The following is a 121,896-nucleotide window of genomic DNA, read 5'->3' on the forward strand; positions in this document are numbered from 1 at the left end:
ACAAATCACAAGAGAACAATAAGTTGTCTCAAAACCACCTCACCTCAGCGTGGATGTATGCAGGAAGCCATCACAGAGACTTTCAGAGGAGAGCACTTTCTTGGCATTCTGTTGGGCATTTGCACCATTTATGATAAAAAACATGACATCATTATTTACATTTACAATAAAAGAAGCCACACGTCATCCGGCCGCCTCAGCCATGATGTAAAGCATTTCAAAAGAATACATAAAACCTGAGAATGTTGTGCGTCATGTCCCATTCAGACATAAAGATCTGTAAGGTGTTTACCTCCAGGCTGTAGAATGATTGGACGTTCCTCAGGGCTCGCTCTAAGGAACTGACTTGGTTGGAGAGCTTCAGGGTTCGATCCTGAAGTTGTCTGTTTTCCATTTCTAAGACGTTGACCCTTGAACACAGATTAGTGTTCACACTCACTCACAAAAACAATTCACCCAATGTGGCTTTTATGTCCTCACCAGCACATGTAGGTTACTGACAGTTTTGGTTGACAATGAAAAGTTTTTTTTTTTTTGTGGTGCAGTTCATAAGGCATCCAGAAAAACTTTAGGAGATAGACTTAGAATGAAACCAATGAATCTTTGGCCTTTGCTTTGCTTTAGTAGTTTTCCTTTACATTAATCTTTTAAGTCTTGGTTGAGAAAGGTCCCAATCAATAACCAATAAAACAATTCAGTCAAGTTAACATACATTCTGAAATCTAATCATAACACTTCATTTGCCACCTCAAAAGAAACAGCGGTATGCATGCGTGTAAAAAGTAATTAATTGGTGGGATTCATTAAGATACCTGTGCTGGACAGTGGAGGCGGTCCTCATGCCTTTGCTGCCCATTTCCTCTGCCTCGCTCATCTTCCGCAACAGTTCTCTTTTCTCCTCCAAAAGCTTCTCATTTTCTTCAGTCACTGTATGGATCCTGTCCTTCTCCTGAAGCCACCAGGGAGAAAAAAACAAAAACAGGGATAATTTAGAAAATATTTCTCTGGCATCTATTGTGGGATATTTCGTGGAAAGTCAGACCGTGTTCTGCGTCATGCGTGTGTGTGACCTTGTGTGAGAGGCTGGTGGCCATCACCAGGTCGTTCTCCAGTTTCTGGATGATGCGATCCCTCTGAGCAGTCTCCTTGAGATACACCTGCTTGGCATGACGCAGCTTGATCTTGTGATGACTCTGCTTTTCATTGTACTTTCTGGTTGGTGAAGCAGAAGAAATTGACATTAGGAAAAAAAAAAACTACTTCTCCAAGTGTTTTAATTACGGATTATGCTATAACCTTGTTCCGCTGATCAGAAAATACATGGCCATTTGTTCGCCAGAGTACCAGAGTTAATTTTATTTCAATGTAAATACCATTATTCATACCTGTGTGGGTGTCTCACCTGATGTGTGTGTCCAGTTGGAGGAGAACCTGCTGCAGCTCTCCCTGCTGTCTGTCACACTCCAGCTGACTGGCCATCAAGTCCTCCTGCAGTCTGTGGTTTGACTTCTGGCTGTCTCTTGCCTGAGGGAATTGTATACATAAATGCACACACACACACACACACACACACACACACACACACACACACACACACACACACACACACACACACACACACACACAGATGAATTTACTGGGTTTACTGAGTAAAATATTGAGACTGCTCAAGATTTGAAGTGGAGATAAAGCAACAGGGCTGTACAGACATTGTTTTGGTATTAGCTGTCAGCACAACACCTTTGAAAAAAACAAGTCACTTTATAAAAGCTCAAACTTTATATTACACTCCTTTTAATTGATTTGAACTTGTGCTTAGGAAATACAGAAAGGAAAACCTTTCAAGTCAATGAGTCACACAAAAAAGAGATGAGTAACACAAATTTGAATCCCACATTGAAAAGCTGTGTACAGGCAAAGAAAAACAATGGACACACATTGTGAGTCACGTTTGATCAAAATGTTTTAAATGATGTGAAACAGACATTAAGACTGGTGTCCAAAACCCTGCAGTACCAACAACATCTGAGGAGCTGTTGTACACCGTTCCTTACCTCCTCTCTGGCCTTGCTAAGCTCAGCCTCCAGGATGGCCAGACGGGTGTCCAGCTGCTGGGCACGGAGGCTGAGCTCTGCATGGGTCCTCGTCATGGAGGCCTCTTTCAGCCTCAGGGAGCGCACCTGCTGCTGCAGCTCCTCCTCACGCTGCTTTAACAGCTTCCTGAGATCCAAATGGAAGAAAAGATGAATACAAAGATTACCAACAAAAAGGGTGCCTTGCAATGTTGGTACTGGCACTATTACTGCCATTGGGACAAAGTCAAACTGGGCAGTGTCAGCAGCACTGCAATGTGTGCAACCTGGTGATGTGCTCCTCCTGCTGCTGAGCTCTCAGAGCCGACAATGTGTCAGACAGATCCCTGCTGTCCCTCTCCAGGCGACTGCTTTCTCCGGCCCGGGCTTCCTCCACACGCAGCTGGTGCTGGGCACTCTTAAGCTGCAGCTGCAGCTCCAACACCTGTCATTCCAACAGAGCCAAAGGCGTCACTCAGTGTGACAAACCGATAACATGAGCTACCAACCTCCCACCATTTCCAGAGTATCCCTGGATTTCCTGAAGGTGTTTGACACAAATAGTCTATAATGTTGGTGAATAACCCTGAGAAAGAGCTACGCCAAGTGAAGCACAACACATTTTACTCTCTATATCTCTACAAAATGTCCCATGGAATCTTTACAAGGGGCAACCGCTTCTTCTGCACACTCATTAGGATAAGGATACATTTGATTAGGAATCAAGGGCAAACTAGGTCACATAATTGATACTGCGTGCTTTGTATGTAATGATGTGTATGAAAATATATATATTCAAATTGGCCATTTGCAGAATCACATCTTCCAAAGGATGGGAAACCATATTCCATTAAGCGTTAAGAATGCAGCTTTCAGTCGGGATTTCACTGATGAGCAGAACCTCAACAAGAGAGGAAAAACTAAGGCATAAAATCCTCTGTGGTCTCTGTCACAAAGCCTGACCAGGGATAACCAGTGTTGCAAAGCTGGTTACCAAATAGCCCTGTTAACGCTGGGTTAACCAACCAAACTAGTTGGGATTTGTAAGAGGGCATCAGATGAGATGACAGGGCTGACCTTCTTGTCAGCAGCAATGAGCCGCGCCCTCTCGGCCTGCAGGTCCTCCTGCAGACTGGTAGTGGTGCTGTGGTTTGTAGAGTTGCGTGCCAGTTCCAACTCCAGTTCCTTGATCTTCTGCTGCTGACGTTCACACTCAGCAGCCTGAGTGTGGAGGCTCTGCTCCACCTGGACTAGCTTGGTCTGGACCTGCTTCAGCTCTACAGAAAGCTGAAGGAAGCATGTAAAACCACAAAGCAGGAGCACAAAACACAGAGAGCGATTAAGATTATGATTATGTAATAAATGTCAGAGGCATTCAGGAAATTCCAACTGTGCTGTAATGAAATACCAACTTTGAGTTTTTCATTGTCCAGCAGGGTGTTATGTCTCTTCAGGTCCATGTTTTTCTCCTTCTCGTAGCGCAGCTCTCGCTCTGCCGAGGTGAACAGGCTCTGGGCCCTATGCAGGTCCTGCTTCATCTGTTTAGCCTCCTCTTCCTTCTGGATCAGCACCGAGTGCTGGGACTGAAGAGGGAAATGTTGGGAGGTGTTTAACTGAAGGGGAGTACAGATAAATACAGGTAGCTCAGCTTAGCTTTTATTGTGGCTTCTGTGAAGTGCCCTAGATTTAAAGAAATGAAAAGTTAAATTCTGTAAAAAGCTTGGCATAGCACTGGAATTGGGAGACCTGAAGTTTTTGTTTTTAAAATCATTAGCATTTATTATTAATATTAAAGAGAGGAAGAATGCCAGCAATGCTCAAATTGCTGCTGCTTAGGCCAAAGTAAAGCAATACAAAGAGAGTAATAAACTGAAATCCTGAATACAATTAGACCGAGATTATTAGAGATTTTGAATTGAACTGCAGAAACAGCATGGCTATCTGGACATGATACAGGCGAGTTATGATCATGCATACCATGATGCGAGCCTGGTCTTCCTTGACCTGAGCTTGCAGGGCCAGTTGGTGCCGAGAGGCCAGCTGCCGCTCCTGCCCCAGCATGGTCTGCAGATCATTCAGCTCCTGCTTCACACATGAAAGCCACTTAGAAAACACACACGTATGTAGTATGAATAATACATGATTCTGGCAGAGGAAATTCCTTGTCTGCTCGCCTTCCTCTACAAGCAGGTCAAAGGTTACGGTCAGCTTCAGTACCCAACCTGGTGGAAAACTAGTGCCTTACTTAAGGACATAAAATCGGACAGCGGCACATTAAACCAGGGCTGTAATGTTGAAGGATATTGTTGAGGGACATCCTTTCTACTCCAACCCGTTCCCCCGATTTCTGAGCTTCTGAACAATGAATCAGTCTTACTAGATGATTTTACATATGGAGCCTTTTACAAACCAATTTAAAACTACCAGAGGACATGTAATCCAGTAACCTCCAGCTGGTACAAAACGCAGCTGCTCAGGTTTTAACAAATACTAGAAGACAAGATCAAATCAGCCCTGTTTTACCCGCTCTTCACTAGTTACCTGTCAGTTTTAGAATTGACTGATCACCTTTAAAGCACTTCATGGTTCAGCTCCCAGCTAGATTGCTCAATTGCTGCTCCTCTATGAGCCTGACGCAGCCTCAAATCCTCAGGCAGGACTCTGCTGGTTGTTCCCGAATCCCCGCTCAAGACTAACGGTGACCGGGCTTTTGCGGTCAAGGACCCTCAGCTCTGGAACTACATGCATGAGTGTCTGAGGCTTGCAGAATCATTGGCATTGACTTCCCTAAACTTATCTTTAAAAAAATGTCTTTTCATAATTTTAGCACACCGTTTTATCTTCAACACGTCATATTTGTTTATTTGACAGATTTTTGTCCTGAAATGTTTTCATCCTGGTTCAACCATGTCAAGCACCTCTTTTTGAAAAGCACATGAAGCATACTTTAAATGTATATTATTATCATTATTATTACCTGACACTCCCCCTTTGTCCTCTCTACTGGACTAAGCCTAGATTCTATATGAGCTGTGTGCTGTTCAGGCTTCTGGCTGCTCGTGAGTGCTTCCTTTGTTGAGGAGCGTTGCTCTTGATGCCACTTGAGCTGTTCTTTGAGGCGCTGTATCTCCAGCTCCAGTTTCTCTCTTTGCCCCTCAGCGGTCAGCTTCTCATGGACACTAGAGCTCAGCTTGGCCTGGAGCTCGGCAGTCTGCAGCCGCTCAGAAACCATCTCATCCCTGGAACATATGCAAAGTTATGCAAAACAAGTAAGCTCCGGTGTATCATGGCCAGTCACAGGATGACTGGCCATGATAGATCAGTGTTGGGTGATCAGTGATAGCACTGATCACCAACACTGATCTATTTTTGAAAATACAACTGCATGAACTGAGTGAACTGACAACCACCTCAAGGCATTGTGGGTTGTCTGGAGGCTGCTGAGCTCAGCAGTTAGTTGGTCAGCCTGCTCCTGCAGCTGGTCAACCTGAAGCCGGTTCTCACTCATGTTCTCCTGGGTTTGGCTACTGTCCTTGTAGCGTTCCAACTCGTTCTCCAGCCGGCTGCGGGCACGCTCCATCTGGGCCACCTGTCAGGCAGAGAAGCAAAGACAGGAAAGTAGTTAGAAACTCATCTCAGTGCTGTAAATTCACGTTGACATAATTAAATGTTTTCAAGTAAATTTATTTGCTGTATTCAATCATTCATCCCCATGATTTAATAAAAAAGCAGCAGGCAGACTTGTAAATCAACAAACCTTTTCCTCCAGAACTGCTTTTTCCCCCTTGACTTGGGTTAGGCTCTTGATGAGTGTTTTCCCTTGTTGGCATTCTGTCTGAAGGCTGTTGACCTCAAGTCTCAGCTTCTTCAGCTCTCGCTCACCTATCTGCAAAGCCTTTCATGGAGAGAATGAGAGATTTTGATAACGTATCTGTGTGGTTTATAACTCTATTGTTGTACTTCAGGATTACATCTCCTAAACTGAAAATATAAATTCAAATATGTGTGAAGCTGTGGGGTTATTGCTTTCTGCCAGACAAAGTATTGATTATATGGTTTTTTTTACCTCCTTGTCTTTTTTTAGGGCGACCTGGGCTGCATTGAGGTCCACCTCCAGCTGTTTCCTCCAGTCTTTCTCCTGAGTCAGACGAGCCTCGAGATGAGCCAGTCTCTCCTGGCTGCTGTCCCTTATGTGCTTCATGGTGTCAGGGGAACACAAAGCATTTATAGGCTGCACTGAGTCATAGCTGAGATACTGTAAAAATATTTCATGAATGACTACCGGTATACCTGTCTAAATAGCATCTATTATTCTGTTGCTGCTTATATTGCCCAAAAAAAAATATATATAAAAATAACTTAAGTTTACATTTTAAGCACCTTATTACACCGCTTCGTGCTATATTCAAATGTGTGCTCATCACAAGCTGTAGTGCTTTTGCTGTGTAAACAAACTACTGTGAAATGAGCACAGAGTAAACATATACGATATATATAACAAATATATATGATATTCAAAAGTGAGTAATGTCTTACCAATTGTAAGTAGGACTCAGTAGTTTTGACCTCCTCACCGTTCTTCAACATGTTTTCATTGACCTCCGGCTTCTTCAACTCTGCCTCCAGGCCTTTGATCTGCAATTGACCAGTTACGATTATTACTCAGACATTAGGGAGACGACCATTTCCAAGACAGGTCCGGGACTAAATTATACTGTATGAGTCCTTATAGTCAAGGACTGACATTAATGAATGTCTGAGACACTAGCTTCATTCAACATGCCAGGCGAAATGTTTTTATTTAGTAAATAATCCATCAATACTTTGTTCGGTTAAGAAAATGTTTATTTTCAGCGCTGCTCATTACCCTCCTGTGTAGTCCCTCAAGTTCTCCATCGTGGCGATACCTCTCCGACTTGCTGGTATTCTGGGCCTCCCCTAGCAGAGCCTCCAGCTCCTCATTCCTCTCCTCCAGCTCTTCCTGTTCCTTGCGTAGCCTCTGGAGTTGCCGTTGCAGCTCCCTCATCTGTATAAACTTGTCTTCTGCCGCCTCATGGCACCTAACAGAGAATGATGATGATTTAAGTCAGAAAAAGCAGGTGGGATCGTCTTAAAGAATCTTAGCAGTCATGTATAACACGACCAACCACTTTCGAGATGCTGTAACAACTGAGTTTGCCTGCTGTGGGACAAAAAAAGTTATTTTCTGATTTTATCTGATGCAATTAATGTATTTACCGTTTGTGAATGTAATCCCCGTCTTGGATTGAAGAGCCAGGCAAATTGTTTTGTTGTCCGCTGCTAATGCATTTGTCCTTTTGATCCTCTTTGGTCACAACACCTTGGTCTGCGTCTTTTATTGCCAACTGGACAAACACAACACAAAACAATGCCAAGCTGCTGCAACAACAGTATACTTTTTCAATTAAAAAAAAGACTGAGTAAAATAAAATAGCAACCTGGTCCAGGATTTTTTTCTTTTCAGACTCTAAAGTACAAACTCTCTCCCTCAGAGCCGTGTTCTCAACGTCTAGTGTGTCATTTTGCTCTTTGGCTCGCTGCAGCTTCATCATGTCTGTAAAAAAACAAACCCAAGGCCATGAATATCTAAAGACATGAAACATTTTGGTTTTCATCTTGTTTTGCCTTTTTAAACCATATTATACAATGTTGCACATATACGGTATGAAGTAACGATGATGATAATACTTATAGCTATAAAGGGTAGGTGATCAATTTGTTAAGAGAGTTGTTTAAAAATGTGCTTATTCAGTCTAATCAGAATCAGAACCATTTATTGCATGTACGTTTTCACATACAAGGAATTTGTCCTGGCGGGAGGTGCATAACATTTAACAATAAACAGAGTACAATAAATAGGAGCATGAATATTTACAATTAAATCTACAGTAGAATATAAAAATAAAGTCAAAATAAAGTGCAAAGACAACAGATAACAGTACTTTAAGGTGAACTGTAAGTGTAATGTGAAGGTGACGGCATTAAGCATTTTAACTAACAAATGCAGCTTTCGGTTGGGACTAGTGACTTTGTGCATCTGTCTGGTTATGCAAGATTGTTTACTTGCCAAATGTTGTGCCAAACCACGGATGCATTTGGCAGCTGCTATGAGATTTGACTCAGAAGACTAAAATATGCAGTCAAACCACAACAGTATGGAGGAAATGGACACGAACATAATCAAATCTTTTTCTCCAGAATAATATGAATATAAAAAGGGAATAATAGAATAAACCATTCTTAAAGTGAGCAAACCAATGCAGATGGATATACAGTATACAAGTAATAGTAAGTAAATATATCTCAATCAGGTAGGGTTTCTACTAGTAACCTGTATACAAATTAATTACATTTAAAAGAATAAATATATATAAAAAGTAAATAAATTAACCAAAATAGGAAAAATGAAAAAAGCTTGTTGAAGCATTATATATTTTCCTAACTACAAACAGAACATTAATATCCAAATATTATCCAACCCTAACTCTTCAACCCACCAGAATAGTAAAATAAAACCTCCAAACAATGTGGCTGGCATTAACATCACACCACAGTCTGTCTCACCACAGTGTTTCAGTTTGTCCACTTCCTTCCTTAGGTTCTCTACTTCTTGGACCGTTCCTTGAAGCTCAGATCCTGAGATTATAAGCATATTTTTGTATTCCATAAAGCCAAATATATGGGTTATTCATGACTTTGCATGACTTTTATAACATTTCATTTTTTTAATCACATGTTGTGAATGAAGTCCTGCACATTTCTAGAACACACCAGTTCCACATTACACATTTACAGCTGAGAAAAATGATATGGTTATATTGCCAAAAAAAAGCCTGAAAACAAATAATATTGGCATACGAGTGGGGCAAGAAATTGAAGCTACTTTATGTGGAGATAAAATGGTTTTAAAAGGCCAGCAGTAGCCAGCTGGATAGACCAGAGATGCCAGAGAGCATCTGTATATTATTTCTTTCAACCACTTAATTAAGCAACAATGTGCAAAACAAAATACAAAACTTTATTGTGTCGTCTTTAGAAACATTGTATCAAAGTCTAACCCAGACTCACAATTAGTTGAGGGATACATACTGTAAGTCTAGCAACATACCATTTAGGTCCAAGTTGTGGTTTTTGGCAGCATCCAGCTCATTGGTGAGTCTGCGAATATCCTGATGAGCCATTGCCAGCCTCCTAGACGCCTCTTCAAGGTCCTGCTCAAGCCGCTGGCGCTCGTTTCGCTCCTGGGATATCTGCACACCGTGGGCCTGATGTAATAGAACAAAGCATGGATGGTAAGAGTGGGAGGAATGCAACAGGAAAGAATATTGGCAGTTAGACTGGAGATACAAGTGTCCCAGCATGCTGTTGTAAGAGACATGCATTCAGAGGTTGAGATTCCCCATCACCACAGGCCTGGAAAGGAGTGAGGGCAATGAGTTATTATCTTATAGTTAAACATTCTCCTGCACAGAGAGGCCAGTGGGACAAAAAATACACATGCTGTTACCCGTGACATGCCATTACTGTTCCACCCATTCCGAGCACTCATCAGTTGTTAGAAAATTACAGTCACAGATGTGTTACTGCAGTGATTTTCAACCACTGTGCCGTGGCACACCAGTGTGCCGTGAGAGATCGTCAGGTGTGCTGTGGGAAAATGTCCAATTTCACTTAATCGGTCCAAGGAAATATTATTTAGTTGCCGCAAATACTTTTCCATTGTTGAGCGTCTGAGCCTGCAGTATAGTGGCTGGCCTAGTAATTAAATACTCTTCCATGCCAGTAGGTAGCGCAATAATTATCTACCAATATATGCTGTATTGTGCTACAATGTGACATTTTGTAACTTTTTGGGTTGTTTGTGTGCTACGGGATTTTTTTATTGTAGAAAATGTGCCGCGGCTCAAAAAAGGTTGAAAAACACTGGGTTACTGGGACAAGCAAGGTCGTCTGCATCACATTGGTCATGCAGATATCAAAGCACATTGTCAGCGTGGAATGTAATTCAAAAAGTAGTAACACTTTGCAACAAGTCTGCGACGCCCTCTTTATCACAACATCAGTGTTAGTTACTTAGTATGCTGTGAGGTGGAAACCTACAGGGGTGATATTGTGCTTGCTCTGACCAGACCTGCGCAGCCCAAAGAGCTTCTTCCATGGACTCTGGGATGAACACTGCTGAGAGGAGAGACCCAGGTGCGCAGAATGACAACAGACACTACATATCATGCTGTATCCCTGTCCATACTGTTCTTCTCTTCACAAATTTAATTCAACCTAAAGTTATACAGACTGTAACACAGTCAAGGCACAATGACAGTCACCTCACCTTCTTTAGGTTATCTATGGTTTTCTGCATATCCTCCCTCTGCTGCCTGAGCTCTTCGCTGATCGTGTGGCGAATATGCTCCTATCCAAGAGTCACCGAAAGACAGAGACTCACTTCACCACGTTTTTATGATCTCTGTACCTGCCTTAGATATTCTAACTATTACATTCAAAACTATGAGGACTGTACATTCTTTGTTTTAAAATTGTACACCCGAAAACTCTCATGTACAGTTGAAATGAAAATGAACCACACCACTGTAAATCCAATACTAGGTGTTAAAACATTTAAAAGTTGACTTTTGTGTGTGGTTCGTTTCCTGTGAAGAATTGATATTCTGAGGAAACTGAACAGTTCTGATAACACTACTGTACGTAGGTCAGTCCTTTACCTGGTGGTGGACTTCCCTAAAGTTGACAGTGAGGCTCTGACTTTCCAGTCTCCTCTCAGCATCCTCCAGTCTCTCCAGAAGTGTGGCCCTCTCCACCAGCAAGTAAGCCACCTGCTCACTCTGACTGCTCAAGCCCATCTCCCCGAGGTCCCCCTGAGCCAACAGCTCTGCCAGCTCAGCCAGCTCCTTGCTCTGACTCTCTGGAAGAAAGGGTTTTTTTTTCACTGGTCAGAGGTTTGTCCAGCAGGACTGTTAAATAACATTGAAGACAAGACAGAGAAACCAGAAAATAGTGCACAAGTTTGCTATATGTCAGAATATTTAACATAAACACAAGTAAAAAATCCAACTTAGACAGCAAAAAACGATTTTCAAAATTGTAAACGATGGTGTGCTTGAAATATCCTGCTCAGGCGCTCTGGAGAGTCAGGCAAGGCAACAACTCAAAAGGAAAGAATGCCAACGTTGTACTATATTTACATTGAATTCACCTTGGTGTTGTCTGATCTGGTGAAGCTCTTGTCGCAAGTGTTCATTGTCTTTCTCATAGTCTCGCTCTTCCAGCAGCCCTCGAACATGTGCAACATAGTTTTCCACCTGACAGACAAAAATCAAACTGCTGAAAGGGACTGACATACTGGTCGAGCAATTGACAATGTCCTGTACCAATATTAAAAATGTATCTTAGACAGGAAGCCTTTGAGCTTTATATCACACACAATCAGGTCAAGAAGACTATGGCAGTGGTACAGATGGTGAAGTAAAACAAAAAAAATAAACCAAAGTGTTCACCTCCTTCATTTCACTGGCTTGCTGGCTATGTAAGGTCTGCAGCTCTTGGGTGGCTGACTGAAGCGTTGCCTCTCGAGCAAGCAGCTGCCGCCACAAGTGGCGCTGCTGCTCCTCATTACTGGCCCCTGGAGGCAAGCCATCCTCCTGAAGCCGCATAGAAATCTGGTCCAGCTCTGTCCTCACCTGAAAACCCAGAGGAGGAGCTGAACATTCCGTGACCAGATATCGTATTTATCACATAAGTGTTTAACTGTTATGTAAAGATGCAGCTTTTAAAATGTCATAGAATTAATGGAATCCCTCTCAGTACTGTGGTAAATCAATAAGCATCCACAAACGAGGCTCATCAGTGGATGAGAGGCATTGAGTAGCCTGCATGTCAGAGCAGTTATAGGATAATAAACTTCAACTCAAGTGGCATTAAGCTAAAGGCTGACACAATTTCAAACTACATGTGCAAAAATGTCCTTAACTTTTATGATTTATGTGGTTGTATACTGCGGTAGGTTGCTTTTCAATATGTGACATGCTATGACAACTGCAGCACAATGAGCTAAACAGTCATACTTTAACTTACTTTTGCCAAACAATTATCCAGCAAACTACCCTGCAAGCAATAGCATGAACAAAAGTGTTCAACATCAAGGCGGTCAGTCTCGCTGAAAGCTGACCCTGTGTAACACACAGGAGGAGGACATCACAACATCAAAGTGGCATGTCAGCACGAAACACCTGTTGCTGAATTCAATACTGTACTTTGTAGGGCTTGTAACCCGAGCATACCCCCCATGCAGCATTCAGACTACTCCTTGAGCGGCCACTGCTCCCAACAACATGCAACACATTGCTACGTATCAGGTCTCATGTGTCTGTTGTACTTAAACATCACAGAAGCTGACATATGATCTTGCATTTGTGGAACAAATGGCTTGAGGAGCAGACATTAACTACAACCACCATCTGTATGGGCTGAATGTTGCTGTGGGTGCAAGGTGTGTTGACTGCAACAGCCGCTTTTGCAAGTAACTTATTCTTGTTAAATTGACAAACAGTGTCGCAAGTTGTGTAGATTGAAATGCTCAACACAAGTGCAATCACATAATGTCTGGTGTCGAACACGGGAATAAAGCTACTCAACAGTGACTGCCGCTGTGTTTATCTGTAAGCAAATGAACAGAGCTATGAATGTTACCTCTTCATGATCCATGGTCAGACATCAACTTTGATGAGGCAGCATCTGTGAATGACGAACTTGTTCCTCAAAAGTGAAAGTTCTGATCCCAAACAACACTTTAGCCTATACATATATAGATGGTATCCACCAGAACACAAGGCAGTTTGCAGTGATCCTGCAAAGAACAGCAACTCTTCAAACTTCATCACTTCCATTGTTGTCGCAATTCATCCATGACAGCGTCTCTTGTCCTCGGGTTCCCCTGCAACATATGAGATACTTTTTTAACAATGCTTTCCAGTCGTGTTGAGACTTGCAGCCACACGTTTAGAGATGAGACAATATTTCAGTTCAGGCAGGCACACTTCAGTTAAACAGTAGCATTGCATCACCTGAGGCTATGCAAAGCTTCGAGATGATTAGGTATACGTTTTAACTACTGCTGCATGTAATCAGGAGGAATCCAACAACCGCACAGCAACATAGGAAACGTCTCAGTCATCGAAGCTTGCGCGTGCAGTTGGGAGCGTTGCATTTAGCGACACAATCTTTCCTCCTACCAGTAACGTTACTTCCTTGCAAACGTGCACAGCGTCGCCGCAGTACTCACCGAGAGCCCCCCCTTATGTGGCGTTAAAACACATTTGCTTTCCAGCGAACCATTCTTCCTAAAATGTCTGACGAGGAGGAGCAAAGGAGGGTTTGTGTCGAACAACAGCCACTTGCATTCCTTTTGGCCGCGCGCTCACTTGTCAGAGAGCCGTGGTGAACTAACGTGCTGACCACGTTGTGCTAGAGGAAGCTGCTAAATAACCGGGACCGACGCCCGTTATCACCCGCAGCCCCGGCGGGATTAACTAGTGAAGTTTGTTTCAAAGTTACCGTCAGTGTAGTTCACGTCCAGCTAGCGCGAGCTCGCTGGCGGTCGCCATGGCTTTCTCGAGTGACCGCTCGGCAGCGACGGGGGAGCGTGTCGTTGAGATGACTGAGGGCTCCTGCTTCAAAACGTGAACTTGTTTACTGCGCTGGAGGAACCTGAGTGAGCAACGTGTCTGCTTGTACTCACCTTTCAAGAGGTAAACGGGGTCAGAAAACCAAGCTCAGGAGGACAGGCGTGGCGAAGGGAATTGGCTTCTAGTAGCGCCTAGGCAACGGACCCTACCATTAAAATTATGCAGGGGGACGGTCGATCGGGAAAAGTTGCAAGCAACCAAGTGGTGGTGTTTGTTTTGCCTTTATAAATAAATATCCTGGGAATATTGTCGTTGTAGATGGCAGTTTTGCAATTTGCCGCGAGTCTGAACACTAACGATTTCTAACCGGGATAGGGTCGACCCGGGTCTTGACCTGGACCCTCTGCATGGACCAGCATAATGGGAATTAGACAATCTTCAAGAATGGTTTCGTCCTTGGCACCAAGGGAGTAATCCAAAAGAGATCAGTCTTTATCAATATCATGCGTTATTCACTGTTCTCGGTGAGTTAATTGGCATCGCTTTTGATGAAGCATGTCCATAGAGCCATATGAATCTATGGGTGTAAACACCAGGGGGCGACGAATAAACATGAGTCTTTTTCTACGGGGAGGGGAAATATCAGAATTAACGTTTGTGTAATGAATGTTGTCAATGATTTTACTTCCAATCACCCAATGCTATTTATAAGTTATTTAGATAGATAGATAGATATAAACTGTATTAATCCCACATTAATCCCTATATTCGCTACAGCAGCATTTATACATACACAATATAAAATTAAATGTATAGACTCAATTGAGGGATAATAGCGTTCACATTAACCTTTTCAAGTACATGATTCCTTCAAAAATGTATACTTGGTGTTTTGAAACTTCATGATTTGTTGTTTTGCTTTGGCCTCCACTGGCCTGAGTACATTAACTCAGGCATGTGTACATGGTCTCCCCCACCCAGATGTTTTGTGTGTGCACTCTCAGTTAATACTCATTATGTTCTGGTGTAGAAATGTGTTATGTTGAAGCTGTGTGTTTATTTTTCATGTGCCCTACCAAGACTGAAATCATGAATGGACGTGAGATGGCGGAATGATCATCATGCCAAAAAGACTGCCAAAGTGGACTGTTTACAGAGGAGGCTTTTCCCTGTGGTTTTATGTGCCTCCACAGCCCATGGGTGGGTCCCATTTGAGTCTTTTTTGAGGGTGATGTTGACCTGAGCAATTACAACGCACAGTAAAAGAGAGCTCTGTTCTGCACAGAGGAAATGGGCGTTCTTGGAAAGTTTGGATGAAGTGACTGAAAAAATAAGGGGGTGTGGTATGGCTGGAAAGGGTAGGACCACCAAGAGGGACAAAACGTTGTAGAGTGGTGAAGCTGCTTCTACGCAGCTCCTGAGACCTGAAAGACAAGCAATACCCAGGGTAAGTAGATGGACGCTCGACTTTTTATATGATTTTAGCAAACACCTTGTTAAATCTGGTTCCAGTTGATTGTAAAACAAAGATGTTGTTATAGTGATTATTCACATCTTCTAAAATCACAAGTTCTGAAAGTAACAGGAAGCAAGAAAATCATGCCGTCAAAAGACATATGTTTTCACTATCACACATTTTGTGTGCCATAGCCTTTTTTTTATAATTCTGCCACAGAAAAAAGTATGTTACTCATTCAATCTGTGGTATTGGTCTATTTTTATTTGATTCTTGCATTTTTTGTTTAACCATTGGCTTTGTTTTTAACCCATTTTCACTTCATGTTTACCTTTCATTGACTTTCATGTGATGGAAGAAATCTAGTGTAATGACATCATTTGACCATATTGTGACCACCGCCCACCCAAATGGACCTCTCCTACAGATAAAGATCTACTAATTCTAATTTCTGTCTTTTTTTCCTCCTGTTTCTCTCTCGCTGCATGTCTCCTTATTGTGAACTGCAATTATTGTCACTACAGCTTTGATAGCCTCTTAGACGTTTGATTATGCACTAGGCTTACTGTATAGGTGCAATTTCAAATAGCTTTGTAAAGTCACAGGCTTTCCTCAAACTATAATTCCCAGCTTTAATGAAATCCAAATGTAAGTTGAATTACAGACTGTATACCTTATACCCAATTTAGAAACCAGCCATTCAGAAGGGGATTAATGGGGTAAATATTTTGGTACCGTTTAGATTTCAAGTCCCTCCCAAGTTCTCTGTGGTTTGCTGTACGATGGCGACACACAGCCCAGTCAAAGAGGAGTTTCAGAAATAACTCATTGCACTCTGTTTGGAAGCGTGGTGTTATATAACAGAGTATACTCTGTTCAGCTTCTCAGATTTTCCATTTTATGTGTCAAGGCAAAAGCAAGAACGTTCCCTCACACTGATTTTCACTGTGGAACCTGCAAACATAATAAATTGGTTGCATGCTCTTTCCTTGCTCACAGTTATGTTGGATGCAGTTGCACAGGAAGCCTACGTTTAAACAGTTTTGTTTGTTTTTGGCAGGGTGTTGAAAATGGCATACCTGCTTATGTTTGTGACCCTGCTGCATCTCATCACACTGGCAATTATGTTCATTGCAACTATGGAAAAGGTAGTAGTCATATTAAGGACAGCGAACAATCGTGCACAACACATTCAGCTGTATGTGTAACTTATCAGCTGTATGTACCATGTCTCGTCTCTCTTTAAAGTCCTGGTGGGTGTGGGATGGCATGGAGAACTCTGACCTATGGTACAACTGCAGGTTTGACAACTTCACAGGAACCTGGTTGTGTGCATCCTCCAAAGAAACTGGTGAGCAACAATGTATTTTTCATTATCTCTACAAACAGACATTTCCCTCCCAAAGGTAATATCTTCGAACTATGACAGTTTTTTAGATGTCGGAATGTTTTCCTTTTCTCAGATTGGCTTAAGGCAGTGCAGGTCCTGATGGTTCTCTCAGTGGTCTTCTCCTCTGTGTCCTTCTTGGTGTTCCTGGGTCAACTATTCACCATGTCTAAGGGTGGACTCTTCTACTTCACTGGGATGTGTCAAGTCTTTGCAGGTAACAGTGGAGTGAAACAATGTCCCGCCGACATGTCTCAGTATGATGATACCATTTGAAAAGGCTATCGCTTGCTTGGATTTAGCAAATACGCTACATTTTAGGTTTAGATTCATTTATATCATGGTATAATCCTTAAGTACAGTCGCTGTATTTTTAGATTACTTTTCGTGATGGCTAAATTGGTTCAAACCTGTGTAATATGGTGGATAAGGTATACATCTGAGGCTCATTATGATCTCCAATGTGCCTGTTATGGCAAACCATGCAATTAAATATGCCTCTATTTTTTAGTCTAAATGGAATGAGTTACGCAAAAACCTCCACAGATGCGTCGCTTGCAGATATCATTGTTTCTGGGAAATATCAGAAATACAAGTTAGTATGTTCATGTTGTTTTGCCCAACAGTACAGGTGAGCAGAGGGTTGCTACCACTCTATTCTGCTCCTAAAACCAACATCTACTTGGTTCTTTTTTTTCTAGGGCTGTCCGCCTTTTCTGCAGCTCTCATTTACACATTACACAAAAAGGAAATCCTTCAGGACTCCAGAGAACTGACATCCGGACACTTTGGCTACTGCTTCATCCTGGCCTGGGTGTGTGTCCCCTTGTTGCTGTGTAGCGGGGTCATATACATCCACTTGCGTAAGAAAGAATGACCAGAAAATGGAAAACAACTATGTTTTTTTGGGTTGTTTATTTGTTATGGAAAAAATAAATAAATTGACTTGTTGTTAATCAGAAATGTTTTATTGCACGAGTCACGAATGCCTACGCCATGATCATTAGGCTTTGTTTCATGTGCACACACCCCATGAAGCTTGATCTGTAGTACGAAGTCAATTCTCAGTCCCGAGTCTGTTGCAAATGGAACTTATGGACTTGCAACAGTGATCTAAAAGCTAAACCAGACATGATGGACCATTTCTGAGAGAATTGCCTGCATCCTTCCCTGAGCAGACAAAAGTGATCAGTCGGGTAATGTACCTTTTTGGAAGCACATATCTGTGAAAAAACTTTCTTCACTATGAACTTTAATAAATGCAAGTACAGGTCCAGGCTTAGTGATGCCTATCATGAAGCTGTTCTCAGGGTTTCTACTGTGACCTGGATCAGGGTTTCACTGTGACCTGGATCAGGGTTTCTATACTGTGACCTGGATCAGGGTTTCACTGTGACCTGGATCAGGGTTTCTATACTTTGACCTGGATCAGGGTTTCACTGTGACCTGGATCAGGGTTTCACTGTGACCTTGATTCTGAATGTAAAAAAAAAAAGTGCGCTTTCTGTGTGGCCCTCCGATGAGATCGCAATACCAGCGGTGGCCCCAAGCAAAATTGAGTTTGAGACCCCTGCTATAGAGCAAGCTGAAAATGTATATATGTTTGTACCTAAAGCTATTAAGAATATATCCAGTAGCTGCTTTAAATAAATATCACACAAATAAACAGAATGTGTGTGTTATCTACAGTATCCACTGTTGTTTTCATTTGTGATAATACATTAATTAAAATGCACATGTGATACCAGATAAAGCTGTAAATAAGACATGTATCCTCCTTTATATGCACCATATAGACTACAGTGTTTATTGTGTCTGTGCGCGCACGTGTCTCCCACCTTTAGTAACGTAGAAAAAGAATAGTTGCCATAGCGACCGTAAACTGTGAGTTTCCCCAACAGGTGGCATTCGCTTCATTTGCTTCATTAGCTTCATTAGCTAATCCTGTTGAACAACTAGCATAACACTGGACGCGTGCTGGCCCACTTCGAGCAGGCTGACTTGTGACAATGCAAGCCGAGGCTCGTGCTTGTGAGGCGGCCTTAGAGGTGGTTCCTCTCGCCCTGCCCAGAGGAAAGGACACGTCGTGTGAACTTTGTCAAGGAGCGGCGCGCCTGCAATGCGCCGGGTGTCGGGTCACCTTCTACTGGTAAGCTAAGCTCGGGTTGGGCTGTTCGTAGCCCTAAGGTTAGTTTGTGAGAGCATACTTTTCAAAATACCACAAGGTCTTTTTGTGTGCGCTTGTTGAAACCACAAGTCTGCGGTGTGGACGTTAGGGGGCAGTGTTGGCCACGTTGTTTCACGGCACAAACCCCACGCACGTAACACGTCGGCGTGAAGAACGATCACGTGACAGTGTCGTCAGGAGGGAGCGGAACAGCTGGAAATATAATTACCAAAAACGTTTTTTTGTTCACTTGACTGGAAGGCCGTACATTACGTCTGTTCGATCATTTTAATTATGTTCACATCAACTTTTTGAAAGAATCAACAACACCTTATGACAGAGGTGGGCATCTCTTCAGAGTCAATTACAGACCATAAGATGGTGCTCGTGAAACCCTTATTGGCGCGGCATGGGGAGTGAGGAGGAGCACGTGGTGACGTCCCTCCCTGCAGGGATTTATGTGGAGGGATGATACTCTTCTAAACCCAGTCTCCTTAGAGGAGATTACAGACACGCCTTGTGCTCGCTTCCCTCTCAGCCATCAAAATTAACTACACGTCTGGCACATTTCTTGAGTTAGATTAAACATGTTATACCTCGAAACAAGACATAAACGGGAGAAACCCTGAGTATTTATAAGAACTGAAGCAAATACGATAGCTTTGCTAGTTAAGAACTATACTGCCATATCATATTATCAGGCTGCTGGTTTTCTAGTATTTAGACTAATATGTCTGTGCTGACGAGAGAGAGAGAGAGAGAGAGAGAGAGAGAGAGAGAGAGAGAGAAAGAGAGAGAGAGAGAGCAGCGGAGACAAGAAAATAAAATATACTTGCCCCACGACCTGAGAAGAACCCTTTATTTGTGTGTCTGTGCACTCCCATGCACACACGCGCATACACTGTTGATGTGATGTGGCCAGATCACAGCCTGCTCGCTGCCTCTGTCTCAAGGCCAGAAACATAAATACACTGGCGCGAACCCACATTCTCTTCAGTAGAAAAAAAACTGCAAGGAAAACCAAGACAGTTTCCACAGAAGTGTGCTGGAGAGGAGTCAGTTAGGGAAAACACGACTTGAAGTTGCAGTCATTTAAAACACATCTTGTGTATTCCTCAGTAATGCAGAGCACCAGCAGGCGGACTGGGTGGGGATCCATGAGAGAATCTGTCAGTTGCTTGTTCCCATTCGCACCTCAACACTCGTTAGCCTCCACCAGACAGGCCACAATGAAACAGAGCTTGCTAAGGTGAGGATCTCTGTGATGCATTGGGAGCACATGCACACACACACAGACATCTTGTGTTGAGTCTGAGTCTAGTATATACGTCTCTCACTGTCAAGGAAAATCCAAAGAATAACATGGAGTCTAAAAACTCCAGGACCTTTTTTTAATTTTCTAAGTCTGTTTCCGATCCATCATATCTTTTCAAATGTCCTTGTGTTTCACTTCCAGGTTTTTAGTTTTAGCTGTCATAATATTATTTTATTAAAATACAAAATCCAAACCTGGATCATACAATGAAATGGTATAATTAACTTTAATTTAATAGTTTAATAACAACAACAAAACAGCATTGATTCTCACAATTTCTGACGCAGACTGTGTTATCTCTCAGGAAACAGTAATGGTAAAACACAAGAACCTTGGATCTTTGCTAGTACTTTATAAGCTGTGTGAAAATGTCATGAAACACAGAAAAGATAAGGGTAGAGGGATAACAAGGTTTTAGTTGACGAGGAGGAAGAAGAGAGAGGACCTTCCTGCACTTGACACTTTTTTACTCTCAGTTCTACCCCTTTGAGTCTTTTATCTAAGCAGGAGTTTGTGCTGTGACTAACACAAGTGCAGGCAACTACTAAAAAAAATGTTTTGCTTCTTAGTTTGGTTGTTACTGTTTCCAGAGCGGGTACCATCTTCAGTGATCAATGTCTGGATGTTATAAGAGTGATATTCAAGCTTATATGGAATATTCCTGTGATTGCTGTCAGTAAAAAGAGTGGTTTACAAATGAATGAAGGGTAAAAACAACCTGACGAGTACTTTGGTTTTGGTTTGGTGCTTAGTTGGAGCTGATTGAGATTTGTAGGTCGGTGGCTCAGAGCAAGCTGTCTGAGGGGAAACACCAGGAGGCTCTGCCTGCCGCCCAGTTCTGCATGCGCTGCTCCAAGGATGTCTATGGCCCCAGTACGGTCCAAATGGTCCCCGCCTATCTGCTACTGGCTGAGGCCAACATGGGTGAGGAAAGAGCACAAAATGGTCTCTCGACTCAGATTGTTTCCTTTCTCCTTCCCCAATATGATATTTAATGTGTGTATTTGTACTTTCCAGGTTTGAGTAATCTCTCCCAAGTAGCAGAGCTCCTGTCACTGGCAGAGTGGGCGGGGCTGAAGAGCCCAGAACACTCAGTCCACCACCAGCTGCACAGGAGCATGGGCCGCCTCCACACAGCGACTGGAAACCTGGAAGCAGCTCTGTTTCACTTTGCAAATGATGTATGTGTCATAAGTAACTCACTCGCCAGAAATGGCTTGAGTACATTAAGTATTTTCAACTGTTCAGTTACTTTTTATTGTATTGTGAGAAGTAAAATTATAGCCACAACTCTGCACAATTTCCTGTGCTCTGTCCATCATATCAACTTGTGTCTTGCAGCGTGTAAATATTTCTTAAATCTGAGTGAGATCAGAACAGCATCATGGTGGACATTGTTGATCACTCAGGATGTGCACTATTTTGTTCCTTTTGTTTCATGTACGCCACACCAACATTAGAAATCTATATGAAAACTCCATATAATAATAATACAGCGTAAAAAAACTATTTCTCCGATTTCTTTTCAGATATACTTTGCCAGTGAGGAATATGGTCTCGATAGCACAGTCACCTGTGGTGGCTATTTTCTCATGGCGGATGTGTTTGACAAACGGGGGGAGATGCCCACTGCTCGTTCCATGTACTCTCAGGTAAAATAAAACTGATGGGATGAGGCATCAGGCAATTTGACCAAATCTGTTATTTGTTAATGTGTCGCATGGCTTATCTTATATTGTTCATATTATAGGTGGCACAAACTTGGCACCGCCGTTTGACCAAACTCCTCGAAGCCCATGTCCAAAATCCTGACATGGTGTTGGAGCCCTCTTTTGGTGCGTCTTGTCATCAAATATCCACACTTTAAATGAAATATAGAACCCCAACAAAATACACACATTTTCGGATTGGTCTATCCATCCAATTCTTCCGCACTATTAAAACAGAAAGAATCATACAATTACATCACCAATCCATAGTTTGCTCTACTTGCAGGGATCTCCATTTGCATATATAAAAAAAAAACAAGGTCAATAGTGCCTATATTTATCTGAGCTGTCTTGCTGTGCAATCCGAAAGCTAAACCCCAGATTTACACTAGCATGCTTAGGGCTGACTAGAGACCAGTGCTGACACATCTCTGGCTGGCCAGCATCCGCACCACTACCCTCTATCGCAGCTGCTGCCCTACATATGATTCTAAGCCTGTTAGCTGCCATGCAATTTCCAAGGCTTTCTGGGATGTTTCCCAAGGAAAAGTGGACGTGGAAGCTTGAACAAACTATACAGAAGATGCAGACAGACCAGAGTTTTATGTTGATCACTATTAAATTAATTAGGTGTTTCAATCTTCAAATGTACAGTGCACTTATGCCCGGGGTAGTATACTGTAAAAGCTAACGAACAAATGCATCTTTGTTTTTATCCTTGACTTTCAATCAGACGAAGCCCAGAGAATGTTAAAAGCCATCTTGGAGTTTGAGCAAAACTGCTCCAGAAAAGACTCAGCTCAGATTGCCCTGGTGGCCCAATGCCTGGCCATGCTGTGGTTCCTCAAAGGAGACTCCCTAAAGGTGAGTCACCTGATGAGGTGTGGCACTAAAGGTTTGGTTTGACACAGTGACACAGTTCCCAATTTCCCCTTCATGCACGCACTTTGGAAGGCCGTCCTCAAAATGGGATTATCTCTAATTGGTAAAGCCGTAAAGATGAGGCGGGAATTAGCAGGAGTTGATTTGACTGTCTCGATTATCTGACTTCCTCCAGTCTCTGTAATACTTGGGAAGCCTTGTGTGTGAAAACTGCACCTCTATAGATGTGGGATGAATGTATGTGTGTGTGTGTGTGTGTGTGTGTGTGTGTGTGTGTGTGTGTGTGTGTGTGTGTGTGTGTGTGTGTGTGTCCAGACTACTGATTGAATAAGACATCCTGTCCCAGTGAGGTGACTGCCACAGCCACTTAAGACCTTGTTGGGGTCTAAGTTCAGTGGGTCTCGGGTAGGTGGAGATTGAAAGATTGGATAAGATCTTATGGCAAAGTGCAAGTAGCTTCATTCCAGCAAACATAGAAACAGACACCAGACAGGTAGACTACTAGTTCATGTGTTCTATTGTTTCACAGTCATGTTTCTATCTGGTGGTTTGGAGTTTTTTTTGTGTTTCACCCACACCCACAGAGTTCCAAAACTCTTTTAAAATGGGGACTTTTCTCCAGGGTTAAAATGTTTAGCAACATAGCACAGTTAGTTACCCCCGCTTTGAGTGGCAAACTGGCAGCTGTAGGAATAAGGACAAGGGCTCACCATGCCAGGGCGGTGCCAAGGTACCTAACTAACCCTGAGGGCCTTATTGAACTGTATCTTTCATCTCCACAGTCATATTCAATATTTGCTCGCCTTTATCAATATGAAGGGTGTTGTCGGCTATAACATTTCAATCAGGAGATACTTTATTAGAATTTAACCATAATTTATTACACATGCATACAAATTAAACAGTGCAAAGTCTTTGGTGATTGGACTCTGTCCTGAAGTAGGATAATAGAGGGGCAGTGATGCTGAGGTCAGATAAGGCTAATCCCCCTGCAGTCTACATTCTGGTGGTGGTGGAGATGAGCGTGACTGTGAAGCTGACTGGAGGTGACTGTAGTCGAGGAGGGTCACATCCGATTGTGCTGAAATGACAACTGACAGCAGCATAGGAGGAGAACATTTTAAAAGTTTGACAGCAACGATGTGATTGGCTTCAGGAAACTGTACAGAACCTGGTTGGTTAATATAAAGTAAACGCCCACAGTCAGCTGATAGAGGAATCTCAGGGAGAGGGAGACTGAGAGATTATGAATGAAAAGGAGTGTAAAGAGAGTATTTGTGACTGAATGTCATTTGCTCAACCTCTGTGCCACCCAGCCACAAGTCTGCTGTTCCGTCTAATTGTCTTTACTACAAATCAGATGAGATTTATTGAACTACAAGTTAACAAAAGAACAACAACAAGAACGCACAGGAGCCTGGGTAGTCACTACTGAGAGAGCTCTGGGTGGATATAACACAAAACACAAACAATTGAGTAACACGTACACAATGCATAGCTGTTTACAAATGGCAGGAATTTCACGGATGCCACTGCAAACCTCAACTAATTCCACATTGTGTCTGGCATGTTTCCATCTATGGTCATGGTTTTATCAACAGTATAAATCAGTGCTTTTATATCCTCGGTTGTTAGCTGTTACAACCGACCACATCAGGTTAAGTGGGATAAATTAAGCCGACCAGGTTGCAATCCAATTTTCAGTGATATTATTATATAAGTCAGCTTTACTCTCCCCGGAGAGTCTAACAGCTGCAGCTGCTGTGTTTGTTTCCGTATGTGTTTGTGTGGCAGGCACTGGGATTTGGCAGCACAGCCCTGCAGGCCAGCCAGCTGATACCGAACCATGACCTGACGGAGCCTATCCAGGGCCTGCTGCAGCTGGTGCAGTCTACAGGAAGAACAACACCCTGATTCTGACTAGTCCTCGTACCTGCCCTGCCGATCCCTCTGCTTACAGATCTGCTTCCCCGGGACATCTGTTCAGCCCTACAATGATTTACTCATGTACATGTAGAAACCAATGAATTGAAAACGAATAAAAGAGTACAGAGCTTTTGGAAGAAGAACAGATGTTGGGATTTTGTATTGTAAGCGGATAATGAAAAAAAACATTCACATTGGCACTCGGTTACTTATCTTTAACAAGCAAGTCAAAACATATTGATGCTGACATAAGGAGAAGGAGACTCATTTGCATTGGTTTTGAATGACTCATCTTTATTTGAATCTAAAAAAAGAAGTATATATATTTACATCATTATGCACATTTGTAAATGACATGATTTTGGGATCATTTTGTAACACTGTCAGAATGATACAGAACATAAAAATGGTTAGGGCATTTGCTAAAACCATTTTTTTTTGCGCAATGTTTTTGCGTACCTCATACTCAGCTGTCCAGAAACTCATTATCAATTCACCGTGTTATGCAAATATAATCTAATGTCTATAAATCATCAACACAGAGTTCTACATTGCATTTTCATTCTGCAAATCAAAGCGTATTGTAAACCTAATCAAACCTCAGGTTCGTTTTAAAACACATCGACATAAAATGAACCCGATGATTGCAGTGAAATTCTTCATATTATATACAATTCTGAAACATTTATTCATTATATCAAAACAAATATTCACCTTTAAAATCATCCCACTGAATTGTACAACAAAATGTTTGTTTTTTTGGCATTCAGATTCATTTTTACATGTCGAGAGGCAGCAAAAGATGGAAACCCTGGGATTTCCACACATTCCCTTTTTAATTTTGGAGCCAAATATACATTAGCAGCAGTTAGAATTAAATGGTAACCTTGTGCTCTGTTGTGTGTTGTTGTACACAGTGACCAGTCCAAAGGTCCTTACATGTTTGTTCCAGGCTTCCCAGGCACCACACAGGACAACACACTTTCAATCATTTCATGATTTACACATGGTTCTTCTTCCTTCCCTGTGTTACGAGCAGGCAGTACTCGTTTCTTTCAGTAGCATCCAGGTCTCGTGTCCACTTTATCACGGCCCCTGATGTATAAACACCAAGCCGAAAGAAGCCCACCTGAACGGGGATCATGACTCAACTATGATCCTCAAGTCATTGCTCCCAGAGGAAGCCAGACAAAGAAAAGGCATTGTGAACGTTGTCGGGGCACAGCGCTAACCTGAAAGGGCTAGATGTGCTCTGTGTGCATATGGATGCTGTGTAAACTACAGATTTAAATGACAGGGCTGTCAGAATGATATGAACATTTTCACTCTTTCCTATGGCTGGCTTGTCAATGTTAAGGATATGTGATCTTTGATCTACATTTAAGGACACAATGTAGAGTGACACAGGCATCAATATAAAGACAAAGACTTTAAAAAACAGGGGGAAACCACATCTGGAGATACAGTAGTTCGCTCATATCAGCTTCTATGTTGGGATGCGACTCGATGATGATCAAGGCCACCAGCCCTTGCATGTCAGGATAGTGGACATCAGCGGATTTCACAGTTTGTTTGTCAGATACTTTCATTGTGTAGATATGGGACAACATCACACTCGTGTAAATGCTGTTATCTTCTCAGTGGAGCCACTGTGATCACTTGACAGCAGACTTGAAATAAAATCTGCAATTCCTGTTGTTTCCTGTTCAGATTTGGCACCCTCAAGCAGGCCCCTGTTAGATTCCAGGTCCAGTTAGTAAATTTGGCCCACAAAAAAAGGAAAAATTAAATCAAGCTTCACAGCGGTTTCACTTTATTGAGACAATATTAGTGCACAAAACCCACTTATTTTTCTTTAAAAAATACTATAAATTAGGAAGAAAACAAGGAACAATATAAAACAAGCAAGGAAAAAAAGTGAATGTTAACCATGGTATACACCACATTGTCTTATACCTTTTTTTTCGTTGTTTGTGTATCTTTTTGTCTGCCTGTAGGTATGTGTCATGTTTTTGACATGTCTCTAGCTCGAATGGATATGTCGTGCTTTTGGGGGTCAGGGGTGAGATCCAGGCTGCTTCCCTGAGTAGTGTTCAACAGAAAGGGTCCGGACTGTAAAAACATAGACGTCACAACGTAGAACTGAAGAATTTGTGCTTTTGATCAGAGCTGTAAATTATTCTTCTGACTGTATGACCTTTACACCAGAATACCCTACCTCTATGTTGATAGTTATCTCCGCAGGTGTAAATCAACTGGAACAAAAAACAAAAGCAATAAGCTCTTGGCCACTGAAATCCCTGGATTTGTTTTTCTTTCTTTAATAAGAAAAGAAAACGTAAGATTCTAATCAAAGAGACTGCAAAAATATAGTTCCCATTTTTTTTATTTGTACATCATGCCAACAGATTTTGTGGGTTAGGTACTTCATTGTTATCAAAAAATAAAGTGAAAACAACAAAAGTCAAATCTACAAATCATGTGACTATGAAAACACATCTGACCAAATCCAGCACCAATTTTCAGTTTAAACCTTTCGATATTGCAGGTACAAACAAGTTTGTCCACATTAGCTTTAGAAATTTTCAATGTTGGCAGTTGTGTCAGCCTTTCCAGTTTCATCCGCTGGATACTAGTATGCGCTGAAGCTAATTCACTACCTAAATATTTACAAAAAAACTAAAAATAATAATAACACTACTACCGTTTTAGCTCTTGGACATAAAGAGAAGGAACACCTGGTATATCAAGGGCCACTTGAAAACCACGAGCATCCTGGCTGATATGTACTGTATGTTTGAATATCTATGTCGTTATGGCAGTGACACGTCACTGTTTTGAGGTATATTTTGTTCGCATGTATAGACGCAGTTTTCACACTCTGTCTTGTGTCTCCTAAATATGCCATCTGAGCGACAAAAAAACAAAACAAAAAAAAAGCATCTGTTTATCATAAAGTGCTATTGAAAGAATTGTAAAAAGCCGCAGACTGCTGCTGCTGGTAAGGCTAATCAAACGAGCTATCTAAGAATTAAAAACTAGAATTCGAGTCATGGCATTCAATTCGTATTATTTTTCTCGGGATGTGACTCTAAAAACAGAACAGCTATTTGTTATTTCTCATACCTTGACCAGGTTAGTGCAGCTTTGCTGACATGTATATTAGCCTGCTTCCGTCACAGTGAACGGACACCGTGTTAACGCCCAGGATGACTCTCTGGTGCTGTGGGTTCGAAGTCTGGGTTGATGGTATTCTTATCAGCGCAATGGAGGGAAATCATTCTGACAGCACAACGTCAGCCTCTTATTAACTGTGACAGTAGAAGCTCTGGCTACATTTAAATATTAGCAATTCACGATTGATAATTTAGTTATCGGAGCGTTAAAACATTTTGTATACATTCTGTTGTAGTTGGCTTTACAACACGTGTTGTGAATTTGAGTCTCATTTCAGTTATTGTGAATAGCAGTAAATGTGACATGAAGTCCCTCCATCTCCAGTTGCTGCAGGATCCCATCCTGTTATGTATCCTTGAAAAAAGTACTACATTGCTACATTGGAACTGTCAGTATCATGTGCCCACTAGCATGAGGCTGTATTCCTCTCCCAACGAGCTAATCACTTGAAAAAAGAAAAATGAAACACTTAATTTTGCCTCCAATCCACCAAACCGTACTACAGTCTCCACAGGAAATCCCCCTCGCCTTTTTTTTAATATCACAACATACTGTAGATTCTCCTTTAAATAATATGGTAACGTAAGGATAAAAATATGGCAGGTGCCTTTATGGGAATCCCACACCCATCCAAAAAGCATAGTTACCTTTAACCTCACTATTTTTGCAAAATAGAAACTAAAATTGGCCCATTTGGCAGTTATGTTATGTACTATATCCGACCACCATGCCACCACCTTGCTTATGTGTAAGCTAAGTTTGGATACTGGGGTTTGCAGTTTGGGAGGAGATGTACAAAGTGAGGAGAGTCAGGGGAGCAGCCTCAGATCTTTGTTACTTTTGACGGGAGTTTGTAGGAGAAGGCTCATGTTTTGTTTTTCGGTGGTTGTGTCTCCATGTGTGTGGGTTTCTTTTTCTCTGCTCATGTTTTGCATTCAACATTCAATGTTTTAGTTGTTTTTGGATTGATATGCGTTTTAAAAAGGAATGTCTGTTGGCATGCGTACAGGTGTGTGTCGGCGTGTTTTCAATATGGTTTTGTGGTGTTTTGTGTGCATGAAGCTGCTTTAATCTTACTCAGTCAATAATTTGATTTCATTGGCCAGAAGAGTGTTGAAGTTGTAGGCTGGATCAGGGAGATCAGGGAGGGTGGGGGCTGTGGACTGGCAGGGTGAGGACTGGGAGGGCTCGGCCAGCTCTGGGTCACTTTCGCTGGAAGTAGATCCCACACTCATGTTGCAGACGGCCTCGGGCAGCGAGCCACCGCCAGGGGGCACGGGACACACCTCTGGCTCGCTGCTGGTTTCGCTGGTGCTCGACACGACAGACAGCAGGGACATCTTACGGGTGAGGCGGCTGGGGAGCATCGACAGGGCGTAGTCAGCAACGATGCCTGCCACATCCATGCCGCAGGCCTGGTCGAAGGCGATGAAGCCCACGTTGGCGTTGGCCTCGCAGACCACAAATGAGCCGTCATTGAGCTGCAGCAGGTCAATGCCGCACACATCCATGCCCAGGATGTTAGACACCTCTATGGCCAGCTGCTTTCCCTGCTCGCTTAGTGGGCACATCATACCAACGCCACCTAGCCCAGAGAGAGACATGGAACTGATTAATACCCACAGCAATCTGCGCGTCAAACAATCAATCAAAGACGAATCAAGAGCAATCCTAAAACATGCAGTATATGTGGATTCTATAAGAAACATCAAAACACTACATCAGGTCCACCTACAATCAGTGTCAACATGTCATGTTTCATAAATGCAGAATAATCTGATGGCTGGTGTCCTAAATATGCCACAGCACATTACAGCACCAACCAGACCAAAGCTGCCCATGCACTGATGTCTCCGTGGCTGATTCAGGATAAGCTTGTTGATTTGCCACCGTCACCCATAACTGGTTTGCATAGCAGATGGAACATTATTCTTGATCAATCAATTAGAACAATGAAATAATCGTTCAATATTGTCCGACACAAATTATGAGAACAAATGCCTTTTTAATACTTTTGTAAGTCGAAAAAAAAAGATCTGACAAGATCCAAATAATCAGTGCATCAAAGTCAAAACCAAAATAGACTAGTTTTGCAAGATTAAGAACCATCCTAGTTCGACAGTGCTAGCACTAGTGGTAACTGTGATGTAAATGAAGGAAAGGGGGGGAGCATGTTCACTAATGTAATGTGTGTGTGACTGCTCAATAGTTTAGTAATTCACTGTGTAATCATTGACTCTTGGGCGTCTGCCTACCCAGGGAGCAGTTGCTCTGCATGCGACCGTCAGTGGAGCAGCGGAGCATTGAGCCGATGACGCGGCCGCCCACCAGAACCACCCGGACATCCCGGCCATGCGACTCCTTGACGTACTCTTGAAACAAGTAGGGGGTATCATGACGGATTAAGTGGCACAGGTCTGTCAGGTGGTGTTTGTCCCGTGCCAGGAAAACAGCCTTGCCTGGGGGAAAGGAAGACAGAGAAGATTAAGGAACAAAGGAAAGAGGAGCTAGTTTTTAAGACTATGTTGATAAAGCAGGTTGGTTTATTTGAAAATTAAAATAAGATGCTTGCGGGGACATTTGCACAATATTAGTTGAGGTTGGGTAATTTCCTCAAAGTCTTGCTGACAAGAAGCTGCTTCTGCTGACCAAGTCTAATGCCAGTTCTTGTGTCTACTGTAATGGGACGCTCCTCTTCGCAGCCCGCAGGATTGCTTCTCACAGAGGATAGAAAACGCCTGCTTTAATTAGTTCCACTTGGCTCTGTCTCCTGGTTGTCAAGTCCTGATCCGGCACCAGAGAAAATGTTGCGCTTGCTATGTGTGTGTACATTGTGAGTAGGTGACAATCCAAACAAGATGACACGGCAATCCCCCCGGTAACATCATGAAGATGTGAGGATGGACAGTGGCAGGCACACTTTACAAAAATAAGACAAGCAAGGAATCATGGTCTTGTGACTCCGTGAGACACATGACTACTTTGTACTGGATATACTAAAACATTGATTTGGAGATTGTGTGCACACAAATATTTACAATATTTCACATCCCAACAACTGGTCAGGAAAAGCACATGACATGTGGGAATTAGTATTGACCTAATAACACAGACAATTTGAAACAGCCCTTTATAGTGGTTTACAGGCCTTTATATTTGCTCAAGGCAAGCTGGACTTAAGCCAATGACAATGGTTAAACACAGAGGGGAGGAAAGCAACCCTTGAGATGCAGAACTCTGGGCGAGCCAAGGTGCATTGTTATTCCTTGGCGAGCCATTCATGTGTCAATTACTATGAATAGGAAAACCCTAATGGGTCAGCAGACACTGGGGCTCATCTCCAACATTAAAATCCAGGCTCAAATTTCCCACCCTGTGAATTCATGCAAAACGAGGAAACCTGGGTAAATTTACTCGAAAACAAAGCTGATTAACCCAGCAGCATTGCAGGCTTCTGTTACGCTGCTTGTTGCAGCGCCAGAGTTCTGATCATTTAACACTCCGCCAACGGATTTCATGGACCAAGCGGCCACTAGGGGCCTGCAGCGTGCAGCAGATTCTTTTTGAGGTGTGGTGAACAGAGCTGGTGACGGGAAGAAATAGACTGATGGTCTTACCTCTGTGGCCACGTGCATTCTTCACCACCACAGGGTAGCCCAGTGGCTCTGCCTCGTCAATCATCTTACGGAAGTTGTCATGCCCTCCTGGGATATGCCATGCACACAAACACGCAGCAGACACACACCCAGAAACATGCACCCACACAGTGGTGTAAAAATATATTGAAAAAAATTGTCCTTGTTTTGCTAGCATTGTTCACACATTACAGCCGACTGAACAGGGTGGGGGGAGGGAATGTAGCACGTCGCTATGGCAACAGAAGTGACTCAAAACAGCGAGGCCGTAGGAGTGTTGTCCAGCGCTCATACTTATTTTGCTGCTCGCTTGATTCATGAGATTGGTACAGAGCGGTCACTGAGGGATGCATAATGTGAAGCAGCTGACCATGTCTGACTTTGACTCAGAATGGCAGCTTGTAGCAACAGCTGTGCTTCAGCTTTCTCTGTGTTGGCTTGAGAAGTGATTGGAAATGTGTAAAAAAAGAAAATATAGAAAAATCGAGGTGGAACTTCTTTTTTTTCTCTCCATCTCCATCTCCGCTACCCTGCCTCTCTCTCTTTGTTTGCCTGTCTGGAGTTATCTGGCATTCGCCAGGGAACAGATGTGAACTACCCTGTCGCACGTTTTTTTCCACATTCACATGTGTTTTCAGTGAGAGGGAGAAAGAACAGAGGGAGCAGAGGAGGAGAGAATGGGCAGCAAATGTGGGTCCAACCACGTCATAAGCTGCTGAGGTTGAGAGCAAGAGGGCAGGCAGTGGCATCTTTTATTTTGAAAAATCATGAGGGGCATGGGGTGGGGCGCTGAGGGGGTGTTACATAAGCTCTCCAGCCGCTCTGCATGCATCGCCTGGCCTACTGTGCAGAGAGACGGGTGGAATGTAGGCCAAACACCCCCTCCTCTTTCTTACTTTCTCTCTCTGTATCCTTCTCTGTCTGCTCTCACAAACACCACACCACTGTCGATTTTTTGGGGGAAAAACAGAAAGAAATGCGTGGTGTTGGTTGTCAGCCTCCGGTTTTGTCTAATAAAATCAGCAAACTACAAGCAATAAACACAGCAGTCTGGCATGTGTTGTGAGAGCTGCAACCACACATATCTCACCCTGGGTCAACAGTAGGAACTTTAAAATGCATGTGGTTTTGTGGACAGCTATGAGGATTTGTCCAGGTATGTAAAAGGGATGTTCTCTCTGTTGCTTGAGCAATAGCAGGGGAGTAGTGGCTGTCTGACGAATGGCCTATTAAACTGTTATTCAGACACATGGACCGCAGCCTGTGATGCAACTAATGTGATTGAAATGTCCAAAAACAACATACTTGACACAACAGTGCTGGCGTTTATGATAATAATCATTGCACTGTATATTATGCAGTTATATTCCCCTACAATTTGTTATACATACTTTCAGACAATATTTATCCATAATAATATAATATATATATATATATAATAATCTATAGCTTTGTATTTACTCAATATCACTTACTTTGACTAAAACACAGCCATATCATTGACATAAGCAGCAATGGTTGTCCATATTTTTTTCCAACACAATCATGTAGGACACAATTTCATAAAGAATTGATGAATGATGTATGAAAGAATGGAGGCTTTGAAGCAAGCGTGACTAGATCTTTGGGACTGCTGACAAGAAATTGTCCAGCAGGTGCTGTGACGGAGACCTCGACTAGAGCCAGGGTTTCTGTGTTTATTTGTCTGTGCATTTGTGTGTCACACTTCTTTATATCCTCCGCTGAGGGAACTACAGTCTGCCTTCTGCACCGGAACCCTAGAGCCCTTCCTACGGTGCAATACAGCGTGGACTACTTGTTGTGCACACACTTGCGCCACTCTTTTCATCAACTGACCTGCTGATAATAGTCACAAAGAAGAAGCACGCTGCTCCAGACGCCTTAGTTACAACAACACAGTGCTGCGTGGAGTGTTGATTTACCGTATGAGAAGGTGTCGGGGAGAGGCACACCATGGCCGGCCAGCTCCTGAAAAGTCCAGAACTTGTTGACACAGTTGAGTATGGCCTGGGGACGGTTTATCAGCCGGCAGCCCATCTTCTCCAGGTGGCGCAGCACGGTGATGTCACTATCTGACTGCACCCAGGGTGTGGGCACCCGTACCACCACCACCTGTGGATATGAGGTCACCAATTCCTGCTCCACTCGCAGACCTGGAGGTTGAGGAGGGGGGAGGAGGGGAAACAAGATGGCCATCATTAAACAAGTGTCCAAACAGTGGACCTGAACCTCATTCATATGGTATGAACACACACTTATGTAACCAGAACTGTCAGCCAACACCTTGCTCGTCTTCTATACATGCCCCGTTTGCGACCATTACATCCCCAAAGTCATATTTACAGGAGCTGGGAATATTGTGAAAGTGGTCGGTGAGATCTTGAATCCAGCATCTCCTGGTGGAAAAGTTAACTCGTTTGATGGGGAGACAATTTGTGGACATTTCTGCAGTCGTCACCACACAGCTCAGACTGAGAGTTGGCCGGGTTACAGGACCAGGCAGAGGCAGCCAGCTCCGAGGCTGGTGGTGTTAAGTAGTGAATTTGGAAGCTGTCTTGCTAGCTGATATGATTATTTACATGCTTCCCATATCCATAAACAGCACTCCCCTGCAGTGATGCCAGCTCCTCTGCCTTTTGGGCCGATACCGTCTTCTCCTTTGACTGAGAGAGAGATATCGGTGCTGATGTGCTAAAACTGTACACTACTTTGTCTCAATGTAGGGCAGTGGGGTAGAGAGACATGTCTGGAACCCCACGGGTCTTGAATTTAATCACACATGAACACAAATCACGGAGAAAGGCCAGGTTGGAAACACTATATTGTATTTGGTCATACATTTTTCATGAACAAAGCAAAAATAATAGTCAGTTCTTTTGTTTTATTGAAAGTCAAACTGACATTGGTCGTCGACGGCTTGGTAAGCTTTGTGAATACAACACGCTAGCTGAACACGTGGCGCGACACTAACTTTTCTACTCGCCACCAACAGCTGTCTGGATCTGCAGAACAGAATACCATTTTGATTGAATATTGGCTTGATATTTGCCAAACACAGATGGCAAATTCACCAGCCAAAGACAGAGATTTGGCAGCATTCCACTGGTGATAGTTTGTCACCCTGGACGAGGAGAGGAAACAGAGACAGACTGTGAGAATTTTTTGAGCAGGCGATGCGACCCAACGGATCATCGGGAAGAACAGATTGGGTGACAACACAAACCTGTGTGTTTGTGTGGGTATGCACACACAGATATATATGTACGAGCTAGAAGGGAGGAGACACATTTGTCACGAGCACAGCACTTCATCTCTACCGTGACCTGAATTTCAGCCATCTTAGCATCTGCAGGCTCACAATAGAGACAGCGCCCCTGGCTGAGATCATCAGAGGTCACCAAAAGCTTGATGGTTGCTGCATACGTAATAAGAACCGACAGCCGTTGATGTGCCGGCAGATGCGCTGCGCATCAAGCCTACAGGGTGGGTATCGCGCATGCACAATGGGTGGGGCCCAGCCGACACTTGTTTTTTTTAGGCAGTTCAGTGCAGAGACAGGTAGAGGAGGAAATAGAGACAGGCGGCAGGCAGAAAAGGTCAGGGATGTCTTGTAGCCTGAACACAGTGGAAGGGAGTAAGGGAGGGAATAGGGAGGGGCAAAAACAGAAGCAGGATGAAGCCATGAAAAGACTGCCACCCCTCCCTTTTTCTCCTCCTCCTCCTTCTCACAATCTCAGTATAGAAGCAAGAGGATTTACTGTCTCTCGAGCCACACTGCTCTGATTGTGCAGCTACTGAGAGCACTGAGAATGGTATTACAGTGGGAAGTGTCAGGGGATGCGGTCTCATGGTTTTTGACAGACAGTATTCAACTGTTCATGGTGCTCGTCTCCATCTCCAGGGGAACCGAACAGAGACCAATGAGGAAGCCAGATGAATCAGTCCTATTCATTTGTGTTTGTGTGCACTGCACTGTACGTCATGTGACCATTGCAAAAAACCTTCAGAAGCCCTCCCCGATCATTTTGGCGTAGAACAAAGGCAACATGTTTTTTTTTCTGTGTGACAATGTCTACATTTAGTGCGGGTGCGACCTGTTTAGAGTTACAATGGATGAGATTTCTTCTATCCTCTACGACAGGCCGTGATGTTTGTGTGGTTCGATGGACTGTATATGTGTGTGTGTGTCCCATTTTCCATCTGCCGGACAAAGCTAACAAGCATTACAAGCATTCTATGCATACCGCTGCAACGTCACAAAGCAGGCAATGCTGACAAATGCTGTGCCAATGCTCGGCTGGTGGGTCTCGCCAGCTTTGAGTCCAGTCTCAGTCTGGGTATCCCATCTAAATTAACATGATGGGGCAGCAGGTTCATCTACAGTTTATTGTGGTTCAGCTTGGGCTAACAATGCCTTCAATGGTCAATTTGCATATCTGTCATCAGTAACTAACATCAGACAAAAACATATACTGTCGGCCTACTGTGAGGTCGAGCATTGTTACAGCACAGCAAAATAAAAAACGAACATTGAATGAGACATTTTTTAGGCGACTAAAAGGTTACAATAAACTTCCATGAACTGAAAACACACTATGAAAGGGTTTTATTCTAAAAAATGAAAGACTCACAACTCCCAGACAGGCCGCGGTAGCAGCCTGTCAGTCATAAGGTAGCCACGCCCTAAAGCATCCCCTGCTTTGTTGTTTATTTTTCTTTAATGGCCCCCTGATGGTCATTAGAAATAATGCAAGCTCAAGGCACCGCCGTATTGGCTTCACTTTCCAGACCCGGAGGTTGCCACCTGATTTAAACGGATAAAGTTCTGAGAAGAATGAAACATGTTTATGAAGATACATCTTTTCTTTGACATCACACTTCACAGACTACTTACTAAATGCTCTACTATACATTAGTCATATATATATATATATATATATATATATATATATATATATATATATATATACACACACACGTATATATATATATATACTGCATATGTATAAAATAACATAATAAAAGTAAATTGCACTTAATGAGTAATGCAACATGTCATTATGAAATGTGTGGTAGGGAGTGGAGGAGAAAGTACTTGGGTATAGTGGCAGAGTGAGTCTGTACATCTTGCCAAGTCTTACTCAATTACTATTTTTATATTGTTGACATAATGCTATGTAGGAAATATTGTGTATCTACCAGCCACATGAGCTGGTACAAACAAAACAAATCCACTCCTGCTGTTTTAACTGATGTTTGACATCTCCAAATGATGTTTCCTGCCAGAGTAATAATACGATAATAATTAACAACTTTGGTGTGGTGGCTGCTGTCAACTTGTGTGGTATGCCATTTGTGTGGCAGGACAGCACAATCAGAAAATAAAATATCAGAGAAACATTATTTTTTCAAAAATATTTGTAGGTTTGTGGTAACCTGCAGCTTATTCCCAACACAGTTTTTACAGCGATGCAACATCATTCAGCATCAGATAGTAAGAAGTTAGAAGGTTTGGAGTCCAGTAATAATACAGCAGACACTGTTCTCTTTGGCTACTTCAACTATGCGAATTACAAGCGAAATTGCTTATTTGCGGTATAACCATATAAAAGAAAGACTGAACACTCACAACAGTCAGATTTGATATGGGAAAGATGTGTCAGCCACTCACACCCTAATACGGTGCTGCTATTCTAGGAACAGTGTTTTCAGGTACAACAATAAAGTACACAATATTTTTGAGGGTGTGTCAGTTAATGATTCACATTAATTATTTGATCATAACATATACATTTATTTCTGCTTTTCTATCATGAGGAAAAAGCTAGTTGTATAAACCTCTTATGCAATATCAATAGCATGTCAATCTAATTGCTGTATGTGCAAACGTGCTAATGAGAGCCTGAAGCGTGTTTAATGTACAAAATATGTTTGTTTTTTTGTAACTAAGAACTTACTGTGTGGGGTAAAAGTTATTACCCATCAAATCTTCCCTTTTTTCAGTTTATGGCATGAACTTATAAATAACACACAACAGCTTGTAGATGTAGATCAGGATAACATCCATGCTATATTTGCTGATCATCATATAGTCTAATTTATCATAAAATAAAAAAGCAACTTTAGCATATATTTTAATGCTAATATACATTTACTCAAGATTACTTAGCCTGCCTTAACGTTTCATCTTTCCAGTTCACCGACACAGTGCATTTATCATCTTTGCCCACTGGCAGTGTAAGGATTCGCAAAGGATCGTAACAACAATTCATGTTTAAACATCTCGCAGGACAAACCATGAAATGTGAAATGCCTCTGGCCAGTTTACTATTGGTTTGGCTGGCTTATGTGTGTACTGATCTCTCCTCCTGCGGCCAAATTGAAACCATTAACACAAATGTTGAACTGTGGACCTCAACCTGAGCAGGTTGTCAAGGTGTTTTCAGTTTTAGGATTGCATTCTGCCCTACCTTCACAAATACTTTGTGTCCAAGACCTCAACTTTTTTTTGATTTAGGTTGTTAACGTAGCATCTACTGCTAGCATTAAGCTAATCTTTGAACCAATTCTGGTATCAGTCAGCTCCTTTGAAATACCATACATCTGAGTAAAAAAACCTAAATATATATATTTGTTTAGTTCAAATATAAATGCACCCAAGGCAGGATGAAGTGGTGAATAAATCAAACCACTTAAACAGGTAGCCAGTGACCAAAAGGGCATTATTGATCACATGATGGTGAAATTCCACTTGTGTTCCCAATGTGGAAACAGTATGGATTGTAAACCCTCCCTGGTGTTGTACAGTAATGCAGTGTTGTACAGTACTGCATTACTGTACTACATTGTATACTTATGCTGAATTGCTAATCCACATGACGATTCAGACTGAAAGGATGTGCATATTACAGGAGATTGGCCAGTGGGCACGATGTAGTCAAACTGCCGTTTACACTTGGATTTTGCATTGGAAAGTATCTTCCAGTTGTAGAGTTACTGTAGTCTATATGTGTAAATGTAATGTAGTTGAATTCAAATGTAGATCAAAAAGCTGCATGTAATGCTCAGTGTGCATCTCTCTATGCATCTCAAGGCCGCAGCCACAGAGCATGTGTAGATATTCTCGATACAAAGAGCCGATTCCAGGATTTCCTTATGTTCACATGTTTTCCTTTGGCTAAACTAAGGTGTCAAAGAGACATGTGGTTTCTTAAATGTCAGGCCTTCCCCTTTAATACTCCATTGTTGTCATATGAAGCCCCACGTTGAGCTTAAAGCTTTGCCATGACGGAGCTGTACAGTAGATCTGATGTAACAGTATCAACAGAATGTGGTCTGCGAGGGACGTGCCGCTCCAACTCACCCCCTATTCATCCCACATGGTCTTGAAACTATTCGGCATCTGCTAGTGCCAGCCTACACCATTTATGTGTTAATTGAGACCTGCACGCCTCTCATCTGGTGACACCGGCCCCACTTCACAACGCCCCGATGAATTCCATGTGTGTCTGTTAGTTGGGAGTTCCTACTGTTACCATCTCTCCCTCAAGGCCTCCTGGGTAAATAGTGAGAAAAGGTTGTCATCTCATGACAAGCGGAACAATGTGTTCTGGACAAAGCTGTACCAAAATGACAATAAATAAAATATAATGTACAAACGATCTGTCATTGTGACATAATGTAGGCAGCATAGATAAGGTAAAATATACAGAAAACCTGAAAGATTCAGCTTAAACACAGGGCTGAGTCATGTGATTCTGTTGGCTAATTGATTAGTTGATTGAACCCACAGATCTGTAAAAACATCACTTTAAATCTTTTGTTTACCAGAGTTGTGCTTGTGTAAGTTTCTCGTCATTCAGCATGAAAAGGCATTTACAAATAACTACTTTACTTAGTCAACCAAGACGAAAGATTAGTCGACTAAGTTTTGTCAATCAATATACCAATTTAGTAATGTATCCAGTAATATCAGCAAACAAGTCCCGGTTATGGCTCCATTAATGCAAGATGTGCTTAATGTATTTTGTACTCAATTTTAAGAGATACAACACTTTATGTGCAGGTTGGATCCGGTGCACATAACGTTTCAATATAGAAAACATGTGCTCGGTGCCTTGAATTCGACTGGGCTACATACGCCCCTTTGTGCGTGAAGCACGTTAGCATGCGTGGGGCCAGGTCTCTCCATGAAGCCTCCATATGAGCGCACACCACAGCGTTTTAATTACAAGCCTTCTGTAATAGCACCGATCCCTGCTGCTTTCTGTGATGAAGCGAGCCGTACCCATCGACGGCTTCGTTGCTGGGATTGCAACGTATTCAGCGAAATTAAATCAAGCATCATCGCTCCCCTCTGGAGGCACTCGAGCTGGGAAGTGGGTTAGGCGGTCACGTCTGTGGTTACACTCCGCTTCCTCGCTAGCGGGCACACCGGGCTAGCCCTTCCCCGCCTCACAAGCAGCGGTGTGGGTCCCCAAACAATAAGCGCCTGCCATTAACTTCGTGCCGCACGGAGAACAATCCGCTCCACTGCGCCATTCGTGTACGTCAAGACGCCGCCCGGTTTGACTGATCGTGCGGGTTACTTGCCTAATTGTCCCTCGCTGATCGTCAGCACGATTTCATCCATGAGGAGCGAGCGGAACTCTACGTCCTCGTCGGCGCAGTGCTCCTTCAGAGCCCGGAGGATCTGGACCTGAGGGTATTCCTGGCTGATGCGGCGGTCGGTCACGAACCAAACCCGGGAACACATTTTTTTTGGGGGGGTGGGATGCGTGGAGAAAGTAAAAAAATAAAATACAAAATACAAAAATAAAATCCGGCCGAAAACCAGCCAGTTGTAGCTGTGTCGAGGCGGCAGGTGTGTGTGTGGTGATCCCGGCTCACACAATGGAGAGAGCTCGGCGGCTAGCAGCACGAGCGGGTTGTGATGTGGCTTACAAACAGGACCACGGGCTCGACCGTCGTCTGGACCGATCCGGCTAGGACTGTTCTGTATCACCTTCGGGCGCCTTCATCTGCAGCCATGTAGCGCTAGTCTCCCCGGCGGTGCCGTTAGCTGATCCCGGACGGCGCTAATTCGACACGAGCGAAGCCGAGAATAACGGTCTGTTACCCGCAGGAGCGCGTCTGTTTCCTGCCGTCGTCCAGCTCTCGGCACTACTTGCCCGCCGGGGCGAACAAAGCCAAAGCCGTGCCGCTTTATATTGTCCCTCGTTCCGACTCAAAACTACCAAGGAAGTTTTTCCCGCGATCGCAGCGGTGTGGCGTTGCAAACCGCAGACTCGTCGGTTTAGTACACAATAAGCTAGCCGACGACGACGACCCTCTCTCCTTCGGTTGGTTGCTGTCCACGAGTTTTGGTGCTGAAACGTGCACGAGCTTCGTTTACAACTCCACTTGTCTGCGTGCCCGTGCACAACATACGGGGCCTGCCCCAAAAGAAAAGTTTTGGAGTGGCGCGGACCAATCGCAAATCGGAAGCGGCCCCATTGTCCACGCGACACGCGGAGGATGTGGGCGGGACGCAAGGGTCCTAACCAATGGGGGCGGGGCCCGAGGACGGGGCGGGGCCTGAGGAGGGCGAGGGGCGCTGCGTGGAGTCAGTGCGTGGAGTCTGCAGTGCGCACGAGACTGCGCACATCCTGAACCGGTTCAGACCAGACGGTGCGAGGAGGTTTGGCGAATACCGACGGCGCTGTCTCCATGCCGAAGTGGCAGGAAATGAAACAAGGGCACCGCAAACCAAAGCCTCTGCCTATCTTCCTTTTGTTTCCCGTCAGATCCCAGAGAGCGAGAGGCGTTTTCCTCCGCCGACAGCTAACTAGTGTTTGGGCTGGCTGCTGTCTAGCAGCGGGACCCAGGGACCGCCGGGTCGGCTGGGTAGAGGGAAAACACTCCATGTGATAATGTGCGAAATTATGCGAGTGACCCACTTCCTCCCTGTGTCCCTGTGCCAGAGAGGGGAGGGGGGTAACTCCAGTCAGACGTAAACACGCAGACACGATACAGATATTCTTAGATTCAGTGGGGCTTTCCGAGGGTATCATCTCCGACGTCCATCACGAATAACGTCCACGAATCCGCTTAGAATTAAACTCTTTTAAGGCCTTTAAGTTTTCTTCAAAGTAATCCAGTGACTGTTTTACAGGGATGTTTGTACATATCGCAAATATGAAAGGTAATAGCTCATTTGGCATACTGTTAATGGTGCCAATTTTTATATATATATATATATATATATATATATATATATATATATATATATATATATATATATATATATATATATATATATAGTCAGCTCTGCTGTCACAAGGACAGATCCAAGAAAACATTCCTGCCCACTGCTATCAGACTTTATAATAAGTCACCTCTTATTATCAACAGCATAATTATCAACATCAATACTCCTCGCTTTTGTTGTTTAGTTAGTCACTGCACATACTTCTTTTCCACTGTATACTTATATACACTTCATATGCACTGCATTGTTGCATTTTATTTGATTTAATACACTGTGTTTTGTCATATATATTGAGTATTATTATATTGGATATACATACTATTTTTGTGTCTTCTATGTAACTTTGCTTTGCTATCTATCTATCTATCTATCTATCTATCTATCTATCTATCTATCTATCTATCTATCTATCTATCTGTCTATCATGTACTGGTATTTGCTATGTGTTGAAAACCTGTGTTGCTGAGGAGACAAAAAACTGTGGCGGTGCATCATCTTTTATTAGAATGAAGGAAAATGTGATCATCAAAAGTAGGCATGCAGCTTCACTTTAATGAATTCCATCTGAGTACCTGTCAGCTCCAAGATGATCCTCTGTGGAACCCTGTTGAGAAAACAGAGTTTCATCATCAGCCCTGTTACAGGACACACAAGTCAACACAGCAGCAAATTATTGAAGCAAACCTACCCAAGCAAACGTATTGTTTTTTGCATCCTTTAGGATAATTGTTTCGGCAGATGCAGCTGTTGCGCATGCGCAGCAGGCACCTCGTTCTCGTGGCGAGCGAGACGTATTCTCGCGAGGCTGCGTCATGCTTCCGACCTCCTCATCAAATAATGAATCTGTCTCCTTGAGGTATTTACTCATTCAGAGGTCACGGAAAGCCTGAAGCCTATAGTAATACAAAATGTTTGCCTTGATAACATGTTGCACCCTTCAGGTTCCTCCCTGAGACATTGCATATCCGTTTAGGATGTGTGTGGTACCTCACGCATGCCTTGCCCCCCAACACATGCAACGTCTGAGAGTCAACAGGATCAAACCGGGCAGATCCAGTCGTGCTGCCTAATTGACACAACGTAATGGTAAGACGTCGAAGCAGACACATTCCTCCTGACTAACGCCACGCAGTCAACAACCGACAGACGGGGTCTGCCATAACAACATATACATACACCTTAACATATACATAAACCTTACATTCCGTGCCAAAATTAACTGTGGTTTTCCAAAAAAAACATTAAAAAAACACGTTTTACATGTATCATGGCAAAATACAGTGCATGTATACTTGACCCACACATGCAAATGAATTAGGAGTCGCATTATTAAGTGTCACTTAAATTGCCGAATATAATATAAGCATGTTTGGACGTAAGATTCCGTTTTTTTTCCACATTTTGCCGACACAGGTCAAGCCTGGTTGCATTTTGTAAGGAGCAGACAGGTGATAATCATTTAACGACTTAAAAGATGACAAGTCTGTAGTGTTAAAATCACTACATTTAATAGGTTTGTCCAACTATGGCAACCCACTCATTTTGAGCCTACAGTGACCTCTGGTGGTGGATTACAAATTACAACCGTTTAGATTACTGTAGTTATTCATATGTTTGGATTTTCTTAGTCATTCAAAGAATAAAATGAGAGAACATTCATTAACATACATGGATTTTTATCGTTACAGGTTTACAATCTCTTTCAGACAAAAACAGTTTTTACAGCGATGCAACATCATTCAGTTTTAGGTAATATGAAGTTAGAAGGTTTGGAGTTAAGTAATAATACAGCAGACACTGTTCTCTTTGGCTACTGCAACCATGCAAATTACAAGCACAAGAACTTATTTGCGGATATTTGCTGATCATCATATAGTCTAATTTATCATACAATAGGGAGTCTATGCTTAATTATCAGCCAAACAAGGATTAGCATTACATATTATAGTATATATGTTCATGCTAATATACATTTACTCAAGATTACTGCCTTAACGTTTCATCTCCCCCCCCCCCCCAGACAAAAACCAGACAACAACAATTGATTTATTGCTGCTTTGAAAATCCTGTAACAAATATTTGCAATTGCAAGCACCTCCAACATCCAGATGAGTGCAGCACTGAGTTGTTTCTGAGCCAACACTGATGAAGTAGGACTGGATCACGTGACCAAGTTCGCAGACAAAACCACATAATTGGGCTGACTAACTGTAGTGGTGTTAAATACTGGTGTTAAATGACAGGGGAAGGAAGACATTATATTACAGGAATGCTGATCAGAAATGTAATTGTACTTGTTTTGATAGATGAACACTGGTGTTTGCATTAAGCTTAAAGATCCCATTCAGACATTTACAAAAAGTTAAATTACCTAAATAAAACATTAAACATTAAACATTAAAAAAGGCTACTCCTTCTCCCTCATTGAAAAATCCACAATATCTATTTTCAATCTAGATCCTTACCAGACACCTATAAGTAACTTTAAATTCCGTCAACCGTCGGAGATATTTTTATTTTACATTTCTGGGTCCAGCATTTCCCCTGTTAAATGGACGATCTTTGATCCACCTCAGACGGCACATGCGCAGTCTACTGAAGAGAATGCACCCGGGCTGGCTTCTGGGAAATGTAGTTTTCTTATAGAACTTTGACGTTTTTCATTTTTGAACCGATTTACACAGTTTTTCCCCTGAAAAGCCTTCAAATGACCCCGACACTTTGTTTTTGTGTGGTTTCATTGCATATTCGGGTTCTTTTGGCTCTGTTCTTTCTATCAAGGGGTGTTATTAGTATGTGAGACCTTGGTAAGGGTCTGAAGCACACATTTTGAACATGTCGGAAACCGCTCGAAAAGATTTTTCTGCCATTCTTAATTAGATCATGCTGGATGTTCATAGTTATGATAAAAATATGTTATGAAAGTTTTTTTTTTAAACATACATTTTCTTCACAAGAGAATTCTGAAAAAAAAGATATAAAATAATACAAGTATTAGAACTCATTTGTGGTTCATACGACTATTTGAAAACTTAATCTTGAGACGCTCCCCCAGTACCGGGGGAATGGGTCTTCACAGTTTGCTATTTGACAGTTGCTATGTGAACGATGCCTGGTTTGTGTACGTTCCAAACTTCCTTTGCTTCCCGATCTCTGTGGCCGTCAAAATAAAAGTCCCATTCACCGTTGACACTTAAATCATATTCTGTGACAGAGGATAAGGGAGAGCCAGGCGTGCGCCAAGGTTCTGCAAGTCCAGCTAAGTCAGGCTGCAGTGAAGAGCCAGGATGCAGTGAGGACCCAGGCTGCAGTGAGGAGGCCTCGGGTAGCCGTGCGACAGAGTCAGATGAAACTTCTAATACTACACTTTACCCTGGTGACCGGACACATTTCCCGGTGTATATTACTGATGCTGACATGAAAAAGTTCATTTTAAGGCAGGGACCATGTAAATGTGAAGGTCCGTATCCTAAAGACAAAAAGGGGAGATGTTTTTCTAAACATTTTTATCATAGTGTCAAAAAAAGGAACCAAGATACAACGCTAATAGCTGTGTTACTCCCCCAAAATTGACAGAGTATATTGTGAGCCCTGTTGGCTTTTTGGTGAGAGAAGATCTGCATGCCATAAAAGTGCCTGGACTACAGGAATAAATGATTGGCAAGGACAGTCTAGAAAAATAAAAGAGCACGAACACACTCGCTCACATACCTGTTCGTTTATCTTTGGATAATGACCGCCGGACAATACATTATCCCTTACATATGGGGGGGGCCTCTCAGGGTTATTCTGCAGGGGGGCCTCCTGTGTTTCCGTTACGGCACTGACCACACGTGTGTGTGTGACATGCTGCACCACCAATGGTGGTTTCTAAACCAGTTATAATGTCACAAAATCATCCTTGCTATAAAGTCTGATTTAAGGTGAACACAGAGAAACTTCCCCCTCTTTCAGTAGATACATGTGAAAACAGCCCTGCATTCAATCTGTGATCATACGTCATTCTCCATATTAAAGGTCAAACATCCAAGTGAAGTATAGCAATACACAACACTGCTATTATTTGCAAGTCAGGCCGAATATTCCCTATTTTTCATTTCCTAATTTTGCTAGCATCAAACCAGATTACTACGTTTTGAATAAGTTTATTTTTGCACTTTTCAACCAGAAGGCAGTTCAAAGTGCTTCGCACTAGACATAAAAACGGAATTGCATACAACTATGTCTCAACACTGAATTGTTTTATTGAGTGAATTGTTTCACCCATCCTCTTAGGCTGATGGTGGGATTATGGAGTTAGCTGTATGCTAACGCCACAGCAAACAGCTATGAAGCTAAGAGTTAGGGGGTGTTGCCAAGCAAATTTTAATCTGAAGCTCTCTGTGTCTGCATAGATTTAAACCTGGCTATGCATACATGTGTATATATCTACAGAACATAGCCAACATGTTGTAGGATGACATGAGGAGTTGTAACAGATATAGCTTGTTCATATTTAGTTTTGAAGCACGTATATATTTGGTGGTTGATATCCCATTCAAGAATTGTATTCAATACTGACCTCTGTGACTTTGAGATACATATTTTACTCAAAATGACTTGGATCCAATAGTTACACGCAAAGCATGCAACTGATTTACAGGACATTACATTGGCGACAGCAACAGCCGTCTGTGTGTCGTGGCTGCATGATTAGCAAAGCTCACGCTCATCTTTTAGCATTATAGGTCTTCAGGGTTTAAAATCCATATTTTAATTCACAATGTTCAACCTTCCCCAAAAATGCAAACACCAGAGCAAAGTAAATACTGCAGCAACGGTATCCAATGAGATCATAAACTGCAAAACAAATACTTGAGACTGCGTGAGTTAAACATGGGAAACAAATCTCACTCTGTACCTGACCAGACATTTCCAGCTCCAACAAGGTGCTCTGACTGATGTTCTGTCCAGGTGGCTGCACTGTGCTTCACATCAAGCTTCTCCTTGCATTTGTTCAACAAATTACCGGCATGCTGCAGCATAGCTGAGAAATCACCAAGCCCCCAGTGTATTTATATTATTATAACAGAACACTATAATAGTATATACATATAATAGTAGGTGCCACTATTTTGCAGCAAATGTTTTGTTGCACTTTTTGCAGTGTGTAGTACACATGCATTCAATGTACACACTGTACATTGAATGCACGTTTCCCTCCCTACAATAACTCTGGATATCGCACAGTGTTTACAAAAATAAATAATTGTTTCACCCTTTTAGCAAAACAGTCAAAATGACTGTCGTGCTTTAATAATTTGTCATACTTCTAATGATTATAACGATTAGAGTGCATCAGATGATGGTGATTACTTAAAACATATAGTGGTTTGATATTGATGGCACGTTGTTATTGTTAATAGTTATTATCTGTAAGGCTTATATGCTATCCATGGGTTAATTATGTCTGTGTGTCTCTGTGTGTGTGTGTCCGGGTAGGGTGTCATTAATACAGAATTTGGGAACTAGTTAAATGGATGTGATTTCATTTTCCCCCCATTGTGGTGCATGAATTTATCTTCAACGTGCTCCGGCTGGCGTTGGAAGTAGTTCCGGTGGTTCAGCAGCCGAGCGGAGCGCACAGACAGAGACCCGGGATCTTCGTGGCTGTTGAGCGCAAACGTGAATTGCGGGTCGAGTCCGCCCGTCATGACTGTCGACTGGCCACAGCAGCGGTCAGTGTGACGCCCGCAGAGTGCCGTGCGTGCAGCCCGAGTGACAGCGCCTCGGCACCGCTGGAGCTTTTTGTCTTCGAAGGGAGGTTTTTCAACTGCAGACGAGGCGTCTGGAGCTTCTGAACCCAGAGTACAAAAAAATATATATTGAGCCGGTTCACGTTCACCCTATACGACGGTGAGTACTCTGCGCAGAAGAATGTTTTGAATGTCGGTCCGTTCAGGTTTGTGACAGTGTAACGATTTACCGGGCAGCTTCTCGGTGCTTTTCCTCCACGGCAGGCAGGGCTCTATGTGACAAGTTCGCCGCCTGTCACGGCGTGCATGCAGACACCGTGTAGCATTGGTTTGTATCCCAAATGTCCGTCAGACAAAAGTCAACTTATTTTAAGTTAGACAGCGAGGCTGTCGAGTAACGGGGCCGCGAAGAAAGTGGCGTTCAATGAGGAGCAGTTATCCAACACTTTTGAAGCTCGTCCCCGCCAGAGCAGCAGACCAAGCTCCGAGAAGACGGTGCCTGCTGGGAGCAACGCACTTGTATGGAAAGGCACATTATTATTTTTTAGCGAATCCACTCCAAAAGTTTAAAGCGCATTGAGTCGATGGGTGTAAGGGAAAGTAGTAGGAGAAGTCAGTTCACTTGATTTGACTTCCAATCAACTTTGTTTCACAGCTTACAATATTCTAGGTGTTGCTTTGTGAATTTATAGTCTTTTGCAGTATTATTTCCTCTGTATGTGGGCTACTATTTAGATGTACAGTATGCCATTCATACATTATTATCCCTGCATGTCGTGTTTTCTGGTTATAAAGGATGTAATACAGTTATTAAGAATGTAATACAGTATTCGGACTTGAATTACTAAGTCAGATTTACACCATTCAAAATGATGTTAGTATTGTGTTGAAAGTTAATTTACAGAATTGACATTAACGTGTGCTTCATATTGGATTCAGATCGCACAAAATGGCACATCTTTGAGTGCAAATATTTTAGTGTACTTGATGCAGACAGTAGAAACTGCAATTTACAATTACTGCCCGTGAATGCCTGTTTTTCAACGGTGCAGGGGAGTTTGTTGATGGTGCAGCTATGCTCACCATACTATGGATTTATTTTCCAAAAGCCGCCTCAAATGGACAGGTATAGTCTCTTTCCATAAAGAGACGACTCCCCTCACCTGAACATGAACGGTGACCAGGAGCCATTATCTTTCATCATGCTGCAGTTGGCCAGCCAACACTATTCAAAAACACACAGACAAGGGATGGCGTGCGTGTGTGTGTGTGTGTGTGTGTGTGTGTGTGTGTGTGTGTGTGTGTGTGTGTGTGTGTGTGTGTGTGTGTGTGTGTTGTGGCAAACAGACTGAGAAAACGTTTGAGAGGGAGTACACTGTTCCTGATTTGGATGCGCTTCTAATTCCTATCAAGATGAGAGCTGTCTGAACAGATTTCTCTCATCATTATTTGCTCTGAGATTTACTTGCGCTTGTAAATGGTGTTGATTGAGGGTAATTTGGCTTTTTAATTGCCAAACAGCTGCCACACTCACTGCTGATTGCCATTGTAGACTTTTTCACTAGATCACTCATAGGCTCCTAAATGCCTCATTAAAACGTTATGCAGAATTGCATGAAACGTGAAGAGAAGCAATCCTCATAATATTTGACTGATTTCTGTTTTATCATCGGAAAGGTCGTTGTTATTATCGTCAATGTCAGCAAATGCACTGCTAAGAAACGGGTGTATTAGTGACTTTAAAAAAATGTAATCAAGGGCTATTTGTGGATACACTACATGCATTTGCATTTCTTTGATCAAGATTAACTCCATATGCCAGTGTAACTGTAACCGATGTTAGTTTGGCAAAGACGAGCAAGACTCAGGCCATTTATTCCATTCTCTGCAGAAGACAATATCACACACACACATGTATTTCTTCCTGTCTGTTGCACATCTGGATCATCAATGGAAGTATCACTTTGAGGACTTTTTTGTCTATATAATGTCTCAAGCAACGCAACAATACTACATTACTTTAACATATATAGCTTTGACAATGTGTTCCCCTATGTCAGAAAATTATTAGCAAAGGCTTTTAAAATTAACTGGCAATCTTTTTTTTTCTTCCTTTTTCTTAAATCTATCAAACAAAGTATGAACTGTCTCTCTCAATAAGAGTAAAGTTAAAACATAGACATTTAGAAAATGTAATCCAGTGTAATAAGATCCATGTGGAGTTAAGCCACAACACAGGCGACAACATAATAACACTACCACAGAGAATACCACAAGACACAAACTGTATTTCATTCTCCAGATCAGTCACTAGACATCTGGACCTATATTTATGAAATAACAAGGAGATAACGGCAAAACGCCTGGCAGGAATGAGGCTTAGCGAACTTTAACGGTGAAATGGAAGCATCTACAAAATAATAACGGCTGTCAAAATCATCTACAACAGTACAGTAACATATTAATGCTAACAATATGCATTCAAGATTACAACTTGATTAGTGTACACAAAAACAGTAAAATAGCACCACACAAGTTACCCACGATGCAAAGCAGCGCTTTGAGGGTCGTTACGGGAACGCGGCAGGTACAGTCCATTAACATCAATGTGACTTAATTAGCACACCAAACGTTGGGAAATAAAGAGAGCCTATAGGCCACCTAACATGGTGACATTCACACATTCTAAACAGAATATTTAATTCTATTAAAATGATCATAAACAAAATACAATTGGGAACTAATAAGTGAAGTACATTTGATCCCAGTTACATCGGCTGGGATATGAGTTATCGTGACTGTCAATATGTTGTTATGTTCCTGCATTATTCATTATTACTTGCAATGTATTCTTTGTGTCTGGCTTCATTAGTAATATTGGGCAGCCAGTCATTCTTCTCAGTATCGGCCACGAATGATATATATGATATGTACACACACATATACATATATTCGATCCCAGCATTTCTGAGTGTCTGTTTTTTGGAGTTCATTCTATTGAAAACTCTGCAGGATTTAGTGTATCATGTATAGTTCAGTCTTTAAAAAAAAATTATACAGCTCAATGGCTTTGACGTGCTCTGTGGAAAAAGTTTGTCTGTAAAGAGACTATATAGGCTCACCTTTTCATACTGCTGCCATTATACAAAATCTGTGTCTAACGTTGGGAGCAAGATCTGTTTACTTAAGGTCTTACTAAGTACGATTATGCTTTTAGAACACCCACTCTCTTCAGTTGTATGGATTGATGCCTGCAAGCGTCTTCGTTTTCTGCTGTTCATCAGGAACACTTCCGCCACAGCGGCCGTTGATAAACTGCCATGCTGGAAGATATCTTGGCCACAGCTATGAAAAGAGGTCTCATTTTTTTCAGCTCAAAGCCCTCTAATCTTCCCCTGTAATTATCAGGCCACTACAATGTTACCAGGTCAACAGGTCATTTTAATTACGTCTGGTCACATCAATAATCAGCTGTTTAAATTATCATTCAGACAAAGTGATGATTGAAATGACCTGATATTAGACGTAATTACCCGACCCCTGCAAGTGAGTGGATGTGAAACCCTTCATCCCCAATCAGCTGTTTCTTAGTTGTGGATTTACCTACACACTATACCATAGCAAACTCTTCTATCTGCAGGCTGGGAAAGCAGAAAAAATTAAATTGACAACACATTATAGCAGACTTATTCTCCTTTTAAGTACCTTGAAGTTCTCTGAGTGCTCCCAGTCAGTGTGATTTTTGTCTTGTCCCCAGTAAAGTACACATAATTTGGATTCAAATGCAGCAAATCCTTTTATCTTGTCAAAATCCTCTTTGATTCGGTTCAGAAAGCGTTGCTGTGATTTGAAAGAGAAAGATGTAAAAGATAAGATGGGGGGTGATCACTTTTAAAGGGCTGTCATTTGGCTTGAACTCAGCAGTGGTGCTGCCAGCAACAAGAGTTCAGTGCAAAGCTGCCATTGTTAAACCTCATGTAAAGCCTGTGTCTTACACAAGCTGAGAGTGTTGCTGCACTCTCCTGGTAACGTTTTAATGAGTAGCAATTGTTAGCCAATTTGCATGTAAAACAATGTAATTATAAACAAGCATCAAAAAGCTGTAATACTTCTAAAAAATGTAAATTACTCTCCATTATAAAGCGCAACAAAACCTAAGCCATGCCTCTGAGCAAGGGCCTCTAGGTTTTGGATGCTCGCTTCCATTATTAATGCTATTCACAAGCCAAACTTTTTAGGTTGGGCGCTTTAATCTATTTTTGCTGTAAATTAATGAATTTTTAAAGAGGACTAGTCCTCGCTGAATAGGGCTTGATGTGAAAATGTAGTTTGAGTCGTGGTGATGCAGTGCTATAGCCTCCTTTTACTGTGCAAAGCATGAGTTCACAAACAGCATCCCATCCCTCTCTTGGGACCTTTCGTTGGGGGAGTTTGCCGAAATGCTGCACTCCTATGTTTTATTTATGACAAAATATGCCTTTTTAACTTCGCCGTTGTCAGAATCTGGAATTGTGATAGCTTTTTCCTTGTCGGCAGTGGTAAGTCTTCAGGGTCGCTAACTCTCTCTACCTTGGCAGATGTTTTCAGGTGTTGTGTTCTGTGTGGGCTTAGTGACTTCAATATTTTATTCTAGGCTTCGGGGATTCAGTGGAACCTACTGATTTTGTTGCCTTCTTTCAGACAGTGTACAACTTTTGCTAATCAGTAGGTTCAGTTTCATTTGAGATACGACTTCATTGCCTTGGGCCAGTGATCAGAAACCATCGATGAGGGTGTTCTGTCACTGATCAATTATCGTCCTTTTTCTGAATGAGGCTGACTCAAATGCTATTTTTCCTTTTAAGCATTAGTTTGCCTGACCACTCGCTTTAAGGAGTAAGGTCACAGAACTGGATCTGAGTTTGAAACGGTGCATTACATTGATGCCTCTCCAGGTCTCCTTTGAGAATAAGTAGACAGTATCAAACGATAATTGCTTAACCCAGCTCCATTGAGCGATGAGCAAGCAGCAACCATAAGGGCAGCTGATTTGCCTTGATATCTTATAATTGAACCTTTTCAGGGGTATGTTTTCTGGCGCTGAAGCAGAAAGTAATTAAGACGTTCAATACTGCTTTTTGGACCTTTTCCTTCTTCCTTTGAATGGCCCACCCTCCTAGACACGACATCGCTCAGTATGCTTACAGACTTTCTTTTGACACATTAGCCTTACCGTTGCCAAGGCAGTCCTTCCCAGAAACCCCCTCTGCTTTGCGCTCTCCGGGTGGGTATTTTGTCATTACTTCATTTTCCTCAGAAAATATTTTGATGCCTCTTTCTTTTGGCTCCCTCCCCCCCTTCTCTCACCCATCCCCCGTCACTCCATTCAAAGTTCTCTATTAAAATGCAGAACTGTAAAGCCTCTCTCAGTCTAAAAGCCTGCTAGCAGCGGGGGACTGTTAGCTGTTAGTGATGCATACAGCTGAGTGAGTGCATCACAGCTACAAAGTCTAATGGGTAAATACATTCAATCACACACAGACCCTCAACTCTTTTAAAGGGACAATGTTCCCAGTCATGAAAGACCCATCCGCAGTGCAGAGAGTGATGTATTTAAATTCTTTGGAGGAGAAAGATTTCTTGTTCATAAACATCCAAATCCTTTTTTTTTTTTTTTTTTTAAATGAATGCTTGTAATCTCTTCTGGAAGTGCAAAGTAATATATCCCAATTTTCAAGTTGCCAAACATGTTGGGTAAGAAATTAAAATCTGCGATACCACATATTCTCCTTCTTCTAATGTTAGTCAAATGTCTTTATCTCTGAAATTGTATGTACCCATGCACATTCATACTACAAGCGTTCAAACTATTTAATCAAACACTCCTACTTCTGTGTGATCAGCTGCCAGGATATCCCCTCTTCACTACCTTATTTTCTCTTCAACTACAGCTCATCTGGCTGGTTGGTAAAGTTTTTGATGTGTCCTGATCAATGATACGGAGTTGTACCTTGTGGGGATTTGTCTACTACTGTGCAGGAATTGTGTCATTTGGGTTACTCTGTGAGCCCTTAATCACTGTATTACAATTAGTTCGCTCCCGCCCTGCAGCAAGGAGAATCACTTTTCAGGGACGATTCTCTAAACTGTCATGAAATTTACTTTAAATTATTCTGTTGAGTTTTGTTTCTCAACATGCAATCAATCACATATCTATTAATGAAAACATATTTGGTTATTGATGATAACATAATGAGTATGGTGTCTAAATTGACACTTGCATTTAATATGTAGATGTCCCCAGTTCAAACGTTTGGCCCTGAAATGAAAATGTTACCTGAAGGAACATCAACAAAGACCAAACTAGACGGGAGGGTTACTTTCCTCTCTCTCTCTCTCTCTCTCTCTCTCTCTCTCTCTCTCTCTCTCTCTCTCTCTCTCTCTCTCTCTCTCTCTCTCTCTCGCCTATTGCAGTTTCAGTACACTCAGATTATCATGAACATGAGAGGAGAGTTTAGAACTCAGCATCTATGCATACAATACAATGCTTTTCTTTAGAAAACTGATAGCCCGAAGATAGAAGAGATATACAGTAAGCTGTCTTCTCTGCAGTGATCTTTTTTTTCTCCCCTGATGCCACGTGGGCCTGTGAGTCTGATGTGAAACGGCAGATAGCAGAAACAAAAGGCACAGTACTGTGGTTAGCCCAGTCACTGTGGGACCAGTTGACTGAGTCGACTAGGTAATTGGTTGCATCTACCAGCCCAGCAGGGCCCCTCTCCCCAGAAGCCAAGTCATGCCCTTCCTCCTCTCTCTCTCCGCTCTCTTCTATTACTCATCATCCCAACGCCTCACCAGGCTAGCGGTGCGAAGCTACACCGTGCCGCCATGCAGCCTGCCCACGCTCCCAAACTTCTCGAAAAACAACAGCCACGGCAGCACAGCAGGTCAGGGCTTGTGGCAGGCTGATTTGCAACTTGAGCCTCCTTTTTAATGAGGGGAAAATAAGTACTTGTTGTTATGTGTCTTGTGTGTCACCACCCCCATCCCCACCTACCCGCCGCCACCACTACAACTTGCAATGCTACCTTCCCTTCAGCGAGAAAAAAAAAAGGTGCACTAATTAAGATGGCTTCCTGGGATTTGGAAGAGGGGGGTTGGCTATGGCTTCTCCCACTGTAGCAGAGCCTTGAGGAGGAGATGGGGGTGGTGTTGTGAAAGAGGCCTCATCGGGCATATCTCTTCTCTCTGTTCCTCTTTCCTTCCCATAGTCCCACTGCTTGGCTTGTTTGGCTTGATGAGTCTGCGGCTAAACATTTGTTTTTTTTCTACTTGTAATTAAGCAAGGTTTTTGCAGGAGCTGAGCACTTCCCTTCCTCTTCTTCATCCTGGTGTACTGGGCTCTCCAGGGGGATTGGTGGAAAGAGAGACAGGGGTTTGTGTTGCTGGTAGGCAGGCTGCTTGAAGTTCTCCCACCTTGATTATATACAGTGAGCATGAATGCAAAACGTGTGGGCCAATATGCTCTTTGTTGTTTAAGGACATGCGAAGGTTACTGCATGGGATGGTTTAGATGTAGATTTTTGTATCCTTAGGAGGCTGAATCCATCCAGCCATTGTTAACTATTCACTGGAATTGGCCCACTCTGTACCCATATCTTTCATACAACTCATAGGTTTACCTGCTTTTCCCAGAATGCAGGATGTTTATCTTCTAAAAAGCAAACATCGATTGTAAAATCATAGTGTGGTCTGAATGCAACATCTTCGCTCCAGTGATGAGTAACAGTTACATGACATTCTCGGTCCAGTAGTGACACATTTATGAATGTTCTGTGACTGACTGAGGCACAGAACAATTGGTGAGTAATTTCACACTGGTGTCAAATGATCATAATTTTTCAAAATCATGCTATCAGGCATTTTCAAAAGCCCCCACCAGCAAAAAAAGAAAGTTCTCTGCTCACACGGGACACATTTTTAACTTCAGCGCTGCTCTAAAAATAGCTACCAAGTTAAAATGTTGGGACTTCTTGAGTTCTTTCATTGTTTGTGTCTGTCTGAACAGGATCTGAGACGCTGGGGGAGTAGTGGGGGGGTTTGACAGGAGAGTGAGGCACGTCGAGAGTCGGAGAATGGGAACACGGTGCGGGGGGGCTACACAGAGAGGGAAAGGGGACGAGCCTTTCGGCTCCTCTAGAGGGTTGGAATTCCTCCCGAGCTGTTCCCCCCCATTTGGCAGGCACTTGTGAAAACAATTCCCCAGCTTTTAGTCACTCTGCAGATCCAATTGCCATTTCCACTTTGGAGCGAACGAGACTGAGAGGCAATCCAGATAGACAGAGCGCGAAAGAGAGAAGAGTTTTAATCGGACTGGACAGATGCCGAGGCCAGTTGAGCGGTTGTGCGATATTAATATCTTATGAAGGCTGTCTGGCAGTGCAAGCTCACCGTCTTGTGTGGTTTTGTGTTTGTGCGTTGCAGCAGCGGCCATTGCAGTTGTCTAAATGAAGAACTTGTGAGGATGCACGAGGGAAGGACTCTACCTTTCACTTCGGTGACTTCCCCAGATGCTTTGGCCCAAAGAAAGATGGAAAGGAACGGGAAGAGTAAGACTTAACTCATACCTCGCCTCCCATACTGCTTTGCTTTTCACTATGTAATTAATGGAATACAACTGTGTGATTAAAGTTTTTTTCTTATCCACAGTGCACATTGCAGGTCATATTTATGTGAAAAGAGCAAGTGATGAACATGCCAAAATATTTGGTTTTCCATTATACAAAGCAGCACTGTATGTGGAAAATTGTGTGCAAGTTAACATCTGCGTGACTCTGCCAAGTGTGCTTTCTGCTCCAGCTAAAGTAGATGAATAGTCGTAGTAAACAAACCTCCTGCTCTTCCAGACTTGAGCCAAGGCTGCTGCACAGCACCCATTCAGTGAGCCAACAGGAGATCCTCCATACGCCACGTCACTGAGCCTCTCACCCTTCCCTTTTGACCCCTCGACCTACAAGAGCCATGACCTCTGAGCTGGAGAGTAGCCTGACCTCAATGGACTGGCTCCCCCAGCTCAGCATGAGGGCCGCCATTCAGAAGACCGATGCGGGCCACCACCACAGCCACCACCATGGACACCACCATCACGGCCACCATCACGGGCACGGGCCTGGCAAGAAAGTTGTCCACCTGGAGCCGGGAACAACGTTGGACCAGGAGGAAGCTGCACAGCACAGAGACGGTAAACCGCCTTACAGCTACGCCAGCCTGATCACCTTTGCAATCAACGGCTCGCCGCGCAAACGGATGACCCTCAGTGAGATCTACCAGTGGATCTGTGACAACTTCCCCTACTACCGAGAGGCGGGCAGCGGCTGGAAGGTAAGACCAGACAAGAGAGATAAACTTAGCAATATGTTGTCAAGCTTTTTGGGGTAAGTTTCTATATCTGGTCTCAGGTCTGTGTGTTGACATGTCTAATACCTAGTGGATCCGGAGGGGTCCAAGTGCACTCCAGCTCTGACCTTGTGGTAACATAATCACAATCCCTGTGGGGTAAAATATTGGAGGATGTATAGTTTTCAAGAAAGTTTAGTCTCCTTTTTAAAAAAAAATATTTTATCTGTGTTGTTTTTGTTCAGGTTTTCTATGTGTCCAATTGCTTCCAATTTGCCAGTTATACTTGTATAAAAATTGAAATGTAAACTTTGAAACCTAGTAATTTGGTAATTAGGACCTACCGTTTTGGAGCAAGTAGCTCATGAAATATAAGTAGGCTCATCTTATTTCACAGCTACTCAAAGTGCTTCTACCTTCCCACACAACAAAAGATGATTACAGATCTCAATTTTAAGTGAAGTTATTTATAACTTTCAAATGTTGAAAGCTAAACTGAGACGAGCTGATTCTAAAACTGGACTGATCAAGTGCTATCAAACCTCAGCGCCATCGCGAGTCCTCAAACTGCACAAATTTGATCCAGAGGTTGCCAGGAAGAGCACCGGAACCTTTTAGTGAACCAGGAATGATTGACAGATGCGTTTTGTCTCATTCAGACGACATTATTAAATCCTTATGTAAATTAAGCTATGCAAATCCTGGCTAGTAGGAACAGAAAGGTGGCAGTGTTATTGGAGAGAAATGAATAGATCCCCACGGTTGTGTCTTGGGGATTCTCTACCTTATTAGTGAAGAAGGGGAAGGATACAGTCCTTCCACTGACACATTGTAAAGGCTGTCTCCAAACTATCAACTAATTCATCTCTCTGAAAGCGGCGACATTTTTCTTCTTCTCTCATTATTTCTCTCTCTTTCACTTTCTATCTTCATCTCCCAAGCACTCCCCCAGCCTCTCTCCTCCCCTCTCTTAGTCACTCACTCCTCTCTTCTCTTCTTCTTTCCCTTTCACAAACCTGTGTTTGTTTGCCGTCTATAATCTTCAACACACCATTCCCTGAGCAGAGATGTATGCCAGACACGGGAGACAAAAAGGTTATGATACAAGCCAGGTTGTGTTGGCAGAGCTTCTTACCTGCATGTAGGATTCAATCAATTTCATTTCTGTTCGGAGAGAGAGGATATGCGTTAAAGACCATTCAGGATATCTCTCGCTGCAGCTCATGACGGCCTTCTCCTGCTGGTTGTACTTGGGCGCCAGGATGTTTTAGTATCCCATAATTACACCTTGTAGATTCATTGATTAGTGTGTGTATGTGGTTGCATTCAAGTAGCATCATTAAAGCCCTGCACTCATGGCGTTGTGGCTATATTCTCACATGTTCCACAAGTGCAGAGAGTTTGTTATGGCATACATAACACAAAGTTGGGTTGCTTTCCTATTAGGCCAGGTCCATTCTAACAATACGCAATAATATTCAGTATTTCCTAGAATATGTGTGTTTTCAAAGCACAACAGTTTGTCCTTTCTGTTTCTGGCATCTTTAGTGACCAGTGAACCACAGATCTGTGGTGGAAAAAATCATTTCCAACCACTGACTTGGGCATGAACTGATATTAAAGAAGTCCATAAAGTATTGAATTAAGCAGTACTTCAAGGTAAAGCAAAAGTCACATTTCTGTGTTGGAATTGGAAAAAGCTGTAAACTTTTGCTTCCTGGATGACCCGACTCAAAACAGTGGGGCTTGTTTTATACCAGCCATGGCCATCACAGGGAAAGTTATGTAAGTCTGGTTCATTCCAGTTCAGGTGATTGCTGTCAGCTGTACACAGTGGGACACAGACACAGAGATTGTCTGGCTGCCATGTTCGGCAGACGTGGTCGGCTCACACGTTGCAAGTACATACTTGGAAATTTGTGTTTTCTGAACGTACCGACTCAAGGCAAACTCAACACTTGAGCTTTCAGAAAACGGCTCATATGTGTACCGTTGTGTTTGCCGTCTCCTTCACCCTCTGCGACACATGTGCGCACACACACACACACATAAACACAAACACGTACACCCACAGAGAGACTCCCACTCAGGTAGGCAGTGTACGTGTGCAGTCTGCAGATTACACACAAGGAGCACAGCAGGAGAGGAGATGAGGGTGGGGGGAGTTGGAGAAGAGAGAGGAGACTGTCAGAGAGCAGAGGAGAGTTTTACTACCCAGCACACGCACGCCGTCTGCTCTGTATGATAATGTGAGGGGAGCACAGGCACGGCGGAGTTGAAACCAGGACACACACACACAGACACACACACACACACACACACACACGTCGTCTTCCATCCTTAGAAATCTCACGATTACGTACACTGGTTGAACACCACAGGCTTACTGCATGTGTTGCGTCTACACAAAGGCACACACTTTCAAATGCTTTCCAAGGTCGTGAGATTTTTGTTTGTTAGCTGGAAATGAATATAGGGAGCTCTTTTCATCTGAGGAGTAATGATGAGCACCTCCCTCCAAAGCAGTGGAGGACATTTGGAATCTGTAATAGAAAAACATGAAATTTGATTGCACACAAATGCGTTTGTTGCCATTTGTTTATGGAGCTTGTTGACGCACCCAAAAGCATCTCTGTTTTTAGAGCAAACGAATGGAGCTACTGGAGCAGAATGCAAACAGCGTTGCATCAGGCTGCATCATTCCCGCATTATGTTTTATCACTGGAACAGCATTATGTCCCTCATGTTATCTTCACCAACCTCTCCCGCTCTCTGTCTGTGTCCTATGCTGTGCACTGCTCTACTTTCCCATGCTCTCTGCAGCCCCCTCGCAGCCCTTTCACACCCACGTGTCCCTCCACTTTAGGGTCCACTTTTACCACAACTCAGAGTGAACACGCAGCGGGAGACAGGCGGGGGTTACTAATTTTTGTCTTTTGCCTTTGTCTCTTATTCATCAGTTTGTCTGATATTAAATCTGTTTTTTGGTGTTTTGAGAATGTCTTGTTTTATTACAAGTGCAATCACAAACTCTTAAAAACTGACCTTCACCACCTGCCCTACAGTATTTTGTGTTTTACGTTTTGCTTTAATTAGCTTTCCTTTTATGCTGTTCTTTTTCACTATTTGTTTGACATTTTAAAGACTGAATGATAAATTGATTGAAAGAAAAACGATGTAAATCTGTATTCATGCTGCTCTATTATATTCAGGCTGAATATAATGATGGGTAATGTTAGTTATTCAAAGCTTACCTCACAGTTATATTATTTTTGAAATGTGAAGGCCTTGCCATTATTCACCGCTTGAGAAACACAGTCTAGACTTGTACCTTCACCGAATGGTTTGTTGCAGTCGTGCTGCTCCCTGGCGACCCCCATCGCCTCAGGCTAGCTCCCGTGCAGCCAGGCTAATTGCCTGCGAATTAGCAAGGCCTAATGTGACTCTGTAAAGGGCAGCGCTACCGCAGTGGCCTTTGGCCTTTGGCTGAACACCACATGTCACAGACAATCACCTGATTTGAATCAGCACTGGGCCATTGTTCTGCCTCCCATCCCCTTCTGCCTGCTCTGTGGGAGATCTGCGACTGAGCTCAGTGGAGATCAGTGCACAGTGTCAAGTGTACTTACGTATGTGGAGAAAGGCTGTTGTCATTGGCTGCTGGGAGTCATTTTGTGGATGTAGCTGCACCAGGGCTCCTGCAGCTTGTGTCTTACGAGCACAACTGAAATTTCACCACAGTGCTGTGCTCGTTGTGATTCAGCTTTAAGATAATCTGTGGAAAACACGGTGTGCGGAGTGCGTGTCTGTACATCTCCAGAATATGATGCACGTGTACGTCTGTGGCTGAGATAATGCGTTTGTCTGTACAGCTGCTTACTTTTGTCTGTGAGAGTCGTTTCAGGAAGAGGAGAACGCCACCAGCTGTCTGTTTGTTTTATTGAGTCTCTGCGTTGACCCCTTCGCCACTGGGTAACGCATACAGGACTGTTACATGTACCCCAGCACTCCCAGTTCACATGTCACGTTACACCAATCTGCTGCCCAGATGCGCGTGTGTCTCAAGGTCAAAATCTCCTCCCTGACACTGTGATACATTATAATGTACAATATAGATTCCATGTCATTCAAATTAAACTTTGACTCTGAAAATATGTTTTATTTCACATCAAAGCTCATATATGATTGCAAATATATATAAAGTTTCATAATATAAAATTCCAATTCCTGTGCCTAAAACGGCACCCATTGCCACAATCCTACTTCACCGTAGCTTCTTAGGACATTTCTGAAATGTGTGTTTAAAAACAACTATGAAAAGGAACATTTTAACATAAAACACACTGCCCGATCCCAATATCAATCTAAGTAATAAAGTGTATAGATAAGGCCTATATTACTGAAAGTAGAAAATACTCTGACTGTTGTTCACAGTTATGCATACTCTCAAAAAAAGCATTGTCATAAGTTATACTTCTGTAACATTAAAGCATCTGGAGATGGGTGAACCAAAATATATAGCTTATAATATAATATACAATAAAAAAGTATTTCTTCTTCAATACAAAGGTAATGTTGAGATTTCTAACTGTGGTAATGCCTTTATAGAACAAATATTGATTAATTCCCCCCTTCTGCAAGAAATTCTGCAATGTGATGACATTTCTGTACGAGGCACTTTTCCTCCAGCACATTTGTATTTTTTATATAAATTGTCGCTCGCGTTTGATGAACAAATCGTGAATTATCAGCAGTGTCCTTCTTAGGCTCCCTTTATCCACACACATATACATATATATATTCTACACACACACACACACAGATAGTTTAACTTGTATGTGTAACACTGCGTGTGCTGTTAATTACATACTAATCACTAATAGCAGTTTCAGTATTAAATTCTTAATTAAAAACAAGGAATTTCTCTTGCGATCTCCTCGAGGATTTGGCACCCATCCAGCACTGCGTTTTCCTCTCTAACCAGCCAGGCCTGTAGCACTCTCCATATGGCTAATAATAGGCTTAAGGCTGGTTTCCGTAGCACTCTGGAATGCAAAAATTATACCACAGAATGAGCTTATTCTCTCGTCCCTGGGTTTGTATCCCGCAAAGAGGAAACTGCAACAATTGTAGATGTTTGGCAAAGTTAGAAGCTAGGAAGTATTTTGACCTAACCAAGTCTGAACCAGTCTATTTGGATTTTTAGGTTTTTCAGGAATCAATATAAAGACAATGGAAGTATTGAATAAATTCAAAAGCTAGCTTTCATATAGTGCAAAATTAAATGCCATAAAGTAACAAAACCAAATCTTCATCTGTTTAACAATTTTGGCTTGATTGTGCTCTGAACACTGTCACCACGATCAAACATGCACAGTATTAATGTGTGTGTACACATTTACATGAAAACACCTAGTTATTTCAAATCTTTCTCTCTGCATATAAAATGACAAGCCTCCACGTGGCACTCTCGGGTCGTTTTGGTAGAGATCTCTGTCCACACTGAAGTCAAAAATGGCTAGAACTCCTCTTCTTCATCCTCTTTGTTGCCAAACAACACAGATGTGCGTCACAGCCGACAACGGTTTGGCTACTTTGCTGAATCTGAAATGAATAAACCTCCAAACTCACAATTTGTTCATATTGTTTGGATTCTGTAGACGGACAACTAAGCGAACATAAAAGAGATGTGATCGTAAATGTTAACTGTTAAACCAACCTGAACGGCATCGAGACAAGGAGAATGAGGCTGTCGAACATTAGTAGAGCAGCAGAGCACAAGCAGGACACTCCTCCTTGTTCTCCTTCCTACTTCTCCGCTCCGAGAAAGTCACTGACAGAAGCTGCCTCTTCGCCGCATCGCTCGGCTCGACACGACCAGCAACAGGAAGTGTGCCACAGTGCCCCTCTTGCTGCTCCGCAACCTGGTTTGGTCTCAGTGTTGTTTGAAACACTGTATTAAAGTAGCAACTGAAAGCATTTGTCTTCCAAAAAAGGTTGTGAGATGAGAATGTTTGGCAGTTTTGGACGGTGGTTACCAACATGGAGGTCGGGACACTCTAAAGCAGGGGTGGACAATTCATTTTCCTGAGGGGCCACATGAGAAATTGGGACCGTTATGGAGGGCCGAACCAATAGGCTGAACTTAATTCAATTAACTCAATATTAATGTTATTACTTTATAAAAAAAAAACCTGTAAATTATATGGTTTTGAGCTGCTACTGGTAAGAATACATGTTACAATAAGGCTATGAAAATATGTAAAAAAAATAATATTAAATTTTTTTAAGATACCTTTAAACCGTTCCTTAAAGATGTATGTTAAAGACCATCAATTTATTAACTTTATACAAAAGCAATACGCGCTTTTGATGTTTTCCAGTTCAGTTCCGTTTTTCTTACTCAGTAAGAAAAGTCCAGTCTGTGTTGGCTTGAACAAGTGCATGAAGTCTGGTTGAATGAGGTGGATATGTGAAGGACAGCTGACAGATATCAGTGAGAGAGGATCTGGATTTGTTGAACTTGTGTAGGTAGATCCTAAGAGAACTAACATCTTCTGAGCAGGCCTCCTCATGTGTGGAAAGTGCTCCTCTTTGAGAGAAGAGTAAAGATCCAGAAGTGACACTGACTTAAAGTGCTCTGTCATAGTGTATCAGACTGCAGGTCAGGATCAGCGGCGGCTTTGCGCATGCACGATTAATTTGCAATCTGGACGTGGAGACTGCAGCTGGGAGTGGACCGCAGCGCGAGGCTCCTGTGAGACTGACCGCCTGTGAGAGCTTTGGGACGGCGGAGGGGCTCGCGGCAGCACCCGCTGCTCGTTGAGCACAGAAACTGCATAACAATACGTGCTTTCACGTCAGTCTCCAAGTCGGCAAGTTGCAACACTGCCTGTTGTTGAGGCTGCATAAACGCACGCACGCACATACATAAATCGCCTTCAAAGTAAAAGCAGTGCCGTTGTATTGCATTTATGGCGTGCATCTTATTTCTTTCTTTTTCTTTTTTGATTGTCCTCACGCGGGCCAGACTGGGAGAGGCCGCGGGCCGTAACATGCCCAGGTCTGCTCTAAAGGGTCACAAGATGGGTACTTTTCTTTTTCCTTTTGAAAAAACTGGATAGTCTTGCAACTTCCGGCCTCTTGTAACTATTTAAATTAAACAGTCCCAGACCAACACTTAGTTGAACTGCTCATGACACCATTTTTGTTTGTTGTGGTGAAAACAGTCTTTCTGAGCTGAGCCGTGAGCAACTGCGACCACTCAAGTCATGCTGGAGTATTTATCCTCTGCACAGAATGGCAGGGGAAGAGATGTTGTTTGCTTTGATGAAGTGTTGAAGGTGTGTTGGTTTGCAGAAAAGCCAGAGAGGAGGTGAGGGAGCGGAGAGTTGGACACCAGATCTGCTACCAGGCAGGACCTCTGTCAGGACACATTGGATTACAGCTCTTTGCAGTAATTAAAGCAGGCCGATGAAGGCTCGTTGCCTGGGGTTAAAAGCACTCGTGATCCTATTTTTTCACCGACGATGCAACATTGTGAACAACAGATCTCTGTTGAAATCGACAGGAGAGCAAGTCAACATTAGCTGTTAGCAGCCCCTGGACAGCACAGTAATGCTTAGCTAAGAGCTAATGGCGAATATACAAAGGTTGGAATGAGTTACAATATGAGTGTTCAGCTCTATTCCGTAAAAATGAGAATCGGCCAATGGCAAACTATTAGATAATTTTCAAATGTTATCTTGTAAATGTCCTTTTTGGTGAAAAACGTAGACAAATCCAGTTGTTTAAAGTTAAATGTTTTCACAGCAATATAAAGTAGATGGGAAGTGAGGGAATTATGACTTATCACTTTTTTTGTTTTTAACGCACTGGTATTGGATCGATACTCGGTATCTGCAAGTTCAGTTATTGGTGTCGGGAAGGAAAAACTGGAAACGGAACATCTCAAATGTTTTGTTTATTATTGTTTTGGAGCTTCTCCAGAGATCTCTAGAGACAACAGCAACCCTTCTTCCACCTTGTCTGAGATGTCTTTATGCCAGTCACACACACGCACACATACACACACACCCACACACACACACACCCCACCATACACACACGCACACACACAAACCACCATACACACACTCACTCATGTCCTTTTTCTCCTCCTCTTTCCATCCCACACAAACATATCTGTAAGCAGATACAGGTACACTATTGCAGTATAACATGTGTATACACATTCATATTCACACGGATTAACAGGTGTGACAGGCGCATGCACAGATGCACATACACTTTGAGCACAGGTGAAAAAACTGAACGAACACTGTAAATACTCACAGCTGCAAGCACACACACATGCAAGCCCATTCAGCAGTGTACAAATACAACCTGCATAGTCAGTCTCTCACACACACACACACGCACACACTTCTTATATATGACTTGTGTGAAGTACTTCAGTGAGGGAGTGTAGAGGGCGGGGAAGGGTCCATCAAATGGAATGAATATGTATGAGATAGAGTTTGAAGTAGTGACTTGTATCCAACCCCGCATTCTCACGGAGTGTCTGTCACTCCGTCACCATCAGGATATAATAAGGCATCTGAATGATGCTCAGAACCCAGGAGACTCTCACATCTAAGACACCTGTCCATATGTGCTCATACCCCCACATTCCCTCTTCCAGCCGACTCCAGCACTTGTTCTTTGTGCCTCTTGCACCCCTCCCAGCTCCTTCTCCTCTGCCTTACCTTCAAACTTTACCACATTTTACCCTTTCTTTATGCACTGTATGGGTTCAGCTGAAAGTTAATAAAATCTCCTTCCTCTCTCTTCTCTCAAAATATCCCCTATTGCTATATCGTCCTTCCCTTTCTCTCTTTCAATCCGTTTCTCTATCTCTTGTTCACAAGGGCTATCTATATCCTTCCACAATACATCCATCTTGAACGGCACGAGAAGCGCCTGACTTCTGCTGTTTTGAGTGTGCATTTGTATTTGCACGTTAAGCTCCATAGGCCCTCCACAGGTCAATATATCATGGCCAGCAAAACGTCTTGCCCTTTGACCTCAGTCTCCCTGCAGGCGCACAGTCGAGCAGGATTCACACAACCACATATATCCTTTCTGTATATCCTTTCTGTCTCACCTGGTAAAGTAAAGACTTCCAGCCTTTTTGTCACAGCTTGCCAAGCCACATCAGTGAATTCATTTTCAAACAAAAACTTACTTTTTTCCCCCAGCCTCTGATGCTTTGCCATATCCAAAACAGCAATGGTACATTTGTTTGAATTAGTTTATTTTTTGTATTTGTTTTCAGCTATAAAATCTAATATTATCATTTAATTGCAAGCTTCATACGATTTATTTCTACATTGTCCACAGTCCTGAAGTTGATAGCTATGTTTGTTCATTTTTCTCATCTGTATTTGTGTTTAATTTCCTGTAAATTCTTAAAGAATCCAAAAGCCATAGTTGAAGAATGGCTGGGTCTAACATATGGAATAACTGTTATCAATGTCTGTACTTAAATTTAAAAAAGGTGGAGAAGGGAAACAATAACAGTTGTCTGAGGTGAAAAAGCAACACATTTTCGTCAAATTTTCAACATTCTTTTGTTTGTTTGAGGTTTGCATTCAACTTCTCTTGTCACACAACACTAGAGGATGGAAACACACTTTAGTTTGTATTCCGTTTTACTGATATTCTGGAAATTTTGTAAAACTTGTTTTGGATGAAAACTTGACAACTGATTAATTAATTTCAATTTGGCCTGTTTATCACACTTCATCATGTCAACTAATTCACCAAAACATTTCTAACGTTGGCAGTCACTCATAGCTGATATAGCTAGAAGCTGATGGAGACAAAAACAGGTTTTGAGGCCTTTAATCTTTTGTTTATCACAGAAATGTTGTTTGGGAGTCATAGATGATCTCACTCCTTCAGTTTTTATGCTCACAGACCTGAACCTTTGACTGTTTTATAAAAGAACCAGATATCTCCCAAACGCAGCTGCTCAGCTGATGATTCAACCAGGGCAGTTGGAGTGCTCCAATTATGAGTCACCTCACATTGTCTCTGCAGAAAATGAATTAAATTCAATTACATTTACTTTGTGTAGCCCAAAATCACAAATTTGCCTCAGAGGGATTTACAATCTGTACATCATATGACATCCTCTGTCCCAAGACACGCCCCTCCCCCCACCACCACCACAGGGAGAAAAGAAAAGCAGAACCCTTAGGGAGAGCAACAGAGGAGAGATCCCTCTCCCGGGATGGACAGAAGGGCAATAACCTCAATACAAGTTGGGCTGCTCTGTATGTTTCCAGTGCAACAAACTGCACCAACCCGCCATTTCAGTGTAATCAGCCGTGTTTTGTTAAAATGGAAGTGTTAAAGCGTTGTTGCCTCACTTGTGAAGCTTTTCCAGACTGTTTAGTTTAGAGGAAATGCCATCCCGTGCCCCTTTGTATTTAACTCAGCTGCCATGACCCAAATCTTCCAAACCTACCCGCTTATATAACTTCAGCCTTCTCCGTGTGACCTGTTTCCTTGGCGTACACACACACATACACACACACACACACACACACACACACACACACACACACACACACACACACACACACACACAGACAGAAAGTGTCCTGCCTATGGCCAGAACATCCTCCTGGCTCCTTAACCTGCACCCTACCTCATCTTCACACATAGACACACATTTTTTTACCTCTTCAGCCATTTCTGTCAAGCTTCAAACGTGGCGGTCTTTCTTTGATCACTCACACACACACGCACGCACGCACACACACACACACACACACACACACACACACACACACACACACACACACACACACACACACACAGAGAGAGAGAGAGTCTGACACTCCATTCCTCTTTCTTCTCCACCCAAAAGCAAGTTTCCAAAATCTGACTTTTTGTCACACATCACATTATATCACATTGCATTTAGTCAAAAAGTCAGCCATGCTTATCAAGCCCTCCTTATATAACTAACCTCTTTAACACCAGGATGCTGCGCCCTAAGTTAAGCAGCAGCAGCCGCATACACACATAAACAGTATCTACTGTAGATACCACACATGCATGCACAAAGCCACATAGCTAATAATAACTGTGTAAAAACAGTAGTTTGACCTTATTTTTCTGCAACATAGCTTTTAATCTCCAGTCTCTAAAAATTGCCTCTAAAAATCGTGAGGCATTATGGGAACTGAACTGGTACGATACATTATACAATTAATGGGTGCATTCTAGTTTGCACTAAACATGATATATTCAGTATATTCATACGTATGTACACGCAGATTGTACACATTTTCCCAAACTTCTAAATCTGGGATACAATTGAGAAAATTGTCGTGCACAAGTGAGAAATCACAAGTGTTTATACTTGTTAACTGCCACACTTAAGGCAGAGTGAAAAGCATACAGTCGCTTCTGGAAGACATCCAAAGTTTTGCACTTAATTGTACTCATGAAAAGAGACATATAGCTGTGTTAAGATTAAACAAAGGGAGACATAGAGAGAAGTGTGTGTGTGTGTGTGTGTGTGTGTGTGTGTGTGTGTGTGTGTGTGTGTGTGTGTGTGTGTGTGTGTGTGTGTGTGTGTGGATTGTTGGTTTCGGAAAGTTAGAGAAATGGTGGGCCAGTAAGCCGATGACAGATAGGTGTGGGGGAGGGGGTTTCCGAAGTGATCATTGGACATCTGACAGCTTAAGGCTTTGTATACAAAGATTGGCTGTGTATGGAAAAACACAAACACAGTGATATTGCATTTTTTCATGGGTTTGGCTGTACTGCTGCATATATAAAGTAGATGACAAACACTGATTTACTCCTTTTAGAGGTATTGTCCTGCAGTGGAAACATCGAGTGTTTATAGAGCGCACCAGCCGTCCGATGCCCTTCTTACATTTCACGCAGACATGACGCCTGCGACTGTGTGATCCATCAGCTACTGGGCAGGAATGCGTGGCCTCATCCCGGCCCAATAAGCTCATTAATCAGGCCGGGTGAGGAGTGGGAGGAAGGAGGACACAGCGGTGAATCTCATTACCTTACTTCACAGCACTGCTAATCATTACGTTTATTGATGGTGTCTATTCCCATTCAGTGAGGGGATATTACTGTTTCCTTGACATGCAGGAAAGAAGGCAATGTATCCAGTATGTGCACACAAGCAGGCTTAGACTGATGCTCTCCAGGATGAAGGGCTACACAATCATACACATAAAGACACACACACACACACACACACACACACACACACACGCACACACACACACAGTTTCCTTAACAAACAGGTTTGTCCTTGAAGATGTGTGAGTGGTGAAATTGTGGCAGGTTTGTTTTTTGCTCTCTGTATATGGACGTCATGCCACAAAAGCTCCCTGCAAAACATATCCTAGTAGAAATGATCATGCAGTAAATGGGTATGAAAGTATATTCAATATAAATGGAATTGAAGAGATGCAATTATAGTTGTTTTGGATAATACAAAGTCTGGGTGATATTGACAAAATCAAATTTCACAATGAAACCAACATGTAATGCTGAGATTAGCTTGTGGGTGACAATTGGAGCTTTAGGAATATAATTGACAAGAACATTTTGAGAAAACATATCAAGCAGATTCACTCATAGACACCAGTGAGAGCAGGAATACACAGATATAAGCTGTAATAATAATATTAATAAGACTCATTCTTGTTGTAATATTTTGACTTTTTATTGTCAATATTAATTGTCAAGCTGACTACAGTAATGAAAACAAACAATGCATAACCACACAGTGGGACTCAGCAATATAGAGCAGCAAGAAGGGAGCATGCCACAAACGGCGCACTCTACAAATATCCTGTACATGCAGCGTTCAGCTAATATCATTTATAACGTAACTTAGTATGTGGTTTCCTGATAATAAATATCAGAGCAAGCAGACTTTTATAGCAAGTTTAATGCCAATAAACACTGGACCATTGTGGGAAGATGATTCCTCCAAAGCAGACTAGTAATGTTTAAGGCATCAAATGGATTATTATAACACCTGAGCAATATGATGCTAAATAAATACAACAACAATTGTTATTTAAACCTGGTCTGAAAATAGCTCGCTGATAAAACCAACTCAGTATTAAATTATCGGCTGAACTATGTTTAAATATGCCAGACTGCAAACTGACACTGATGATTAGCAACATAAGGAAATCATTGTAACGTGAAAACAGGTGTTGTTTGTTATCCTGGTGTTTCAATGGGTTTGGATATTAAAGTGTTAAGCCTAATCTATGGTTCTCCGTCAGGCTACGGCGTACCTACGCCGTAGCCTGACGCGCACCTCCAAAAAATCCTAACTACGCGTCGCGTCGACGCGGACCGTAAGCGCTGTGATTGGTCCGCTCAGAACGTAATTTCCAGCAGTTGCTTTTTCTGGTCTGTCTTCCTACCACCTCCGCAAACGTCTTCTCTGTCGAAAAATGTTTCTGTTGAAAAAGGATTCGGCCCCTATATAACCCCTAAACCACACAGCCACACCCCCCTGGCGGCATGGCGGTTAACGCGTTCCCTCGACGCAGAACTTCGAATGCTCAACGACTGCGTCGCGACGACAGCATAGGTACGCCGTCGACCTGACGGAGAACTATGAACTAGGCTTTATACTGTATGTGTGGATCACCAAACGTTAAGGACACACTGAGAAAAACAAGCTCCCCAAACCATCCTAGAAATAAACAATTAATAAAAACTCTTAATTTTCTATAGGGAAGATGAATTACTCCATGTGTGGGGAAAACAATGACCAAACTTAATGCCATAAACAAATGCCAACATGAGACGTTAACGTCGGCATTGGCAACTTTTGTCGGTCCCAGCAAAGAACACACAAGCTGAAGGGGAAATTGCAAGTGTGCAAAGTCTGAATTACACAGGATTGTGCATTGCAAGTAGTGCACAGGTGTGCAAAAAATGCTTGGTTAGTGAAAATAGTGCGTAAATAAAGAAACAATAGATAGAGGTTCGCAAAGTTAGACGGGCTGGCTGACGTTAATGATCCAACGCCACCTCCCACAGGAAAGTTTCCGGAACAGATGGTTGCCTTTGTGTGTCGAGCTGGTGGCGGTTCTCTTTGCCGTTTTCATCGGCCGACTGTCAAGCGTTTCCTTGATGGACGGCTGGGTACAGCCAGTGACCCGCTAAGTAGAGCAGTCGAAAACTGCTGGAGCTTTTCTCCAGGAGTGGAAGGGCGAGGCAGAGGTGGATCAGGCTGTTCTGTTATGCTACAGATGGAGAGAGAAGTTGGTTGTTGTAGGAGAAACAAAGCCGGTGTCGAGCAGCGAGAGCTCAGGAGAAAGCAGAGAAATACCTCCCATCCCTCTGTCTTCTCCCCTCCTCCTCCTCCCCAGTGGTATTAATTAGCAGCAGCAGATGAGTGGAGAATGGGAGCCTGAAGGGAGAGCAGGTTCACGTTAGGTTAGCCTGCACTGCTGTGCTCTCTCTCTCTCTCTCTCTCTCTCTCTCTCTCTCTCCCCCCCCCCCCCCCCCCCCCCCCCTTTCCCTCTTTTCACATGTACACAACACCCTCAAACAATAGGATGTATTACAAATGGTGGAAATGTCGGTTTCCCTTCATTAGGGCCTATGAATTTGTGGCTATGAATTTGTTATTGTATAACAGAGTGTTATTTCAGTTCTGCTTGAGTTTTCATGAAGCCCAAAATAACGCCCTGTTTTAGCTTGAACACGCCCCCACATATTCAAAAATGCATTCATCCCCATCGCACCGCAGCCTGGGTTACCCCCTCCCCCTCCTCCCCTCACAGATCTGACACATTGTTGCCCCAGCCTCACTCTGTCTTGCCATCTGTCGACATTGAATGTGCTTCAGCCACCTTCTTCAATCGGCAGCTTCAGGTGTGTCCAACGGAACTGATACGCTTTAGTTTGGATCAATACATCTGTCCGCATCTGCAGCATAATGACTCGCGTTTCACTCGGCACAACAGTGGGAAGTGGAAGACTACTTTACTGTCACTAAAGGCCAACATGGAGGTCCAGAGCCAGAAGAAACTGCAGCTAACATCAGATACAGCAGAGGCTTTGGAGAGATGCAATATCATGTATGTGAGGCCCTTGGAAGATGCTGATTTGCAAACATTTGGTGAAGATGTTTTTTTAATTGTATTTGTACCTATCCTATTTATTATCTTGTGACCCCTCAGATTCATTTATGACCGGTCTGAGGTGTCCTGACCCCTATGTTGTGAACCACTGATAAAAGGACAGAATAATAATAATAAATAATAATGCATTTAATTTATATTGCGCTTTTCTTAGTACTCAAAGTCACTTTACACAACATTACAATGTAAGTAGAATAATAAAACAGATAAAAACAATAAGAGCACACAGTCATACATTACAAGCAGTTCTGAAGAGGTGGGTTGTGATTTGAATGTGGAGAGGAAAGAATATCCAATCTCTCTCTCTCTCTCTCTCTCTCTCTCTCTCTCTCTCTCTCTCTCTCTCTCTCTCTCTCTCTCTGGAAAAAAAAGGCAAATACTTGCTGTTGCAATTAACATAGACTGGGACTAAAATCAGTTGACAAAAATATATTTCTCTTGGTGAAATAAATGTATTTGTTATTAAGTGTTAAGTTACTGCAACAATTGTTTTGCCCTGTTTCTTCTTCTCTCTTGCCCTTTTCCTTCCCCTTACCTCCTCTCCTTCTCTCCCTGCAGAATTCAATACGACACAACCTGTCCTTGAACAAGTGTTTTCTCAAAGTGCCTCGCTCCAAAGATGACCCTGGAAAAGTAAGTATTTCCTGAACAATGTCGCGCGACTGAAAAGCTCAGCTTGAATTAGGGTGCGGCACACAATGAAAATACAAGCCTATTTCAGCGAGCTTAGGAAAAATGCGACGGCGATTACTTGTCACGTGCTTAGTCGCCCTTGTGCTGGATGTGTGCACACACTTGTGCATAAGTGCACCCAAAGACCACACTCGCCTGCTCTGATTCTTCGTCGCACACGCAGAGTGTCTGAACTTAAAAGCAATGCGTAGCTCCATAACCGCCTGAATGCCTAATGGTGCTTTCTCTGTTTTCCGCGGCTCTTCTGATATTGATTCTGCCAAATAATAATGTGGTACAGAGAGTAATGAATAATAAGTATATGTAGGTACACTCCTTCAGATGCGAGGCTGTTCACGCATCTGTTATGCTTTATTAGGCTTGGTTTCTCTCGCTCGCACACACACACACACACACACACACAAAATCAGAGGAAGCATTGATATGTTTCACCACTGCTACTGCTGTGGTTAGGAAGCAGAGTTGCCATGGCCACTTCAGCAGCACGGGTTTGAAAACGACAATTTGTCAACTCAGTTGGTGCTGAATTGAAGGAATTGCAAAGATGGAGAATGTATTTAATTACATCAGTGAAGCTTGCCCTTACAATATTTTTCTACAAGCTCAAATGTCTGCTTTTCAACTCATCACAGGGTTAATGTGAGAATAATGTGAAAAAAGATTTTGGAGCCATTGAAAAATGAATTAGGGGGAAGAAGGTTTAAATAATTCAAACTAAATCCATGGGCTTGAGTGGAGGCCTATAGTCTGCCAAGACACAAAGAGAGCGGCTCCCCCCTGATTAGCCCGACTTGGACCTGACCAGCCCCTTAATTCACACCGCGGATCGAAGTGGTCGATACCTCGGCTACACATCTGTGTGTAGAGAAGTTGAATGTGCGAGCGCTGTTTGAAGCCATAGAGAGAGGGGAGAAGCTAAATCATGCATGTGCTAACGTTAATTGGCTGTGTACTGCTCACTGATGTGGGACTGAGAGACAGGGGGAGGAGAAGAAGCAAGGAGGAGGAGGAGGAGGGAGGGGGGGGTGAGGTGTTCAGAGATGAGCTGTGTGTGTGTGTGTGTGTGTGTGTGTGTGTGTGTGTGTGTGTGTGTGTGTGTGTGTGTGTGTGTGTGTGTGTGTGTGTGTGTGTGTGTGGCCTAGATGAACGTCCTGAATTCTTTCTGCAGCTTTGGACCTCCCTGGAAGGACGGAGGAATAAATGAAAGCGGGGGAAAAACAAACAGGCAGGAAATCAAGGACCTAAAAGCAACTGATTTCCTCCGCTCTCATTGTCTTTATTTTGGAGTCTGCTGTGTTTTAACGTTGTGTATCAAAAGGATTGCAGTGGATTTTTTTGGAGAAGCGAAGCAGGAGCGTGCAACACAGGAAAAATAAAACCCAGAAAAAACTGATTGGATAGAGAAGTGGAATAACAACAGATGCATTGGTTTTATCGGATGCAAGGGAAATCCATCTGCTGCACTCCTTTTCTGTCTAGTGACACTAAAGAAGTGGGGGAAAAGAGACTTAATAGTATCCACAATAGGAGGAGATACACCAGTGACAAATTGAAATGTTATAAAGAATTGGATGGATATTACTCACAATAGTTGACAAATATAGACAGATAAAAGCTTTGATGTGTTCAAATCTAGCACCCGGAACATTTATCTGCAAACAAGTAGTTTAAACTTTAAATAATGACAGCAGAGCTGTAAAGTTATTATTTGCAGTAACGCTGTCAGGGTTCAGATTGTTTCCTCATACAAATATTTGAGGGTTCACATTGACATGAAAACACTTTCATCTCTGCTCGTTCAGTGACGTGCTTTCTCTCAGTTAGTTTCTACGTGAGGCCGGTGCGTGGGACAAAGAGTTCACGGCTCTTGGTCGTGCACCTTTTGAATTTTTGTAACAGCGCCTCCATCATGTGACTGTCTCACAAATAGTTCACTAATAAAATTTGTTTTTGAGATGCTTAGAAACAGGCGGTCTTAAAAATCTTAATTTTGGTAAATATTTTGCAGCCAAATAATTTTATTTTTTACAGGATATTCAACCTTTTTGTTTCTTTGTAATGCATTATATTGTTTTAGTTGTTGTACGGAGGCATTCAACTAGTTCATGAATATGAGATGAGTTTACAGTAAATTACAATCCCTCCACAGCATTGTGGAGGTTGGTTTCTGGCTTTTTGCCGGTTACACCTACGGTCTATATGTCTTTTTGTTTCTTCACAGTTCATTTTGTTTTTATGCAGAATAATGCAACGAACAGTGTATTGAATATATAAACGCCTCCGTGCATGCTTGGAGCTGGTGCGCCATCTGCGAATAGAAAGTTTTACACGGGGAGTGGGGAGGGTTAGCTTCTACCATACAGGACACGTGTTTTCTTAGCTATCGGTGAGCTTACAGTCAGGAATGGCTCTTGTTCAGCGTTCAAGTGCGTATGAAGGACAACACAACCGGAGGGCTGCTATCAGTTGACAGTCAGTAAATACCCCAAAACAGCCGATAAGACCATCATATTGTGTTTTTTAAGACAAATGTTTGGGAATGGAGGAATTGTTGAAGGTCACCTTGGACAGAGGTTGACGTTTCGGTTTCAAGGTCACCCCTGTTTGTTGTTGGTAGTGTGTTGAATGACTGGTTAAGATGCTCCAAAGATTTAGACGATCTTTTTAATGACAACATTTTTGTTCATCACAGACATTTTGGCACAGGTTTGGTTTAATATGGATTTGTTATACAATTGTACAATTTGAGGGTTTCATATTATATTTGTTCCATATTTATGGTAGGCTGCTTATTTATTAATTGATTTTGATTTTTTTCTAATTATTGGTTTGGCCCAGCTGCTGATCTCCTTCATATTCCTCTTGGGCTACATGTTCGTTGTCTTTCGTACGTTGCCTGCTGAGACCCGTCTGTCTGACCTGTGTCTCTCTTGCTATTTGCAACATGGGCAAACTAATTAGTTTCCCATCTGGGGATCAATGATGTTAACAAAAGAGGTGTAAAGCAACTCATTACATTTACTCAAGCACCGTTTATAAGGAAGATTTTTTATTTTTTTAATTTTATTACTGATCTGGGATTTCACATTCAAAACATACATTTATTTACTTATTTCCCTTGTGATATTGGTTTCTCTACTTCGTCTAAAGAATATATATATTTGTCTGTAGTACTGCCCAGCTGTACAATTATATTGTTCAACTAACACCACCTGGACCACCTACATCAATAAAAGATCCAGATCCCAAAACACCGTTTTAAAATAGAAATGTGTAATAATTATGATTAATACACAGAGCATATATGTGTATTTATTTCTCAGGTAAATTCATAACTTTGACTTTTTTTCCCGTATTTCTTTTTTTAAGTGATTATTTAAGGGCTTTAATTTCCACCACTGACTCCTTAAATTACAAGCAGAGCATCTTCCATCAAACTTGTTGTATTTGATTTTTGTTTTTTTGGGGTCCCTCTCCAGGGTTCGTACTGGGCCATAGACACCAATCCTAAAGAAGACACAGTACCCAGCAGGCCCAAGAAGAGGCCGCGCTCTGGGGAGAGGGTAAGTACTTTAACAATGCTTTATTCAATCCTCCTTGTAACACTAAAGCTCATTGTTTTTTATAATGTGGCAGTAAAACAACATTTTCACCTTCCAGTTTCCATTTTTAAAAATGATGTATTTACACCAGTTCAAGCTCACTGACATCAAAGAGGCAAAGGATGTCGCTGTGTGAGAGAGCCCGTGGTCACAAAAACAAGCGAGCGAGAAAAGTTTATTTATATAGCACATTTCAGAAGGAAATTCAAAGCACTTTACATTAAACAAAAGACAAAGTGCAAAAGAAACACATTACGAAAAGGACATTGAAATTAAAATCAGTCATTTAAGAGAGAATAGAAAATAAAAAACAAGATAAAATAGAACAAGACAATAACACAATAATGAAACTGAGTGTACGGATTTATTTAATAAAAGGGAGCAGCAAAGCCTTGATTTAAGGCTGCTCCGGTCAACTGAGATGCTACAGAAATATTTGAGTGGGAACAGACTTCCAATCTTTTCTCCCCTTTCCCTGCAATAATGATGCCTAGATACACCAGCAGGCAAACAAGGTGCCTTTAAAGCAAACAACCTCAGCGTCTACAGCCAAGCTAGCGGCTCTGTGTGGTGTGATGACACAGTTTTGGTAATTGCTTCTGCATCACGATTGAAAGGAGTCTGTGATTATGTGCTAGATCAGTGATACCAAGTAAAAAAGCCAAGATGTGACAGGGGAACGTATGATTTAGAGACGATACCACCACTCCTGACTCCAGGCTTCGTATATTGATACTGTGATACTGTGCAGTTTTCTGTGGAACAAAAACTACATGGGCAGCTACCTGCCTGACTGTGGTACAAATACATGTCTCTTGCTGCATGTTGTGCTTATTTGGATGATCTCCATTAGTCTAATTGTTGACCAGAAACAGTCTGACTTTGAATAGGGTTGTGTAATTATGATTCTGTAAAGACACAAAAGTAGCAAAGACATCAATTACATTGTACACCTTCTTCCCTGGCTGAGTTGAACAGGCAGGGTTATCTGGGACACCAAATATGCTTTGTGCCATTTGATTGATATTGACCTGCTTATTACTGGACCTCTAAGCTTAAAAAAGTATTTTTGTTTGATTGTCTGTGTATGATACAAATAGTAGTGTGCTACAGCAGATTATCATGCTCATAACTAGTCATCAAGCGAGATGCCCATCCTCCAGTCTTCCCGCCCCCCCCCCCCCTCAGCCAAGGTTGAGCAACCAATTGAGCAACTTCAAATGGGAGTTTGAAATAGTCAATCTGTTTTTTTCCATTGCATTCTGTATCCAGCTTCGGACCCACTGAGGTTTCCTGAATGTACAGCTGACTATGTTTGTTGTTGCATTAAAAACCTGCAGAGTCTTTCATCATGGTGCAGCACAGCTGGTCGTCTCCCTTCTTTTCTCATTCTGTGTCTCCGTAACTCTTTGTGTATCTTGATCATTATCTTTCTGTGCGTCTGTTTGTCTGCCACTCTGTTTCCTCCGTCTCTGCCTCTCTGTCTTTTTCACTGCTTTAGCCCTCTCTTCTCCAGGGACCTCAGGCAGGCATGGCGCAGTAAAGTGCACAATCACAGTTGCTCATTGGAGAATGAATTAAGGTAAAAGAGAGAGAGAGAGAGAGAGAGAGTAGGGGGCAAAAAATGGGGTGGCGGGGACAATAAAAAGAAGTGTGAAAGAAAGGATGCATAAAAAAAGAGACATCAAGGTAGAGAGGGGGAAATCAAGCTGCAATGGGGAAGCAGGGGGAAAAGTAAGAAGAGTAAGATGGAGAGGAGGGAGAGTATTCTAGGCTTGTGTTCCAGTTAATTACCACAGAAGGCCCCGGGCTGCCATTAGACATATTTTCTTCATCGTTTTTTTTTTATTTTTATTACAAACATTAATTAATTCAGAGCCTTGTCATCTTGTCTTACATGGATGGGCCCTTCGACCCCTTTTCTTACGCCTCACTTGCACTGCTGGCAGACACACTGCGGGCTGTCACATGGGCTAAAGAGAAACAGGGAGGTTTTAAGTGCTAAGATTTATAACAGTGTTACCGTCTGGGGAAGAAAAAAAAAGCTGGGCTAAGTATGTAGTACTGTTTTTATTAGGGTTTTGTTACACCTAGGCTACACTGTCAAAGTTTTTACCGTCTCCTGATGACAGCAAAATGAAAAGATTTGAAGTTGGCAGCGAGGCTAAACGGCAGCTGCATAAATGCATTGTATAAATGTGTAGACAGGCAATGTACACTTAGTTTAGTAGCTGCGTCTCTGGTGCCCTCAGCATAATCACTCTCTTTCATTTCCTGTATGCCTCTCTGTCTGCCTGTCTGCCGGTCCGTCACCACTCAATTATCTCCCTACCTATTATTCCTTTTCGCTCCCCTTCTTCCACAAGCCTCCCTCACTCCTCTCTTCACCTCACCGTTGTCTTCTTTTTAAGTGCCTCCACCAGGGAACCGACAACCCATTTCACTGGGAGTTTATCATAAATTAAAGATTGCATTGTTACCAACCAATCCTCTTACTGTAAGCAGTTTGGGAAGGCAGGCAAGCCGTCTTGAACCCTGAAAGGAGTCAGACAAGGAAGAAAATATTGTCCTCGTTTTTATTTATTTATTTATTTTCCACTTTGCGGGCGTCAATTTAGCCCCTCATCGATCTTTGAATAGTTCCTCATATCCCCACACTCAGTTAACAACTATTCTTTAGCGGAAAATTAACTGCTGCTGAATCCATTTGAGATACTTGAATAATGCATGAGGGTGTCTTCATTTATCAAGTGCGAGTGATGTATCAACTTTTCAGGCTGTTTAAGTGTCCAGCCGCTCTGGCGGTGGCGCTGATTCAGGAGGCGCAGAACAGAATCATGAATTTGTTGCGTTCAGAAGTTTCTCATGACATTTGTTTAATTTAATTTCCTTCATGTTTTCTTCAGCTGTGAGTACTAACAATAGCGACGTTTGTTGTTTAAAGTTCATACCGTTCATTTTAGGGGAGTGGCTTTGGAGGAAAGTCTGAAGGGGACGCGCTGTCAGTGTTGCAAATTTGGCTACTTTCTCCCTAAATTTGTAACTTTTGACTTTTGTAACGAGTGCTGCTACAAAGCTACTGTCAACACCCCTGCAGATCTTTTTTTTATTATTAAAATACACTTTCCACTTATAATATATACTTGTTTTAAAGTACTGTTATCTGTTTGTTATTTGTTATTCTTTTATTTTATTGTTTTATCCTACGTCTATGTTTATTGTTATGCACCTTCACCTAGTCAAATTCATTGTATCTGCTTAGCCAATAAACAATTTGGATTTGGATTCATTGCAAAAGAGTTGGCGACACTGGGCTGGGTTTTTCGTTTGGATTCTTTCTTTAAATCTAGCATACTAGTTTATGAAGATTACCAACCCTAGCTTTGATGCGCAAATGAAAATACATTGTATGCCGATTCAACTTGGCTGGCACCATCTGAGTGTAAAGAAAAGTAAAATAAAATACATGCTCTAACATACATTGCTGTATATGTTACATGTGCTTTTCTAATTTGACATGTATTCTGTGAGAAAAGCCTTTTTCTGGTGATCCACAGGACGCATGGATTAATTTGTGTCTCCGTCCTCCGTCCTCTATTTTCAGGCATCAACTCCTTACAGCCTGGAGTCTGAGTCTCTGAGAATGGACTGCATCATGTCAGGAGGGGCGTCCCCCACGCTGGCCATCAATGCTGTCACCAACAAGGTACAACACCAGCTCCTCACTTATGAAAGTTTTGTTTTAGCGGAGTCAAATTCACCAACAAAACCATGGCAACATGTATTTTGCACGCGTAGTGCAATTGTTTCCTTTCATCTAATACTACATTCAGTAGTGGTCCACGGCAGGAATGTAATTCCCAACCTGCTGGCTTTTGAACTGCTTATTTGTGAATACACAGATTGCTGTAAAGTGTTTGGCTCTTTACGAGCAAACACTTTTAGTTTATTTACGTTTTTAACAACTGGTACTGTGCTGCTGATGGGTTTGAAAACATGTCATGCTAAAAACTTCTCACTTAAAACTATTACAAAATGTTACTTAGTGGCCCTTTAAGTCTCATGAATATTCCTATATTATTACATGATGTGTAATGATGATTCTTGAAAAATTAATTAGTCAAGAAGCTGTAGTCATTTTTACTTTCAGCTGAGAAGAATTTGTTGAAGTTTCAATAATTATCACTCACTGGATGTCAGACGTCGTTGCCGCAGAATGAGTCTTACAGCTCAGACAATGCATAGTAGTCGCACACATCCAACTCCCGTTTTACAGGCCCTCACCTTTACAGAGAAACCTTATGAACTGAATCACACGCACGCTGACTAAACTGGGTGGGCCGTCTGTTTGAGGGTCAGAGATCAAGTACCGACTGGGACCTCTGACGGCTGTCTGATCTGCCACGCGCACACGCACACACACACACACACGAACACACACACACACACAGATAATGATGATGTGTGTTAGGTGACCTTTTCCTTTTCGTCTGACCCTGACCAAAGAGGAAAATTTGACCCACAGCAGCAGCTCACATAACTCTTGAGTGGTCGGTCCCGGGATGTAATGTGGACATGACGGTTTATTCCAGTTCTCCATTCTGCTCTTTTCACACATTGTGACTCATACTTCCTGGAATTTGTCAATATGAAACAGATTATTAACGCTCTGTTAATTAAAAATGATTTTATCACCACCATTATATAGTCATGTATTCACTTGCTGCAATCATTTATTCACTAAAGATAGTAAGCACTTACTAGTTTCTGCTTTTAAAAAAAAGCTTTTTTTGTACTTGTAGGTTTGTCAGAAAAAAATAGGCAAATGTCTTTTGGGATTTTGGATACTACTTTTGGATACCACACTAATTTTGACATTGTATAAACTTAAAATGAATAACAAAGTCATCCATAGATAGATATAATCTGAATCTAAATAGTTGCTCTTTTTGCCAAACTAACCACTGCAGTGGGTTAAGTTACTTGCATACTCTGTTATGACTATCCCTAAAACAGTAGTTGGCACCATCACGTGTTGCACCATTATAGTTTGAACAATGCTGTGAATGCGTACTTGCTCACCCTCCTGATTTGATTGCCCTCTCCCAGTTTTCTCCCAGGGCAATAATTCTCCCATATGTTTCCTGAATGATACTGAACAGTGCGTATAAACCCTATACAGTCTACAATTTCCACTCATATCACCATACAGCCACTCGCACACCTGCTTGCACTTCCTTCTCAGTGAGTGAAAGATGGAGAGAAATACTCGAGGTTGGAAAGTTTGCGTCAATAACATTATTGCGCAAAACTGTTTTTTTTTCTTTTTTTTAGATTGACAGACATATAGAGTCTTAAAAGTGTGACAACAGAAAGTGAGAGGTAGGCATCATTAAGGAGATCAGCATCAAGTCATTATTGTTTTCCCAGACAGTTGGGTGTAATTTACCTCTTGCATCAGTTTGCACTTATTCTGTTTTACCAAAGGGAAGATTAAAACTTGATTCGTCTCAGTCATCACTATACATTTAGAAAAAAATGATTCAGAGCAGGGAGAGAAAGACCTTGATGATAGAGATGCCGATGCCAACGTCAATGATGTCCGCCCACATCCAGACAGGTGGCGTCCTGCAGGCACAGCAGCACATCAGAGCTTCTGTAATAACACATTTGCACACTAATATTCTGTTTGCATTGGAGAGTGCCTGTTCTTCTGAAAAAGACAGTCCTATAAGATGATACTAAGAGTTTAGGATAGAGGAAAATCGTTAAACTCTTCATTTATTTCATTCAGATATTTTAATGTTTTACCTTAAATCTTAAATGTCTAGAAATTGTAGCTGTGCCAAGTCTAAAAAAACTAAGTTGAAACATTACTAGAGACATCATGAGGTCTTTGATAATTATCAGTTTTTCCTTTTCTTTTCTAATGTATAAATATAGATGTAAAATGTTCTCATAAACCACATAGTTATTTCCTTGTTACTACAGTAGCAGAGCAAGGGAAATTACAAATACATAAATAAATACACAACACATAACAAAGTATAACACTTAAGGAAACTGACTTTTGCAAATGCTTATTTCCGCTGAAAGAACATCTACAGGGTAGAGCACCGCCTCAGAGAGCCTTTATGTTTTTCTCACCCGAAGGCTATAATTTCACATTTGTCTATACAATTAAATGTAGCCTGGAGGTAATGCTGGCGCGCTTCTTCACAAGTACTGGCAGTCAAAGAAAACAAGAAAAACATGATTCAACATAATCCTGAGGCATTTCTTTTAAAAGCTTTGTGATCTGTCACCACAAGAGCGTATACAGTACACTTCCTCTAAATCTGTGCCAAATTCACAAACCAAGTCATTTTTTAAGTTACCTAGTTGTTTTTCGGTCACGGCGTTTAATCAAAATCACCATGTTCAAGGAAGAAAGATCATCATTGGTTTACGTTCTGTGCTGTCATGAAGCGGCAGGACCAATTAGCATTTACCAGCACTCTAATTTCCATATTTCCTCATGAGTTGTCTCATAAGTTAATAGTGCATGGGTAATTTCTTGAGGTGGACAGTGTTTAGGCTGAGATGAGTCCACAAATGGACAAAATGAAGGAGAGGAACAATAAAATCTCAAATCACTACCTCAGAGTGCATTGCCTCAACATTTTGGCCTTGTATAATTGCCTTTATTGTCACATTAACATGGATCGTGTGTGTGTGTGTGTGTGTGTGTGTGTGTGTGTGTGTGTGTGTGTAGGTAGCACTGTACAACTCCGAGGCAGAAGGCAGCGAGAGCCCTGGTAGTCTGGGCAGCCTGAGCAACAGCCTTTCAGAGCAGAGTTTGGCATCCGTCAACCTTAACAACCTGAACACTGCCGGCAGCGGCGGCAGCAACGTACACGGCTACACACCGGTAAGTTCTTCTCTTTATTTTGTGTGACGGTCTAATGTTTGCTGCAGGAAAATATCTCTATTCTTATTATTATTTACAAGGACAGCTGACCTGCCGCTGCTGCAGACTCTTGTTTAAGTACACTTCAGCAGGGCCAGGGCTTTCTTACACTTTTCTTCTGCTTTTCTTTTCTTTTTTTATGAAAAAATGCTAAACCAACAGCATTCAAACTAAAAGTTTTTACTATGTTCACTTGATTCTGAAATAAACCGGATGATTCAGTCACCAGTTCAGACACTCAGTCAGTACAGAAGGTGTCTGCTGCACCCTTAGCAGACTGAGGAGGTGGTAACCAGCTAACGACATGTACGCTGGATCTACAGCACTGCTGGAGCTGGGTTTCACATTTATACTTTGCAAGCAAATATATTTTCAGTTGGCTTGTGCAGAGTATGCTGAGATATCATTTGTAATAGTCTGTACAATGTCAGTATGGTTAAGGAGATGACATGAACAGACACATTTGTATGTCTTTTTAACCTGCAAACATCCCAGATTTTAGTCGTGCTCTCTTGCTAAATAATTCAAATGTTTTGCTAAATATCCATTGTATTGCTATTGACATGCGAAGGCATGCATGTTTTCCATACAAATGATTAATTTAGGCTCTCCAAATAATTAGAATTGCAGACACCCATAAAGATGTTTGTATTTTTATATATATATATATGCATTTCTTTTCAGAGGTGTGGAAATGCAACTAACAGTGCAGGTTGATTGAAAACCCTCTTGCTTGTTGTTGAATGTTGCATTCATATGCACCGCTTGTGAATTACATTTTGCAGCCAGCTATCAATACTGTTTGCAACCCCTCACACCCCTCAAGGTCGACCAGCACAAATAAATTCTAAACCTGTGGGAAATGCTGGCATTCTTTCTGTTGTGCAAAAAAATGAAACCGCAGGAAACATCAGAGTCATCCCTCTTTGTGTTGACAGTTCCCCTTTATCGGCTTTGATGAACATGAATGATGCCTGACCAATCCAGTATTAATGACTGTGAGAAAAAGGAGGGAAATTACAATACGATAAAATGCAGATGAATAAATTAATTTTTAAGTCTGCAGTTACACACTTAAATTCTTTCTCATCCTTTTTAGAAAACAAGGTCCTTCAGCTGCAATATTTGAATTGATTAGTCACTAGTGTGTGAGTTGATAATAAGTGACCTTTTCTTGAAGGAGGGACTAGATTAGCCAACCCTTCTCTCAGGAACTAAACTGTCCCATGCTGAGTGATTTAGAACAAAATATTGAATGGAAACCACAAACTATTCATCCCCAGCTGATCATTTGCAGAAAACATGGCTGAAACAAGAGTCCAGTATACAAGAAAGGCTTTTGACAAAAAATGCTAACAGTAGTCACAGGTTAAGATGCAAAAAGGTTTTACTTTTTTCCCTCATAATTGACTAAAAAACAAAGTTGACTGAAGATCTCAGTTGTTAATGGGGATGTTTGAAAGACATTTCACATGTTTGTATTCTGTCCCTTTTAACCAAATATAACACAATTTTAAAGGCCAGTCTCAGCCCAAAAGCATTTGGTCCAAAATTGCAGGAGGGCTGAGAAGTCCCAACTCTTTATTATTTTTCCCTTGTAACAGCTGCTCACCTTTTTACCATCAATCACTTTCCCTCACTCACCTCCCACCTGCATTAGCAAAGGTCAGCGCAATCTCATCTCGTTAACCTCTCATTTCTAGAGGCCGTCTTTTGTTTTCCTCCTCCCTGCATCGTCTCCTCCATCCCTTGCCCTCCTCCTCCATCGCTTCAGACCTAATCTACAATTTGGTCCAGGGGGATCAGGGTTAGTTCTGCCTCATTACCTGGCACAGGTGATACCCCCCTAACTGACGGTGATTACTAGTGGCATCACTGGCATCTCAAAGACACCAAGAAAGTTGACAGAGAGGCAGCCATTACTGGGTGGAGGTAGATGTGTGGGGGATGTGTCGTGCTAAGTCGACTTATATCTGCGGAGGCACACTGATCGCAGCATTGCTTGTGTTTGCTGGCTGGATGGTGAGGAAGATGACAGCTAGGATGAGATGATTGAGGGGAGAGGGAGACAGGCAGCAATCTCTATAGGAGACGGAAAATTGAAGCAGTGGATTTTGTTTTTGTGTGTTCATACGAAAGGAAATTAGTGCCAGCCAAGATTCCTTATTAATTGCGTGAAATTTAATTTGGTATGATAATCATAGTGAATAAAGACAACAAAAAAAATGTTAAAAGAATTAATGTGAACATTGAATTTGAATGGTACAATTGGAAAATAAATTACTTTTCTTGAAACTGAATGTGATAAGTATTGAATGTTACTTTTTTTATCTGTTTTACGATGCAGCTCTCCCAATTGAAATTCAAGTTTCTCAATTTAAACAGGAAGCAGCCCACATCAATGCTGGCATTAGTGGCCTTTCCAGTTACCAAACACTTCAGTGTTCAGTGTATAATGTATGTATATGCTGCTCATTCTTGCTCAGTTCCTTCCTCCACAGCCTCCTCCTGCTGAGATGAGAACCTTGAATTGCTTGTCATGGCTGCACAGTTACCTACCAGGAATGTGCATGTTTTATTTGTGACTGTGGTGCTTTAATGGATGATGTCGCATTTAGTTTTAATAAAAACCCGGATCCCCGGTACTCCCATTGTTCCAGCGCGGTGGCGTTATTGGTCTTATTGAGATATGTGATTTGATGCAGTGCCGGTGTCGGTCTGACCGCAGGCTTTTCACTTTGAGCTGCACTGTGAATTCAGCCTTTGATGTTTTTTTTCTCTAACCAATACCTTCCTTGATGTGTTTGTGTACCTCTCACAGCCTCTATGTCTGATCCCTCTCTTCTGTCTTGAAGGTGAGTAGCCACTCGGAGCCTTCGTCCCAGTCGCTGAGCCTCCAACAGCCCGCCCAACCGCCGCCGCCGCCCCCTCCTCCCGCACAGCCCCAGTACGATTTGCCCATCCTGGAGTCCCGGGATAAGCAGCTCTGTTTCTCAGACTTCGAGGACCTCAGCTCTTCTTTCCGCAGTCTGTACAAGTGCGTCTTTGAGCAGTCCTTCTCACAGCAAGGTGGGTGTCGATGTGTATCAGTGTGTATCTGTTCATGTGTGCCCGTCAAACATCCTAATTGACACATGTGTTTGCAGGAAAAACAACATGTAAACCTCTATGTCATGCACGTAATTAACTGTCAAGCTAAAGCTCCTAATGAAATGCGAAGAATTTAACAATGCTTTCACAGCAGTAAAAGCATTCCCGTATTAACCTCCATCACACTCTACTCCTACTCCATTGTATTTTAATAAACAACCTGTTGTTCCGCATATCTGCATTTTACGACTCGCTCAGTCAAATGAGTAAAGGCAATTAAGAGGAAGAATTCAACAGAAGTAGGAGGAAAACTCACAAACACATCTGCAGTCGAGCAGAGCAAAGGGTTTTGCAGCTTTGATAGCAGCTAATTAGATTGGTTCTACAGTTTGTGAAGCATCTTGCTAATTGCTTCCTGAAGCTTTCAGGTCACCAGGCCTTCTTTCACTTCGACCCCCCCACCCTCCTATCACCTTCCCTCTCCCGCTTCCTTCTTCACACACACATCCATGTTCGTTATGTGACCGAGGAGATTGATGCGGTCTGTCGAGCTCAAAAACTGCTGCCTGTATCCACACTCTGACAAGGTCCCCTTCAATTTGTGGTCAGGGGTGCACACGCAGGAAAAATAAGACAATGACGATACTAGTTGGGAGGGGGGAAAAAAATACGATGCAGACAACTCAATAAGAAAGTGAAGAAGAAAATGGATTTAGTGGATCCTTGAAAGGGTCCCTTAAGTGTGAGGCTTAGCAGGAAGGCATAGTATTTGAGTCACCCAGACAGCGGAGCTCATCGCCTCCTTCAAAAAACTAGTGAGTCCAAGACCACGCACCAAACTGTAAGTGACTCAGGTGGTGCTGCAATCATTTCCTGACAGAAAAAAACAGTTAAAACAATAGAGGCAAAATTAACATCACATAAATAATGGCAGCGGGAATAAAAGATTCACGGTACAAGCAGGTAGAGCGTAACAACTCCCTGAGTGACGGCACAAGTAAAAAGTCACTCACTAAGATGTGCTCAGAAAGCCTCCGTATGCTCATCACTTTCATGATGGTTCATTTAGGTGGGATTAATTGGCAGAAATGGAATATAATATGCATAACTATGTGCCGGAAACTAAGAATCAATCTGTTTTCATTAGCTTAGAAAAGGCCAATTATATCTACCTAGGAAGCGGGTTGTCTTGTACGGAGTCCGCCATCTTGTACCGCCATGTTTCTATAGCAGCCCAAAACGGTCAAACCAAACACTGGCTATAGAGAGCTTTTCATGTTTTATGTTATCTGAGATTTTTTATTTTTACGCTGCAGCAAGCATCTCCTCTGCTCTCTACACTGCAATTACGCTTGTTACTGTTAGTGCATTAACGTATTTGCAAGTAAAAGCCAATACTCAATCAATACATATGTTCAAGCAGCATTAACATGTAAACGAAAGTGAAACCTAATTCAATCGGCTGTCTCATCCGCCGCCGCTATGTTTGCACAAGTACGCACGCTAATGCTCAGCTAACAGCACATTTTTTATAAACAAGCTGAAACAGAAACTATCTGCATGTAGTCTGTTTATCTTAGTTTGTTCTTGTACATTTCTCTGCTGACAGGAGGAGTGACTGATAGTGATGGCCGTTTGTGTTCTTCATTCTCTATAAACTTCCTCAGAAATGTTTGTTTTTTATTAACATTTTAGATTTGTTTCCAGTAAAATATTAATGACTTTATATGGTGACTTTGCTGTTGTGAACATTACTGTTCATGCTCAAGAGACAATATTTAGTCCTGTAGAAGAGCAGAGTATTGATAATCCTAAAGATATCTATCCCTACCTGAAGGTCACTGTAGTTCTCAAACACGCTAGGAAAAGGAGCGGCTGAGTGGAGGGGTATTTGGTTTGTTGCAACCTGCTACACACGACTAGATGCCACTAAATCGTACACACCGTTCCTCTAAATAATAATAACATATAATAATAACATTGTACTACTGCCCAAAAGGTTGCTGCCTACTTTACAGTTACTGCAGCTTCCAGTATCCATGATGAAGTGTAAAGGAGATGCATTCAAATAACAGCCATTGACCAGCATTCTCTCGTCTGCTTTTCAGAAAATCTGCAACACATTCATAAGGAAGACAAGATGAGCCTGTGTGTGTGTGTCAGAGAAAGAGATTGGACCGAAATCATTAGAATGTTTAAGATTTAAAAAATAAAGAAATTTGACTGGAATTGAAACTTTTAAACTAGCAGTCACATGCTGTAATCTACGCCCAGTGATTATCTTAAATAGATGGTTAATATCTGAAAAGCCAAAACTCTCAAAACATTAGTAAGAAGAATTAAAAAAATGTTTTTGTCAATATACATTTTCTGTCAGTTTCATAAAGGACTTAATTATTTTACGAGCTGCCTGAACGTCAAAAATACTTAAAGAGATCACCTGGCCTCCTTCACTATCTCCCTTCACATTTATTTAAGCCCCAACCTCTGACAGATCATAAATATAGAGATGTTTTAATCCGTCCCCTGTCCATCTGTCTTTTCAGTGCTCAGAAGACATTTAACGAGAACGTAGCAGATTTGTATCCTGTTTTGTATCGTTGTAATGTGTGTGGTAGGAGCAAATAAACAATGTTCAGCATGCAGCCGCCGACAGTCCAACAACTGGAGAGAAACAAAACAAGTTTGTCTTTCAACTCCAACACACTCTTTCTCTTGTTTGGTCAATATATACCGGTGAGTTAGATGTGAGAATATATCTGTTCTACTCACTGTTTTCCCTTCTGTCTCTCTCGGCCCGCTGAGCAGTGAGAGGCTCACCATCTTCAGAGATAACCCAGACCATTAAATGGAAGGAAATGCCAAAAAGCATCTAAAAAATAACCCATAAACGGGAACACTACTGGCTGATGGTGATGGGTATGAGGAATATTCTGTTATGATTCATAGACACCAGGAAGTAAACCATAAAACACATACATTTAAGCGCTCCTCGGTACTGTGCCTCAGGTCACAAACTGCTTTGCCAAAAATTACCTTTTGAGTCGCAGGAAAGCAAGAGAGTCGTAAACAATGTGTAGCTGTTGACACTGAAACATACCTTTGTCAGATTAAAAGGAAAACATGAGATGGACAGCAGTTGAGGGTTGAATGTACATGTTCTGTATATTCCACAGATCAAAAGTATTTTCAGTCACACCAAGCCTCCATTTTATATTTTAGTTTTCTTTGTTTGTTGCCCTCAACTGTGATATTTAGTCTTTTTCTGTTTTGATCTTTTCCAGCAGGCTTGATGGGCATTACTGTTGATTCCAGCCAGCAGGCCCGGACCGCCTGCTCCTACCAGCACTCTCCTGGTGCGGGAAACGGCGGAGGCCACCACCACCAACACAACCACGGCGGGGCGTCGCACCACCCCCTCCACCCTCAGCAGCACCTCTCCCCTCACTCCACCCACAGCCAGCACCAGGCGCACGGTCAGCATGGCCAACACCAACAGCACCCTGCTCATTCCCAGCAGCACCCGTCTCTCTCCCACCAGAGTCACACTGGCCAAACCTGCCCCTCAACAGGTGAGAACAGAGCTGCAGTTTTTACGTTCTAAGGGTTTCATGTGCAGGCGTTGAACATTTCTGACTCTGGTGACACCTGCTGGTAGTGCACGAAAAAGACAAAAGACTCATTTGAAAGACGCTATAAACACAAAACATGTGAGACCCCGAGTTGTTGAACAATCCCCTAGGATACAGTTATAAAATATGTAATGTTGTGATTGAGAATTCCCATTGTTTCCATGAGTTATGGTAAATGGCGATGAGCCTTGACCGCTGCTATTGATATTCACATCATATTGCACAAAGTACTGAGCATATTGTACAGAGTATTAATACAAGCAGCTGAATGGGAGAACCGCTATCGTCAATCTCCTCAGTGTAATCACAACTTTTAAAGAGTCAACAAATCAGCATTCATAATGCCAATGCAGCTATTTCTATACTCTGCAAACCTTTTTACAGATTTTTGTGAAAGGAAGCTACAAAGTGTATGGTATAGTTTAGTGTCTCACAGATATTGATGCTGTTCAACAGCGAACAATTGTTCTTCGTCTCCTAACTCCCAAAGCCACATTGGTGTAAATACAATTTAACCTTAACCATCCGAATAGGCACAGACTCATTGCATTTATATTATATTCTTTCTTCTGTAAGGTCCCAGAGCATTTGATATTATGAGGCTGGGCTGATACAGACAGGCATCTCCAAAGCTTCACCGACACCGAGGCTTGTCCTGCTCATATTTCCAGTCTTTGTTTTTTCTTTTTCTTTTTTTCCCCCCTTGTGTATCTGCAACTCTGGCCAAAAAAGGTAATCTTCAGACAATTCATCTCAGTTAGTATTCCCCTTAACCAAGCAGAGGATGAGTGAAAGCAATCCCTCAGTCTTTGATCCACTGCATTCCGAATGTATTGTTGTTTAGCTTGTGCTGGTGAAGGCGGTGAAAAGCATCTTCCTCATTTCTTTCTACCAAAAGCAAACCTGTGGCTGCCATTTTTCAATGTGAAGTCACACCACCTTGTGGTGGACTGCAGAACTTGACTGAGACTTTTTAATCTGGATCACTTCAGATAATTTAAGGCTGCCACACTGATCAGACTGTTGCTGTTTATTTCTGTATTATGTATAATTGTAAAATGTAAAGATTTTGATGTCACCTTGGGCTCCGGTACACTTGTGATGTCCTCAATTTACAACGACTGGTGTGTGTGTGTGTGTGTGTGTGTGCGTGTGTGTGTGTGTGTGTGTGTGTGTGTGGGGGTCTCTCTCCCAGGCATGTCATCAGACTGGTACCCCAACCTGGACTGGCTGAAGGAGAGCTGCCGCATTGCTACCAGCTACAACTGGGCTGATGTAGACCTCTCCCCGTTTCAAGGTAACACACATCCTGTACACACACACACCAATAGTCTTGGTGCCATCAGTGTAAACAGCATCTGAAATGAGGAAGCTGTCTACTCCAGCCTGTTTTGACACAGTGAGGATGATGTATGGCATATTATGCCGATCAGTTACTTTGATTAAACCATTATGATTCCTCTCTGAGTTTTCATATACATTCGCCCTTGAGGCACAATATAATAACATCCAGTGTTGTAATAGTAGTGCACCTAATAAAAGTCATTATCCTGCATCTGAGAGGTTGCCCTCTCTGTTTCTCTCTGTCTCACACACACACACACACACACACACACACTGTCTCCCTCCCAGTTGTACGATGTGAATAATCCAATTAGGCCCCGGCTCAGTAACAGCCTCTTATCACGGTCAGCACACAAAGCCGGCAACATCCACACACGACGGATGGCAACGGCTGGTCTTACAACACACAGGCCCCGCTGCCTCTCTCTCTCTCTCTCTCTCTCTCTCTCTCTCTCTCTCTCTCTCTCTCTCTCTCTCTCTCTCTCCCTGTAGCGCTTGACCTCCCTCACACTGTCGTAATGCCATTCTTCGCCTCCAAAGAGCAGGGGCCGAGCCTCTCATCTCTGTTGATGCCGAGCACAATGGGAATTTGATATTGGAAAATATCAGGCAGCAGGTTGTGAATGGAAGCTTCGGTGTGTCTTTGTTTGAAGAAAAGAAGGTGTTGTCGGTTCAGGGTCTCGTTCTTCATCTCCAAATGTGAACAGGCATGTTGTCAAAGTGATGGTCTGTGCCTGTGATTCAGGTGGAACAAAAGTCACAGCGAATTCTTGGTGGGGTTTTTTATCTTGGATGTGACTTCACATTGACATATCATTTATTTTACTTTAGTTTGATGTTAATTACGTATAATTTTTGTTTAGAAGGTACTTGACATTTTTTTTCTGGAATAAGTCATTTATGGCTGAAGAATTGTTGTGTAAACGAGATGCAGTAACATCTGATTCCTCTTGAATCATAGACACTAGTCTATGATTCAAGAGGAATCAGATTTGTCCTCATTCATGAATCAGTTCTTACTTTATTAACATTTTGTCTCTTGTATACTCATATATATATTTTATTCATTATATATTAATAACCTTGTAAATCATAGAAACCCAGGATGCACTCAAATAACATTGTTTTATATTATAGATAAGAACCTGAAAAAAACAAATATGGAATAAAATGATGCAAAAGACATCTATCATTTTAGATTTAGTGCAACTGGGCAGCCATAGAAATGCCAACTTTTATTTAATTTAATATTTTACATTTACTGAGTGTGGTGTAGCTTGAGTGAACGGTTGTAAAAGACAGAAATCGCAGGTAAAGCTGTTTTACAGTAAAATTAAAGTTAGAAATTTAGATAATGACAAATCTAATCTTAAAGCTGTGAGAGAGGTGGAACATTCAGGTCAATCTTTGGCTCCTCTGTCTGACCGACAGGTCTGAAGGAGAGCATGCGGCAGGCTGAGCTCAACAACTGGTCGCTGGACGACGCCCAGATGGCCGACCTGTGTTCCTCCATTAACCAGTTCTTCGCGGCCACGGGGGTCATCCCCCCGCAGGGCGCCGCCCACCCACAACCTCAGGTCCCACACCCGACGCCACCTGGAGCACCGCAGCACCCGGCTCAGCCGCACGGGGCGATGCACCCAAAGGCCAGCCAGCACAATCAGCACGGGCAACACAACCAACACACCCAACACATCAGCACGGGTCAGTATACGGGGCACATACACACATTTGACTACAAGATAAAAAAGCTGTAATTTAAGAGTTGATAGATGAATAGATGGATGAATGGATGGATGGATAGCAGAGCAGAACATTCAATTTAAGAAAATGTAATAATAACGAAAATGCAAAGTATATACAGTGTATATAAAGTATATACAGTAAAATAGAAGTATATACAGTGACTAACTAAACGACAAAAGCGGTGCTAGGTTTATTGATGATTCGGTTGAAGGAGGATTTGGCCAGAGATGATTTATAATAAAGTCTTATTGCAGTTGGCAGGAACTTTCCCCTGTATCGGTCCTTGTGACAGCGGATCTCACTTGTTACTCCAGCAGGTGAATGTAATAAAGAAAATAAAAATACAATATTTCCCTCTACTTGAGAACGGTATTTTAAAAATGGCCCTAGTTACCGCCCACCTTTGACTGTCGGCATTCAGATTCTTGCAAGATTTCTGCACTTTCCTGCTGTGACGGGAGCTGAATTACAGTCGCTCCCCTCACTGTGCCATTGTTTTCATTATTCTAGATTTACAAGAGAATTGTGGATAATGGCAGCTGGAGTAAAGATATGGAGACGAGGAGACATTTCACCAGTGGGAATTCCAGCGCATTCTGTAGGATTTCTCAAGCTTAGCATAATATGGCAGTAAAACTGTGTGTGCAAGCGATGCACTCGTGTTCTACAGAGACGCATAGGCATGTGCAAAAGTGGGAATACTAATCTGACAGTTAGTCATTGCCCTTTTGTCTGTTCTCCCACAGGGAACATTTACATTGACTCGAGACAGAGCCTTTCCTCTCTGATGGGCCCACCAGGATACCCCCACATGCCTCCCATGAGCAACACGGCTCCCACCATGACAGGTGACTCCTCCATCGCTCTATTAGCAGGTCAGGAGGAGCAGGTGGAAGTGAAGAGTGTATGTGTGTGTGTGTATGCAGGTTTATATCCATGCAAGTGTGTCTGTGTTTGTCAATATCACAATGTAGACGGTACAACATCAGTATTTGATAGTAATAATATGACACCATCGAGTAAAACCAAGATGTAGTATCACACATCAGTGTTCATAAAAAGCAGAAAGGCTATAATTCTTTTTTTTATATTACGGTTGGTAGATTTCACCATATTTATTAATACATTTTAATCTGTGCATTGACGACAAACTATGAATATACAAGGGTGTCACAGACTGGCTCAGAGAACCAACAAAGTAACAGGTACAATTAAAGGGTTACTCCAGCAATTTAGTATTTCATTGATTCTTAGTCTCCAGTATGGGTCAATCTGCAAAGAAAACTGGATTTCAGTTTCAAACGTTTTCTTTTCTGCAAAAGCCCCAGCTGAGAACGGCTCAAAAAATGCTTCTGGAGATACAAATATTTATAGCATGCATAATGCAACACATATAACCACGTCACACACTTAAGTAACGCATATTATCATACAGTAGAATCAACATCTTTCTGACAGTCTTTATGAGTTTTATGAGCCTCATCTTTTATTGCATTGGATTAAAAGTTGTCCATGCCATTTTGTCCACTCTCTATATTTATTTTGAAAATATAATTACAACATTGTGTAATTAAATTCAGTAAGATTTTATGCTAAATTACATGCATCTCCATGATAGAATAGTCATTTGTTTGTAGGTGGATGAAGATTTAAGGTGTGGTGGATTGTTTACAAGCATTTCTGAGGTTTTGGACTTTTCCACTCATTGCTGCTGCTGATGCCTGTGACATGACTGCCTGCCAGAGGATTTTCTATTCAAAATCACCCCACTCCCAAATATATAACACAGATATATGATGCAGAAGTGGCGCTGAAATGTCATTAAGTCTGCAACAGTATCTTCTCGTCTTTAGGCTTCTTCTTTCCCTCCATGTTCAGGTCATCTCAGCCAGCTGAGCCAGCAGCAGCACAGGCTGCCTCTGGGACACTTCCAGGTGAGACGCATGCTCGCCGCAGACGACATCCAGGACGACTTTGACTGGGACTCCATCGTCTAAACTTAGCCGTAGGTGAAGACTGATTGACTGGAGATGAGAGAGAGAGAGACATGTGATGACAGGTGAGGTATGGAACTAGCCGACAACCTTTCACCTGTGTGAAAAAAAACAGAAGACAATCCAACGGGAAATGAACCGAAAGTAATTTTTCTGATCTTGCTGGAATTTTTTCCGCCCCCTGTTAAAAGTGGACATTGAGTCTAAAGACAATCGTTCAAAACAATGAGACTGACACGGGATTGGACCAAGCCGAGATGAAACCACACATCGTCCAAAGCAAAACTGAAGTCTGAAGCTCTCTGAATTGTCTCATGTTGTGTCCCCCAGTGCCAACAGGGTTACAAGTCGCCAAAGTGTTGTCCAATCGTCTGTGAATTATTTTTGTTTCCCTAAATTTGTTTCCTGCTCAAACTTGTGTGCCATGTCTGCAAAGTCTCAGCGCCCGTGCCTGAAATGAATAGAGACTTTTGTCTTTTTCCAAACTCCCTGCAGAAGATCATCTCTCACAAACATTCAACAAACTATTTCATCCTTTCCTCCTCGTAACGCCTCTTTGTTCACTTTAATACTGGGCATCTGTGTGGCTCTTTACAGCTACAGTTAGAAGGATGATTTATGAAGAAGAAAGAAATGATTGTGCAGCTGTTCAACTTGAATCAGTGGTTGTTGAGTGAAGCACCATCTGCTGGTTAAAACAGGCATCATTATAGCTTCCTTTGCCCAAAAGAGTTCTATGCACCACAATCGTCTTTTTCTTCATGTTTGTTCTGTCACATTGGAAACCAAGTCTACACTTTTATTTTAAGTGTCATCATTGTGCGTGGGTGTATATGTGTGTGTGTGGAACAGTCCATGGTGCCATGTTCTCAGGGTGTTTACATTCATATACCACGTCAGGCCAACACAAAGACATTCACATCTCTGTCCATGAGGTTACTGTGTGTTGTTCGGTGCCATCACTTCTAGAGCTCACAACGAGCCTTTTGGTGACTGTGGTCAAAAAGTTTAAAATCTTCATTTGTCAGCTTATAAGCTAATTGATAGAAAATACTGTGGAATAGGCTTTTCAGTTGCTCAAACAACAAACACTAGTTCAAATGAAAATGAGATGCTGGCTGGACTTGGACTTGTCAATAACGATAAAATGTAATTCAGTGTTTCAAGGTTTTATAATGTTGGGAAAGTGCATATCAATTATGACCAGGCAGAGAAGGTCGGCCATGATTTCAAGATGCCTCATTTAGGAGACAACGAGCAGTTTTTGCACAACACCAAACTTGATAGCATCTAGTGAACCGAAATAAAAGAAAACCGTGAACATTATATTTCTTTGTTTCAAAATACATAAAAAATAAAAATTAAAAAATTGATCAGCAAAGGAGAAAAACCTAAACAAAAGTTTAAAATGCTCAACTTTTCTTACTGTGATGTTTAATTTTTTCTGTGTGTACAAGTGTGGATAGTCTTCTCGGATTTCATTTAGCATACAGCTCCGTACAGCTCAAAAAATATACATGAGAAATAAAAAGTAATTTGTTTGTATTACGTGGGTACAAAGTGAAATTTGTGACCTTAAAGTGCTCTTTCTTTTGGAAGATCTCAGTGATTGTTCGAATGGTCTAAACTAGGTCTCATAGTAAAAAAGAAAGAAAAAAAAACACTTTATTCTTGCCATTAAATGCTGTATTACAGTGACCAGCATATATATCTTGTATGTTTGTGTGTTGTTGTCCATGTAAATAACAGTATGTTACTCCTATGTTTGCCCTTGAAAAACACAGACTGAAAAAAGAAAACAGCAAATGGAGAGAAAGTATTTTGTTATCTGTCCTTCAGGAGACACAGTATGTACATATCTTCAGTATATTGTAAATAAGTTATAAAAAAAATGGCATCGGCGTTTTGTGTGTTATAAATAATCTGTGTATGGCAGTTTAACAGTTACAATCTGTTTCAGTGTTTATTAAAATGTCATCAACCATTTTTACTGCGCGAACCTCACATCTGCTGTCGTTATTTAATCAGTTGTCGGCGTGTTTGAATTAACGGATGATGGACAAGTTGCTCCAGTGGTAGACTTATCTCTAAATCGAACGTGTTGCCTTTGTAAAAATGAGAATCAGATATTTCAGGTAAAACAAAACTGAAAGAACAGAGCAAGCCTGAGTTTTGTGCTGCTTTGACCCTCGCAGCGTGTTGTCCAACAGGTGTCAGCCTAGTGCCAAGCAACAGTTTGTTTGCCCTCCATCGCATGTAAACGCAGCGGACCACCCATGTTTGCCTGTGTGAAAGTCACACGATGTCCTAACTATATTTACGGCTCCTTTTCACTGGGGAAACCTGCTTAAAAAGCAGCTCTCTTGTTTCCGTCTGTCAACAACAGATGTACGCTTGCTACTTTTCTTTGTGAGAACAAGGTTGATGGTTTAAAGATCAATACATATGCTAGGTTCAATCACTGTTTTCTTTTTAACAGTTAGATACAGTGAAAGATGCTGATGGGTAACACGTATTGAAGCTTTGTTCTCTCTCTTTCTCTCTCTCTCTCGGCTCTTAAAGCTCTGTTTACATGTAGCTCCATTCATTCAGAAAGCATTTTGAGGGCCAGTTGCTTTGCCTTTCAAATCGTACGAGTCAGACAATTAAAGCTTGAAGTGCTGGTGTTGTCTTGAGGAATAAGTCAACGGTGTATTTACTGGTATTTCCAAGTGTGTTTGCATTTGTGCGGGTGTGCGTGATGTTGCAGGGTTTGCAAACGGGGGGTTGGCTGTGCACCAAGAGGAGAGCACGTCTTACACGGGGCTGGACCACGAGGGCTGAAACCACCTTATTGCCCCAATCCGGACTCCCTCCTCCCAACCCAACCTGCTCCTTGCTCCTCAACCCGCCCAGCCCACCACCAGTACCAGCACCCCTCCTCCACTCAGCTCAGTCACTCACACACTCTCTTTGCTCTCTCCTGCTGTGTGCCAGTCCCTCTCTCCCCTTTCACTTCCTCAAAGTGGCCACAGCTCCTCTCTTTTCTCTTGTCCTCTCTACATCCCTCCAGCACTCTTTTTATCCCAGCTCTACAAGTTAAACGGATCTCAGGCTGTTGCTACTCTCCCAAACTCCCCCTGAAGACTTTATTTTCACCTCCTTTTTTTTCCTGCGGTCCTTCACCTTCCCCTCCGGAGAGGCTGGTTGGTGTGTGTCTGGCGTGTGCGAGGGCTCTGCTGTTGTGCTCTTTGCCCCGAGGGAGTCCCCAAAGGTTGTGACTGGAGGAGAAAAGTGTTCACCACAATGAATGTTCAGCTGATGCTCCTGTTGGCCCTGGCTGGCCCTTTCTGTGCCTTCACACATGCAAGTAAGTGAACTCTGCGCTATCACTGTCCTGCTGTTAGCACACTGTGTCCCCTCACTCCCTCTGCCTCCATGTGCCCACCCCACACACTCTTTGTCTGTTGTAATCCCTGTTGACTGAACAATAACACTCTGCAAGCTGGTTTCAGAAGGTAAAATAAACCCAATTTTGATTTGTGTATTCATTAACTAATTAATGAGGTTACAAAGTGCAACTGATTTTCAATACTTTAAATATTCTTTTTATATTTTTACTGGTAAATCCTCGCTTGAAATTGCTTCTGACAACTGCCGCCTTTTCTAATGTTCCACTTGAGCCGATGATATCCCTGATGGAAAAGCAAAACTTTGGTCAAGGGTGTTAGTTTATCAATGTGAAAGTCTGTGTGGATTTTAACATTTTAACTCCCTCACTTTCTATCTCCTTTTCACACTATTCTTGAGCTCTGGAGTAAAAGTTTGATTTGCAGACACCAAAGGGAAATGTGATGTAATAGCAGAAGCTCTGCTGCCTCGTGTCTGTAAATTCTTGGCACTGGCAAAGAGAAGAAAGGAATATCCTTTGGATGGCTCCCAAAACGGTGCTCACACACATTGAGGGAGGGATGGGGGCTGTAAACTGTAACGTACACCGTACACATTTATCTGAAAGCTTATCCTCTGTCGCCTTACATTTTACTCCCCCTCCCCACCCCTTATGTAAGTTTTCCCTATCTTCCTCTCTTTCTGCTTCCTTCCTTTGCCTTGACCAGCAGTGTTTGGCCAGGGGAAGCAGCAGGCACGGGGGTGTGGCTGAGGCCTAAGGGAGCTGTAGGGCAGGGCTGGTTTGCGTGAGTGTATTAATAGAGAAAGAGTCTATATTTAAGAGGGTCATATGGATGGGAGACGAGAAGAGAGAACACCCGGTACGCGATGAGCTTTAAGAGGCGCCCCACCCTCTTTTACCCGCATGTTGTTAGACCATGCGGCACGCCACCCCTTGGCATTTACCCATCTTTGGTGGGGTATCAAACTTTACCACTTAACCCCCCCAGCCCACCCCCCTCTCTCCTACTTCTCCACCGTCTCTTAACAGTCCTCCGCCCCCCTCCAACTCTCTGCCCCTTTCCCCTGTTGAGCTTGATGAGCCTGGACCTCGGGGGACAGGGTTGGTGTCGGCAGCAGGGGAGCAGAGAGGTGCTGGGTCTATTTTTAAACAACAACCTTTACCGGTAGGAGACGTCGTGTCTGCCCCATTTCCAACGGAGGTTTGCTCTGGAAAAAATAAGTCCTTAAACTTTCAGAATGATGCTTTGCTCAGCCTTCTCAGTCTTCCAAAGAAAAGAGAAACAAAGAAAATAGCTCATTTCACTGCTATGCTTCACAAATGGGGGGCTTTTAACTCCCTCACGCCTACTCACTTAACTAGCAAACCCCATGCATCCTGTAAAATCCTCCACCTCCTCCCTCACGTTGCTGCCCCCCCCCCCCCCCTGCCCCTCCGGTCTCCTTAATGAGTTTTGTCTGCCTCTCTGGGCCTATGACGTCCATGTCACATCTGGCTGCTGAAGGGAGAGGTCAATGCCCTTTGTCCGTGCCCACTTCAAGAAATGACTAAAATGTTGCGCTCATACTCCAAATATGATGGTAAAGAGGGACCATGAGGAAAGGAGCACTTCTAATTTTGGGAAAAAAAAATGCTCTGTCATACTTCCAAAACTTTCCGCAAGGAGAAAGAAACATCTGTTTATGGAAAGGAGTCTGAGGCGGTTTTAGCCAGGACCAAGCCCAAGCCTAGTGACTGTAGCAGTATGGCCCAGATCTCCCTGTAGAGAGAGTTTTTTGTGTTTGTCTCCTCTGTGAGTACTGACACAAATGTCTCATACCTCTAGCACCTACGTGTGCAGCAGGGTGAGACATGGTGCAGGACAAAGTAGGGGAAGAAATAAAGCTGCTGACTAAGGAACACTTACACAATTGGGTGGCTGTTTTATGATGTGGGAGTTGAACCTTAAGGTTAACAAAATTTGATTTTGGACGCCTTCACAGCTCACGAGGTAGAGCTTGTGCCATCGAGGCCGAGTCCTGACCGCAATGGCGTGAGTTTTAGTCCGTCCCAGGCTCTATGCTGCACGTCATCGCCTCACTCCCCCTGCCTTTCCTGTCTATCTCTCTCACTATCAAATGAAGCAGAAATGCCCAAAACATCATCTTAAAAAGAAGAAGATACTTCTTAATTGAATTGTAGGTCTGCGGTGTTTAGTTTAGTTTTAAAGTAGAGAAGAGAGTTGGCAGGATTTTTGATGCCACAACATGATCTTTTCATTTTGTCATTTCTCAGTGGTTGCATTTAATGTCATCCCGGCCCGGATTCATTACATTTTAGGTATTTAATCAGACCTGTTAGGGCCTAAGATTAAAGGCCCACTTGATCTCGCTCTGGACCAGTCTCTGCCCCTGGCGATAGAGTCCAGATGGGACCGGCTGCATGTTGTCCAATCTAATGTTGTCCAATCTAAGTTGGACCAGGAGGGGAAAAACAAAATCAGTTCCTGTACGAGTGCGGGGCTCATTGTGTTGTGTGTGTGTGATAAGACTGGCTGAGAATATTCCACTCCAGCCTGTCTCCTGCTTTAAAATCCCCAGTGTGTAGTGCATGGCACACCCCAGTATCTCCACAGCTGACTCCTACTGGTTGAGCAGTGGAGGTTATGCTGTGCGGCATCTCGTCAAAATGTGTTGAGATGGGAAGGGCGCCTATCTCTCACATTTTCCCTCCTCCAGTGCAGAGAAAACATTCTTGAGCTCCAAAGGTGGACACACTCCCTCACACCGTCTGCACGGACCCTTCCCCTCCCACACAGGACTGTGAATTAGAAGCTCTCTCTCACACACACACACACACACACACACACACACACACACACACGAGGAGGGGCTCAGTGACAGCTGATTGTGATCGTAATGGATGGAAGCTGTTACTCCCTCGTATAGCGTTGTGTCCCTCCCTCACTCTTTTCACTCTCTCTGCAGGTTTTATGTATGCCTGGCAAGAGTGAAGCCCCACATGGGTGCCGCCACAGCTTCTCGCTGTGTTTGCGTAAAACTTCTCTTACTTTTAACTCTTTTTACCTGCCTGCCTTTTACACTCCACCTCTCCATCCCTCCCTGTATATCTACTTCCCATCCATAAACCTTAGTTAAGGGACATTTTTTTATTCTTCACAATCACTCCATTGTTATTTTAATTGCTTTCTTAAAGAAAGTGTCATCACCAGTTGTTTTCTACTTACTCCGTATTAACTTTTTCACTATGAGTGAGAAATGTAAAGTGAGAAAGTCATTTTAAATAATCAGCCCTTTAAGGTGCAGTCAGCGTCATAGGTTTACACACACACACACACACACACACACACACACACTCATTTGGAACTCACTGGCACTTTTACGCTTGTTAAGTGTTGATGATTTCAGGCCCTTTCATGCTTTACATGGAAATGGTTGTGAGAGAGTGGCCAGAATGATGTCATCGTGGGTAAAATCCCCCAAGTGCACCACCAACCATTTGAAATAATAAAGACAACGCCACAGTTACGTAAACGCTCTCAGTCTAGGATTGAAAGAAAGAAAAATACATTTAAACTGCTTTTGCTAACGGGTACATGGCTCTGAGTTTCCTCGCAATGTTCCATTAAGTTCTGAGCTTTTAAAGAGTTTACATGGTGCCCACGTATCTGAGACATCTTTGACTGGTTGACGCAGACTCAAACCCCCCATTGGTTGAAGTCCTCACCAGCTTCAAGGGTCCTGTTCTGATTCTGATCCTGTGCTCCGACCCCCCCGATGTTTAACAGAGGGTCACTTACTAACCACTACACACATCTCACTGAGCAGAGACGGGCCATGTTCACACTGAAATCGGGCATCAGAGGGGAGTCCGGGTTGTTCCCTCAGAAGCTCCCCTCCACCCTACTGCTTTCCCTTCTGCCCTCCCTTTCTTTCCCTCCAGGGATTCAGCCTTCTCAAAGGTTTCAGCTGCAACAAACCTATCCTTAGGGAGTGGCCGGGTCATAAACATGAGGACGGGCGAGAAGTTAAAAGGAAAGCGAGGAGAGGGGACTGTTACTCACGAAGCAGCTGTATTAACCCAGGGTAGTCGGCACAGTGGGAGGAAATACTACTCAGAGCTAATTGTGGGAACTGGACACATAATGAAGCAATTGTTAGGAGGAGGAGGCGATTATCCAGTGTATTGCCATACTTTGTGAAGCGCAGACCATTTTATCATCGCTTACAGGCTTTCCAAATAAACAGTCTGAGTTGTCTCTTGAAAAAAGAAAAAACCTTCAGTACTCCACCGTGGGCACACATATTTTGTTATATTTATCCCGCCTGTTGCTCATGAACATGCTAGCCGACGCAGAACTAGGAATAACTGCACCGGTTGTTGGACCATTCAGGGTTATTTTTACCCCTGTAAAGTATTCTCTATTATTTCAAGTATTTAGAACAATTGGAGAAAACTGAGATGGAGGGAGGATGATGTCAGACGCTAAGATTAGAAGACTCTCAGGTCTCTACAGTAAGAGTGTTTTTAGGGTGAAGTAGTTTTTTAAGGGAAAGAAGAAGCGATTTTCAGGCCAACATCATGTCAGTGGAAAGTTAACTGTAGACCGTAATTTTGGTGCCACACTGAAATCCACCTCCTTAATTTTGAAGCAGTGCTGTCCAGGCAAAGCTTTCAGTTGTGGCTGCGAGGATGTTGAACGTGGGGTTATTGGAGGGAAATGATTAGGTTGAGCCCTGGCTGCTTCACAGTCCAGACCTTGATGAAAGACGCAAGGATAAATGCATGTCTTTTGGCAGATGGTAAATACAAAATGGGAGCCTCCATTTTACTGCAAGCGCTGAAAGTCTTTTGAGCTCTGACAAAAACTGGATTTTACATGGTTATCCTTCAAAATCGTTACTCAAGATTGATATTATACAATAATTCCATGTATCTTTTTTTTTTATTCAAAGAGAAAAACAAGATCTATATAAATGCTTTCAAAATATATGACATTTCCTCAAGGTGTCCGTCCGCCATTTCATCAAACCTGCCTCAGTCATCCTGAAACTGCAAATCTACCACTTTGTGGTGTCTCTCTCGATCAGGTGTTGTACCAGCAACCCCAACCCTCACATGTTAAGAGGCTGAGGATTAACAAGAGGCAGCTCACTCCACAGGAAATGAGGCAGAGGATGTGGCATGCCAGCACGCAAATGCAGAAAGAACCTTAAAGACAGGATGGAGGAGGAGGAGGAAGGGGATGTGCATTTGATGAAGTCACGGGGTGCGAGGTCAAGCTGTCACGGTGCTGGTGATGGGAGAAGTGTTACGAAAGAGTGTGAGAAAGAGTAAAGGTCATGTCATCGTTATGTCAGGGAGGAATCTAAACCGTCTTGTCCATTTTGACCTTTTTTGCACCCATCCTGACACGCATGGGGCCTTTTCTATGTCAGTCGCCAGTCTTGACGTAATGTAACCGGCAGACCAATGTATCAGCACGCTGTACTGGGTCACTCTGACAAGGGGCATCCAATATTCTAATGTATTGTTCCTTTTATATAATCACACTTTTCAAATAATGTCAAATATATATAAATGAGCACAGCAACGGATCGTATTCTCACACGTATACCTGCATGTGAACCCATCTGTGACCTCTCTCCCCAGGCCCCACAGAGATCCCTGAAGAACTTAATACTGCGAACGACGAGGCTGTAGCACACATCGTACCGGAAGTCACAGAGGCCCCCAAAGAGGACCTTACTATTATCACCGGTCCTCCTGCAACCGAACCAGCGGCGGCCCCAGAAGAAGTCGCAACAGAAGAAGCCGCAACAGAAGTAGTCGCCGCAACAGAAGTTGTCACAGAGGCGGCGCCTCCTGCCATTACAGTCAACACTGAAGAGGCCGTGGTTGAAACGGAAGCCGCTGCTACTGAGGCACCAGAACCCATTATCACTGACCCTCCTGTAGTGGAGACCGCAGAACCCACTGAGACAGCAAAGGTTGAGGTCCAACCCACGGGAGCTGCCAAGGCAGAGACAGGAGAAGATGTGGTCGTTGAAGACGACACAGAGGGTGAGTGTTAGTGGTGTTGTGGTGGTCAGTTTGAAGCCAGGTGTTATTATTGATCATACAACAGACGCCTAATGTGGAGGGGAGTGTGTTTGGCAGTTGCAGTCACATGCAGGCCTTAAATCTCTCCAAATCTTCCATCTTTCGCTCGCGTGTCATTCTGTGTTAATTAGAGGTTATTAATCTACTCTTAGACAGAAAGATGACATTTGATTAATTCTTAGTGGGAAAATATCTCATCAAACTCTCACTGGTCTACATATAACATTAAAACTAGTCATCTCAAAATCCAACTGAAGTCTGAAAAATGTGATGACTCCTGTCTTTCCGTCCCGCAGAGGGCCTGAGTTCTGGCCAGGTAGTCGGCATCGTGATCGGCGCTCTGTTGGCAGTGGTCATCGTCATCGCTGTGGTGATTGCTGTGGTGAGGAGGATGGGAAAATACTCGTAAGTACCTCATCTCTAATGGTGGTTACACACACAGCTTGAATCCATGTGAATGCAGGCAGTTATACTGATGTTGTGCAGTGAGTCATCACTTCTGGCGTCCTCTAAATATGGAGCGAAAGAAAACAACATGAGCTTTTTTTTTCATCACCGACACGTCCTGTGATGAAGCAACGCAGGCAGTGGTTTAACGGGTCCTGGGCCGAGGGTTGCTCTGTGTGATAAGGTGACCTGGCAGGCTCAACACAAGCTGCGTAGCATTTCAACCATAGTTGGTCTCTGCCGTTCAACACATATTTGAACGTCAACCTTGCGCCGTGAGAGTGACCCCTTCCCTCTGAAAGTACTGCCTGTCTTGCTAATGATGAATATTTCTTTTGTCACAGGTCTGCCAAGAACAAAAAACCTGCAAAAAAAGACAGCGCTATGGTTTCTGTAAATTTCTCTATTTGATTCCTTCAGCTAATCACTTTAACCCCTTCAAGCCCACAATGGTCCTAATTCACAGATGTGTAACAGATGTCTTTTCCCCCCAAATGAACACAGACAAAGTGTGATGCTTGTTGCTGCTTCTGCTGACACACAGTCCCATGGCCTTTATGAGGAAAATTGGGCCTTCCTGGTGACAAGCGGCTGCATTTGGCCTTGAAATTAGCTTGTTTGCTGACTCTGTGTCTGTCTATGGAGCCGGCACTCATCAAGCAGGCTGTTTTCATATCAACAGCTTGATTTGATCTCTACGGGGAGCTTGTGTTGGTCAGAAGTGGGGCAGCAACTGTTTTGTTTTTGTCTCAGGAACTAATAATCAGTACTTTTGTGATTGTTGGTCTATTTAAAAAAAATATATATATATTATTTCACACTATATCGTCTTGATATCTGTGCTGACTTAAGCTACATGTAGTCTAAAAACTAATCTTGTCAACTCCCATACAACCTGGCTTTAAAACAACATGCCTCCCTTTTTAAGTTTCTTATGTAAACCTTATGTTGTTTCTTTTTTGTATATCGACCTACATCTTTAATCTTTTAATTAAATCTAAAAAGCTGTTTTTTTTTTACCATCCATATTGTTGTCAATGTTAAATTAAAATGTACACCATGAAATGACACTAAACTCAACAAGTGTACAGATTAATAAACTTTAATATAAATGGAACCTCAGATTCTACGGAACCCTAAATGGACATGATTCAAACCTTTTTAATATTGTTATCTCAAGATCTTAATTGGATTATTTTGTGATCTAAAAAACACTAACTTTGTTATCTTGAAATAGCAAGTTAATTAACTCATTACCACGTGAAAACAAAGGGTTGTTCTTTCTTATTTTTGATATACTGTTTGGGTCAAAACAGACTTGTGACTGTGTGATAACGCCAGGTTTTCAAAATGAGGCGTTAAAAAATTAGATTAACTGGATTCTATTCAGAACAAGAAGGAAACATATTGTATGTTTCTCTTATAAATTAAAAGGCACATTTATGTTGTACACAATGAAATATTTCTAAATGAATACATTCTGAACATCAAACATATATTAAATATCTTAACGGATACAGTTAAGATATTTCCCAAAGTTTCTACTGTGAAATAGCGACATTTCTTTTCAGATTAGAAGATATTTCAGTTTGAAAGCAGTCGGCTGATTTGACGCAGACATTTTAAGTAATAAGAGAAAACAACCTTTTGTCTTCTCGTGATAACAAATTAATTATCTTGTTATCTTGAGATAACGAAGCATGTTTTTTTCGAGATCATGAGATAATCAACGAGGGATCTTGAGATAACCGTATGAGAAATCAGGGCCATTTAGTGCTTCCGCACCGACTGTAACTACTGTAGATAAAAAAATTGCTCCCGTGTCCATCCACCGTCTGACCCTCTCTCTTTTATCCCACAGCCCTTGAGGAAAAAGTCGGCCAAGCAGCAGGAGCGCCCAAAGTTCTGGAAATCCTGAACTACTGAACTGTGACGTCATTCGCGACTATTAAAACAAGCACGATACCAGAACTAAACTAATCTAACCAGGACTCTGGACTGTTGCCAAAAAAAGATGATGTGGGGAGGCGGTTGTGTGTGTTAATGTATGAACTGTATGTATGTGAGGAAGAGGGGTACATGAGCAGACATCGTCACCTCCCCCTGCCACCTCTTCAGGAGCCGCTGATTAGAATGGCCCCCTACTCCCTCGGAGAGAACAAAACAAGGTGACGGCAGGATGTAGCGAGGAATTTCAGGACTTTTCAAAAAGCATTTTGTGAAGAAAAAAGAGAGAGAGAGAGAAAGGGAGGGGATTATCTGACATCTCGGCATGAAACCTCTCCTTTAAAGAGTGACTGATTTTAGATTTGCATGGAAGTTTGAGAGGCCATTTGGATATTACTGACAAAACAAAAGGAAATTAAATACAAATGGAAGGTGCGAGTAGTGAAGACTGCTAGAAATTCCACAGGATGTATATACAATGCAAGGGGACTACATAGTATACAGCTAATGACTTTCTCATATGTTGCAGTTGCATAGGCTAGCATTTGATATTATGGAATACACAGTACATACAGGCAGGCTATCGTTGTGGCTAACAAACCTTTGAAGCACCCCTGAGCACCAGTTCAAACATTTTTTTCTCATGTAGCCAAAATCCCTGATATGTTGGCCAACTGTATGAAGCACCGTGTGCAGAAGTTGTTTTGACATAACACACTCATGAGCTCCGAGGGCAAGCACGGAGCTAACAGAAAAGAAAAGGCACCCTCGTTTGCAAGAGTAACGTGACATTCTGCCCACTTTAACACTGATATATAAAAACCTAATACATATCTGTGAAATTTAGCAGAAGGGTTTGTGCCACTGTCTCTGGTATTCTCTAGGTAGTTAGGAGGACTTTTACTTTTGAAGTGCATTATTCATGTGAATTAACTGTACCTTTTTAACTGCCACCCATTCCAGACATAACAGCTCGTATGTCTTGATCCTTATACAGGCTTACACACAGCCCTCGGGTTATTAGACATAGTGATAGCATTGTCTTGATAATGTCTTCATTGTACTTCTGTTAATAGTTAGACTACCAGAACAGCCATCCGGTCTTTTAATTGAGCTAAACCCTGATTGCGTGCACAGGATGATATTTTATAGTTGCACTTAGTTTTAGTGCACAGTATTAGGCAGTAATGCCCTATTTTGTTATATTTGCAATTGTAAGTGTGCTAAATGGGTGTACAAATAATGAAGTCTCAGCTTAGCTCTGCTTGCTTTACGAACTCGTTTAATATGTGCACTGAATGAGTGATGTAATGTTTAATGAATAGGCTTTAGACACTGCAAATGTTTGCAACGACATGTCTTTGTTTCCTCTCCTCTGCTTTGCCACATATCATCAGTTCTTGGCCTTTCATTTGTGCCATCTGATTTGTTTGAACCCTTTTATTTAATTGCAGTGTTTTTGTTCATACTGTTTCAATAAAAAACTCAAAACACTCTAAAAGCTCTCATTTGTCTTTCGTATCTGATGTCTCTCAATAGCTTTCTCAAAAATCCGGTCATTGTCCCGGCCATTTCCTCTCAATTAGATCACGTAGTTACCGTTGCAACGCCTAAGGGTCAATACATTAAGCGGCACTGTATTTGGTCTTGAGTCGGTCCAAAATACTGCAATTCACACACATCACTAAAAGCTTCCACAGGGGCAGCGGTCCACTCTGATTGGCCCATTCAAGTAATGCTTCAGATTTTAAAAACAACTCCTCTTCCGCGGGTAGACAAACAGCACCAAATATGGAGGAACATATGGCCTCGGACCGTTGATTCGGTTGAGCCCTCTGACAGTTAGGTGTGTTTTTTTATGTGATGTAGTGGACTTTTTCATACAGGGCTGTTAAGCTGAGGCATGGCTCCAACAGTGGGCTGTGAGTCGCACAGAGATGCTCTGTGTCTGGCCTCCTCTCCTCCGTGTAGTTTTAGGCAGCGGCCCAACGCCCACCGCCCCAGCCTCTGCCCCACCGGCGAGCCTCATAACTCTCTTTAGCTCACTTTCTCGCCTCAGACTGCTGGGAACAATGGAGTCTTTTGAGAGGGCAGATGGAGAGGCTATGGGCCGTTCTGTGAAGCCGCTTGCCAGCAGCTCCCTCTCTCCCCTTCAGCAAGGGGGGAATTCTCTGCATCGCTACAGGGTGGAGTCACTTCCTGGGTGGGCCCAGCATTGATCATGTGAATTAACACACACACGCACACACTTATAAATACTCTAATAGAGATCTAAGTCACCAACTATGTGCCCTCTGTGCCTATGAACACATGTTAAACCTATCATAATGTTCCAACAAAAATGTCCCAGCATAGGCAGTTATTAAGACACACCATAAAAGTGTGTGATTCACTGAGAGAGTCCCAGTCCGGTTCATGACAAACACACACAGGTCTATGTCTCATATTTAATTCTCAGACTCAAAACCGCCTGCTTGTGTGGTGTGCAGGCATAAATATGAGCGAAGTGTGTGGAAGCTCTGCATATTCACGTGTGTTTGTGTGGTCCACCATCTGCGTGTCTGAGCTGAACATGAGCTTATATTTGGACACGTGAAATACAAAAAATAAGTAATGAGTTCATCAGAATTGAGTCACTACACAAAGTTCCCCTGCCCTTTCCTGAGATGACTGTGAAAGGGTATGAGAGGAAGGAAGAAAGTCTCAGCTCCAGCAGACCGATGGATGAGGAAATGTCTTTCTCGCTAAACGAAACCACACCGGTGTATTTAAGAATGTGTGTATTTTTCTCTGTACAGTGGCAACCAGAAATACCAGGTCACTTATAGCTGACTGAGTTTGTGCTGCACTCCACATGGAACCTGCGGTCTAAACTGGTCGTAAGTTTTTATTTGTAGGAAAGCTGTTGGTGCCTATTCAGCAAATTATAATCCTAACAGTTAAAGAAAGAACAGATTGGATTACAATCGAGGAATGAGGTCTTCATAACTGCCGCCATGAGGCCAATTCTCCTAACCGACTGTGGATTCTATTGTTTCCAGTATTCAGTGTGTTTGGTTGATAACAATGTCAATCATCTCACTGGAATATTATATAATACCAGATACCAGAATACCTGTGTGACGATGCCAGAGCATGTACATACAAAACATAGCGACCTCCGCTAGCCAGGACCTTCCTGCTACTATCATGCTCGTGTTAGCCATGCAGCCGTCAGTTTGAGAGCATCAAATGCACTAAATGCCGTGCCTTTATAAAACTAGTATCTGCCGTGAGATGTTTGAAAAGTGTTGGGTAAAATGCATTTATGATTTTAAGTGGATGCTTTGTTTAAATCTCCAGAAAGTTCCAGATACAAACAAAGTATGAGTATTTTATACATGACGAGACACTGGTGTAAACAAAGAGCAGTTTCCTCCATGGGTGTCATTAGTTTGCACTCTGCAGTGTTCATCTCACGGACGTGACGTGAATGTCGACTGTGATCGGAGTAGCAGAGTGTAGGTCCGCGTGTGTGCCAGGAGCGCCACATGTCAAGCCTGTAGAGTGCAGTGGGTTTGTGATGTCATGAGATAAATGTCAGGCACCAGGCCCGTGGGCTTTGAGTGCCGCAGACAGCTGGGTGGACGGAGAGGGCAGAGCGGGAGGGGTAAGGAAGGGGACTAAAGTTGGGTGACAGGAGCAGTGTGTTTGTGGTCACATACAGTACGGGTGATGCAAAGAATAGCTGAATTTGCTTGTGGCAGCAGAGGGTCAGAGACAGTGAAAGGGGAGATGGATGGATGGGGTGTGTGTGGTATGCAAGTGAGCGTGCACAATATCCTTGTACATATGGCACGCTACTTCATGGGGGTCAGAGGGCATCTCTTATTGTGTGTGTGTGTGTGTGTGTGTGTGTGTGTGTGTGTGTGTGTGTGTGTGTGTGTGTGTGTGTGTGTGTGTGTGTGTGTGCAGAAGTGACAAGGGGCAGTGAGTTTATTGGACTTTGGGGGATTATTTGCATGGGTGTGGTGTGTCTGTGTGTGTGTGTGTGTGTGTGTGTGTGTGTGTGTGTGTGTGTGTGTGTGTGTGTGTGTGTGTGTGTGTGTGCTGTCAGTACATAAATATACAGTACAGTGGGCTACAGTTGTGCACACATAAACAGTATCACGTGTTTTTGCACTGTACAATTTATATTTGTGTTCCGACATGCTCACATTTACATTTTCCTCCCTGCACATCTGGCTTCCCATGACATGAAACAGTTAAATTGTATTTCATCGCGGTGACATAACATGTTGTAGGATTACAGACAATGCTTTGTCTGCCTTGTGTGTCACATATCTTCTATAAGGGACCCTTATTGTGTCACGCTTACTGATCTGCCTGTTACACAGATCCGCTGTGCACCACCTCTCCCTCTTTGTCTCTCTCGTGCTTTATGTTCATCTTGATAGTGAATGTTTCATTGTGAACACATTCATTGGCACGAACCGGCGCCCACTGACACAGGACATGCTACCATGCATGTAATCTGTGGCAGACTTTGTCTCAGTTCTCTCACAATCACTCAGTTTCCTGTTTGCTTTTAATGTCGCACTCAAGAAAAGAAAAGCACCGACCTCATGGTGTGGTTAAATGACGGGATTGCTTTTTTTCTTCTTTTAAAAAAAACAAACATATTTTCATTTGTATTAATTTCATTTTCTAATTAACTAACTAAGAGTGAACTAAGCACCCACCTTAGAGTCAAAGTACAGCATTATGATGTTCATACATACCTATACATACGTATACCTGCATAAGATATCATACATATCACGAGGCAATAGGTATGTATGAAAGCACTGTCTCAATACTCATTGCTTCAGGTTTATTATGTCCTCAAATGTCTAATTGAGCTTTTATACTGTTATAAATGTCCTCAAAACGCTGTTTTTAAATCTAAACATACAGTGCCAGGGTTACTTATACAGTCAAACCAGGCAAGGCCTCAAATGTTGACCTTAAGTTTGGCAGTGAAGCAAGTGGCCTATTTGAGTTACATAAGAGGAGGCATTATACTAGATGGTGGTAAGTGGTAGCAGCGTACCTTACCTAGCCTTACTGCACCTCGGCTATACCGTTTAGAAGTTAGGGAGTCTGAGGTTCACAGCTTTTGCAAAGGTTTTCTAGCTATGCAACCATGATGCAACAAAGTATCTGTTCACTGATAAAGCCATATGTAATGACTTTCTTTCAGATCTAGCAAAGCTCACTTTATGACAGACTTTGACTGCTTAGCCATGTGTGTGAAATGGCTTCCAGATGGTCAGCACCTGCTTATATGATGATTTTACGTATGTGTCTTACAAGTAGACGCCAATCGTGAACTGCTCATCATAATTCCACAGCTGCAATAGCCATTAACTGTGAAAGACACTCTGGAGCCTAGAGCAGGCCTGGAGTAACCTATAACAAACTATAGATAAACTTGATCATGGTCAACTTGAAATCAAATTAACTGTGTGTAATAATCTTATACTGTTTAATAGTTTGTGCCTCAGGTTTTTACGTATTGAACACACCACTCTGTGTCAGCAACTTCACTGCAAAGTTTGTGAGACTGCATCTAAAATACAGAGAAGAAGAAAAGTTTGAGCAGAGAGAGGCGTGTTGTTTAAGATCTTTCATTATGGCTCACAGAAGTCGGCATGTAGTTTGAAAGTGGAACACCACTCAGCCCACATACAACATTTCTACAAGAGACATACCATGCATGTAGCAGGAGAACACCCATGTGCTGCACAATGTCACAAATGCACATGTGGGGTCTGGAGAACTCCTACAGATCCTCTTAAAGAATGGCATTTATGTTCATTCTGAAAGTTGAAATAATGCCATGTGAAACCAGAGGGTAGATTTATATATGAGAGCTGTATATACATTAGTGCCTTTTGATTCAATTGACAATTGTTGTGGAAAACCGAGAGCTGGTCAAGGGAAGAGAACAAATACTGCACATTATAAACCCTCAACTTGCCAGCTTGGTTTTGCCTCTGTTTTCCCAACAGCTGTGAAACAGAAATAGCAATATGGCTTCAAGATATTGAGAAATGCCATGGATAAATATATATATATATATATATATATATATATATATATATATATATATATATATATATATATACATACATACAGCCTGTTTACATCTCTGCGGTATTTTATTCATTCATTTCTATTGCACCATTTCTTTTCACATTAATTTGGATTAATATTGATTTTCTTTTACATGTTTAATGACCATTGTTGAAAGAGCACCTGAGAGCTATGATTCAGATATGACTCAGTAATTGTTGTGCAGATGATAATAAACAACTTGAACGTGAACATCAAAATGTATGAAAATAGATGAAAATTAAACCAAGTAAGAAGTGTATGCACTTCTTGTAGATTAAAATGTATAGATTAAAACAAAACTGTACCGTCTTTCACAGTATTTTTTTTTCTGCAGACAAGCTCACAGTAATAATAAGTAAACATAATAATCTAAATAATACAACTGTATTTGTGAATGAACAAATATATACTTTATTAATCCCCAAGGGGAAATTTTGTGTCGCGTAGCAGCCATTTACACAGAAAATAAGATAAGATATAAAAACAGGGATGAAAGATATATGCAATAATAATACTAATAGAATAAAGATAAAAATAACAACAACAATAAAATAGCTGGATGAAAAAATTAAATTAACTTAAACTTAAACAGTAGAAGTGCAAGAGTGCAAGTATGTATGTGAAATTATAATTATAATAATATATATATATATATATATATATATTATAATATATATATTGAAAACAATAAACTAATTACTATATACATTTTAAAATGTTCATGCCATGCAATAAACACAGACATACTCACAGTACTGACCTATGTGACTAAAGTTACACTATATTCAACAGAAGTGTACTGACGTTATTACCAACTTCTTTAGATTGAGATTTTATTACATTGCGCCCTCTAGAGGCCCTTTTAATACACTACAAGGATACAGTTTGATCACAAATACATTTAGAAATTATGTGGGTTTTGGTCAAAGCCCCTTACTGTTTAAAACAAATGGTTCAAATTGATTTAGATAATTTGGAAATTAAAAGGCATCTTTGATAATCGAAAGAAGTTGTAGATTATCAAAATCTAAATCTCCAAACTAAAAGTGTCAGCATGTGGGACTGGCCTCGGGAAGGGGACTTTCCTGAGTTTAGTTTTACAATTTAGAGTATTTTTTTTTCCCTGACAATTTTAGATTAATACAAAACTCGTTATGTATAAAACATTAGCTGGAGACAGCGTGCCTATTTTGCATGATTTTTGATTTTATGTAATATTTTGCCTGCGGCATTAGGTCTGCACTTTTAAATGAAACAATGTATAAAGGATGAGAATACTAACATCCTCATTTCAGTCCGAGATGACAGCTGCCTTTTACCATGATGTTTTTTTTTTTTCTTCTAATTTTCTTCGAGCCTTAACAAACCTATTGCTGATTGGTCCAAATGTGACATCCACATTCGCTGACCAATCAAAACGCCATTATCTTGTTGGTACATTGGTGAAGAAAAAAAACACTCAACTGTACACAACCTGCAGGAGAGGAATATCTCAAACCGTTCGACGGCAGGTTCCCTTCTTGTCGGAACAAGTATGTACATAACTTGTAACGTGCAGATGTGTATGAAGTATGAACGGTCAGTGGTCGGAACGTTCGAGTGAAACGTTCAACTCTCAATGTAGCCATTTGCTCGCGAGCTAGCGCTGCAGCTAGCATGGTAATGCCAGCGCTCTAATGGCGATAACAGCTGATTTATTTCACTGAAGCGAAGCCTCGTTTCGAGACCTTGACGGTTAATAGGGGGTTTGTATTTAGGGTTGGCAGCTCTCTCGTGTCAGCGCGACAGAGTGGGGCTTTTTTTTAGAAAAGCCAGTTGACCTTTTAGCAGACGAGCTAGCAGCCTCTGTAGCAAAAACAGCAATGTGACGACGTGATGTGCGACCAGCCAGCAATGGTGCAGGGACGGGGAGGCAGCGTCACCGCACCAGGGGAGGCAGATGCATGTGAACGCACCCACAACCTAACCCCAGGTGGAAAGATACAAGTCCTTTTGTTGTGCATCTGTTTCATGTTCGGCAGATAAAGTGAAATAAGTAGTTTTATTGTAGCGCAGACGGACGGAAACAGAAGTTGATGTTACGAAACTGGCTCCAAAGAAATCAGTACGTAGGCCCTTATTGTCGTGACTGGTTGTTTGTATTTGTGCAGCTGGAACGCAACACATGATGGTGTTAAATAACTGAACGATAATATGCATTAACATGCACTATAAGGTCTTTGTTTATATTTCCTCTCGTGCATTACAGTTGCCTGAAAACTGCTAGTAATTGAATAATTCTGAAGGATGAATAAATACAAAATAACGGATGCGAAAGGGGTTTTTGATGCTACAAGAGCTCGTGCGCTTTTGAAGAAGAGGACGAGCAGGTGGAAGCTTATAGAAAGTCTGGCACACAGGACGGGCCTGCCATTTTGTCCTTCCAGGCACTAGATGAAGATCAAAATGCACCTCTGTTTTTACAACTTTTATGCTTTGAGACGTTTTCAAATAATAAGGGAAGGGTAGCTATTTAAAAAAGTAATACAAAGCTACTGATTGATGTGTGTATAGTAGCAGGTTGTATGAGGCAGCCATGGTAAAAGAGGTAATCTGGGGACATATTAGCTTTATTATTATGTGACTGTACTCTCTGTAGTCAACTAAAGATACAAAGGAAATACTTGCTGTACGTAACACTGTGTCACAACGTGTGGGTCCATTAATGTAAGCAGTGTTTGTTGTTGCATAATGTCACCACTATCCTTGAGTACATTAGCAAACAAATTAGGACCGAAGGTTTGTTCAGCAGCCAAATGACCAAAGAGATGAAGTACACCATGCTCAACTAATCCCACACTACAGCTGTTCACTGATCAGTTTGTGCTTCTTATCATTTAGTAGTTTGCGCTCAAGTGTCATGCTATATTATGGACAGGGCTTCATAGTTTTTTGTAATGTGTGCTTTGCTGTTGTCTTTTTCTCCAAACAGAAAGAAAAGCCCGTGTTCATCTGTCAAACAAGCAAGCCTTCTACTCTGCATTGATCATTACAATGGTAAAATGGCATGATAACAATTCTATATATTTATTTAATGTTGACTTACTTGTTTATTCTTTAAATTCTCGGGTAATGAAAGTATCATAATAAATACAATAATGATGAGTGCTGATGCAATATGTCTGAACAAACAGAACGTATACTGATTATGAAAAGAATAACATTGTGTTATGATGTATTTAGTTTATATCATGAACATACGATGTAATACTGTTCCAATACAATTGTAATACATTTCAGAATGCCTTGAAATGTATTGGGTAGTGGCAATATACTGTTTTGTCATCAATGAATAAGACTACTATAAGAACTACTACTGCTATTAATAGTACTAAGTGCTTTACACAATAATTTGATGTAGACGACTTAAGATTTTTGTGATTTATTGATTTGCATTGCAGTGGAGGGTGAATGATTAGCCGGCACAATTGTTTATGTTGAATGTTTAAGTGAATTAATGTTGTCCTTAAACGGCCCTAAAAAATTATTATGTGTGGGTTTGCTATATGACAGTAACTTCTTTATCGATTCAACAGGTGTGACAACTTTTAAAAGCCCGGTGTGACAGACTTCCTTCAGAGAGCTGGATACAACCTCCATAAAAGATGGAGGACTCTCCTCACTTGTACATCTCTGAAATTGGCGACAACGAAGATATGGAGGAAGGTGGGGAGGAGGAGGAAGAGGAGGAGGAGGAGGACGACGACGACGACGTTCATCAAGAGGACACTAACATGATTACGTCACTGTATCCTGATCTTCATGAACCTCCCAACCAGACTACTGAGAGAGACTGGAACTATTTTCCCTGCCAGCACTGCGAGAGACATTTTACCAGCAAACAAGGCTTAGAACGACACCTGCACATTCATGCTTTGGAGAAGAACAAGGCACAAGCACGCAAAAGCCATCAGAGCAACATGTCTTTTGGTTCAAACCTGGGTCAGTCGCAGCATAAGAAAATGAAGCCTCTGGATTCAGTTGGATCAGTCATGCAGCATCATCATTCATCCCCCGCTAGCTCTAATACTTGCATTTTGTCGGCTGGTGACCACAGACCTCAGCCAGACAAACCGGGAGTTTTAGAGGGGCATCATGCTTGCAAGTACTGTGAAAAGATATTCACTACACATATCAACAAGCGACGACATGAGCGCAGGATCCACGAGCAGAACCTGCAAGTCACAAATGTGGAAAAAATCCAGCTGGCCCAAGAGGAAAATCTTCAGAGGATGCTCAGTGAACCTTCTGAACAGGAAACGGAGATCGCTGACAATACAGCACCTGCAGCTGTTCTGGAAAATGACGTTGAATGCGCAGAACAATACATGCTAGACGTCTCGAGCAATATTTCAGAGAATCTCAGCTTTTATATTGATGGAAAGCTAGTTTCAACAAGTACGGTCAGTAGCTGTGAAGCGCCTGAGAGTCATTCTGGTTCTTCGACTTTAGTTGGACTGGATGCCCTGATTTTCGACCCTGCCCAAATATGCCAGGTTTTAAATACAGATTCAGTTGCAGGCAAAGAGATACCTGGTCAACCACATGTCAAGAGAAGAACTGCAACACCACCTCTTTTACCACAAATTAAGACTGAACTGGAGTCTGAGGTGGTTGTGTCTTCTTCGTCATCTTCAATTGTATCTTCTTTAATAGAGAATCTACTTCCTCCGAATACCGAGTCCAAAGGTGTGCAGAAGGAAAGAACTGTGTTTCTGTCTCCAAAGCTGAAGCAGCTCCTGGAGAAGCAGGATGGCCTTAAACCTACACTTGCTCTCATCGGAGATGCCCAGAAGCCTTGTTCACCTGTCTCTCTTTCTGTCCTGGCTGCTGGAACAGGTAGGTTTAAAAGAAGGACTGGGTCTCCACCAAGCTCTCCACAGGAAAACCCAACATCTAAAGAGGAAACGGCAGATAGTGGAGATTGTGATACTGTAAGTACAGGGCCGTTAGAGACCCAGCATAGTTCACCTGTGCACCAAACAGCCAATGTGAAGGATGACACAACTCCACATGTAGAGAAGCCCGCAGTGAAATCTGTCTCGACAGAAAGCTGGCCGCCCACCGCCGGCGGTAATTCCTGTAACCAACAACCACTGGATCTCTCTAATACAGTCAAAAGAAATGAAGATTTAGCTTTTACTGATGCAGTGCTGGATTTAAGCTTTCAAAAGAAGACCCTAGATAAATCTGAACGAACAATGGATTTGGTTTCACAGGCAGTTTTGAAAGCAGGGAAATCAAATGCATGCATGGCGGAGATGGCCTTAATAAATATTGGAGAGCAACATGTAAGCCTAGGGAATCCTGAGATCCCTTTAGTCACAGACTTCACAATACTTACGGGTCCAGATGTAATGACCCCAATGGAGCCCATGGCAGAGGGACTTGTTTATGGGCTTGCTCTTCCCTCCCATTCCCTGATTCCATCATCTGCATCCCTTACCTCTGTTGCCTTGCAGCCAGCTTCACCGTGCACTTTAGCGTTTGCTTCCCCCTCACACGCACTGCTTCCTACTGCTTCTTCATTAATAACAGTTTTAGCACCACCAAATATTTCCAACCCTCAAAGCCAACCAATCCAGTTACTAGCCCCAAATATATCTCCTGAGCCCCTGGTAATCTGCACAGACAATGCATTCAATTTTGCCGAGTGCGATTTAACTACTGCATTTGCTCCTACAGATTCTGCAAACCCCGTCACTCTCTCCCAATCCCTTGACCCGACTCTAAATCTACCTGGCCACTTGTTTCTCTCTGATCAAATAGCTCTCAATCACCCGATAGTTGAGTCAATTCCAATGTCAGAAGTGCCATTCACACCCACTGTAACTTTAAATGATTCCCTTATCAACTCTTACAACATTACCAGCAACACAGTGTTGATAGAGTGCACAATAGCTCTTGAAGCCCCAGGGAGTATATTCCCTGCAGCAGTTACCTTACCGGAAAACACTGCTGAGCCTCCAGCACCTACACAGATGGTTGTTAATCACATAGAACAGGAACAGATTGTAACAGTGCCCAACTCTCAAGCTGTGGACCCCACTATTCTTATGTCCTCTATTGCAGAATCAGTCAGTCTATCCACCACCACCTCAGCGATATCTGATTGTCCTACTGTGGGGGAATCAAGTCCTGACCCAGAGTCTGTTGTTAATGCAGAGCCACCAATCATAAAAGAGGAAGAAGCTGCTGACAGCACTGTTTCCATACGTGAAATCTCATCTAAAACCTCTCCACCGTCTGGGAAAGCTGAAGAGGGCGAAGTCTCAAACGGCACACAAATCGATGCACAACAGCAGACTTTCACCAAGAATTTCATCTGCAATGTGTGCGACAGGCTTTTCCATTCAATGAAAGAGCTGGGCCATCATGTCGGTGGCCATGCTGATGAATGGCCCTACAAATGTGAGTTCTGCGTGCTGCTCTTTGGCAAACCCTCCACGTTGCTTGATCATCGATCAAGCCTCCACGGTGTCGGCAAGAGTTATGTTTGCAGTGCATGTACAAAAGAGTTTGTCTATCTTTGTAATCTGAAACAGCATCAGGACGAATTACATCCTGGACAACAGTGTACCTACACAGAAGAAGAAAAGGGTAAACTAAGACCTCAGAACTACAATAACTCAATAAAAGTCAACACGGAGCCACCAGTGCCCGACGCTGCAAAGGAACCCAAGAAACTGGTGAAAAAGGAAGAAAAGGAATTGGATGTGGCTGCTGAAGAACTGTTTACAACAATAAAAATCATGGCCTCCGATGTCGCCAAAATCAAGGGGCCGGATGTTCGTCTTGGCATTAACCAACACTATCCCAGCTTTAAGCCCCCACCCTTTCCTTACCATAACAGATCACCCGCTGGCTCTGTGGCTTCAGCCACAAACTTCACCACCCACAACATCCCACAAACCTTTACGACGGCTATCCGATGCACCAAGTGTGGAAAGAGCTTTGATAACATGCCAGAGTTGCACAAGCATATCCTGGCCTGTGCAAATGCCAGTGATAAAAGGAGATACACGCCCAAAAGAAATCCCATCCCACTACGCCACTTTGCAAAAACTCAAAATGGAGTTCTGTCAACCACTAATACTACTAACGGACTAAATGCTTCAAACAGACCCAGTCAGTCAAACCGGTCCAAACCGAGCCAAGAATCGCCAGTAAAAATGAAGTTCAAGGTGCTGAACAAAAGGAAGAAAAAGTTGGTCCAAAGAGTCATGCCGCAGAGGAACAAATCATCCCCCTCATCAAACAAAATGTCCCCTGCACATGTGGATGCGCAGCAAGAGATCTTTGTCTGCCCACACTGTAGCAGGGAGTTCACGATGCGTCGCAGCAGAACTAAACACATGGCGGTCTGCCCCAAGAAACCAAAAGAGGTGAAGAAAAGGAAAGAAGGAGGAATCTCCGTGACGAAGGAAAATGATGGACGCCTCCATAGAAGGGTGGAAGAGAAACAACAGGCCTCACCTCAGCATAAAACAAGACTCCAGAGTTCTGGGCCTGCTAAAAGGCACGCCATCCTACCAGTGCAAACCGTGTTCTCAAACAAAAGAAGTAAAATAATTATAAAAGAGAGCACGTCGCCAAAACAAGAGCCGCCCACACTGAGTGAACTCCCCATTGTTCGCACTTTCAACCCCTCAATGCGCCAGTATAGCAGAATGCAGCATGGCGTCAAAGGCATCCCCATTAAAATCACCATAGTGAAACCCCAACAGGCCGCACCGCAGAAAGAAGAGCTGCCTCCTGCCCAGAGCCGAGAGCAGGCAAGCGGAGCCGCCGCCAGCACCTCTGAGCAGAGTCCTACCGCCTGAAGACTTCTCATTAGCCCACCAGCGATCATCAGGTAGTTAAAGCACGTTTTGAGTTTTATAATGATGATCTAGGGATGTGTTGAAAAACAAACATAGAAAAGACCTACAGTACAGGGATTAGATGGGCACAACAGCATAAGTAAGTAGAAATCCCGCAGCTTCTAAAATAATCAAGCCGCAATAATCCATCTCAAGGTGATATCTATCTAATGATGTCTGTCTGTCTGTCTGTCTGTCTGTCTGTCTGTCTGTCTGTCTGTCTGTCTGTCTGTCTGTCTGTCTGTCTGTCTGTCTGTCTGTCTGTCTGGGACAGACCGGCAATAAGATATTAGCACTGCCATGTTCAATAGCTAATGTTATGTACAGAAATAAAAAATAGTAATTAAAAGATCATCAATTACTAGCAACAAATGCAACAACCAAATAATTGCCAGAAATATCATGTCTATCTTTTGCAATATATGTTTTGTTGTTTTTAGGACCCTGCTGTGTGGAGCTCCTCATGCACTCAGTGATTCTAACGTGTGAAGCACACTGTGGACCCCACGCACCCGGTTTGCATCATGCTGTACCATACATGAAGACGGATAAAACGGATGACTAAGGATACTGCAGCATTCAACTGAGTATTTGAATGCTTTTGGAGTAGCTTGGAGCTTTTCAAAAATATTTCTCCTTCCTTTCATAAAATAACTGTCAACAGCTTGGATTTGCACTTTGAAGTTGTTCTGACTGCTACATGTCACAAATTGGAAAGGAAGTGGAAGGACTTGAGCTCGAAGGCTGCTCTCATTTCCTACTTTGTGTTTTTCTTCTCTTTTTTTGCGGGGGTAGCAGGTGGCAATCATTCTCAGCATGCATTTGCACTTTTTCTTGTCTGTTATCTGTGTCCTTTTGCTTTAAACTCTTACTGCATGCTTGTTCTACAGCTACATTAATTGGAAAACTCTGACGATGCTCTATTGGTCTAACTGCCGTGAAGAATTG

At 42.3% G+C, this 121,896-nt stretch overlaps 7 protein-coding genes across 8 annotated transcripts in view; 5 read left to right on the top strand and 2 right to left on the bottom strand.

Annotated features, from left to right (window-relative positions):
- The window catches only part of ccdc30 (coiled-coil domain containing 30), a gene marked incomplete at its 5' end in the record, with an annotated part of 14,205 nt that extends 1,393 nt beyond the window's left edge, over nucleotides 1-12,812 (bottom strand). Inside the window, 26 exons of the mRNA XM_079225827.1 lie at nucleotides 44-108; nucleotides 293-410; nucleotides 813-949; nucleotides 1,071-1,212; nucleotides 1,403-1,524; nucleotides 2,055-2,220; nucleotides 2,360-2,517; nucleotides 3,150-3,359; nucleotides 3,485-3,655; nucleotides 4,050-4,175; nucleotides 5,050-5,311; nucleotides 5,483-5,661; nucleotides 5,830-5,967; nucleotides 6,139-6,267; nucleotides 6,609-6,707; nucleotides 6,940-7,132; nucleotides 7,311-7,438; nucleotides 7,532-7,647; nucleotides 8,658-8,729; nucleotides 9,202-9,358; nucleotides 10,194-10,271; nucleotides 10,423-10,503; nucleotides 10,814-11,013; nucleotides 11,305-11,410; nucleotides 11,606-11,788; nucleotides 12,798-12,812. Of these exons, the coding sequence (XP_079081953.1) occupies nucleotides 44-108; nucleotides 293-410; nucleotides 813-949; nucleotides 1,071-1,212; nucleotides 1,403-1,524; nucleotides 2,055-2,220; nucleotides 2,360-2,517; nucleotides 3,150-3,359; nucleotides 3,485-3,655; nucleotides 4,050-4,175; nucleotides 5,050-5,311; nucleotides 5,483-5,661; nucleotides 5,830-5,967; nucleotides 6,139-6,267; nucleotides 6,609-6,707; nucleotides 6,940-7,132; nucleotides 7,311-7,438; nucleotides 7,532-7,647; nucleotides 8,658-8,729; nucleotides 9,202-9,358; nucleotides 10,194-10,271; nucleotides 10,423-10,503; nucleotides 10,814-11,013; nucleotides 11,305-11,410; nucleotides 11,606-11,788; nucleotides 12,798-12,812 (3,551 nt within the window). The remainder of the gene's footprint in view (nucleotides 1-43; nucleotides 109-292; nucleotides 411-812; nucleotides 950-1,070; nucleotides 1,213-1,402; nucleotides 1,525-2,054; nucleotides 2,221-2,359; nucleotides 2,518-3,149; nucleotides 3,360-3,484; nucleotides 3,656-4,049; nucleotides 4,176-5,049; nucleotides 5,312-5,482; nucleotides 5,662-5,829; nucleotides 5,968-6,138; nucleotides 6,268-6,608; nucleotides 6,708-6,939; nucleotides 7,133-7,310; nucleotides 7,439-7,531; nucleotides 7,648-8,657; nucleotides 8,730-9,201; nucleotides 9,359-10,193; nucleotides 10,272-10,422; nucleotides 10,504-10,813; nucleotides 11,014-11,304; nucleotides 11,411-11,605; nucleotides 11,789-12,797) is intronic.
- Nucleotides 12,813-15,114: 2,302 nt separating this feature from the next.
- LOC306743786 (epithelial membrane protein 3-like) lies at nucleotides 15,115-18,226 on the top strand. Of its 2 annotated transcripts, XM_079226344.1 has the most exons (5): nucleotides 15,115-15,179; nucleotides 16,249-16,336; nucleotides 16,437-16,539; nucleotides 16,652-16,792; nucleotides 17,277-18,226. In XM_079226344.1, the coding sequence occupies exons 2-5, from the start codon at nucleotides 16,259-16,261 to the stop codon at nucleotides 17,450-17,452; spliced, it is 498 nt and encodes a 165-aa protein (XP_079082470.1). In that variant the 5' UTR covers nucleotides 15,115-15,179; nucleotides 16,249-16,258; the 3' UTR covers nucleotides 17,453-18,226. The 2 variants fall into 2 exon arrangements, with proteins under 2 accessions (XP_079082470.1, XP_079082471.1); XM_079226345.1 differs by lacking the exon at nucleotides 15,115-15,179 and having other exon boundaries at nucleotides 16,198-16,336.
- A 358-nt stretch (nucleotides 18,227-18,584) lies between these two features.
- On the top strand, nucleotides 18,585-24,572 carry zmynd12 (zinc finger, MYND-type containing 12; the record flags this gene model as incomplete). Its single annotated transcript, XM_079225829.1, is given in 9 exon segments — nucleotides 18,585-18,724; nucleotides 19,862-19,991; nucleotides 20,810-20,981; nucleotides 21,075-21,238; nucleotides 21,587-21,709; nucleotides 21,808-21,892; nucleotides 22,500-22,630; nucleotides 24,443-24,537; nucleotides 24,539-24,572. Coding segments are annotated over 9 exon segments (1,074 nt in total).
- Nucleotides 24,573-28,824: 4,252 nt separating this feature from the next.
- rimkla (ribosomal modification protein rimK-like family member A) lies at nucleotides 28,825-40,162 on the bottom strand (the record flags this gene model as incomplete). The annotated part of the gene is made up of 5 exons (XM_079226865.1): nucleotides 28,825-29,336; nucleotides 30,007-30,210; nucleotides 31,369-31,455; nucleotides 33,330-33,560; nucleotides 40,000-40,162. The coding sequence occupies 5 exons, from the start codon at nucleotides 40,160-40,162 to the stop codon at nucleotides 28,825-28,827; spliced, it is 1,197 nt and encodes a 398-aa protein (XP_079082991.1).
- A 16,229-nt stretch (nucleotides 40,163-56,391) lies between these two features.
- On the top strand, nucleotides 56,392-95,025 carry LOC306743256 (forkhead box protein J3-like; the record flags this gene model as incomplete). Its single annotated transcript, XM_079225761.1, has 11 exons — nucleotides 56,392-56,751; nucleotides 72,531-72,605; nucleotides 76,145-76,228; nucleotides 79,872-79,973; nucleotides 83,022-83,177; nucleotides 86,072-86,285; nucleotides 89,594-89,878; nucleotides 91,134-91,235; nucleotides 92,714-92,986; nucleotides 93,775-93,876; nucleotides 94,907-95,025. 11 exons carry the CDS (start codon nucleotides 56,392-56,394, stop codon nucleotides 95,023-95,025), a joined length of 1,872 nt encoding a protein of 623 aa, XP_079081887.1.
- Nucleotides 95,026-98,212: 3,187 nt separating this feature from the next.
- On the top strand, nucleotides 98,213-104,924 carry pdpn (podoplanin; the record flags this gene model as incomplete). Its single annotated transcript, XM_079225830.1, has 3 exons — nucleotides 98,213-98,371; nucleotides 104,066-104,476; nucleotides 104,812-104,924. Exons 1-3 carry the CDS (start codon nucleotides 98,308-98,310, stop codon nucleotides 104,922-104,924), a joined length of 588 nt encoding a protein of 195 aa, XP_079081956.1. The 5' UTR covers nucleotides 98,213-98,307.
- Nucleotides 104,925-116,691: 11,767 nt separating this feature from the next.
- On the top strand, nucleotides 116,692-120,935 carry prdm2a (PR domain containing 2, with ZNF domain a; the record flags this gene model as incomplete). Its single annotated transcript, XM_079225608.1, has 1 exon — nucleotides 116,692-120,935. One exon carries the CDS (start codon nucleotides 116,692-116,694, stop codon nucleotides 120,907-120,909), a length of 4,218 nt encoding a protein of 1,405 aa, XP_079081734.1. The 3' UTR covers nucleotides 120,910-120,935.
- Nucleotides 120,936-121,896: the final 961 nt, after the last annotated feature.

Source organism: Taurulus bubalis (assembly GCF_910589615.1).
Source record: "Taurulus bubalis genome assembly, chromosome: 11".
Taxonomy (NCBI): Eukaryota; Metazoa; Chordata; class Actinopteri; order Perciformes; family Cottidae; genus Taurulus; species Taurulus bubalis.

Excerpts from the sequence above, each read along its gene's own strand:
- LOC306743786 (XM_079226344.1), top strand. The coding sequence starts at position 16,259 with ATGGCATACCTGCTTATGTTTGTGACCCTGCTGCATCTCATCACACTG. Across the intron at positions 16,337-16,436 it reads TCATTGCAACTATGGAAAAG|TCCTGGTGGGTGTGGGATGG; the intron begins GTAGTAGTCATA and ends CTCTCTTTAAAG. Across the intron at positions 16,793-17,276 it reads GATGTGTCAAGTCTTTGCAG|GGCTGTCCGCCTTTTCTGCA; the intron begins GTAACAGTGGAG and ends TTTTTTTTCTAG.